The sequence below is a fragment of the Acomys minous genome, assembly GCF_964271855.1.
Source record: "Acomys minous genome assembly, chromosome: 7".
NCBI classification, from domain to species: domain Eukaryota; kingdom Metazoa; phylum Chordata; class Mammalia; order Rodentia; family Muridae; genus Acomys; species Acomys minous.
The window spans coordinates 35,019,202-35,163,380 of NC_140488.1; the positions used below are offsets into that span (position 1 = coordinate 35,019,202).

At 42.5% G+C, this 144,179-nt stretch overlaps 3 protein-coding genes and 2 pseudogenes across 7 annotated transcripts; 3 read left to right on the top strand and 2 right to left on the bottom strand.

Annotated features, from left to right (window-relative positions):
- Positions 1 to 14,630: 14,630 nt before the first annotated feature.
- On the top strand, positions 14,631 to 21,502 carry LOC311601145 (glyceraldehyde-3-phosphate dehydrogenase-like; annotated as a pseudogene). Its single transcript has 2 exons — positions 14,631 to 14,646; positions 20,491 to 21,502. The product of its transcript is annotated as a glyceraldehyde-3-phosphate dehydrogenase-like (transcript).
- A 5,558-nt stretch (positions 21,503 to 27,060) lies between these two features.
- LOC311601146 (U2 small nuclear ribonucleoprotein B''-like) lies at positions 27,061 to 27,701 on the bottom strand (annotated as a pseudogene). Its single transcript has one exon. The product of its transcript is annotated as a U2 small nuclear ribonucleoprotein B''-like (transcript).
- A 909-nt stretch (positions 27,702 to 28,610) lies between these two features.
- LOC311601073 (A-kinase anchor protein 17B-like) lies at positions 28,611 to 94,580 on the top strand. Of its 3 annotated transcripts, none has more exons than XM_084788412.1 (8): positions 28,611 to 28,698; positions 61,655 to 61,723; positions 64,106 to 64,206; positions 76,869 to 77,637; positions 82,779 to 82,909; positions 88,123 to 88,357; positions 88,731 to 88,799; positions 90,325 to 94,580. In XM_084788412.1, exons 4-8 carry the CDS (start codon positions 76,885 to 76,887, stop codon positions 91,951 to 91,953), a joined length of 2,817 nt encoding a protein of 938 aa, XP_084644538.1. In that variant the 5' UTR covers positions 28,611 to 28,698; positions 61,655 to 61,723; positions 64,106 to 64,206; positions 76,869 to 76,884; the 3' UTR covers positions 91,954 to 94,580. The 3 variants fall into 3 exon arrangements, with proteins under 3 accessions (XP_084644538.1, XP_084644537.1, XP_084644539.1); XM_084788411.1 differs by lacking the exon at positions 28,611 to 28,698 and adding an exon at positions 55,888 to 56,247; XM_084788413.1 differs by lacking the exons at positions 28,611 to 28,698; positions 76,869 to 77,637 and adding an exon at positions 55,888 to 56,247.
- LOC311601147 (NADH dehydrogenase [ubiquinone] 1 beta subcomplex subunit 2, mitochondrial-like) lies at positions 56,604 to 71,807 on the top strand (the record flags this gene model as incomplete). Its single annotated transcript, XM_084788571.1, has 2 exons — positions 56,604 to 56,739; positions 71,518 to 71,807. The coding sequence occupies 2 exons, from the start codon at positions 56,604 to 56,606 to the stop codon at positions 71,805 to 71,807; spliced, it is 426 nt and encodes a 141-aa protein (XP_084644697.1).
- Positions 94,581 to 98,129: 3,549 nt separating the features above from the next.
- Positions 98,130 to 105,488, bottom strand: PGRMC1 (progesterone receptor membrane component 1). The gene is made up of 3 exons (XM_084788422.1): positions 105,036 to 105,488; positions 101,784 to 101,939; positions 98,130 to 99,382 (listed from the first exon to the last, which is right to left on the bottom strand). Exons 1-3 carry the CDS (start codon positions 105,361 to 105,363, stop codon positions 99,279 to 99,281), a joined length of 588 nt encoding a protein of 195 aa, XP_084644548.1. The 5' UTR covers positions 105,364 to 105,488; the 3' UTR covers positions 98,130 to 99,278.
- Between the last annotated feature and the right edge of the window lie 38,691 nt (positions 105,489 to 144,179).

The following is a 144,179-nucleotide window of genomic DNA, read 5'->3' on the forward strand; positions in this document are numbered from 1 at the left end:
TGGTACAAGGGGGTGTATATGGGAATCTTTGCATAGCCTTTTAAAATTATTCTTTTGTCAGTTTGAGATCATTGCAAAATAGAAAAGTAAAATGTGACTAAGGAACAAATCAGAAAAAAATCCTTTTCACTATGAAAATGAGTCAAAATAGAAATATAATTTCAAAGTAAAAGAGTAAGTTCCCATTACCATATTCCTTAACTTTATTCCTCCGAGGTAACTGCACTTGTCATTCATTTTGTTTATTTTCCTTATGTTTTGGCTTCACTTACGAGTATGTGGAATATGTGTATATATCCCTTATGTACACACACACACACACACACACACACACATGATACCACATTATTCATAATAATCTGCTTTTAACTTTTCCAGTGAACAATATAGATTGGTTGCATATCTCAAACTCCACTTGTGTGATCTCTTCTTTTGTCTTCCCTTCCTTCCTTCCTTCCTTCCTTCCTTCCTTCCTTCCTTCCAATCCTCCTGTCTATACTTACAGTTGTTAGGGTTACAGTTGTCCACTATCTATCATACCCAGTTTAAGTGCAGGGGCTTTAAAAACTGTTGCTACCCACATATCCCCGGATATAGGCAGAGAGAAGATGACCAGTTAGGCTCTCACATTCTTGTTTCCTTGAACTCAGCTCTGCCCAGCTTTCTTCACCAAGTGGCAGTCCTTCCCCCCCCCCCACGCTTATTCACAGGGGCTTTGTTCCAGGTCTTACTCGCTTTCTAGCAGCACATTTGCCTACTTCCTAGTTATTCACCTGGCACCTTGCTCTGGGCCTTGCTCCAGGGTCCGTGAAGGTATGCTCTGGTATCTGTAATGCATTCCCCATCAGCAGGGTCACAAACGGACATGTCTTTTGTTTTTCTTGGGGCTTTAAGAGTAGCTGGTGGCTGAAACAGACATACAACCGTTACTACTTCCGGGCTAAGCATGGATTGTGAGAGAGGGTGCAGTGTAAATCTGTGTGGAGGATAAGAGGCCTGTTCCTGACCTCCCCATCTAAGGGGCCAGTATGCCTGCCTCATACAACTGCTCAGAGTGTTGCCCCCTTTCCTTTATTTTTCCTCCCATTTTGTAGCATGAGAAATAGATAGTGGACTAACATTATCTATTGAAGATCAATAGCTATTATGAAGACTGAGAGTGAACGGTTGCTATAGAGAAGGGCACACATGGGTTTCAATTGAACTGTAAAACGGTTCTAGAACCTGTGGATTCTCCAGGATAATCACACGGTTTTTTGTTTGTTTGTTTTGTTGTTTTTGTTTGTTTTTTTTTTTTTTGGTTTTTTTTTTTTGTAGTTCAAATTGTAAGTTGTGGAGTTATGGGGTTATGGGATGCTGTCTTCTGGGCACAATGTGGTCACTGCTGCCTTGACATCATAGCAGCCACGATTAGCCACATGAAACCCTCACAAGCTTTGGCCTTCTCTGTTTCTTTGTGGAGGGAATGGGGCTCATGAGGCAGCACACAAGTAGTGCGTGAGGCCGTGTCTAAGGGATTCAGGGGCAGTTCTTTCGGGAGGGAGTCTCCCTAGGCCTCATAAACATGCACAAGGCCCCTCCTTTCCATGAGGCTGTATAAGCAGTCAGCAATTGCTGGGGGAAGATGGACTTTTTTTTTTTCAGTGCTGTAGTTTTCCGTAAGTTCCCTAAACTCCTGAAGTAACCCTTTGCCATGCTCCTGTAAGTAATCCTAGTTAAAGCCATTAATCCAGCAGACTGGATTTGAATGGAACACTCTATTAGGTGTGTCACTGGTGCCGAATAATGTGTGTATACACATTTGCTCAGTTGACAGCATATGGAGTTAGATTTGAACCTGCATCATTTGACTTAGGGGCCCAACCTCCCATAAAGGCAGATACATATTTACACAAAGAGCTGACTGTGGAGTAGCCATGGTTTCCCTTGAAATTGCGCAATGGGGCCTTTCCTGCTCACAGCTCCATCAGCAGAAAAGAGGCAGGGTAAATGTTTGTGCTCTTCCAGTGTAAGCAAAGCCCCAGGGGTCCCTCCGGATGTACATTCTTTCTAAAGCAGTCTGTATGTAGACCAGATGGGAGACTATGGGACTGGATTGTTTGCTTTTGCTTTTGGAATCGCCCCCACACACCCGGCTTTAAGCAGATGATCTGAATTGTATGTGGGAGCAAACCTGCCCTATCTCTGTGAAAGGCTTCAGCCACCATCTATGGAGTACTTACCAACCAACCCCTAGTCTTTGAATAAACCTTGAAGGTTACGGAAAATGGAAAAGCAAATTTTTAGGCTCTGTCTCCCGCCGCATGCGCGCGTGCGTGCCTGCGTGCGTGCGTGTGTGCCTGCGCGCGTGCGTGCGTGCGTGTGTGTGTGTGTGTGTGTGTGTGTGTGTGTGTGTTGTGTGTTTTGTGTGAGTGGGTGTCTCTGTGTCGGTGTCTGTGTGTGCATGAGACAGTGTTTCTCACTGGCCTGGAACTTGCCAAGCAGGGTAGGATGGCTGGGTACAGAATCGCAGGGGCTCTGCTGGTCTCTGCCTCTCCTGTGCAAGATGTACAAATGAGGTAACCGCTTTTTCATGGGTTCTGAGGATTGAGCTCAGGTATTCACGCCTATAAAGCAAAGGAGTCATTTCCCCAGACTGCGTTTTACATGTTCTTTGTTTGAGTAGTGGATATTCATTTGTGTAAAATGATGGGCTTCCTTGTGACTGATGTATCATGGACTGTGATCTTATTTACTCCATCGTCACACTCTCTTGGCCTCACCTTTTCCACTGGTCCTCTTCCTCTCCTCAAACTGTCTTCTCTCTGCTTTCAGATGTCCACTCCCTCCAGGCCTCGATTCTGAATAGGAGAGAAAACAGGCACTGTTTGACTTTCTGGGCTTCTTCTGGCTGGTTTTGTTTACCATGGTTATCCTTTTCCTCCATTTTCCTGAAAATAACCTAATTTTGTTCTTAATGGCTGACTAGTACTCTACTACATACATACACTCTGTCTTTATTCACCAGTTAATGGATCCCTTGGCTGATTTCATAGCTTGGCTCTTGTGAGTAGTGCCACCATAAGCAAGAATGTGCATGTATTTCTATCTATCATAAGCTGACTTGGAGTGGTCTACCTATATTCATAAGGGAGTTCTATTTTCAGTGTTTAAGGAACCTCCATACAAATTTCCTTCCAGGCCACACTGCTTTGCCTCTAGTTAGTTGTGACAAAGATAGTTCTCCCTGGGGTAGTGTATGTTACGTCGGTACGTTGCCATGTGTTGCTTGAGCTCACCGAGAAGCTGGCTCCGAAGCGCAGGCCCAAGCACATTTATATAGAGTCCTCCAAATCTCCTGTCCCGAGGCAGGCTGCCCATTGGTTCTGGAAGGGGGAAGGAGAAAACCAGCCAGCTGCTAAGGGGAGTCAACATGTGTTCCCTGGAGAACAGCTAGAAGGTAAATTGTGTCCAATAGCGGTTAGTAGTGCTGATTGTTTTGAGACATAGAAAAGCTTATACTGTGGCTGGGCAGTGGTGGCACATGTCTTTAGTTCTAATACTTGGAAGGCAGACGCAGGTGGATTTCTGAGTTCAAGGCCAGCCTGATCTATAGAATGAGTTCCAGGGCAGCCAGGGCTACACAGAGAAACCCTGTCTTGAAAAAAAAACAAAAAAACAAATAAATCAAGGCAAACCAAACAAACAGCTTATACTGGAGAAGAACAGCAGGATGCTTGTCCATGAAAGAGCATGGTCTGCTCTGCCTGGAACTCTCCATCCGGAACCCCAAGGTGGCTGTTTCAAAAGGCCTTCCCTGGTTGCCATCTGCGAGCTGATGCTAGTAAGTGCTCAATTTGATGATGTTACCTTTCTGCTGCTGTCTGTTCTTTGACTTAGAAGTGTCACCCTGGGCACACTCTGCTCCGCTCAGGGCTATCTCAATCCAAAACACCAGCTGGATCTTTTCCAGTTGAGTTCTGCAGGATGCTTGTAAGGCCTGGATCTGATGCTGTTACCTTTAGCTTGCTCTCTCACTTGAGCTACTCCAGGCATCTCTGCTGGACGTCTTTGAGGGCCGGATTAGATGTTTTACTATTGGTCTGTTACGCCTCCTCTGTCTGCTACTTGCCATTGTTTTGCTTGTTGGTTTGCGTTTTAACTTATTTGTTTTTGTTATATAGTTAATACATTCAGTCATTCTCTGACCATATGTAGAAGAACTGGATTTTGCCTCTGCTGGTTGGTTCCCTAGATGAAGTAAAGAGAATATAGTCTTTGGCAAGGTAGATTAGAGATTGCGCTTATCATCAGATGTTGGCAATTTATGTGGAGGTTATCAGCCTAAGAAAGCAGGACTTGGGTCTACCTTTTCTGCCTTTCACCCTCTGCCTGTTCAGTAGTGTGATATGGGATCAGAACTGGGGTTAGCAGCTTGCCCCCCAGATCTTCCCTACTGTTCTTGGTTTTCCAGTGTCTCATTTGGAAACACTGGAGGCTAGGGGTGAAGGTCCGAGGTGGGGTTGAGACCGCTTGTGTCTAGTAAGGAGTGGTGAAAGATGAGGCAGATAGCTTGAAAAAACAGGGAGTTGAGAGGAAAGGTAACTGGATTCACAGGCTCTGAGAAGATGATTGGTTCCGAAGAGGAGGCTCTGAATATGCATTAGGGGCAGGTAGATGCAGAGAGATAGGTAGGGCTCTGGCAAATGTATTTGTCTCACAGGCCTTCCTGCGGAACCTACAATGTTTTTAGTCAGTGATGAAAAAAATGTTTTAAAAATTTGTTCACTTTACAGCCTGATGGTAGTGATGAATTTTTTTTTTATCCTTGAAACCCGGTAAGTCTGGTTGGTACAATTCTTCATTGCACACGGGAGTCTGGATAAAAGGGGCAGTGGGCAATGTGCTGAACAAAATCCCTGACAGACTCGTTTGAGACGGTGTCTTATGTAGTCCAGGCTGCTCTTAAACTCATGATCCTTTTGCCTCTGCTTCCCAACTACTGGGATTTCAGGCTTATATCACTGTGCCCAGCTGATGAAAAGTCAGGAAGCTGACTGTAGTGGCCTATGTTGTAATCCCAGCACTAGGGAGGTAAATGCAGGGTAGTCAGGAAGTCAGGGTCCTCCTAGGCTACAGTGAATTCCAGGCCGGCTGGGACTACATATGTCCCTGCCTAAATAAAATAAGAAAAAGAAAGGAAAAGGCTTATTTTGGTTTAGTTTATGAGGTTTCATCCTACTTTTTTTTGTGTGTGTGCTGCCAGCAGCACAGTATATCATGATCTGAGTCTGTGCTGGAGTAGGATGCTGCCTTTATGACATCAAAGAAATAAAGAGGGGAGGGGCTCAGGTCCCAATATCTCTTTCACGGGCATTCTTCAGTGCTCTAACTTTCTTCCACTAGGTCTCACCTCTTAAAGGTTCCATGACCCGCCCCCTCAACCAAGGTTTTAAAACAGAGACTTTTTTTTTTTTGAGGAACATTTAAAATCCAAACTATAACAGAACTGAAAGCCAGCCTTCAATATATCTCCTGAGATACGAACACTGGTGCAGGAGTGCGGCTGTTAAGCATCTATTTGCACTTAATTGAAACCGTCCCCTTGGAGGGAGGAGGGTCATAAGACTCATGAGGTGGGCTAGGGAGATGGACCAGTCAGTAAGAGGACCTGAGTTCAATCCCTACAACCCATGTAAAAAAAAAAACCAACATTAGGTGTGCACTTACAAGTTAAGCACTGGAGAGGCAGTGAAAGGCATATTCCCAGGGCTCACTGGCAAGTCACTTGACCTACTTGGTGATCTCAAGGTCAAAGAGAAAACTTGTCTCACCAAAAAAGACAAGGTTGACAGTTCCTGAAGAACAATACCTGAAGTTGTCTTTTTAACTCCACATGCATGTGTACACACACACACACACACACACACACACACACACACACACACACACACACTGGAGATAAGGGACCATATAAGGCCAAGGATGTAAATGAAACTTACAAGGCTCAGGAAGCCCCTGAAAGTTCCAAGATTCACAAAGCTCCTCCCCAGTGTTATATAAGCAGTAACTGTAAGCTCAATTTTCTCAACAACTATATTGTATTATGAACTTATTAAACGAGCCTACCTCCCTAACAACCTGACTAACCCAAACAACCCAGAAAAGGTTATTAAAGAACACTATAATTAAACCTTAAGGATATCAGGTCCGAGGAATGATTCTCCTGGCCTAGTCACCAGGATTTCGGCAGACCAGCAATTCCACCGAAGTTTCTGATGGAACTGGGAGCAGCAGCTGGAACCTCAAGCCTCAGCTGGAGTCCAAAGCCTTGAAGCTTTCCCTGGGGCAGTTCTCTTTAGGAGCCTCTCCTGAAGTGTTGCAATCAACAGCCAAAATACTCACAAGCCTCTTGTTTTGGGGCTCTTACATGTATCTCTTCTCAGAGTCTCTACTAGGATGTTTTCAGCTGGTAACATCCAAGCTCCCCCCACAAAGTGGTTCGACTTCCAAGGGGATAAACATCCTGCTCTCTCACTAGTCTGTTCCCCATCCCACATTTGCTATCAACACAAAAACATGTTTGTTATCTCCTACAAGTAACAGTTGGGGAAGGATACATTCTGACCAGAGAAGCTGCCTTTAAGGCAAGTAGGGAGCTCCAGAGATGACGCTTTCACATGGCTTTTCAGCCTTTGAGTTAGTTATCCATTCTCTTCCTGACTCATTACCAGTCCTTTCATAAGGAACCTCAATAAACTCACTCACTAAGCTATTATTAATGCTTATATAACCTTGAGAGGGGGGCCTTATTAATTGTGTGACCTTCAGGAAAAATAACTCTCAAAAATAAAATAGAAAAGGTGAAAAAATTCAAAGGAAAAAGTTTAAGTAGCTCTGATCTAGGATGTAGCCAAATATGACCTTGAACTGCTAATTCCCATGCTTTCACCCCTGAGTGCTAGGCTCACAGGTGTATGCATCATGCCCAGTGTATGTGGTACCTGGGATCGAACCCTGGGCTTTGTGCATGCTAGGCAAGTACTCTACTAATTGAGCTACAACCCCAGCCCTAACACTTCTACTTTGTATCTATCAATGCTGAAAATACTCCTTTGCACAAATACTTAGTACAAGATGGTAAAAGTATATTTAGGACCAGTTTTAGGATTTTTTTTTTTAGAAATCCTGCCCTGTTGTAGTAGTTATGAAAAATATGTAACGTTGATTATCAAAACCTATAATTATTATGCCAGTATTATCTAATCCACCATCATAATCAATACAAGACACAGACAGCTGGTAGATTGTACTCTAGCCTTATTTCACTTGGCCATAGCAGGTATTACCTCCTAAGCTATCGTTGACCTCCCAAGCCCCCGTACCATGGTATCTGCTCTAATAATTTCTATCTGGGCTGCCTCCCATCCATAATTCCATAAATACTTGCTTATTCTCTTACCTGGGCGGCTTTCCTCCATCCACGCCGACCCAACCAGGTGCTCCTCCTTACGCCAGCCTATAGAGGCCTCCTCCTCCTGTCTCCTCTTTCCCAAGATCCTTCTCTCCCCAAAGCCCCAGGAGCCTTCACTGCACCTACCTCATTTCTGCCCTGCTCAGGTGGAGGCCTTTTTTATTAGCCAATCAATTTTGGATAGGTAGAGCAAGGGTCACACAAGAACAGGTATACGTGAGACTGTTTTTGTCAGGGCAGCAACTAGATCTTGTGAACCAGAAATTAAAGATTTATTTATTTATTTATTTATTTATTTATTTATTTATTTATTTATTTATGCAGTACTTGTGAGCCAGAAATTAAAGATTGATTGATTGATTGATTGATTGATTGATTTATACTCTGCCTGCATAGGAGCCAGCAGGCCAGAAGAGGGCACTAGATCTCATTACAGATAGTTGTGAGCCACCATGTAGTTGCTGGAAATTGAACTGAGGACAGCAGTCAGTCAGTGCTCTTCCATCTCTCCAACCCGTGAGCCAGAAATTAGTATCAGAATACATATCACAAGACCAACTACCCACCACTGCCCTGAAGCTAACCCCAAATCCATTTAATGGTAGCTTAACAACACAAACAAAACATTTTAAAAAACCAAACATTGTAAAACAATAAAATCCAAAGATACGCTCACTTGATAATTACATGTTGAGGGGATATTGTAGGAAAATATTAAAAATCATTGTTTTTTATAGTTGAACATATTTTTACAAGAGCGGAAAACTTTGCACATACAGCAAAAACACTGTAATTCATAACATTCAGTGGTCTCAAATCTGAGCCGAGGTGCTTGAGGCAGCGTTTGTTGGCACTGCACGGTGTGATGGCACTGCACGGTGTGTTGGCACTGCATGGTGTGATGGCACTGCACGGTGTGATGGCACTGCACGGTGTGATGGCACTGCACGGTGTGTTGGCACTGCACGGTGTGATGGCACTGCACGGTGTGTTGGCACTGCACGGTGTGATGGCACTGCACGGTGTGTTGGCACTGCACGGTGTGATGGCACTGCACGGTGTGTTGGCACTGCACGGTGTGATGGCACTGCACGGTGTGTTGGCACTGCACGGTGTGATGGCACTGCACGGTGTGTTGGCACTGCACGGTGTGTTGGCACTGCACGGTGTGATGGCACTGCACGGTGTGTTGGCACTGCACGGTGTGTTGGCACTGCACGGTGTGATGGCACTGCACGGTGTGATGGCACTGCACGGTGTGTTGGCACTGCACGGTGTGATGGCACTGCACGGTGTGTTGGCACTGCACGGTGTGTTGGCACTGCACGGTGTGTTGGCACTGCACGGTGTGTTGGCACTGCACGGTGTGATGGCACTGCACGGTGTGTTGGCACTGCACGGTGTGATGGCACTGCACGGTGTGTTGGCACTGCACGGTGTGATGGCACTGCACGGTGTGTTGGCACTGCACGGTGTGATGGCATGCACAGTGCAACCAGCACGTACTCTGTGTCCATAGTCAAGTCTGCAGGAAAGTCTTCAGTACAACATAGGTGAGAGTGATCAGAAACACCCTGGATTCATTAAACATTTGATTTTAAATTAATGCTTTGGTTGTTAAGTGTGCTGAAAACTTACACTGTTTGCCAAACTATTCAGAAGCCCCGCCTTCAGTTAAGTGGCCCTATGAGAAGCTGCAATCCACAGCTGAAGAATCTGGCCAGAGTGCCCTAAGCATGTGGGGAGTGTAAGCTCCCGTGGGCTGAAGATGGCCAACCTGATGGGATTTAGAATCACCAAGACCCCTGGGGAAAAAGGGGTTTTCTAGATTAGGTTAATTGATAAGGGAAGGCCCGCCCCAAATATAGTGGGGGAGAGTCTAGTCCACGGGCTAAAGTTCAGGAATGAATTTTAAAAAGAGAGAGAAAGGGAGGGGCCGGAGAGATGGCTCAGTGGTAAAGTGCACTGACTGCTCTTCCAGAGGACGCGGGTTCCCAGCACCCACACCCACGTGGTCCCTCAGTCCAGTTCCAGGGGATCCAACACCGTCACACAGATATACGTACATACAGGTGAATCACCATCACCGATGCGCGTAACGTAAAAATAAGTAAGGAGAGAGAGAGAGAGAGAGAGAGAGAGAGAGAGAGAGGGAGGGGAGGAGGGAGAAAGGACGTTCATCAGTCTCCGCTTGTGCGTGCAGTGTGCCCGGCTGCCTTAAACTGCTAACGGCACGACTTCTGTGCCATGATGAGCTGTACAGACCCTCACACTTTGAGGAAAAGCAAACCCGTCTTTCCTTACATTGCATTTATCATGCATTTTGGTGAAGCGGCAAGAAGAGTAACTGACAACAGCATAAGTCACGGCATCAGACTGTGGGTAATAAGCAGTGGCTTCCTGAGGAATCTGCTTCCCATGTCCTGCCTGGCTGCTTTTCTGTTAGCCTGTGCTGGGCTGGGGACTCGTGGATTTGGATATGGCAGGCTGGAAGCACGTTCTTTGGAAGTTTTATAAAAATTGGGGTCTCTAGTCAGACATGATCAAAGTAGTCCTCTGTGGAGATGTTTCAAATGTCTCTGAAGAGTGCCGTGGAAAGGCCTGGAGCTGAAAGTGCTGAAGAAAGAGGGCCGCTCAGGAGGCAGTGTTGACTTCAGTAATTAGCATGCTGTGGCTAGTTGGGAGGGAGCTGCTGAGGAATGTAAACAATGTCTCCTCGGAGTTCAGTGCTGTGCATCTTAACCATTGTTTGTTTGCTTTATTGACAGGGTTCTCACTATGTAACTCTGACTGGCCTTGAATTCCATTTTTCTGGTTCAGCCAGCTAAGCAATGGAATTAGAAGCATGCACCGCCATGCTGTGCCGCCTTAATGGAGCCCAAGCATGCTTCTGTATGCTACAGGACAGTGCGTAGATCATCGGGTTTTCAAGATTTCATAACCGAGACAAAGCCTGAGGGAGGACGATGTACTCTTGACTCATGTTTTCAGACGTGTCAACCCGTAGACACCTTGCTCTCAGGGCATCCGGGCTCTGGTGAGGCAGGACAGTATGCTGGTGAGTTCATGGCGAAGCATAGCACATCGCTTCATATGGCAGACAAGAAACAGAGCTATAAAGTTACTAGAAATAGCATGCCCTTCAAAGCTTCCCCACTACCGTGACCTGCTTGCCCAACTTTATGAATTCCCACCACCTCTCTACAGAGCAGCACCAGGTGGTGAGCAAGCCTTCAATGCACCGGCCTGTACAGGCCACTCGATTTCAATCATAATCAGGATCCACAAATCAGGTGGGCCCTGTACTTGAAATATCTATTACTATTAGAGTGGATTTTCACATTGAAAACACACGGATTCCAGGGTTATTGAGAGGTCCAAACTCACCCCATTTTAAAACGGGCCACCAGCTGGGCGTGGTGGCGCACGTCTTTAATCCCAGCACTCCCGGAGGCAGAGGCAGACGGATCGCTGTGAGTTTGAGGCCAGCCTCGTCTACAAAGCGAATCAGGACAGCCAAGGCTACACAGAGACCCTGTCTTGAAAAATGAAACAAACAAAAAACCAAACCAAAACAACAACAACAACAACAAGGAACCGGGCCTGCGTGTTAGGCCTAAGTTTCAGTTTCCCAGAAGCAGCAGGCAGACTTTTAGGAACAGCCACGGAAAAAGCTTAACCAATCAACAACTGCCACGACATCAGGCCTGGGGCTGAACTAGATCTGCGGTGACCGCTCCTTTCCCCAAGGTGGGAACCAATCAGGAGCAATCAAATACCTTACTGTGAGCCCGACCAATCCTGTTAAAGGTTACTGAATGACCATTGGAATCGCCATCTGCTGCTTTAGAAGGAACCTGCAAGCTCCCTTCAAGGTGGCCGCTGGCTGTTTCCACAGAATACATGCTCTTTGCTTTTGCCATTTGGAGCCAGGATTCTGTCCAGTACAACACGCAACACTAAGGGCTTTAGACCTTTCCTGTGAGGAAGGCTGCCATCTGTTCAGGTTTAACATAGGAGGCTTCCTGGAACTTGCAGACGATGAACAACAACAACAAAAGCCTAGTGACAAGTCATCCCAATGTAACCCCCAATATTCGGATGTCACCTGAGGTCATTCCTTTTCAGTGTTTGAACGATGATTTTAGGAACAGGTGTGGTGGTTCACATCTGGAAATTCCACTGCTACTACTCTAGAGGCTGAGGCAGGAGAATCATTGTGATTTCCAGGCTAGGCAGATCCACAGACTGAATTTCACGCTAGCTTGGGCTAGAGTGAGTCTTGTCTTAACAAAGCAACAAACAAAACCACCCAAACAATAGACAAAACCAAAAGGAATCTTGCCAACCAGTTACAATAATAGACTCAGCTTTGCTCCCAGGAAGCAATAACCAGTTGTCTCTATATGAGAGGCCTCTCTCCATTGTGTTTTTTAGAGAAGCCCATGACATATAACCTTGGGCCTCTTTGCCATGCACTGGAACACAGGTTAGGAGTGCTTTGGGAAACGGAAGTGCCTCCTGGGCTGTTCCCAGTGAGTTACTTTGGAGCAGGTCTTCCTTGTTTGGAAAAAAAAATCACTGGGAGGGTCCTCTGATGACTCTTAAGGCCGCAAGGCAACCATTGCTCGAGGCTCAGGGTGTAGCAAGACTGTATGTGGTCTGGCTGTGGCTTCCTGTCCCCACGTCTCTCAGTTGTTGAGCTGTTTGCTGGGGAGACATAAGTAGATTTGCATAGCAGCTATGTAGCCTCCTAGAAAGAAAGAGATCATGTGCCTATAGCTTTTCTAAAAAAAAAAAAAATATTTTAGCTCATAGCTCATTTTTCAGAGGATTTCTTCATCCTTCAAAGCCACTTTTAAAAATCTTGTCTTATCTCTTTGAGGAAGAGATGTACGTGTTTATTTTCTACATTCCCCCACTAGAATGTGGTTCCTTGGGGGGCAGGAACATTCTTTGCATTTTTCATCTCTTTATCCCCGTGCTTAGTTAGAGTCATGCCTGGGGCACAGTTAAGTAGACATACTTTAAGTGTTTGTAGGAAGAGGGAAGGACTGAAGGGCATAGCTGCAGGAGGCAACAGTGAAAAGCTCAGGCCGTCTTCTCGCTTCTCCTCCAACTTCCCTAATGAGGGAACACATGCGATGCTCTTGAGCCTCTTGGCCTTTGAGATCACACTGTGCCAGGCCCTAAGCGAAACAGTGTTTTTCCAGACTGTGCCTTGACCTGAGAAACTCCATTTTACAAGCAGTTTTGAGGCTGGACGATGACTCTGCACCTGAAGGGACATGCAGACAACACCATCTACCTGACGCTACCTATGCAGCGCAGACTGATGAATGACCTATTCCTGAGATTATGAAGTGTGCTTTCTTTTTTTTTCTTTCTTTCTTTCTTTTTTTTTTTAGAGACAGGGTTTCTCTGTGTAGCCTTGGCTGTCCTAGATTCACTTTGTAGACCAGGCTGGCCTCGAACTCACAGCGATCTGCCCGCCTCTGCCTCCCGAGTGCTAGGATTAAAGGCATGCGCCACCACGCCCAGCCTGAAGTGTGCTTTCTTAATATTGGACATATTAAAATCATTTTAGGCCTGGCGTGGTGGCTCATGCCTTTAATCCCAGCACTGAGGAGGTAGAGGCAGACAGATCTCTGTGAGTTCGAGACCAGCCTGGTCTTCAAAAGTGAGTCTAGGACAGCTAAGGTTACACAGAGAAACTCTGTCTCTAAGAACCAAAAATAAAAATAAAAATAATTTTAGAAAACCAGGCGGGGGACTGGAGAGATGGCTTAGCAGTTAAGAGCACCGACCGCTCTTCTAGAGGACCCAGGTTCAAATTCCAGCACCCACATGGCAGCTCATGCCTGTCTGTAGCTCCATGATCTGACACTCTTACACAGACACATATGCAGACAAAACACCAATGCACATAAAATAAATGTTAAAAAAAAAGAATTTAAGGCCGGGTGTGGTGGCGCATGCCTTTAATCCCAGCACTTGGGAGGCAGAGGCTGGTGGATCGCTGTGAGTTCGAGGCCAGCCTGGTCTACGAAGTGAGTCCAGGACAGCCAAGGCTACACAGAGAGACCCTGTCTCGAAAAACCAAAAAAAAAAAAAAAAAAAAAAAAGAATTTAAGTTAAAAAAGAAAGAAATCCAAGGCTAAGATGTTATTGAGTACACGAGACCAAGGGAAGGATATAAAGTCTTCCTCTACACTCCATAAGAAGGTGAACACAGTCCTGTGATGGCAGCGGGCCCCATACACCTATCAACTGACCACCTGACAGTCCCGGAACCCCTGACTGACCCCAGGGGCTTTCAGATTGGCCTGGTCAAATACTGTCTCTCTACATGTGCCATGGTATAAGTGGTGACATCAAAAGATATAAATTGGGGCTGGAGAGATGGCTCAGAGGTTAAGAGCACTGACTTCTCTTCCAGAGGTCCTGAGTTCAATTCCCAGCAACCACACGGTGGCTCACAACCAACTACAATGAGATCTAGTGGCCTCTTTGGCCTGCAGGCGCACATATAGGCAGAATACTGTATAAACATAAATAAATAAATAAATAGATAAGTCTTTATAAAAAGATAAAAATTGGGGGACCAGCTCCCTCCTTTGATCCATGTTTATCCTGAGGATCAAACTCAGTCTCAGTGGCAGGTACCTTTATCTGCTGAGCCATCTACTGGTTGGTACATTTTAACCACTGCTTCAATTTTGTTAATAATCCTAAGTTTGCTTTGTGTTTTCCATTTCCTCTTGAATGAATTTTGGCAAATTGTAGCTTGACTCCATGGCCAACTGTAGCTACTCTAGCAAGGCCTCTCCAGCATGTGCATTTCTATCAGTTTCCCAGCTTTTGTCTCTCAGACCTTTTTGAATCTTCTTGCCTCTTTAACCTTACACACACACACACACACACACACACACACACACACACACACACACGAGAGTTAACATTAGTAAATTGATATTAGCATAAAGAGACCCTTGTTGCTGGGCGGTGGTGGTGCACGCCTTTGATCCCAGCACTCGGGAGGCAGAGGCAGGCAGATCGCTGAGAGTTCGAGGCCAGCCTGGTCTACAAAGTGAGTCTAGGAGAGCCAAGGCTACACAGAGAGACCCTGTCTCAAAAAACAAAAACAAAAACAAAAAGACCCTTGTTTGCTTCAGCCATGGCCATTAAGGAAAGTGAGAATATCTGGCACACTGCTGACAATGAGCTGCCACATTTTGTGAATTTATTCAATAAGATGTGACACTGGAAAGACACAAACTTGTCTATATTTCTTACATAGTTCACTCATGACACGATCTGTTTTATTTCTTACTGATGGCATTTGGTTGGTTATTTACATAGTTCTTTTTTTAAAGGTTTATTTATAATGAGTACAGTGTTTTTTTACTGGCCCGTTTCCCTGCAGGCCAGAAGAGGGCATCAGATCTCATTATAGATGGTTGTGAGCCACCATGTGGTTGCTGGGAATTGAACTCAGGACCTCTGGAAGAGCAGTCAGTGCTCTTAACCGCTGAGCCATCTCCCCAGCCCCTATTTACACAATTCTTAGCAAGATGCTTTTATTTCAAAATATTGACTCATTTCCCATCAGCAGTATTGACTCCTCTGTATGTCAGATGAGGGGCTCATATTGATCTTTCTTTTTTAAAGCTCAATTATTTACCTTTACTCTATTTTATAACGCATGTATTTTCACTTATATTTTAAACATTTGTTGGTTGACAACTTTGTATAATGAGTTTTGACCATATTCACCCCCTAACTCCTCTTTCCTACTCACTCAACTTTGTGTTCTTTCCCCATATCAAGTCCAATTTGTGCTACCCACATATTCATGCATGTGTGGCCTTGCCCAGGAAGGTGGTGGACATACTAGTAACATATACTTCGTAAGGCTCTACACTTCAAATCAAGAAATAACTCGCAACTACTGCCAGTTATTTGATTCATTTATATGCTGCTAAATCTGACATCACTTTTATATTTACAGTCCATTCTGTAATTGTGTTCATGGTTCATACTTTATCTATAGGTTGACTTTGAAACCAGCAAGCATGGCGTTACAATCACCATTGTGTACATTTTATTCCCTTCACAATCAGTGTGTCATCTGATCACTGGAGAAGATGTAATCCTGTATCTTCCCATACCTGAGCCACTTGAAGGGGACTACTACTACTGTGGAGTTCAATTGGTTTCTCTTTTTATACTCCACCAATTGTTTATTCATATTGCATTTGATTTTGCTTGAAGACAGGGATGGAATCTACGGCTGCACAAATGCTACATCTACACTTTTGACAAGCTACAGTCCCAGCTTCTCACGTCCCATTTCACAGAGGTACCATGACTTATTTTTTAAGATTTATTTATTTTATTTATTGCATATGAGTGCTTTATCTGCAGAAGAGGGTATCAGATTACATTATAGATGGTTGTGAGCCACCATGCGGTTGCTGGGAATTGAACTCAGGACCTCTGGAAGAGCAGGCAGCACTCTTAACCACTGAGCCATCTCTCCAGCCCAGTACCATGACTTTTTGAGGGCAGTTTCTTTTCTTAGCATTTCTAATGATCTCTTTTGTAGATGATAACATGCTTTTATCATTGTGTTATTTATGTCTTCCAATCATTTGCACAGACTAATTTTGAATGCTCTGACATGTACCATTCATTCTAAGTCTCCCACCTATATAGCTGCCATTTCAGGAATTTTTATTCTATTCCAGTTTGGGGTGTTTTAGATAGGGTTTCAATTGCTGTGATAAAATACCATGGCCATAAACAACTTGAGGAGGAAAGGGTTTGTTTTAGCTTACCATTCTCAAGTCACACTGCATCACTGAGGGAAGTCAGGGCAGGAACTCAAACAGAACAGGAACCTTAAGGCAGAAGCTGATGCAGAGGTCATGGAGGAGTGATGTTTACTGGCTTGCTCAGCCTGGCTTGCTCCGTCTGCTTTCTCATAGAACCCAGGACCACCAGCTCAGGGTTAGTACCACCCACAAATGGTCCCTGTCACATCAATCACTAATTAAGAAAATGAATTGCAGACCTGCCTATAGGCCCATCTGGTGGGGACATTTTTTGATTGAGGTTTCTGCCTCCCAAATGACTCCAGTTTGTGTCAAGTTGGCATAAAATTAGCGAGCACGCTGGGTTACTGTTTGTATGTCAGAACCTAGGTTTTCTATCTTGACTTTTTAATGATTGCTTGGTGGAGTCTATCCTTAAATCATGTTTGTTTGTTTCAGAGCAGGTAGCTGGAAAGTAAAACTCCCATGTTTTTTCACACCCGAAAATGTCTTTTTATTTTTGTTCTTGTATTTGACTAAAACAGGATAGGCTTAAAGTATTTTCCTTCCAACTTTGCAGGTGTTATTCTAGGGTTTCTATTTTTTGTTGACCTCTTATGTGGCTAATGAGGAGTTTCAGTTCTCTATAGATAAATCTCTCCCCCCCCCCAAAAAAAAGGGCTTTAGGAGTATTTCCTTAAGGTTTGCTATTCTAGCATGGCGTGAGCAAAAGCATAGAAATTTCAAAGTCCATATGGCAAAAAGTTGGGGAGGATATACTTTTAATCCAGAACTATGGGGCCATCCCAAGGTCTGTAAACTTTGGGAGGAGATATGGAAACTTCTGTTAGTATGGACTCTGCCTCTCCTGATAGACATTGAACACATTTACAAGCAGAACAAAATTGAATGGTGATAACTAGACTAATACAGAAACAACAACAACAACAAAACCAGGGTGAGATTCCCAGAAATGAATGGCATGGGGTGAGTCACTCTAAAGTGGTGTATGGTTTCACTCCTCCATAGATGTTTACCTGCTAACCACATATAAATTGTTAATGGCAGAAGTAGAATGCTCTACTTTTCTAAGACAAGGAGCAATGTTCTCCAGGGACATCCAAGGACCTCCTGATAACTTAATTGTTTGACAGCCTGGGCAGAGGTGGGGGGTGAGGGAGAGGGCAAGGGGAAGATGGGTGGGAGGGAGGAAAGAGGCATGGGGTTGGAGGAAAGAAGCAGAGCAGAGAGACAGAGACACACAGAGAGAACCAGTCAGAGACAGAGAGACCTGAGCAGCACACTGCTGCCCGGACTCCAATAAGTTTCCCTATATGGAAAATAACCTTATTGATTCTTGATCTAGTAGAACCAGTTACATTAGCCTCATAGCAATTTAAGTTTGGAAAGGATCCTTAAAGACAAGTGACAAAATCAGAAGGCTGATCCAAATTCATGTAAACAGTGCCTAGGGGTTGGAGGAAGGAAGGGAAAACAAAGGGATAACTTTTTGTTTGGTTGGGTTTTGTGATGGTTTCTCTGCATAGCCCTGGCTGTCCTGGAACTACCTCTGTAGACCAGGATGACCTTGAACTCAGAGATCCATCTGCATCTGCCTCCTGCATGTTGGGATTAAAGGCATGAGCTACCATGTCTGGTTGTGATTACATTTTAATTTCAAAAAATTGAAAGATAGTTATGGTTGATAAAGTGCAGAATCCCCTTGATTACATAATATAATTACATTATATTTTCTGTCAAGAGCAAAACTTTAAACTGAAAACTTTGGCTAAGTGTTTATATAAATTTAACATGAATGTGACATACATGGGGATTTGGTGGGTCTGAAGAATTATCAAATTATCAAATCAGAATTTAGTAAGCTCCCAGGTGACACTGCTGCTGCTGCTGCTGCTGCTGCTGCTACTGCTGTTGCTAGTGGTTTTTAACCACACCTTCGCTAGTGAGAGTCTATGTCAGACACTAATCAAGGAAGGAAAGTCCAAGGTGGGCAAAATGCTTATCAGAAGAGTGCTTGAAGCAGTTTTAAGTCTACGGTCTGGACAGTTACATCTCTCAAAACACTGAGAAGCAAGTGAGACAGCTAAACTACTATTGGACATAATTTTATTCCATTAGTTTGGGCCTTAGGAGAAGTGCTAAATGCCCAAGGGCATACGAGTTCGAGCATAGATTTTTACAATGGAAATGAGAGTGGAAGTGTCAATGGACAGATCAGTATGTCCCACAATTCCAGGAGGCAGTGTAGTAAAATGGCTCCTTTGGAACGAAAGTTGTCAGACTAGTTTCATTATCTGTCATATGTTTACTAGAATGTTAGTTTAAGGAAATTGGTGAGAGAGCCAGTGACACTTGCTGAACACTACCTGAGGATGTTCATGGTTTTATTTTCACAAAACAGCATGATAGGGTCTGGTTGTGAGGATAATTAAGGGGTGGGGTTAGTAGCTGGTTGTTCAGGTCTGCCCAGACAGCTCTGGTTAATGATGACAAGCTCCCAAAGGGCTACCTCCAGTCTTGTTACAAAGCTTTGCCCTTGACAATTTTATTAATGACTTAGATCAGAGATTTTCAAAGATCAGAGTATATGAGAATATTTCGGTGGAAAGGGGATTGCTGCTAGAAGTGTAGGTTTCAAGTCTCTAATCCTGGGCTCAGCTTTTTTAGGCTCTGGATAGGGCAATGACCTTTTCCCTTTCTTGCAGTGCGGGGGATGGAGTCTAGTTCCTTGCATATACTAGGCAAGTGTTCTACCGCTGAGCTTTGGTGTTCTTAGAGATACGTTTTGCTTTTGGTTTTGTTTTGACTTTGGTTTGTGCCTATTTTATGTTGTTGTAGCAGAGCAGCTGCTTTGTAAAGAGCAGAGGTGTACTGTATCTCACAAAGTAGGGAAGTCTAAGGTAAGGTAAGGTAAGGTAGGGTAGGGAGTCTAAGAGGGTGGTGTCAGAGTCTTCTGAGATTCAGGTAAGCCCCATATGGTTTCAACTTAGGGAGGCAAGAAGTGGGGCGATCAAATGCACACAGAAGGAAGGGAATGCAAGGGGTGGGCTTGTCTTAGAACAACTCACTCTTGCCGTAATGAATCACATGACTGAGAACTCACTCATGCAGGAAGGGTACTTTCTGTTCAGGAGATCTTTGGCCCCATGACCCAAATTCCTCTCATTAAGCTCCGGTCTGCAACTCATGGACTTTTGCCCCGCGCACCCCCCCCCCCTTTCTGGCTTCTCAAGTCACGGCTTTCTCTGTTTTAGCCCTGGCCACCTTGTAACTCACTCCATAGACCAGGCTGGCATAGAGATCCGCCTGTCTCTGCCTCCTCGAGTGCTGGAATTAAAGGTGTGTGCCACTACGGCCCCGACTTGGTGGACACTCTCAAATTATGTCAATCTATATTGTTGTAACCAATTATTTTAAAAAGAAGTCCAGGGAGCAGGAGAGATGTCTCAGTGATTAAGAGCAGTTGCTGTTCTTCCAGAGGTCCTGAGTTTTGTATTCAGCACCCACATCAAGCAGCTCACAACTGCCTATACCTTTACCTCCAGAGGATTTAACATTATGTCTGGTCTTCATGGGCCACCCCCCTCTCTCTTTCTCTCTCTGTGTGTTTGTGTGAGTGTGCATGTGCTTGTTTGCTTTTGAGAAGGTGGGCTACACACACTGTTTACTATTTCTCCCACAAATGACAACTAAAAACTCTTGACACAGATAAGACAAAAATTAGAATACTTGATAAATAGAAAGTAGTAGACTATTTAGCAATCTTGAAGTCTTAAGAATGGCATAATGGTAGCTTTTGGGAGGGTTCTCTTTGTATTATCTAGTTTAGAGTTTGAGTTAAAAAGGCATATATTTGGAGTTGCTAATGATTGTAGACAAAGAGAAAAAGGTCCAGGGAAAGTCTGATCTCTTTACCCAAAAGATCAGAAAAGGGTAGCCTCACAAGGCATATTTTTAGACAGTGTTCTCCTCCAGGCAAACCCCACATAATCACTCTAGCACAGTGCCTAGACTTCTCCCCACACAAGGTTAGACCAATGCATTCCAGTCTTCCATCCAAGTGGTGTCAGAAGAGGCCTGGAAAAGAGTAAAGACGTTGGCTTTCTGCTCCTCCCTGTTCCAGAGACAGCCACATCTTCTCTTGCAATGCCAGCCATGACCCTTGACATGATGGTGAAAGTCGGAGTAAATGGTAACCAGGTGCTAGCTTCTTATCTGGCAAAGTGGAGATTGTTGACATCAATGACTCCTTCAGTGACCTCAAGTACATGTTCTACATGTTCCAGTATGACTCTACCCATGGCAAGTTCAGTGGCACAGTCAACGCTGAGAACGGGAAGCTTGTCATCAATGGGAAGCCTATCACCATCTTCCAGGAACGAGATCCCACTAACATCAAATGGGCTGATGCTTGTGCCAAGTATGCTGTGGAGTCTACTGGTGTCTTCACCACCATAGATTAGGCTGGGCCCACTTGAAGGGTGGAGTCAAAAGGGTCATCATCTCCGCCCCTTCTGCTGATGCCCCCATGTTTGTGATGGATGTGAGCCACGAGAAGTATGACAACTCACTCAGGATTGTCACTAATGCTTCCTGCATCACCAACTGCTTAGTGCCCCACCAAGGTCATCCATGACAACTTGGGCATCTTAGAAGGACTCATGACCACAGTCCATACCATCACTGCTACCCAGAACACTGTGGATGGCCCCTCTGAAAAGCTGTGGCGTGATGGCCTGAGGGCTACCCAGAATATCATCCCTGCATCCAGTGAGATGCTACCATTGCTGTGGGCAAGGTCATCCCAGAGCTAAACAGGAAGCTCACTGGCATGGCCTTCCATGTTCCTACCCCCAATGTGTCCATCGTGGATCTGACATGCAGACCAGAGAAAGCTGCCAGGTATGATGACACTAAAAATGTGGTAAGACAGGCATCCAGGGGCCCATTAAAGGGCATCCTGGCCTACACCGAGGACCAGATTGTCTCCTGAGACTTTAACAGCGACTCCAACTCTTCCATCTTTGATGCTGAGGCTGGCATTGCTCTCAATGGCAACTTTGTGAAGCTCATTTCCTGGTACGACAATGAATATGGCTACAGCAACAGGGTGGTAGACCTCACGGCCTACATGGCCTCCAAGGAGCAGGAAGCCCTGGACCACCCGCCCCAGCAAGGACATGAAAGCAAGAGAGAGGTCCTCGGCGGCTGAGGAGTCCCTTTTCCAACTCAGTCCTTGACACTGAGCACCTCCCCTCAGTTTCCATCCTAGATCCCCAGAATAACAGGAGGGGCCGTACTCTTTTAAATGCCATCAATAAAGTTCACTGTACCTACAGAAATGAGAGTAAGGACTTTCAATGCTGCCAAGAAAGAAAGCAGCAGCTTCCCCACGGCGCCAGTGGAGTCTACAGAAAGGAGAGTAGAAGCTTTTGTGTAAGCTGGGGAAGTATTGATGGAGTCTATGTGAGGACCCCCATCCCTCATTCCTACTCAGTAGCCCTCCCTCAGACGTGGAAGGGAGCCTAGAGGATAACCTGGACTTTCACCACAAAAGTAGCAGTAAGTGCATTTGTTTTTTTCCCCCCTTTTATGACACAACCATCACAGGAAAGCAGCTAAAAACCTCAGGTTCAAATACGGTTCAGACATACTCAAAATGTCAGGGCTTCATCCGAAAATTATTCATTGAACCAAAACCCAGGAAAATTTTCAAATGATTGGAAAAAAAAACAGTGAAAATATATTGGTGTATTAAACAGCTTTACACCAGTGAGTGAAAAACATGCACGGGATAATTCTAAAGTGAAAAAGTGAGCCAGAGAGATGGCTTGGTGATCAAAAGTACTTTTTGCTCTTCTAGAGCAACTAAGTTCAGTTGCTTGAATCCACACTGGGACGCCTGTAACTCCAGCTCCAGGGAATATGACATCCTCTGGCCTCTAAGAGCTCCTGCACACACATGACACACACATGAGCACATTCTCTCCCTTCCCCGTCTCTCTCTCTCTTCTCTTCTCTTTTCCTCCTCCTCCTCCTCCTCCTTCTTCTTCTTTCTCTCTCTCTCTCTCTCTCTCTCTCTCTCTCTCTCTCTCTCTCTCTCTCACACACACACACACACACACACTTTAGAAAATTTAAAAACAAAATGTTTGGCAAAGTATGGTAATTCAAACTTAAAGTAACAGCATTTGGAAAGCTGAGACAGGAGGACTGCCATAAGTTTGATGCCAGCTTGGGCAACATAGAGATAGAGAAAGGAGAAGGAGAGAGATTGATTTGGAGATTTCCTTGTGAGGTTCTAGTCCATGACTGGCCAAGGCCCATTACTTTTAGGCTTCTCATGGCAGTAGCTAGATGGCAAGAGCAGGGAGCATGTGACACACACACAGATAACTGCTCATTGCTTGCCCAGGAACTGTCAAACTAGAATGGCATCCCATACTTACAGAAATAACCAAAGGATCAAGTTAACCAAGGAGTCAAAGCATCTGCATACTGAAATAAGCTCAATTTCATATTGAAATAAAAGTAAGAGCATTTAGTTTAGTCTTAGAATTAACCTTAGCTATTTAGGGGTGAAGATGTTTTTAGGTCTAGATATATGTTTTAATTTGACAGAGATGAGATATGATAGATGCTGATTTACATTCAGAATTTTAGAGTCACCAAGATAGGAAAGATGTGTTCTACAAGGTTGCCAAATACAAATAGCCAAAACACCATGAATGTAACATTCATATGATCCCTGATTGTTTCGTGGTTCTACTTGCTGTAGGTCATTTTTTTATTTACATGTAATGATATAAATGTATATGCAAAAATAAAATAAAATCTTTTGGAAAAAAAAGAGATATAGAAGAAGCGAGAGTTCAATTCTCAGCATCCACATCAAGCAGCCTGCAACTGCCTGTAACCCCAGATCCAGTGCCCTTCTCTGTGTGGGACATTGTAGCTGTGCTGGTACTAACCTTTACTTGTTTTTGTCTGCAGTGTGCTCCACTGGTTGCCTTCATTTTCCTTGTTTTGAGTCTCATGATTTGGCCCTTGGTTTGCCTCCTCTTGGGGACTTTCCACAGTGCTGCTTGATGGCTGGTTCCTCCCCTATATAAGCAGCTCTGTTACTCCCAATAAACGGCATTCTCTTAGCACGGATGACCCATTGTTGTGTCATCTTTTCAATTCCCAGACCCTTGCCGTAGCCTAGATTAGTAGCGCGGGCGCTACACTTCTGGTCCCTGTGGGCATCTGCACACATGTGGTATATGAGCACAGACATACATTAATGAAAATAAAAGTAAGATTTAAAGAATAAAAATATGAAGCCATAGAAGTAAAGAGTATAATAGTAGTTAAGAGGAACTATAAAGATAGGGTGGAAAAATGCAGGCCAAAAATTGCAATATTCTAGTTACGAGAGCTACTAATACAACATGGTCATTTCAGTTAATGATAATATAGTCTTAAAATTTACTAAGAGAGCCAGGCGCAATGGCACACACCTTTAATCCCACCATTCGGGGAGGCAAAGACGAGTGAATCTCTGTGAGTTCAAGGCAAGCCTGGTCTACAAAGCAAGTCCAAGACAGCTAAGGCTACACAGGGAAACCCTGGCTCTAAAAACCAAAAAGATGAAACAAAACAAACAAACAATCAAAAAACAAACAAACAAACAAAAAACCCAACCAACCAAGGGAGTAGATTTTAGGTGATTATACTATGAATTTGGTTAATACATGAAGTAACGTATTTTGTTTTATTCAATAAATTAAATGTATTTTATAATATATGTATGAATGTTTTGCCTACTTGTATGTATATGCATTATGTTTATGTCTGGTGCCCCTAGTGCTCAGAAAACAGGTTCCATCCCCTAGAACTGAAGTTATAGATGGTTGCGGAGCACTATGTGGGTGCTGGGAACTGAACTCCGGTCCTCTGCAAGAGCAGCAAGTACTCATAAGCACTATGCCATCTCCCCAGCCCCCCCAAAGTAATATATGTTAATTAGCTCTTTTGAGCCATTTCACAACATAAAGATATTTAAAACATCATGTTGTACATAATAAATATATACAATTTTATTTTGGCTATTAAACAAATCAATTATAAAATTAAAAAGCATGACAAAACTGTTGCTGTCTTCCAGAAATCTACTTATGTTAAAAGTGTAAGAATATATAAATGTGCGTGCGTGCATGCGTGTGTGTGTGTGTGTGTGTGTGTGTGTGTGTGTGTGTGTGTGTGTGTGTATGCTGTGAGGAGATCATGGTAACTACTATAAAGGGAAGCATTTAATTGGGGCTGGCTTACAGTTTCAGAGGATTAGTCCCATATCATCATGGTGGGAAGCACAGCAGTGTGCAGGCAGCCGTGGTGCTGGAGAGAAGGAGATGAGACATCTATGTCTGGGCTGGCAGGAAGCAGAAAAGAGTGAGAGACAGGGTCGGGTGTGGTGGCGCACGCCTTTAATCCCAGCACTCGGGAGGCAGAGGCAGGCGGATCGCTGTGAGTTCGAGGCCAGCCTGGTCCACAAAGTGAGTCCAGGACAGCCAAGGCTACACCAAGAAACCCTGTCTTGAAAAACCAAAAAAAAAAAAAAAAAGAGTGAGAGACACATGGCCTGCCATGAGCTTTCAGTGACACACTTCTTCCACACATCCTAATAGTACCACTGTCTATGGGCTTATGGGAGCCATTTTCACTCAGACCACACAATATCTGTATCATACACACGCATATATAATGAAAACATTAAAGGAAAAGCAGGTGGTGCTACGTAAGTGTCAGATACTGTAGATGACAGAAAAAAAAAAAGAAAGTTGCAGGACTTTAGCTGATGATGAAAGTGTCAGTTTACCAAAAAGACGTCAAAATCTGTTTGGAGTGTATATGCCCCAAATGGCAGAGCTATAATACATGTGAAATATATTAATCTACGATGACAGCAATAGCTGGAGTCATCAACATCCTTTTCACAACAGTTATTTAGAAGAACTAGACAGAAAACAAATAAGAACGTAGGAGGAATTCACAAAATTAAATACATCTGTGTAGACACTCTACCTAGAGCTTACATTCTTTTAAAGTGCTCAGGAACATATATAAAAATACAGCATAACTCATGTCATTAAATAAATCTGAACACAATTTTTAGAAAGTGTATGGTTTTACCACAATGTAACCAAAATAAAAACTCAGTAATGACATTTTGATTTTTTTTTTGTTGTTTCAGATGGAGTTTTGCTATCTAACCCAGACTGGCCTTGAATTCACACTAGTTGTCCTGTTTTAGTCTACTGACAGGCACGAGTCAACAAGTCTGGGTTACAAGAACAGAATTACAAGAGAACAGTCTCCAAGCACATAGAAACTAAGCAACATATAGGTAAATAATCAATGGGTTGTCCTACTTTGCTCTCTGTTATGCTGTCTCTTTGCTCTGTTCCTAAATCACTGACAGAACTAGCTTGAGAAATGAAAGGGTTTAATTTGCTTACAGGTAGAAATTTCATCCTCCAGGGAAGCTAAGGTAGAAACTCAAAATAGGAATCTGGAAGCAGGAACTGATGCAGAGACCATAGAGGCATGATGCTTACTGGCTTGCTCCCCATGGCTTGCTTAGTACTTTGCTTAGTACTTTCCCAGGGGTGACACCACCCAAAGTGATCTGGGATCTCCCGCATCAGTTATTAATTTAAAAGTGCTCTACAGGTTAGCCTATAGCCAATCTGAATAAAGAAACGCCTCAACTAGGTGCCTTAAGTAGACAAAAACCTAACCAACACATGACTGAATTGTAGGGGCAAACTAAAGTCCATCGAACGGCTCTATGAAACTATGGAAGTCAAAAAGGCATGATGTTTTGGAAGAACAGTCCCAGGCCAGTGGGAGACGGCACAGAAACCAGAAACAAATTTCCATAAGTACATCAAAGTGCAAAGGAAATTTGATGGAGGGAATGTTTTTTCAATATATGGTGAGGAAATAAAACACACACACACACACACACACACACACACACACACACACACACACGGGGGTGGGGAGAAGCTCCCTTTGATTACATATTATATATTATATCCTATACAAAAAAATTACCTTAAAGTGGATCATGAACTCAAGTGTAAACATAAAACTAAAGCTCTTAGAATAAAAACTCATGATAAAGTCTTCAGGATACAGAGATCTGCAAACAGTATCTAGACTTGGCATCAAAAACATAATTCACAGAAAAGCTAAGCTGAGGCACTGGTGCAGTGGTTAGCATAGCTGCCTTTCAAGCAGTCCGTCCAGATTTGATACTCGACCAATATATTTTTTTCTAAACATTCATTTAAAAGGAAAAAGTGATGCATCAGACTTCTTCAAATCTGAAAGAAAACCCCCCTTTGCTCTGTAAAAGACCCTACTAAGAGCATTCAGAAAAGCAACAAACTGGGAGGGTTTTTTTTTTTGAGACAGGGTTTCTCTGTGTAGCCTTGACTCTCCTGGACTTGCTTTGTAGGCCAGGCTGGCCTCAAACTCACGGCCATCCTCCTGCCGTCCTGAGTGCTGGGATTAAAGGTGTGCACCACTACACCCGGCTCATTCATTCATTTTTTAAAAAAAGTACCCAGAATACAAATAAAAATTTCTTGTACACAATTAAGGCTTTGCATTTCATAGTTCACCAAAACTAAAAACAGATTTAGGTGCCTACCCCCCACCCCTAAACTTCACTTTCACTTTCCACCACTTAAAATGACTTGACCGAATGTGATAAAAGCACTATAAATAAATAACACCAAGTCCTTTAGAACTGGCATCCCAAATGTTATTTCTTGGCATCTTCATGGCAAGGGATGGTGTAATCTTAAACCCTTGTAGAACATCTCTGGCAGCTCCAGCCTGACCATCATTTTCAAAATCTACAAATGCAATGTCATGTCTCCTGGGTACCAAGTTCATGTTCTTGAAACCAGGGAACTGATTGACCAACATGGATAACATCATTGCATTCATCTCTTCTGGTAAGTTAGTAAGGAAGAGGATATAGTTTGGATGGCTACTGGGGACCTTTTTAACTTTCATCTTCTCCTTGCCTTAAAAGCGCCATGCATTTTAGATATTATACCAGAATTTGTTTTTGCATATTGAATTCTCATTGGCTTCCCATAAAGTGGAAATCCTTGTAACTGTCTGAAAGCATTTGTAGATGAGCCCAGTTCCTTAAATATAACAAAAGCCTGCCCTCTCGTTTTCATAGTCTTCAAAGCCACAATATCTACCGCGTGTCCAAAGTGAAAAAAACAAAACAAGGCATACAGGGATCTCTTCAATTCTTCTTTTGAAATATTGTCATACATATTGTTGATATAAAACTTGAGTGGCCAAGGCTTGGTGGTAAGCACCTTCACCCTCTGAGCCATCTCACCAGCCCTAGGTTTGCTTCTCATTTTCAAGCCTTGCTGTCTGATTGAAGTAAATCTGTATGACTTTTGAATAGTTACGAAGTTTCTGTCCAAATCTTCTCCCTATGTTAAAAAATATTTGGATTGTCTTTTAATCATATCATGTAATTTAGGATTGATGCAGCTATTGTTCGTATATGTTTCTATGCCAACATATATGTGTGAATTTTTTATAACCTGGATGTAACTCTTTCACCAAATATTTGATTTTAGGACATTTTTACTCTATACATGTTGCCTAATTTCCAACTGAGTGTTTTAGTATTTCATTTGATTTTATTCTGCTGTGCTTGAGATCAAACTCAAAGCCTTGAGAATAGCCAACAATTACTCTGCCACTGAGCGACATCCCCAGTACTAATATTTTAAATTGCATTTTTTTTGCTAATGCCATAGGAACATAAACATGAGGCCATGAATGTGAGACAGAGTTGGGATGGGGTGGGAGGAGTTGGTGGAGATGGGTGGGAAATACAGTAGTTGTGCAGAAAAAAAAATCTTTGAAAAGAACACAAGGAGTGCACTTGGGCACCTGGAGCTGCAGAATCGCCAGCTGGCTTGAGAATTGGGCCCCCCTCCTCACCTTGCCTATTATCCTAAGTAAACACTATTTCTCCCTTTAGCTCCCTTTGAGTTGAAGGAGGTGAGCCATCTGTTAGGTTCTGGCTAGATGGCCCGGCATTGTGCTGAAGAAGTTGGCTTTGGCTTCCTTCAAAATGTTATGTTATGCAGCTTTCCCCTCCCCCGGTGTCTAGGCAGCTGCCTAGCAAAGGAACCAGGAAACCCTGAGGCAAGTAGGCTTCCTGTTTTCCAATGCTGCAGGTCACATTCTCCTAAGATCAGAATGGAGGCCAAGGTGCTAGGTGAAACCTCCAGCTGAGAACCGACCTGGGCCACATAATGGTTTGTGACTTCCCTCAGCAGCACTACCGGGCTTTCTTGGCTTGCTTTCAAGGTAAGAAAGAGTCAAAGTGAACCTACATCATTTTTTTTTCTTGGCTGGGGATGACAGTTCACTTCTTTCCGCAAGGAGCCTTGCCTCTCTTTCTCTTTCATCGTGTCACATTTATAGTCTTGTCTGGGGTGGAGGGGGGGGTCCTCCTTTCTCCAAGCCATGACACCTCTTATGATTCCTGCTGTCTTGTTTTCAGTTTATGTTGATGTTTGTGTCGCGTGTGAAAACTTCCCAGGAACACATTGTGCAGTTATAAAGCACCATAACTCTTGGCTGCCGAATGGGCATGGCCTTGTGCTTTGTGGAGTAGAATTAATGTTAACTCGGAAAACACATTCTAAGAGCCATAGAAACAGTATGGAAAGCAGCTTATGGATCCAGCTCTCTTCCACTCCTGTGTTCTAGGAATGCAGAGTCCAGATAGAGGTTAAGGGATTTCCCAGAGAGCCTTTTCCACCCTTATGTCAATGCTGCCTTTATCTCTCCAGTAATTTTCATTGCTACCTTAATAAATTATCACAAACGCAGTGACTTAAAACAACACAAAACCATTACCTACATCTTATTCAGAAGCTCCTCAGGATGAAAGTAAGCATCTCTGTCTTCAGTGGTAGCTAGCACTCTATTTCTAAATAGGAAATAGCATAACTCAGGAGAGGACCCTTCTTTTAGTCCCGAGATACCTGGGCCTAGCTGACAGCAGAATTTCGGGGAAAAAAAGCCTGCTAAATGTATTACCTTAGACATGTCTGCTCTTAGAGGGCCTCTAGCAGAATCAATGCCTTAATCAGTTTGTCTCAAAGGTCAGTTGCAAATGATATAAAAGTTTTACAGTATCCCTTGTAATTTAGTTAAAAAGTTTTTCTTTTAATTCATTTATGTTTTAACATTTGAATTATATCTGAAAGTCATGGCTAGGTGTGCTGGATAGGTTTTCTTTTTCTTTCTTTTTTTAAAAAGAGTTTTAATTTTTTATAATGTTAAAGTAATTATAATATATGTGTTTGAGAGTTTAAGATATTGTTTGAAACTGTAATTCAGCATGGAATATGCACATAATTATCATAAATAAGCCTCAATATTAAATAGTTTGCAAAGGAGAATGAGGCATTAATAGGAAAAATAGTAACAGACAAGGAAATCTGAAAACAACCTAAGACAAATTTATAGCTCATAAAAGATGAGCCATGATTATACCATATGTTAACCTACAGTATAGAAAAATTTGAAAGTGAAGATAAAACATCAAGCCTTAAATACTAAAAGCATGCATCTTAAGAGTTTCTGAAGTCAAGAGTCATTATAAGGAACCATAACACAGGCAGTTAGTGGACTGCCAACATGAAGTGTAGGCCCAATATTTTTTATCAATTATATTTTATTATGAACTTATTAAATGAGCCTACCTCCCTAACAATCCGACTAACCCAAACAATCAGAAAAGGATATTAAAGAGCACTATAATGAAGCCTTAAGGATATCAGTCCCTGATGTAGTCAACAGGGTTTCAGCAGACCAGCAATCCCACCAAAGTTGCTGCTGGAACCAGGAGCAACAGCTGGAACCTCAAAGCCTTGAAGCTTTCCCTGGGGCAGTTCTCTTTAGGAGCCTCTTGAAGTGCAGGGATGAACAGCCCAAAACCAAGTCCCAACAAAAAGCCTCCTCTCCTGTTTTGGGCTCATAAATATATATGTGTGTGTATATAATACATATATATATATATATATATATATATATATATCCTCTCAGTCTGTCCAGTGATGTCTTTCACCAAGCTCCCCCACGAAGTAGTTTGACTTCCAAGTGGAAAAATATCTTGCTTTCTCACATCTAAGTTGTAAACATCCTGCCCTCTTCTCCGTCCCACACTTGGGATCAAAACAGAAACAGGTTTATCTCCCCTTCAATGAAGTCCTTTCCTGTCAAGTATTATAATCATTACAAAAAGATAAACTAAAGTCATACTAACCTTGCCTAAGAGCTACGACGAACACAAAAGTACTAAAGTCCTCCCTCGTGGTAGAAACAGCTTAATAGCACCCTTTGAGAAACACCTACAGCTAAACTCAAACTGACACTCTAGGCAATATGGAAGGATACAGGGGACACTTCCACTTGGCTGTGAAATGAAGGCTATAAGGAGACAGTTTCCAGAAGCTTTCCAATCACATTTATCCTCCTGCCTGCGTCATTGCCCGTAGTCGCCCTCTGTCACATTTCTGTCCATCTTACCCGCCGCACAGCCCTTCCACATGCATTCTGGATTCTAATCCTACTCATTCCTCCTGCTCAGTCAGTATCATTGCTCTGCCTCCCCACCAACCCTGTCACCAACACATAATTAAACATTTTCCCTCTTACTGGACACTTTCTATTAGCATATAAATGTGATGTTATTTCTTCCATTGTAAAAAAAAAATAGTCTTTTGACCAAACTTTCTCCTTTAACCAGTGTACTCATTTCTTGCCTCCTCTCTATAAACAAGTTCCTTGAAAGACCTGTGTATATTTGGAAACTCCAATTTTTCCTCTTTCCCTTTTCTCTCTTAAACACAATCTAGGTAAGCTGTTATTGGAACCACTGTACCTAACAGCTTTTGCCAGGGCTACCTTCAATAATCCTCTCCCATGACTTAGCAGAAGTATCTCGCCGTCTATGGCTAGGGCACTACACTCTTTTAGTTTGATTCCCACCCTTCTGTACTTTTTTAAATTAAAAAGAAATCAGACGAGGGCTTACTGCATAGCCCTGAGTGGCCTGAAACTTGCTATGTAGATCAGGGTCGCCTCCAACTCACAACGATCTGCCTGCCTTTGCCTCCTCGGTCCTGGGATTAAAGATGTGCATCACCATACCTGACTATGGCTCCTCTGGATCCCAGTCTCTATGGTTGTTTTCACTTCATCTATTGAAACTTTATACATTGGTGTTCTCCAGGACTCAGGACTCAGAACTCATATAGATCAGTATTTCTCCTCTGGAGGCTTCATGCAGTCTCATAGCTTTAAGTACCATCTATGTGTCGATGATATCATAACATGCATGCCCCCATCCAGATATTTGTTCTGAACTCGACTCATGTCTACCTGCTTCATGGGCATGTGCCCTTAGAGGTTGTGATAGACAGAATTCTAACATGGGCCCTGTGACATTTGCCCTTTTGCATTTGTGCTCTGCATAGTTCTTTTCTCTTCAGTGGGAATGGGTACATATCCCACCCCTTTGGGATTAGATTATTAATATAGCAAAAGTGAAGGTGTTTAAAAGCTAAAACTATTATTAGCATATAGAGAGAAGTATTCTTCCTATTTTGATCAAGTTCATGGCATTTGATCCTCTATGCATGAGAACCAAGTTTATAGTTGTGTCATTGTAATCTCAATCTCATGACGTATATTGTTCATCACATTCCTCATTTCCTTATTAACAAAGTGATAGAGATGTTTTATCATGTCATTAAGTGCATATAGGGGATAGTCTTCTTCAGAAAGCCTTTCTGACTGGCAGGGTTGGGGCCTCTTCTGTTGTCCCTGGTCCCTGGTGCTTGTTCCACAGTCCTGATGACACCCAAGACTACAAGCTTGCTTGTCTGCTGGCACTGTGATTTCCCACAGGACACAAGCCAAACTATCACACTTTTCAAGACTTACTTACTGTGTTTATTTGTTTTTATATGCGTGTGTCTTTGTGTGTATGTGCACTTGCCTGTGGAGGCCAGAAAAGGGTGTCAGATTTCCTGCAGCTCGAATTATGGGTGAGGTACCCAATGTGAGTGTTGGGAACTAAAGTTGGGTCCTCTGAAAGACCAGCAAGTGTATTTAATTGCTGGGTCATCTCTCCAGCCCCATCATTCTATGCCTAGATTCCCAGACGAGAGTAGCAGTGTCTGCTGAGTGGGTGACACAAGGAATGATTTACACCTGTGAGTCTCAAGGCGTGGTCTTCAGATCAGTAGCGCAGCCATCACCAGCAAGTGTGAGACAGGCTTCTTGGGACTCACCTCCGCTTGTTGAATAAGACTCTCTGGAGATTGGGGCTAGAAAAAAAATTTAAATTCTCGAGTGATTTTTTTTTTTTTGCTTTCTTTCTTTTTGTTTTTTTCAAGACAGGGTTTCTCTGGGTAGCCTTGGCTGTCCTGGACTTGCTTTGTAGGCTGGCCTCAAACTCACAGAGATCTGCCTGCCTCTGCCACCTCCCAAGTGCTGGGATTAAAGGTGTGCGCCATCACTCGCAGTTAAATATCTGGAAATGTCACACACACAAAGCTCAGTCACAGACTTCACAGCCTGAAGCAAGACGGTGTTGGACCTGAGATCATTCTCAGCAGCTAAGCAAAGGCAAGATTCCATCATCTCACTATGCTTGAGCTGTGCAATGAGGCTCTTGCTGAAGACAGTCCATCCATGCTACAGAAGATGGTCCAGCACCCACACACACACTGCACTCCACGGTCTCTTTCTTAAAGAAGAGAGCACCTGAATTTGGAGGTAATAGTGATGATGGAGCTAGGGGTGTGTCTTAGGGTCTCTATTGCTGTGTTAAAACACCATGACCAAAAACAACTTTTGGAGAAAGGGTTTATTTCATTGTCCAGCTGGTAGTCAGTCCATCATCCAAGGAAGTGAACACAGGAAGCTGGAGGCAGGAACGTGATCAGAGGCCATGAAGGAACACTACTTACTGGCTTGCTTCCATTGGCTTGCTCAGCCTGCTTTCTTATAGCATCCAGGGCTACCTGGCCAGGGATGTCACATCTCACAGTGAGCTTAGCCCACCCCCGTCCATCAAGAATGGAGAAAATATCCCACAGTTTGCCCATAGGCTGATCTGGCTGCGGGGGAGGGGGAAGGCATTTTCTCAACTGAGGTTTCTAGCATATATCAAGTTCATCTGAAACTGGACATAGCAGGGAGGAACTGGAGGGCAGGGAACGGGAATAGACGTGATCAAAACACATTCTCTGCATATATGAAATTCTAAGTCAACCTGAGAGACAGCTGAGCACTTCAAAGTCTTGTCCACTGACCTGAAGTCAGTAAGTCCTACCTACAGACAACTCCAGGTTGGTGTAGTTAGCGTGGTAAAGGTGCTGAGCAACTGACTGAAACCTACTACTCCTTCGCTCTACTTAGGAGATTCTTCACGGTTAGGCACACAAGACCCTCACTTTTGTGATTCCAACACGCTCTCCTACCCACAGCTTTCATTCAAGCTGTTGCCATGGGCACCGTTTTTAATTATCTGGGACAAATTACATGACCCAGCTCACCCCCGCCCCTGCCCCCCCCCCCCAGGAAATAGACACGGTCAAACCTCAAGAAATACTTTTAGATTTAATTAAGGTGCCTAATATAAAGTTAACTTCGAGTTGGTCCACTGGGAAATTATCTGGAGTGAGCCTGACCCAGTGAAGTGAATGAATCATACCTCTTTTAAAAGGGAGATGTCTGATGCTTGAAGCTATCTTTATGAGACCCAACACTATGTACTCAGGGTAGATAAGGGTAGATATATCAAGGAAACAATGGAGTTTAAAGAACTCTCTTTTCTTGGCCTTAAAGAAGCAAGCTGCCGTGAGTTCTACAGCGGCTAACAACCACGCAAGGGTGGAAGGAGACTGCTTCATAGTGCTACCCACCATCTGCCATAATATATCTGTATCTAATTTGTGAGTTGGCTGCTTCATTCTGCTCGCTAATCTCTACGGGTAGGGATTTTTCATCTGTTTTGTTCATTGACAAATCCCTTAGTGCTTTAAACAGCGACTGTTACATAATAAGTCATAATGAATATTTGCTACTTGAAGAAGTACACAAATTTGATTTGTTGAATTTTGTATGTTCCCTATAACCATTTCCCCTCACTATTAATATTCCTTTACCCGTGCCCATAAGAAACCGACAGCAATTTCATTGAAATGTGAATTTCCTCTACACTCTTGTCTTGTGATGTTTTCCCAGGGGACATTTGAATAAATGTCTAGTCATCCCAAGATGTGGCACATATGAAAGCCCAAAGAAATAATTATATCCAAGTGCAACTTAGTGGTGAATTTATTGGGCCTACTTACAGGCATGTTCATAACCTAAAAACAGTTACCTCATCAAAAAGTCCCCAAAACTGCACGAATGGAACATCCATCCACTTCAGTTATCCTGAATGCAAATCACATATAGCTGGGAGGGGATGCAGGTGGAAGTGAGTAGCTGGAATTTCAGGCAAAGGTTTCAGGATCCTCCCCACTTTCCTTTGATGACGGAATATTAACAAGTCTATTCATGGAACTGTCTCATTCAGGTAGCCACACTCTTTCTGCTTATTGAGGCTATGACATTTCCAGAGGATAGTATTCCACAGTGCTCCACCCTTTACTCCATCTTGTATATTCCTTTCACTTCCTGTGCTGCCATGTTCCCTGAGCCTCAGAGCAAGTGCTATAGATGTCTAGTTGTTTTGTTCCGTTTGTGGATGGGTCCTGGGCCACCATGTCCACATAACAATAGACTCTTTATTCTCAGCAGCCTCATCAATTCTGTCTCTGCAATTACCACTAGCTACTACTTTTGTTGGTGTCTGATTAAGGCCAACAATAGATATGATCAGTGAGTGTAAACCTAAATGCTGAGAAGGTTATCTGGCAGGAATCTATTCATTTAACAAAAGAAGTATCTTCCCCCATTAGGCCCATGACCTTCCTAACCACAGTTTTGGCATTATAGCACCAAATGTAGATTCCTTCCTTGTGAAATATTTGGTTGTACCTGTAACAGCTTTTCCACTGTTGAACCATTAAAATCACACCTTTCTTGGCATGTCTACAGTGTGGTATATAGGTCCATAACTAAGGAAGACTGTCAGTGGCCGGCACTAGGAATGCTGCAGCAGGGAAGTAGCTAGTCCAGTCCCAGCTTGAGTCTCTGTGCCTTGCAACCAGAACACGTAGTGTCATTAGCAATAGGGTCTTGCTGGGAAGTTTCAGAATGGAGTTAGCAACAATGGCAATAGCCTATATTGGATGGCTTCAGACACATCCCATCCCAGGCAGCACTTAGGGAATTAGCTTCTCCCTAAAATGAGGATTTCTGTCCAATAATTGTTTTAGTTGCTTTTCTGTCGCTGTGATAAATACTATGACCAATAGCAACTTGAGGAAGAAAATTTATTTTGGCTTATAGTTTTAGGGGGATGAGTCCATTGTGGTGGAAAGGTTATAGCAAAAAGCAGCAGACATTGCATCAGAATGTGAGCGATCACATCCTCGATTGCACATATGAAGCAGAGAGAGTGAACTAAAAGTAAGGAAAGGCCTTAAAGCCTTAAATCATGCCTTCGATCTGCGTGCATGACCTCCCCAAACAGTATCATCAGCTGAAGACAGTATGCAAGAATCTGAGCCGATGGGGGACCACTTCTCTTTCAAACCACCACAATAATCATGTTTTCTGGGAATGTCCTTTTCTACCCATGCAGAGTACCTCCAACTGAACTCTTTAACCATTACTTTAATGGTGACAGGAACAGACTGTCTTTTTTTTTTTGCTTGTCCTTTTATTTATTTATTACTCATATATTTATTAAATCCAGAAGCACACTGTCACAGTTTTCTTTTCTTTTTTAAAATTTTATTAATTCATTCATATTACATCTCAATGGTTATCCCATCCCTTGTATCCTCCCATTCCTCCCTCAGTCACAGTCATAGGGAAGGGGAGTAAGGGGAGAATGGGTGGAACAGGCTGTCTTAAAATTTAAAAAGCATGAAACAATCCAAGAACTTGTATCAATTACCCCTGTAAAAAAGAAATATTGTATATAGCGGTATGAGTTTGAGGCACTGTTGTATTTAAACCTCTACACTCTATAATCCTCTGGAATCTGCCCTCATTTCTCATTCTGGGGCACTGCCATGGGGCTCCATCCTCACATGCTAGAAAGGCTCAAAGGGGCCAGATGGTTTTTTCTCTGTTCATCCAATGGTAAGAGGTATCAGAGCAACACTCTCCCCTGCTGCACCTGCTGCGTGCTTCTAGCTGGCTTCCCATGCCTCCTAGACTCCTGGCCACTTCCTCTTCACTGAGCACAGCTAGCTTCTGAAACAGCCCCAGGCTCTCTTAATAGTCTCTACCCCCTGGAAGATATAGACGCAGTGTACATTTGTCTATCCCTAGGGAAGCTGGAACCTTTTTATCAAACACTGCTCTATTTTAATATCTATCCATTGGTATCCTTTGTCTCTGATGCATCTGGGGGCCACCAGAAAGCAAGAGACACTTGGCTCCACTATCTGCCCCAAACCAAATATGCTGTATATTAAGAAGGAACCAGCCGGGCATGGTGGTGCACACCTTTAATCCCAGCACTCGGGAGGCAGAGGCAGGCAGATCGCTGTGAGTTCGAGGCCAGCCTGGTCTACATAGCGAGTCCCGGACAGACAAGGCTACACAGAGAAACCCTGTCGCGAAACTCCCCCCCACCCTACAAAAAAGAAACAAATTAATCTGCAATTCAGGGGCTGGAGAGATGGCTCAGTTGTTAAAGGCGAGGCTCACAACTGTAAATATAATCTGCAATTCAGTTGATGTTTCTGGTTGCTCTGCATAATCTCCACCTGCAGACAACTGTGGTACCCCATGAGGGAAGCGGCTAAGGTGGTTCTCATGTCACAAAAGTCTTTTTTTCCTACAGAAACTGGCATCTCTGTGCTATCCCCTTCTTTGGTGGACTGTCATTCAGGTACCAAGGCATTCCAGAAGCTTAGAAGCTCATCGTTTGATATTCTATAAATTATTCACCCAGGAACCTGACGACACAAATCTTGCTACATTTGTTATCAAGTGACCTACACAGGCCACTTTATCTGCCTTCTCTTCTCCTCTCCTCTTGATTGATTTAGCACATTATGCATCAAAGGTACACCCTGGGTTAAGTCACTCAGACCTTCAACACCTTCTTCTACCTCAGTAACGATCATGATTCATAATGAGGATCATTAAAGCTACAAAAGCCCCATGCCAAGCCTGAAGTCCCCCCTTTTATTTAAAAAAAAGCACAACTGACTTAAAAAGAAGATTTATTTATTATTATGTATACATTGCTCTGCCTGTACACCTGCAGGCCATAAGAGGGTATTAGATCACATTATAAGTGGTTGTGAGCCACCAGGTGGTTGCTGGGAATTGAACTCAGGACCTCTGGAAGAGCAGTCAGTGTTCTTAACCACTGAGCCATCTCTCCAGCCCCCTGAAGTCCCTTTTAAGTTGAGCTTCTTTCTGCACTTCTTTAAGCACAGACTTCTCTGGCCAGGCGAACTGTGTATCATATACCACCTTTCTTTCTTTCTTTCTTTCTTTCTTTCTTTCTTTCTTTCTTTCTTTCTTTCTTTTTAACTATAAGCTAATTCCTTTTTAAAATTTATTTATTATGTATACAGTATGCATCTGATCACATTATCCATGGTTGTGAGCCACCATGTGGTTGCTGGGAATTGAACTCAGGACCTCTGGAAGAGCAGTCAGTGTTCTTAACCACTGAGCCATCTCTCCAGCCCCATACTACCTTTCTTATGCCCAGTTCCATCACTATCACTTCTACCTTATTTTCTCCCTCTTTATTATCCCGCTGTTCTTCTGAATGCTGAGTTATTAAATCTCGGGAGGGCGGGCTATGGAGCATAGATGTAATTTGTACTGTTTTCCATATGACTCCCCTTCCAGACGTAAGACATTGCAGACCAACACTGCTGTTTCATCCTGCCCTCCAACCCATTTACCTACCAAGTGAGAAAATAACATCTTATGATGCTACTGACCTGTCTTTTGCTTCTAATTCCTGCCTCACGTGAGCACACTCTGGGCAGTCGGGTGAGCTTCAGTTTTATTGCTCTCAGCAGTGGCAGTGCAGCTCTGCCACAATTTCCTTGCAATCACATTTCATGTGCGCTTGTCTTAGTCAGTGTTCTAGTTTTGTGGAGAGGCACTATGACCATGGGATTTCTATAAAGGAAAACATTTAACTGGGGCTTGCTCTCAGCTTCAGAAGGTTAGTCCGTTATCATGGCAAGGAGCATGGCAGCGCGCAGGCAAACGTGGGACTGAGAAGTAGCTGAGGGTTCTAACATCTGGGGCTGTAGGCAGCAGGGAGAGAGTCATGGGGCCTGGATTGGGCTTTTGAAATCTCAAAGCCCTTTCTCTTTTGTTTTGTTTTGTTTTTTTCAAGCCGGGGTTTCTCTGTGTAGCCTTGGCTGTCTGGACTCACTTTGTAGACCAGGCTGGCCTTGAACTCACAGCGATCTGGCAGCTTCTGCCTCCCTGAGTGCTGGGATTAAAGGTGTGTGCCACCACGCCAGGCTGCCATTCTTATTCAAACAGCCACAGTAATACTTGAAAGGATTGCAGCACGTTCTGTGGTGTGTCAGACATTTTCAGGATGTCTCCATGTTCTTTATTTTTTTTTTCCTTTGCTTGTCCCCATATTCTTTAACCAATCACATTTCTCAAGGAAGTGCATCCTCCTAAAAAAGAAAAATGACGTATAAGAAAATGGCTTCTCTGATATTTCCTTGTTAGACTTCTCGTCCTAGCTTTTCCTCTGGGCAGACATCTTGATGTCAGTTACATGTCTTTTCACTCACAGTAGGAACAATACTACTACTATAGGAAAGAGTCACACCATTCCAGTATGACAGGGTGAAGGGCAGGCATACAGGGATTGTGCCCCCCCCACCCCCCACTCCCCCCTAATCCCCACCCCACCCCCACCCCCTGCCTTACTTCTAGTTCCTTATCTTAGCACCTACAGCAGAAACAGTCCAATCTCTCCTTCCAAACTCACCGTTGGTTCTGCTGTGTTCTGTGTTCCTACTTGGGAACTGAACGCTGTATAACTTTTCCAGGGCATATGTGAAGAACTCTCAAAAATTCTACACCAAAAAGGCTGTCGCCCCTACCCCAAACAAAACAAAAACAGAGGCGGTTTCTGGATATTAGAACCTGAAAGTTACCGTTCCTGTTGGTTTGGGGGCTAAATGAACCTGAATAGAAACTTGGCAGCTGTGTGTACAACTCTGAGGCCCAGTTTCCTCTCTGGAGATTGAGACTATTACCTTTAAGCATAGGGTTAGTAGGACCAAAATCAGGAATGTGTTTCTTATGCCAAGATCAGTTACTCCTATGAAGATGTTATCAAATTATCTGCATTGTTCTGTAACCTACTATCTGGGCAAACATCAGTTTTGTCTATATAATCTTAGATAATTTGTCCTTTATGTTCTATAGGGTAGATTCCCAAAGCTAATTGACGCCAATGCTACTTGCTTTCAATTACAACGGGGGTGGAGAGATGGCTCACTGGTTGAGGACGCTTACTGCCTTATAAAGGAGCTGGGTTCAGTTCCTAAGACCCACAAGACATCTCACAACCATCTGCAACTTCAGTTTCAGGCAAGCAGATGCCATCTCCTGGCATAAAGCATACATGTAGGCAAAACACTGATGTACATAAAATGAAAATTAATAAATCTTAAAAATTACTGTCAGATTATTTTCTAAAATGGTTGCAACAATTTATACCCCTAACTGGTGTGTGTGTATAAGACAGTAATAGATTAATTTTTGTTATTCTGATGAGGAAAATGACACTTCCTTTTTTTTTTTTGGTTTTTCAAGACAGGGTTTCTCTGTGTAGCCTTGGCAGTCCTGGACTCACTTTGTAGACCAGGCTGGCCTCGAACTCACAGCGATCCACCTGCCTCTGCCTCCCAAGTGCTGGGATTAAAGGCATGCACCACCATGCCGGGCAGCACTTCCTTTTTATGAACAAATCTGAACGTCTTTCCCCATGTATGCTAATTTGTGTGTCTTCTTTTTGTGAGCTTCTTTCCCTTTTTCTTTCTTTTTTAAAAAAATTCATTTATTTTTATTTTATGTGCATTGGTGTTTTGCCTGCATGTATGTCTGTGTGAGGGTGTCAGATCTTGGAGTTATAAACAGTTGTGGGCTCGCATGTGGGTGCTGGGAATTGAACCTGGGTCCTTTGGAAGAGTAGTCAGTGCTCTTAACTGCTGAGCCATCTTTCCAGCCCCCTGCTTTCCCTTTTTCTAATCTTTTGAGTTTTTCTTTCTTTCTTGGGTTAATATGGGAGCAAGTTCTCTTTTGGGGGTGATAAAGTGTTTTTAGATTGGGTTATAATGTTTTTGAATGTGTCCCCTAAGTGTTCATGTGTAAGATGCATGGTTAGTTGGTGATATGCCCAGGGGTAGAACCTTTAAGAGGCAAGGCTTGGTGGGAGGTCTTTTATTAAATTTTATTTTTATTATATTTAATTCTGTATCTGTATGTGTGCCTATGTGGGAAAATGTGTGCAGGTGCCCATGGAGGTCAGAGGCATTGGATTACCCTGGTACTAGGGTTACATACAGTTACAACCTGCCCAGTGGGTACTAGGAGTCAACTCAAGTCTTCTGGCAAAGCAGAAAGTCATCTTAACCACTGAGCCAGCTTTCCACCTCCGTGGTAGGAGGTTCTTAGATCGAAGTAGTTCTTTTGAGATCATGAGTTAGTTCTTACTAAGGGTTGTTTTATAAGCAGTAAGCCTGGTCCCATCCAGATCTCTGGTTCCCTGTTCAAAGATATGATCTCTTCCACACATATGCACTTCTACCATTGTGTTATGATCTGATCTTTGTTAAGTCCTTACCAGATTCCAAATAAATGGTGTTGCCTGATTTTTGGACATTTAGTCTCCAAATCCTTTTGAGCTACAAAATCATTTGGTTTTGGTTTTTGTTAAAAGAAGCGTGCATGCCTTTAATCCCAGCACTTGGAAGGCAGAAGCAGGCTGATCGCTGTGATTTCGAGGCCAGCCTGGTCTACAAAGTGAGTCCAGGACAGCCAAGGCTATCACAGAGAAACCCTGTCTCAAAAAACCAAAACCAAACCAAACCAAACCAAAACAAAACAAAATAAACAAACAAAAAAGAACAAGCTTGCCTCAGGCAGTTCATTATAAAAATTCAAAATAGACTAACACATAGGGGTAGTTTTTCAATGCTGAAAATATATGACAACCATTTGGAGTTTTACAGCTTAAAAAGAAACTTTTATATTATGTTCCAGAACATCTAAAAATGTAAAACAGCAGCAACAACAACAAACACAAACAAAACTCTTGAAAGGTGATTTTTGATGTCTGGATAAAACTACCTTTTGTGGACTGTCATATTTTGTGCGATGTCTCAATTGTTTCTAATCATTACCAAATTTTCTTTCTTTTTAAAAAAATGTGACAAGAAGGCCTGGGTATATAGCTTAGTAGTTAAGAGCTCTTGCTGCTCTTCCAGATGTGCCCGCTTTGATTCCCAGCACCACATGGCAGCTCACAACTATCTGTAACTCCAGTTCCAGGGGTCAGACGCCCTCTTTTGGGCTCTGTGGGCACCAGGTATACATGTACGTAGGTGTACATGCAAGTAAAACACACTAAACATAAAAATAATAACAAATAACTATTTCCCAGGTGGTAGTGAACAACTTTAATCCCAGCACTCAGAAGGCAGAGGCAGGGGGATCTCTGTGAGTCTGAGGCTGATCTGGTATATAGCGAATCAGGACAGCCCCTTATGTAGAGAGATCCTGTGTCAAAAACAAACAAAATAAAGTAACAAATAGCTTTGGCCATGTGTTTCTGTCTTTTTAGGAGAAACGTTCTTTCCGTGAAAATTACTGAGGGAAATGCCTTTTAAAGGGAGAGGTATGATAGATAATTAAAAATATAAAAATAGTTGACAAAGATTCCACATTAATCTGGATATTTGGGGGGATTTTCATGTTTGTTCAGAATAGTATTTAGTGCTGCAAAACTGTTTCTGACCTTCCCTTCCAACTCCAATGACTCCTACTGCCACTATAGTTGATGGCAGAGACCATTTTCTGGTCTCATCACACAGACACATAAAGTGCACTCTCTTTGTTACCAGTTGCTTAATGGTTACATACTGATTGCTAGAAAAACAAGATGAGAACTTAAATTGCTTTCCCTGGCTCAAATCCTTGGGGAATAGGGACTAATTTTAGTGCAATTTTTTGTCAAAAGCAGAAAGCAGTGCCTATATGGTTTCATCTGCGACAATTCATGCCACCTTCCCTTCTTGCTAACGTAATAATGATGATGTGCACTATTGACTGGCAACCTGAAGTCCTTCTTTGGACAGAAAAAAAAGAACATACTTTCTTGGTTAATTGTGCTAAAAAAAAATTGAGAAAGGATAGTAAAGGAAGGAGTTCCTGTTTCCTAGCTGATGTCCAGCCTCACCCTCAAACCAAGGCTGTATTCCATTATGAGAGCTTCAGATGTAGCTGTGCAAATTGATTGAAAGATGTTGATGGAATGATTTCCAGGACACCAGCAATGATTCACAGAAGAAGTGCTCTCTCTCTCCCCCCTCTCTCTCCCCTGCCCCCCCCTCTCTCTCTCTCTCTCTCTGTGTGTGTGTGTGTGTGTGTGTGTGTGTGCATGCATGCTTGGTGTTAGACAGATGTGGTGGCTCATGTCTGTACTCTCAGCATTCTGGGAAGCCAAGACAGGAGGATTGCTATAAGGTCTAGGGTAACCAACTTGGGATGCAGAGTGAGACCCCTTTTCAAAACAACAACAAGGCAAAAGGAGAAGAGCCCTTTCATGTAAGTCTTAAAGGGACCTTTAGAAACCAGCAAGAGGTGAGAAACTGAGCTAGGGCACACGATCTATATGCTCTATGCAAGCCGTGTTGCAGGTGAATGGAGAGCCAGGAGCCTTTGTACTTTTGAGAAAGGGTCTCTATGTAGCTAACCTGTAACTCCTGATCCTCCTGTTTGCACCTCTCAAATGCTGAGTAACAGGTGTGTGCCACCATACCTTGGTCGTGGTTCTAAAGACACAATAATGCTAGAATTCTTCCATTAATGAGTATAGAATGCTTTGAATTTGAGATCAGAGGAGAGAAAGTGAGTGGTATCTGAAATATACTGTGATTTTAGATATTTTAAGTTAGATTCTTAAGATCAACACAGACACATACATTTGACCATACAGTTATTTTGTATTTGCTGTAAGGCACACAAGCATATACAGTGGATTTTGTGGTATGTAAAATATACCTTGGTAAAAGCAATTAAAATATATACCTATCATATTCTCTCCAAAATACTCATACTTTGATGATATAGAATTATGTACATTGAGAATCTGCTGATATTTAAGCATTCGTTAAGATGAGTGAGAACAAATACACATGTTAATCATCTTGGGAGTTTTCTTAGCTCAGAGAAGCCACTGGGCTCTAGGGAGATTGATGGAGCTAAAATGTCATTGTCACAAGGGAGGCAACTATTGATTTCCCTGACAAACCCTGTAATTATGGAACACAATGCCTAGTTACATTAATTAGAAGGGAGTGAGAGAGCGGAGCTGGAGGCCCTGCTGCCAGGGAGAGAGCGAAAGAAGACATTGATCTTCTGGAAGGTGTGGTGGAGCTTACAGGGAGTGGCGAGGCAGAAAGGAAGCTGCTAAGGAGATTGGAGGTTGGAAGCAGTTGAACCATTTCCATGAAAACAGCCTAAGACATACTGCCTTGGGTTGCATGTATGTTCCATAAACTCACACGTGACATAACCATTCTCTAAAAAGTGTTACGTGCTATCCAGCTAAAGTATTCTAAGAGAAATACCGGCACATCAAAATTCAGAAGGTATCAATAAGTGATACCTTTGCCATCCACTTGCTTCACTGAAGCATCCACTCTGTCAGTGTTTCATGTATGCCTCCAGAGACAGTCCACCACCCTATGCACATATAAACATTGATGCACTTGTGTCTATCTGTGTGCATTTCCCAAATGACAGGAAGCTGGTCCTGGTGTCCTTTAAATCTCTGTTTGTATTCTTTTGACAGTATGGCTTAAAAGACACTCACCAGCTCCTATCGATCTGCTTCACACCTTTAAAAATGACCATACATTTTCTTTGCCAGTACTGAAATTTACTTAAGGAATCCCCTTTGAAGTCCATTTAACTTGTTTTCATGGCGTCTAGTTTATCTTCTTAGAGGTCAGTAAACAGGAAAAAAAAAATCAGTGTCAGTGTGAAAGTTACAGATATTTTCTTTTGATGAACATGCCGGTTTATTTTCATTTTTCTTCTAATAAGCACACTTGTCTTCATATCTGCCTAGACATTTAAAAAAAAATACTGTATTCTGATGACACAATGAAAAGCTGTGTGGAAATCCAAGTGCAAGTCACTTTTAAAGAGCCGGTTTGGCTTGGACAAAGATAGCCTGCCAAGCAGACTGAGACAGAGGTTTCTCAGTATTCTAGGTCCACTGAGGGAAGGGATCCAAAGCTTTCAAGGACAAGCACTCAGAAATAGGAGAAGACTGTGATAAGATGTCACAGTCTGGCATCTGGAGACTCGCAGTCCAGCCTCAGTTTTATCACTCACTTACCCTGTGAGTCACCCAGGGAGATGCAGGTCTTCCTTATGTGTTATATAAGATCAGAAACATCAAACTCATAACGCCCTTACGAGGACTGTGAGTTAAGAGGGTCACATAAGATGCTTGACGAATGGTAACAGTATGTATGACCCTAAAGGACAGAAACAAAAGGCCAGAGTGCTTAGAGCATCAGATGGAGTAAACACACTCCGAAGCATAGATTGTAGCCTGAAACCTACACCATGGGCTAAGAAACAACCAACTCCTTCTAGGTTAGGTTGTTAGTGATCCAGACTGTAATACTGGGAAGACATCTCTTTTTGAAAAAAAAAAATCCAGTAATTGCACAATTAAAGCATTCATCACAAATGATAGGATAGCATATGGATAGTCTTTGTAAACAAATATGCCCTTTTCTTTTTAAGGAAGATTTTATTTATTTTTATTTCACGTGCACAGGTGTTTTACCTGCATGCTTGTCTATGTACCAGCGTCGGCTCCTCTGGGACTGGAGTTACAATCAGTTGTGAGCTGCTACGTGGGTGCTGGGAATTCAACAAGGATCATCTGGAAGAATCTGGGACCTCTGGAAGAGCATTCAGTGCTCTCAACTAGTATTACAACTTACAGACCAAGACTATAAAGTCTACGAGCATGAAAGAGATTTTCATTTTAAGAGAAAGAATTCTTCCTGTTTAGACATATCATTAAAGCTCAGAAGGCATGTTTTAGAAATGTATGGCATTTGACATTTCATTTGGAAGAGACCTAGGAACAGTCCTAGAAAGGAAAATCAATCAGTTCCCTAGGAGACAAGATAGCGGAAGAATGAGGGGTACTAGAGTGTTAACAGATGTAAGATCCTCAGATGGTCTTATATATCACATATATATCAAAATTAAGCATGCATGCGCTCATGCACACCCACACAGAGACATGCACACACACACACACACACACACACACACACACACACACAGAGAGAGAGAGAGAGAGAGAGAGAGAGAGAGAGAGAGAGAGAGAGAGAGAGTCAATTCCCCGTTCTTTCTTGGACAATTCAGTCCTAAGGCCATTAGATGAGGCAGAGCAAGAAAGCCACCCACAGTAGACAGTGGCGGGCAGGGGATGGGGGCAGGCAGCTAGATTAGAATGTAAGAGACCAAACAGAGAGTAGGATGTTTTTGTTGAAGGGGCCTGCTAGGAAGAGTTAAGAGTCAAGCTGGTTGATGGAGGCATCTGTAGGCACTAATGCCTCTACCTCCCTTTCAACCCCCCGGACCTTAGATAGGAGATATAGAAAGTTAGAAGGGACAGGGGATGTAGGTCTCTTTAGATTTAGTTGCAGCTGGTTAGGGTTGCCAGATTCTTTAGGAAAATACCGGTCTCAGTCATGAGGGTATCCAGCAGTCCAGCAACAGCAAATGGCAAATGCGGCAGGATGAGCGAGCAGCCTGCTTTCTTCTCCATCCATCTCCTCAAAGCCCTCTGTCTATCTCAGAATAGCTAAATAGACAAACATGGCTTGTTTCTAGCTATTTACAATCTGTGTAACCTTGAAAACATGTACAAGAGACTAAGTAAAGCTTACTTCTGTACTTAACTAAACTAGTACCTAACGAGACTATAACCATCCTGAACAATTTGCAATAGTTAGCTTTCATAAGACTAGAACTTTACATCACACTTTGTTTCTTTTTTTCTGAGGCAGGGTTTCTCTGGGTAGCCTTGGCTGTCCTGAACTCCCTTTGTTGGCCTGGAACTCACAGAGAACCCCCTGCCTCTGCCTCCAAAAATGCTGGGATTTCAGACGTGCTCCGCATGCACCACCACACCCAGATTTACATCACATTTTCAAATAAGTTGTATATGTTCAATACATTAAGCAAGAGTTGAACAAAATCATCTCAAATTTCTATCGCTGTGCAGTAATCTATACCAAGGTAAATACTTGAGACTAATAGACTCAACAACCTGCCTTTCAACCAGGCATCCGTGTGGAGTGGCAGTCTGCTGAGGAGACTGACAAAGACAGCTCGTGGTCTGCATTCGCAGTGCAGAGTGAGATGAGGAGGTTATACATAGGTGGGAGTAGTAATATGAAGAGCAGAAGCCAGAGCCGCCTGGGGAGGAAGTCCCTGCAGGGAGCAGTTGGTGTACAGAGTCAGAGGTTTCAAGCAGGGGGAATTGGTAACAGAGATGGGAGGTTAGTTGTTGTATTAGTTGTCTACGTCTCAAAACTTGCCATCTTTGAACAAGACACATGTATTTTCTCTCTGTATTTGTGTCCATCTCCGTCTCTGTTTCTCTATCTCTGTCTCCCTGTCTCTCTCTCTGTCTCTGCCTCCCTCCCTCCCTCCCTCCCTCCCTCCCTCTCTCTCTCTCTCTCTCTCTCTCTCTCTCTCTCTCTCTCTCTCTCTCTCTCTCTCTGTATGTGTGTGTGTGTAGAACCTGTGCACAGTTTGCCCAGAGTTCTCATGAAATTACAGTCTGAAAGTTGAACTGAGGGAGGCTCTTCTTCCGAGTATGTTTCTGCAGATGGCAGTAAGATTTATTTCTTCAAGAGCTATTGATGGAAGAAGACCTCAGCTCCTCAATGGCTGTTGGCTCGAACCTTAATACAGATCTTTGCATAAGGGTAGAGAAGGGAAGGAGAAAGGGGGGGATGTAGAGAGGGAAGAAGAGGAAGGAGGAGAAAGGGGAGGGAGAGAGCAGCTAGACAAAGGTCAATTGTTTTATAATGTAATTTTGAAAGGGATAGCCCACGTGTGTTTTTTTTTTTGCAGTGTTTATGACAGGAAGTGAGTTAATAGATTCAGTTTACACTTAAAAGGAAGTGATCATACAAGTGGATGAATAGCAGGAATCCGAGATCACTGAAGGCCTTCTTTTTAAAATTTGTTTGGAAGAGTTTTGTGCATACTGTTGAAAATGCTGTGAGATCATGTGTGCAACTGCCCTTGCTGTGTCCAGGAGACAGTTTTCTTTTTTTTCTTTTTTTCCCCCAGGAGACAGATTTTTTTTGTAGTCATCCACCACCTCTGTCTCTCACACGCTTTCTGCCTCTGTTCTGCAATGATCCTGAGCCTTAGGAGGGAGGGTGTACATATGTGTGTGTGTGTGTGTGTGTGTGTGTGTGTGTGTGTGTATGTATATGTATATGTATACACACACACTTCCTTTAGGAATGAACATTCTTACGGTATCTTATACATACACTCACCTTGTCCAGTTACAGGCGTCTGTGCTCATCACTATCTACTGCAAATAGAAACTTCTCTGATGAGGTTTGAGAGACGTATTAGCTTATAGGTATAATGACAAGTTATTAGGAGTCAGTTTAATATTACATTAATTTAGCATCATAATAGGATGTTCTCTCATAGGGCCTATGACCTCTCTAGCTATATAAATGCTTGGCCCAATAATGGTGCCAGCTATAGATTTTATCGTGTGGAGTAGAATTCAATCAAATTAGAAATTGGATTTCTAGTGGTTGGTTACTGCCATGATGCTCGTGCCACTATTTCACCAGCGGGCATGTCCTGCCAGGCCGGTCATTAGTGTAGCTTGAAGGGTTCACAGCTGGGTATAACCGATAATTACTTTTCTTCTCCAGCAGCTTACATAGCACCTCCAGCACTATGAAAGCTAACCAGTAGGGATGAAGTTTCCAGGTCTGTAACATCTTGATTTCTCCATGGTCTATGATTCAAGTATGTGGTGTCTTTAGTCATAGGGTCATATTGTCAAGTTCTAGAGTGTAACCAACAGTATTGGCAATAGCAGCCAATGTTGGGTATCACTCTACCTCCTTTTCTTATGTAATTAAATTAAAATAAAATTTGTAAAAACATATCAGTATATACACGATGTGTGTATGTGTTCTGATTAGTAACCAGATACTTGCCCATTACATTTTTTTATTTACCTGTTTATTTGTGACAAGATCTTGCAGTGTTGCTCAGGCTGGCCTCAAATTTCTTGGCTCATTTGATTCTCCTGCCTCAGTTTCCTGGGTACCTGGGACAACAGGCGCTCACCACTAGTTTCCCTTAATGTATAGGTTTGAAAAGCTAAAGCGAAGGGGACAGTCTACTTTCTAGACACCAGTACATTTTGGGTATAGTCATCCCAATTTTGGTATATGTTAAAGCCTCCTTTACATTATATATTTCTTTCTACCCAGTATAATGTCATTTTCTTTAAAAAAAAAAAAAACAAAAGCAAACAACCAACTTTTTCCAGTCTTCTTATAAATAGTGATAGTGTTTCTGGAGTTGGTAATGAAGATCTCCGACCCATTTTACAGAAGAGACAGTTTAATGAGATCCTTGGGAAACAAAAGCACAGGAGAATGGATGGGAATGAGGATGTGGACTTGCAACGATAAACAGTGCCTTCTATTTCCTTGTTAATGAATATACATCTAACCCCATTTGCTTTCCCCTTCTTTTGTATCTTCCTTACACTGTGTTCTGTTCTCTGCAAAGATTTTTGGAGGGACAGGGAGGCGAGCAGTAGACTCTTTGTGAGACTGGCCCTTGCTTATGTAGCTCAAGCTGGGCTCCTGAATGTTCCCACCACACCTCACTTGCCAGTGTGCTCTCTTCTTCGTTTGATAGTTTTGCTGAGGTCAGTATGTTCAACTGACTGTGTGGGGATGACAAGACACTCTGGAAAGAATTCAGGAATCCACGGTTTGGGGCCCTAGGAAGTATTCTGGCAGTTTTCAGCTCCTGAAAAGTCTAAGATGATGGTGAGGTCTAGTGTGTCCGAATGCTAGACTCCAAAGCATCCAGTGGGTCTTAACCTTCCTGATGCTGTGACCCCTTAATACAGCTCCTTATGTTGGGGAGACCCTCCACCATATTTTTGTTGCTACTTCATAACTGTAATTTTGTGGCTGTTATGAATCATAATATAAATATCTGATAAGCAGGTAGTCTTAGACAACCGTGTGCAAAGGTCCTTTGACCCCCAAATGGGTTGCAACTCACAGATTGAGAACCATGGTTGCAGTTCCAATTCTTCCTCATTTTTCAGTTAGGGAATCACTGTAGGTTCCCCAGCCTCTGCAGGCAGAACCTGAAGTAAAATGTGACTCTCCAGAGTTCTAGGCCACGGTTGGAAGAGTCGTAAAACCCTTCATATTAATTAAGTAATTCTTGTAAAAACTCAGTGAACTAGGTTAGCATTATTTGCTCTGACTTCGGAGTCATTTACTGCAAAGTGATTAAGTGTGTGTAAGGCAGAACTGATTCCAGTATAATTAAATGTTTTTAATCACTCTCAAAAGAACAGGCTAATAAGTTGGACTATTATTTCAGGAATCAGCTTTTGGTTTCTGGTCCAGCCAGTTTGAAGATCACTTCTCACCGAGTATCATGGATTCCTTTTATATTAGGCATAAAGCCCGTGTTTTCTTAGTAAGATTAAGCAAATACATCGTGCTAGATTAGCTGACTCTTTGGGCTCCTACAACCTTCTCAATAAATGAATGACTATGGAGGAAGAAGTGCTTGTCACCTGGAGACTCATATAAAGTAACGTTGACCTACTGATATTACTTCCAGATGAAGACTTTAGCCAGAAATACCTTCTTAAAAAAATAAAAACAAACCAAACACACACACACACACTCTATGTCTCTGTCTCTCTGTCTCTCTGTCTGTCTGTCTCTCTCTCTCTGTGTCTGTCTCTCTGTCTGTCTGTCTCTGTCTGTCTGTCTGTCTGTCTGTCTGTCTCTCTCTCTCTCTCTCTCTCTCTCTCTCTCTCTCTCTCTCTGCGTGTGTGTGTGTGTGTGTGTGTGTGTGTGTGTGTGTGTGTGTGTAGGTCAAATGACAACTCATGGGAATGGGTTCTGTCCTCCCACTATGTGAGCCCTAGGACAGACCTCAGGTCTTCAGGCTTGAGGAAGCAGGCATCTTTATCCACTGAACTGGCCACTTAGGCCCCAATTTCTTAACTGTCCTCATTCCTACACAGACTATTCAGGGAGTGCTTAATAGATAACTAAATATAATTCGTTTTGATTACTGTTATCTGAATATGATCAAATAGTTTCTAAAGCAGTCCTTAATCCAAGTTTGCTTAGAAGACTCTTCAGTCAGCAAAGCACACAAGGTGCAGGTTTTGTGTTCATATCTGCAGTGGGACAGGTGAGTTTTGAGTTCAGAACTTCTTGTCTGAGATTCCTATTTTCTTTCCTTTGGCTTTTCACTGCTTCTCTGACGTCTGCATTGGCATTCTACCAGAACGTGTCCTATCTAGAAGTACTGCTGCTACCAGACTGATTTCCTGTCTCCAGTAAAATGCCTAATCACCCCCATGCCCTGCATCTCTATCTCAGGAAGCAGGAGCGAACGGATCCTCGCAGAGATACTATATCCTAGAATGGCATTGTCACACTTCCGAAGGTTAATGGCAGAAGATTAGTGCAAATACCCTAAAGTGGTTTAACTTATACATTTTACATTTCCCCCAGTAAAATGAAAAGTAAGGCATTTACTGAGGTTATTAGGTGATATATGTAAATAACAATAATATTAATTGTGAGGTTATTATGCGAAGGGGAAACACTTAGAAAATTGTGATTTGGTACAAGTACCTTTAATTTTTTTCCCATGAGGCAATGCTTCTTTCCTTATGCTAGATGTTAATAATTAGCAAATGTAGTAATTCTTAGTCTAAATGGGATTTGCACCTGGAAAAGGGACATATGGAGAAGCAAAGAATGGACAAAGGAACATCTGGGGCACCCTACAAATTACTCCAGATGTGGTGAACTCAGCTGTGCCGGCCCCACTTGTTTTAACAGTAACAACAAAGCATGCTTTTAGAGGCCAAGGAGCTAAGAACTTTGTAAGAAACAGGAGAATCTGCCCACACAGTGGTCGTTCAAGCATCTAACGCTTGATAAAATTCATCGTAAAATCCTGTCTAATCCCAAAGCTCTGTGATTTCAAGATATCAATCGACTCATTTTGACAATGAACATTCCTGCTCATGTGCTTGCTCTTTGGACCATTAGCAGGTACAGCATGCTATCAATTTCTTATTTGATCTGATACACAAAAAGGGCAGACAGGGGCGGGGGGAGTGAAGAAGAAACAAAAACATTTTAGTAACATGGGTTTTAAAATTGAAACTGAATATAAAAGAAAAAGACCATAATTTCCAGCCCTCAAATCGCTAAACTTCATGTTTAAATATTTATTATTCAGTGATATTCACCTCAGTGAAGGAGACAGAAAAGCCGCTTCCTTTTTCCGAACTCGTCATTCATTTGGTCATATCTGAACTCCAAAACAATCTTTCCAGTTAGCTGAGTGTGTGTGTGTGTGTGTGTGTGTGTGTGTGTGTGTGTGTGTGTGTGTGTGTGTGAATGTGTAGTTGGGTGGTTGACTGGCAGTTTTGAATCCAGCCCCTCACCAATCAAAAAAACAATGAACACCCTTGATGTCTGTTTGCCAGTGCTAATGAAGTAGGGTTATTACTTACACCCTACTCAAGAGCTCCTGGCAGAGTTACCCACTCTTTCACATTTGTATTTTTATTTTACAAGAAAATCAACACACAGAATGTATTACATGCCTAACCCATCAAAGTATTCAACTCTAAACCTTATACATGATTTGAATCGTGTACACATTTTTATCCCCTCCCACCGAGGATTTAACACATAGTGAGCGTGCCTCTCACATATTTGCGTGCGCGTGTGTGCATGTATTTGCACAGGGATCCCAAAGACACATCCATGAGTTGTGGGTCAGGCAGAGGAGGATGGGCATCAAGTTATTCTCGGTTTTGAATAAAAGGCCCGAGAGAGAACGCAGCTCACCAGAGAAGCAACAGGAATTTCAGTTTATTTGAAGTGTAGCCTGTCCTGAGACTGCAGGAGACTAGCTAGAATTGAGCAACTGAGGGCAGATTACCAAGGGTTTACATGCAGTGCAGTGGGTTGGGACCTTATCTAAGAGCAGTGGTGGGGCGGGGGGGGGGGGCAGGGATGGGATGGGGGGGCGGGGAATGGGAGAACATTAGCAGCTGTGGTGGGTTACAACGTGGGGACTCTATTATGTTCTAGAACGAGAGCTGTGGCTTCTGCTGTGAAATGGACAAGAAAAGGCATGTTGGGAGCCTTCCCAGCCAGGAGCATGTCAGTGTGGAGGTGAGTTGGCCAGGTCAGGGGCCCTGTGGCAATTGTGTAAAGAGGATCACAGTGTGAACGTGAAGGCGAGGTGAAGATTTATTTCCGGACAGAGTGAGCAGCAGGGGGCTTGACAGAAGTGATCGAAATGCACATTAACCTCCACACCAGGAAATCAAGCAAAACACAGCCCATGGCAGCTGCTACCATGAGACAACCAGCCCCCTCCTCCCCCCGCCCCCCAGGGAAGGAAGTAAATCTAATAAGTGTCAGCTCTGTGATTTGTCATTTGAGAAAATGAATTCCACCTTGGGGAACTCAAAGAAAAGGTCCTCGAGGCAAGGGTTGTGGCCATCCTGGCCTTCTCAGCGCTTGGGGCTAAGGAGGCGGGGGCCAATCAGTTCCTGCTGTCTGTTTTCAAAAGATTTAAGGCACTTTGGCTTACATTCAGAGATGACTCTCAATCTGTGTCTTTGAACAAGAGAGCCTGGAACAGTGGGAGAGGAGAACAGTCTTCAAGTTGTTTGATCACTTCCCTTTGGTGGGGGGAGGCACTCAGAGGAAGGGGAAACAGGCTGTCAGGATGAGCCCTGATAGGCTGCGGTGAGCCAGTGGGGGAGGAGGTGCCCTACTATCAGAGGTCTAGGGGAGGGGAAGAGGGAGGAAGAGGGAGGGAGGGTGCGAATGGGAAGATACAAGCGAGGGGATAACACTTGGGATGTGATATGAATAAATTACTATAAATTAAAATTTAGCCAGGCAGAGGCAGGAGGATCTCTGTGAGTTTGAAGCCAACCTGGTCTACAGAGAGAGTTCCAGGACAGCTAGAGCTGTTACAGAGAGAAATCCTGTCTCGACAAACAAAACAAACAAACAAAAAATTAAAATTTCAAAATTAAAAAATAAAAGAGATGGGTCAATCTAAAACAGACAAAAAACAAAACAAAAAACCCAACAACAACAACAAACAAAGAACAAACAAACAAACAAACAAAAAACAGTAGCTAACCATAAAGAAGGAAAAGCCAGAGACTCAAGTGACCGTCACAAAGTGAGGGAGTCTTGGTGGCTGGTCCCTGAAAGTTTCGCACCTTACAAGGTCTGGGCTCCTGTACTGGGATAATGGACAACAAGAAGAAAATAAGAAAATATTTTTTTTTTCTGGGAAGATCTGGTCAACCGAGTGGCTATGATGGTGGGTACATGTCTCTCCATGCTATTTTCTCGCTCTCTCTTTAAAATGTGTGTGTGTGTGTGTGTGTGTGTGTGTGTGTGTGTGTGTGTACATGTGTGTGTGTACATGTGTATAGGCTAGAGGTCTATATCAGCTGCCTTCCTCATTTGCTCTGTTCCTCCTTTTGTGGGAAAGGGTCTCTCACTGAACCTGAAACTCACCAGTTGGCTAGCCTGGCTGGCCAGTAATGGTCCACAAAGCCACCTTCCTCCACCTCCTGCTCTATCCATTCTCCCTGCTACATCTCTTTCTGCTTTCTGTTTTTATTTATTTATTTTAAGTTTTGGTTTTTTGAAACAGGGTCTCTCTGTGTTAGCCCTGGCTGTCTTGGACTCACTTTGTAGACCAGGCTGGCCTCAAACTCACAGCGATCCACCCGCCTCTGCCTCCTTCCCCAGTGCTGGGATTATAGGTATGCATTACCAGACCCGGCTTTGCATCTTAGCTTTTACATCTGTGCTAGGATCTGATCTGGGTCTTTATGCTTGCATCTCCCCAGTCTTAGCTTTCTTTCTTTCTTTCATCTTTCCTTTCTTTCTTATTTATTTATTTATTTATTTTTGAGACAGAGTTTCTCTGTGTTATAGCCCTGGCTGTGGTGGAACTCTCTTTGTAGACCAGGCTGGCCTCGAACTAACTACCGCCCCACCCCCCACCCCCGCCCCCTCTTTCTGTGACAGGGTTTCTCCTGTATGTCTGGGCTAGCTTTCTCGCCTTTCTTTTCTTTTCTTTCTTTCTTTTTTTTTTTTTTGTATTTTTTTCTTTGTTTAGCCCTAGGTTGTTCAGGCAGGCACTTTGTCGACCAGGGTCGCCTCGAACTCAGCGATCCATTGGCTGGGATTAAATGGTGTGTGCCGCCAGCCCCGCTTGGCTAGCTTTGTTTAACTAGTTTCTTTGAAAGAAATAACCCTGGTAGGATGGCGGTGAGGGTGAGGGTGGTAGTGGCGTCTGCAGTCTTTAAATTACGTAATTGGGCTTAAGGCCCGGGGGGGGGGGGGGGAAGGGGAGGGGAGGGGCGGGCGCAGGGGAGGGCGGGGACAGTGAGTAACTTGGACAAAACCTTCCGGCTGGTCAAAACCTTACTAAGGTATTAACTTTGGCCCTAGCTTTGCAGCACGGGAGGGGGCGGGGCTAGTTTAATTTTCGTTCCCGGGAAGGCGGTTGGCTCTGGGGAACCCCCAAGGGGGCGGGGCTATCGTGTTGCTATTGGTTCTGGCGGCAAGTTGGGGGAAAGGCGGCGAAGGGGGCGGGGCTATTCGTGTTGCTATTGGTTCTGGCGGCAAGTTGGGGGAAAGGCGGCGAAGAGGGCGGAGCTCACGAGGTAGGGGGAGGAGACAGTTGGTTCCGCTAGAGCCCGCTGAGGGAAAGGAGCTGCCTTGGCGCGCGCGCTCCTGTAGCCCGGCCGACCTCAGCCGGGATTCAGGAAGCGGCAACCAGGAAGCTTACGGGGGCCCTCGGGAGGCGAGGGGCGCACGGGGCGTTGGCACAGGCGCGCGCGTGCTTGCGTCGCCGCGCGCATCAGTGTTGCGACCCGAGCCATTCAACAGCTGGCCTCGCCCGTGGCGGTCGCGGGGAGCGGCGGGGGAGTGTTGGCGCTTCGACACTGCAGCGGTCGGGAGGCGGCGGCCGGAGCTGTGGCGGTTTCGCTCTCCCAGCGGAGCCCTAGCGTGGAAGTTCGGCGGTTTGCTGAGGCGCCCGGTAAATGTCCCCGTCTCTGTCACGCGACCCGGCGGCCGCGTCCTTCTTGCCTCGCGGTTAGCCGGGCGCTCCGGGCCTCGGCGGCCTACGGGAGTGAGGAGTGCGGGACGGGCAAGGCCGCCATGGACCCCGTGTGAGGACTGGGGAGGGGTTTTCCTGCAGGGTGGCTAGGCCTGCAGTAGCTCGAGGCGGTTTTCCAGAGATGCCGGGAGGCTTTTCCCCCCTCCGATCCCTCTGGGCTGCTCTCTCTCGGCTCTGGGCGCCGCACTAGGGGGCGCTGCGGCCGCTACTGCAGCCCAAGTCACTGGATGCTTTTCCTTAGGGTACCCTAAGGTTGCTGGGGGAAAAGCTAAAGGATGGCCTCCCCGCTGGAGGCAAAAGCCGAGAACTCTGCTTCTCAGCCTGCGCCCGCGGCGACGTTCATCCAGTTACTCACTAGCTTGCAAGGCTCTATCGCCTCGGGCCCGTGGGTGACCACGAGGGCCTTGTGCGGTTCCTAGGGTGGGTGGAATTAAACTGCTTCTAATTTAACCGAGAAAGCACGGGTCAGCCTCAAAGCCTTTGGAAGGCATAGTCTTTGAGTTTGGGTTAGAAGGACAGAGGTGTCAGGGAAGGAAGCAAGTTGGGGAGGACTCACGCTGTGCCTACTGCTGTCCCCGAGCATCTTGGTCACTGGGACTAGTGGCTGTTTTACATTTCTCACCTGCTTATTGTGATTTTATTTGAAGCCAGTCACTGCCTGAGCACTTTGGAATGCCACTAACTCTAAACTTGGGTTGAATGGAACCCTGGATTCAAGCATGGGGACAACCTGGGCCTTTTATTTGTCACAGTGTCTCAAAAATGTTGTCCATTTTGCCTGGGGTTCTTCCTGTCTCAGCTCTAACTTTGAAACCTCATATAGTTGAAATAGTGTAGGATTGTGCACTGTAATTGATAGGGATGGCGTGTTGGGTTCGCTCAAATTCGGTTTTTATAAGTTGGTTTTTTTGGGTTTCTGTTTGTTGTTTTTTAAAGCATGTGAGGTTCTAGTAGCCACATTTTTCTGGGTTCTTTTTTTTTATTCCTCTCTGTGTGTGGAGTATGTCCTTTCAAAAGTATGGATAACTTCCACGAAAGTATTTTTTTAACTTCAGTTCTTGTAAAGCACACAGAGAAGTGGAATAAGCCTCCAGGCACCAGTGCCCAGGGAATGCCAGCTGCTACACACACATCAGAGGATGGATGGGGCTGACTTGAAGAGGCATCATAAGGTAGAGGGTAGAGTGTGCAGAGACTATCTCTGCAAATGGTGAACCCAAGGTTTTCCATTTATTCTTAGCCAAAGAACACACCCAAAGTAGCCCACTTGACTATTTTCGATATTATACATTCAGGTAAAGTGTAGCCTTTTACTGGCTTCCTGTGTCACCTCCAACATCAGAAGAAATGGTGAGGCTTAGAGCTTAGAGAATATGGATTTGAAGATCAGGTAATACAAAATGGTGATGATGGTGATGGCAGTACTGCATTATTTTCCCAGCATGCCCCCTGCCTTTGGCAGAGAAAGGAATTTTTGTTTTTCAGGATGGAAAAGTGGTCTTACTTTAATTATAATTATAGAATCCTTCTAAAGAAATAATATTTCTATTAATCCTTTAAGAATTTCATGCATGCTTACAAAGTATTTTAATCATATTTTCCCCCATTCTTTAATTCTTCTCAGAGAACCCCACCCCCAACATCATGTCCTCTTTTTTAAAAAATAACCCATAGAGTCCAGTTTGTGCTGCCTCTGTGTTCATGGGTGGGGACTATCCACTGCAGCATGGTAGACCCTTAAAGAAAACTGTTTCTTCCTCTGTCAGAAGCCATTAATTATCAGTAGCTAAGAGAAGAGTTTTGTTGGTAGTAATAGTTTAAGAATTCTGATTCACTATCCACTTAGGGATATGTTTTTGTTTGTTTCCGACATACCCCTGGCCTTCTAAGAAGCTTAAAAGCTCAGTTGCAGGTGGAGGCAGGCTAATACCTGGGCCACAGCTGGAGCAAACATGGACTGCATGGAATTCAGGGGTTATCTCTCAGAAGGGGCAGTATAAGAACTGGGACACATTAAGAAGGGCAAATAGTGAAAATTGAGTACCCATAATAGTAATAAGGGCTTATATTAATTTGAATGCTTACTTGGGGCTAAGTACTTTATCACATGAAGAATCATTTCATGTGATTCTTCAAAAATCACAGAGCCATACACAAACACACATGAGGAAAGACTGGCCATGGTGGCACATGCCTATTAGTTCAGCACAGAAGTCTTTAAGGACCCTCTTGGCTGGATAGCCTTAGAGGTTAGCCTGAGCTACATGACACCCTATCTTATACACACATAAAAGATGAGAAAGAGGAAAGTCCCTGTAAAGTAGGTACTAGTCACTATTAGGAGTTGAGTATTTCCAATTCAATAATCTGAAATCTAAACCATTCCAAAATCTGAAGCCTTTTGAATACTGTCATAGTGCCACAAGTGGAAATGGCCATATAGGCCCTCATGTGATGGGCTGCTGTAAAGTGAAGCAGCATTAAAAATACTGTATAAAATTACCTTGAGGTTATGCATAAAACATGCATGTGAAACATGAATGAGCCCAGTGTTTCTACTTGGGTCTCACTCTCAAGATAATATCCTTATATAGAGACACTTTGGATCTCAAACATTTTGGATGAGGGGCTACTCCACATGGATCTTCTATGGTTCAAAGAGAGAACAGACCCAAGAAAACTCCATAGCTGCTTGGTGCCATTTCAACCTAGGAATACTTGAGCTTGAAGGCATTTTGGTTGTTGACTTTTTTATTTTTTTCGGTCACAGTAAGGGTTTCATGAAGAAGGCTTTGAAGGGTGGGTAAGATGTATATAAGGGGATATTTGCTGAGGGGATCTATATCTTTGAAAGACATCAAGGAAGAATGGCTCAACTAGAATGGGGAAATGAGCATAGGAGTAGAATACACGTTAGGGTTGCTGAGGTGAGGAGGGTCTTGTTTTTAGTGCCTTGAGGGGAATTTGTGATTTGATACAGTAATAAATTGAGGATGCCAAGAAAGTATTTATCTTGTGTGTTCATGTCACAGTAAATGTGTGGAGCCTAGAAGACAGTCTCTGTTATCGCTCCTCACTTCCACCATGTTTGAGATAGGGTCTTTTTGTTGTTCAACCCTGGGCTTGCCAAGCCAGCTAGCCTGAGAGCTTCCAGGGAGCTTCTCACAACAGGGACACTGGAATTACTGATATGTGCTGCCACACCTGGCTTTGTGTAGGTTCTGGAGTTCTGAACTCAGGTCCTCACACTTGGCATGGCAAATGCTTTCTTTACCCACTCACTGAGCCATCTCTGGCCTGGGCACATTGAGACTCTGAGCAAGAAAGAATATGACAAAAGTAAAGCCAATTGTCTGGTGTGACTTACCTGAGTCCCTGAGCCTATGCTCCTCCTTTTTTCGAGGATCTTGTTCAGGTGTGAGTGTACTTAATTATTGTTTTTGATATTCCTAAACCCTTAGGGAATACCAAATGCATGCAACTAAGTAGATTCTTGTGTCCGGTGGACAGAAAGAGGAAGCTGGGAGCCTTGAAAGCCAGCCCATAACGAGTAGGCTTTTAGCCCATATGATTTGATTTTTGTTTTTGTTTTTGTTTTTTATTAATTTATTCTTGTTACATCTCAATGGTTATCCCATCTCTTGTATCCTCCCATTCCTCCCTCCCTCCCATTTTCCCCTTACTCCCCTCCCCTATGACTGTGCCTGAGGGGGACTTCTTCCCCCATTGTATGCTCATAGGGTATCAAGTCTCTTCTTGGTATTTTGTTTTATTTTTGAGATGGGACATTAACATGTAAACCAGGCTAGGCTTGAATTCACAGAGGATGTGAGCTACCATGCCCAGCAGCGTATATGACGTGAAAAAGTAATTGAATTGGGGGGAAGTCAGCATTGAAAAGCTGAAGATCTTTTAAAAAAAAAAAGATCTTTAGTTTATCTTGAAATTCTAGAAGGTCTGGGTTGTTTCACCCACACAAGACTGAGCTCTGCAGAATGGACTCCTTTAGCTGGGGGAGCTGGGTGCTGTTTCTCTTGTCCAGTCTCTGTGCCTCATTTCTGGTGGCCCTGTAGTCCATGGACTTTTACTCATAGGAGACAAGCCTCACCTAGAAAATTCAAATTCTAGTCTCTCTTTTTGCCTTACTTTGTAATCAAGAAATTGCCAGCCCACCTCCTACAGCACTATCTATGTGAAGTGAACATAGACCTGGCATGCAAGGATGGAGCAGATCTCATTGTGGAGGAGTTGCCTAACAGCGACTGAGCACCATCCATAGGCAGCATCTTTCCTCAGGCCCGGGACAGAAAGCCTGCTATATTATGACACATTCTGTTGAATATTCTTTTCTTAGACTCCATTTTTTCTGTTGCATACTGAATGACTGTAAGATCTGGGTCAAAATGTTAAAAAAAATAGTTCAGGGTAAAAACAGAAGAAAAACAATTAAAAATAGCATGCTAGTTTGGAGGGAGGAAAGGGAAGGGGGAATGATGTAATTATAGTATAATCTCAAAAAAACCAAAAAAAATTTTTTAAAGAATATCATGCTAAAAATTATTAACCTAGAAATCTCTGTAAGCATTTAAATCTTTTGTGTGTGAATGCATATGATGATATTCATGTGTGTGAGAAGAGAGTACATGCATGCCACAGCACATATGTGGTAGTCAGAAGACAACCTTAGGTATCAGTCGTCAGCTTCCACCCTGTTTTAAGACAGTTTCATGTTATTTACTATTGCATTTGTCAGGCTAAGCTCAGGACCCTTGAGCTTCTGAGCAGTTTCTTGCCTCTATATCCCATCTCACCATAGGCGTATTGGGGTTATAGATACATGGTACTATGTCCAGGTATACATGGGTTATGGGCATCTGAACACACATCCTTATACTTGTGTTGTTGCCATTTGTGTGCCTTACCCATTGAACCATCTTCCTACCCCGAAAGCACTTTATGTTCTAGGTATGTATAAACCATTTCTCTATTGGCATTGGACAACGTTATACAAGTCTGTCCAGGAACTACAGGGCATTTAGCATTAGTTGGTCCTCTGCTTGCCAAATAATGATGATGCTCCTTCCTAGGGCAATTGTCATGATAACTAAAATTGTTCTTATGCACATATCATTGCTCTTGAAGTGAGCAATAGTGGCACATTTAAAACCTACAAAGCATAGTCTCAAGAAGTCTAACATTCATTTCACGTGAACAGATGTTAGCAGTAGCACTGCTAATCTCTGGTGCAGTGTTCTGGTCCTCTTTTCTCATTTCCTGCATCAGATTCCAGTTACTTGTCCTAATTTCTGTCTCTTTTTATACTCAGTTCTTCGAGGGTGAACTCATTTTACCACATCACTACAGCCTCCAAAGTGTCTGATGGAATAGGTGATTGGTAAGTACACCTGAATTACTGTCAGTGTACATTAGTGTTAATACCTCTAGTCTATCCACTGGGTGTAGCGTGGTGTATCACACCTGTAATCTCTATGAGTTCGAGGCCAGCCTGGTCTACAAAGTGAGTCCAGGAAAGTCAAGGCTAGACAGAGAAACTTGTCTCAAAAATATCTCTAGTCTAAAAGAACATGGTAGCCTGCATTACCATTGCACTCTTGGCCTTGAGATGCTGTTCAGCAATAGCATCTCTGAGGAGACGACGACACAGAAAAGCAAAGAAGCCAGGCAAAAGCCATAAGCAGTGTACTTAATGCACTTGTGTCCAGTAAAGAGGCCAATGGGACGGGGTGGGCAGGAAGTTCAGGAGGGACAAGGAGGTGAAATACATTGAAAGAAGCAGGCAGAAGCTTATTTCAAAGGAAAGAAGTTTAGATTTCCTTTAAAGCGTGGTTGGGAGCCACTGGAAGGTTTTGAGCAGATATCTAACATGATTTGGCTTGGGGTGTTTTAAGTTGGGCATGGTGGCACATACCTGTAACCCCAGCACTCAAGAACCATTACTGTGAGCAGGAGGATTGCTGTGAATTTTGAGGCCACTCTGGGCTACGTTGTGTATGTCTGACTCAAAAAAAAAATGTGCAAAAGTTCTGTTTTAAATCACCTTGGCTCTTATCTAGGATAAGGATGGAAGAAGAAAGGCTAGTTAGGGAGCTTCTAAAATGATTCAGTTAGGGTGATGAAGGATTAGACCTATCTAGGAGGTAGCAGCAAAGGGGAAATGCATTTGGAATATGTCTTAGAGGTGAGGGTAATGAAATGGAGAGGGAGGGAGTGATAACTTCTAGGTTTTCAGCTTGATCCCCTGGGTGGAGGTGCCTATACTTAGGGAAGTGAAAATTATTGGATGAAAAGAAGCTAGTGTGAAGTGGAGGGCAGGCTTGGGGGATGGGAATTAAGAATTCAGATGCACTTGTTTGGCTGAGATGCCAAGGAAAAATTCCACTGGAGACAATGAATAGGCAGTTGAATATGAATCTCAGGTTGGCACATCCTCAGCCTACATAAAATTAAAGGTGCCTCAGGGTGCCAAAATACTCTAACAATAGGCATCAAACCTAAAATGATGATGATCCAGAGTGAGCGGGGCTGGAAGGAATCAGACACAGGGATTCTGCTGATGGCCTGCTTCTTTGACTTAATGTTGCAGGACACCAATTTGACAATAGCTAATGAGCTGCGTACGATTATCTCTGACCTTTGATATAATGTGTGTATGTCTGTCTGTATGTACGTGTATATATATATATTTTTTGGTTTTTCGAGACAGGGTTTCTCTGTGTAGCCTTGTCTGTCCTGGACTCGCTTTGTAGACCAGGCTGGTCTCAAACTCACAGCTATCTACCTGTCTCTGCCTCCTAAGTGCTGGGATTAAAGGCGTGCGCCACCACCGCCTGGCCTGATATAGTATATTTTGAAGAAACAAATTTTAAAAGCTTTATACAGAGCTTTTCATGCTAAGTGTTCATTCTTAAAATAATAGATATAATATAAATATAAATATAATATAAAAATAGAGTAACTCGGGGGTAGTGTGCTCTTTCAGGAGAAAAAAAAAGAGCCAGGCATAATATGATGGTTCTGGCCTATAATTCGAGTAAGAGGGTGAGGCAGGAGGATGGTGAGCTCAAAGCCAGCCAGGGTCGCATAGTGAATTCTAGGTTAACCAGGGGTAAAGAAAACACCAGGGGAAAAGGAAAACACACACAAATCTCTAAAGAGAATGAATAGCTAATTTTCTTGTTTCATTCTGTTACGTGATAAAACACTATGACAAAAAGCAACTTAGGGGAGAAACAGGTTTATTTGGCTTGTACTGCCAGGTCACAATTTATTATTGAGAGAAATTAGGGTAGGAATCTGAAACAGAAACCATAAAGGGATATTGCTTGCTAACTCACTCACAAGCTCATGCTTTCGTGTATAGCCAAAGATCTATTGCCTAGGGATGGTGCTGCCTGCAATGGACTGGGACCTCCTGCATCAATTAATAATCAAGACAAACCCCCACAGACATACCAATAGTCAGTATAATCTAGGCAATTCCTCAATTGAGGCTTTCCTTTCAAATGACTCTAGGTTATAACAAGTTGATAGTCAAAGATAACTGGGACACTAACCAACGTTAACCCCAATTATAATTTTTACAATTATATCTAGACTTGTTAATAAAGCAGGTGTAACTCTTGGAGAGTGGTGATGTGTAGGTACAGCTATGTAAACCTTACAAGCTGTCCATAGTAAACATAGTAAATAATTGTGTTACTTATTTGTAAATCATGTCATTCACTTTTGACTTTTTGTACCTGTTTCTCTCTGACAGTGTCCCCTCCTTAGGATGTCACAGCACAGTGGTACCATGAAGAGATCGCATGAATCGTGTCCTTTGTGATATTTTCTTCTTTGACACATTTTCTGCAAAAGGTATTGGGTAATATATCCTATCCCTTGAGACTTGGATTTGAGTAAGTTCACCTTGGGGTTTTAGAAAGGTTGGGAGACATGATCTTGGTAACCCATGAGTACACACTGGTGTAAAGGTCACTTTTCCCCTGTAGGTGGCGACTGGTAGAAAGGAATTTTGCTGGTGTGGTGGTGCAATCCTTTAATCCTCAGCACTCGGGAGGCAGAGGCAGGCGGAGCACTGTGAGTTCGAGGCCAGCCTGGTCTACAAAGCGAGTCCAGGGCAGCCAAGGCTACACAAGAGGCCCTGACTTGAAAAACCGCCCCCCCCCAAAAAAGGAATTTTGCTGGTAATTTTCAGACTAAAGCTAGAAGCTGCAAAACACTCCACTGTCGTGATAAGCATTTCCCATGAATAATACTCAGATTATTCAAGGAATGAAGAGTCTGCTAGATACTCAGCCACATTCCTTTAAATCCCTCATGGCCCCCCCTTTTTTTTTCATGTGAACAAGAGACATCAGTAAGTCTGCAGCATCTTGGTAAATTAATCCAAGGTAGACAGCAGCTTTCTTGGCTGGAGGTGTTGGAAAAAGCTGTTTCCTGAGAAAGCGCTAAAGAAGGGGGAAAGCAACTAAAGGACTTGTTATGTCTGCTGGCTGCTTTGTGCATATAGTTTTTAACTAGCTTCCTCCCTTGCTATCATGGGTTCATACTTCTAACACAGTAGCATGCATTTGTTAATTTTTGTTTGCTTATTCATTTGTTTATTTACTTATTTATTGGTTTTTTTTTGAAACATGTTGGCCGCAAATGGCCTTAGATTTCTGTGTATTTAAGGTTGACCTTGAACAGCCCTAATGTCTCTGCCTGCTGAGTGCTGGTCTATGCCCACCGTGCTGGTTTATGTGGTGCTGGGGATGGGACCCAGGGCTTTGTACATAAGGGAAACAGGAAATTATTTGTACTGAGATAAATTAACAGGTCTGTTTTTTTCCCATCCTGGGTGCCCTCCCTTCCCATGCTCTCCTATTCCCTTTTGTTTGGGTTTTGGTTTTGATACAGAATCTTGGTCTTTATCCAATGCTGGCCTTGACCCAGGGATCCTTTTGTGTCTACCTCCACATCACTGAGATTACATGGTATGTGCCACTATGCCTGGTCAGTTTTGTTTGTTCAAAGATTACAGCTCCCCACACTGAACTCTGCCTTGCAGCTGGGTCTGGGTGGTGGTAGAAGTGATTCTCTCTTAGTGTTTCATTCTTGCAAATCTGTCATTCCTGAATGACTGTGGACTTTCTAAAATCCCTTTCTTTTCTGTCCAGAAAGCCCCAGTGTCTTATATGAATTCATTCAAACCATCAGAATCTGGGAATTCCACAGAAGGTCCTAAATTGGTTTTTATTGGAAAACCAAGTGCTGCTTAAGTTTAATGATGTGATTTTGATATTATTCAAAGATCAGAGCATTCGGGCAGCCTCAGTTTTTGAAATGATGTTTAGGATAACAGTGTTTCCACATACATGAGCATCTTGCCTGAAGAGCTATGGAATATTTGGATTTGATCAAGACTTACTGGGGATTCTGCATTTGCCAGAAGATTGGAGATTGGTTGGGTTGGTTTGACCCAAATAAATGTTGGCTGCCCTGCTGACTTCTATAATGTGTTGGTAGAATTTTATATGTCTTAGATGCTTTCAAAATGACAACATTAAGGCTCAAAAGCCTGAAGAATAAAGACATCAATTACTTTCAGAGAGGATTTGAGTTGTGTATATTGTCCTTTTTATCCCCTGCTGTTACTTTTTGCATGTCCTTCATTCAAATGTCCTTACTAATATTCTGACTGCAAATCACTGAAAGTGAAAAAAAACAGTGAGTGGCTGTTGATGAATACTTTTTCTATGACACAAGTGCTTTTAACCTTTTAAAGTCAATTTCAATTAAAAAAGAATTCCATGAAGTAGCCAATGAATTTCTCTACTCTGTCCTGAAATGAGAGAAAGTATTGGGGTGACTTTGGATGTCAGCTCTACCGAATTTGTTGAGTTGGCCTTGCAGTTTAAAAACCTGTTTTAGGCTCTGAACATCTCTAGTCTGTTTTCTTATCCTTAAGTTCTTATTCTGCTGTTATTTAGCCAGCTTTGCTACTAGGTAGAAAAGCAGGGAAGAGCAGATGGTGGAAGATCAGATGGCTTGATGAATAGAGAAAGCTGCCTTGTTTCCTGGGAATGTCCTAGAAACGCTCTGACATTGGAAGCATGTTGTGTGAAATATTCTAATAAAGATCTGGACACTAGATACTGGTATAGTGGGCTGAGATGGCACACGCCTTTAATCCCAGCACTTGTGAGGCAGAGGCAGAGGCAGAGGCAGACAGATCTGTGAGTTCAAGGCCAGCCTGGTCTATATTAGCAAATTCTAGGACAGCCAGGACTACATGGAGAAGCCTTGTCTCAAAAAATAAAACAAACAGCAACAACAACAATAGGATACTGGTATAATTCATGCTGTGTAAGCATTGTTGAGCAATCACAAGTTTTATTTTAGTAAATAAAATCATTTCATTCTAATTAGCTCCCAAATGAAAACATTGCACAGCTGGTTTAAGTTCCTGCCCTGACTCTGCTCAGTGGTGGATTGTGACTGGGAAGTGTCAGCTCAGTAAACCCTTTTCTCCACAAGTTGTTTTTGGTCAGTGATTTATCACAGCAACAGGAAAACAAGCCAGAACAGACATGAGTACCTGGAGTTGTTCAGTATTCATTATAAGCCTGACCATATGGCTTTTTATGCCTTCGGACTATTTTGGTAGAGGATTGAGGAGAATTTAGGCACTATAACCTGAAAGAAATATTGAGTACTCAGAGATTAATGGGCAGTTTTAATGGGAGCTTGGAAGATAGAGACATGCAGACAATAGAGGCTTGGATTATGAAGTTTCAGAAGGAAGCAAAGGCTATTGAGGCCATTTGTGTGATATTTTGGATTAAAAATCTGTTATCACTGGTCAGCTGTGACCAAGAGACCAGCATCACTAAGGTGAAACCTTGTGTTTCACTGAGACAGTGGATGTTAGCTGGGCCTGAAGAATCAGTGTGGTTAATAAGAAATCAGCATACTTGAGGTGAAATTTTCTGGGAAGTATTTTCTCACAGTCACAACACAAAAACTGTGAGTCAAGGAGCCAAGTTGGCATCTCAGTCTGGCAGTTGAACTTTTCAATGTGTAAAAATTAGCTGTGTAGTTCTGGTTCGACCGCTGAATGGGCCATGGAGAGTAGCAGAGGCTTGGTGCCTTGTGGCAAGTTTGGAGTTCCTCCAGAAAGGCTCTAAGAGGCCACTGGTGAAGGGGAAGCCTCAGATGCGGTGGAGACCCCAGGTTATTAGAGATTCCAGAATTGTGGGGTGTCCACCAAGGACAGTGGAAGGTGTGCAGTGGAGCCTGTCTAAGCATATGAGTCAAGGCGTGTGTTCTGAAGATGGCAGAGCTGAAGTGGGTTACCCAAGCCCTTTGAAGCCCAGAAGATGGCGTCCCAGATGTCAGGTGTTGAGCTACACTGTGGCTTCTGGTCTTGCTTAAGTATGATTGCTCCCAGGCACTGGTTCTTCCTTTTTGGATCAAGCTTGGTTTTTGTTTGTTTTGTTTTCCAGACAGGGTTTCTCTGTGTAGCCTTGACTGTCCTGGACTCACTTTGTAGACCAGGCTGGCCTCGAACTCACAGAGATCCACCTGCCTCTGCCTCCCAAGTAGTGGGATTACAGGAGTGCACCACCTCACACAGCTTGGAGTAAGTTTTTAACTTGTCTTTAATTTTATGAGAGCCCACAGAAAAGAGACCTTGAACTTGTAAAGCATGGGTTTTTTAAAGGTTAGAGGACTTTTAAAGTTGCACTGTATTTTATATTAGGATAGTAACATGAGATCTTGGAGACAAAAAAGGAAATGCTATGGTCTAACGGTGATATGCTCATGTGTCAAACTGAATAAGGAATAGAGTATCCTGAGTGCTTTTTGAGTTACCTGGAAAGACAGAACCTCCATTAAAGAATTGCCTTGGTGGGGCTGGCCCATGCTCTTGTCTGTGGGAGCATTGTCTTGATAACTAGTTACTGTAGGCGGGCGCAGCCCTCTGTACATGGTACTGTTTCCCAGGTAGGTGGTCCTAGGCTATGTAAAAATCCTAGCTGAGTATAAGCAAATGAGCTAGCCAGTAAGCAGCATTATCCTATGGTTTCTGGTTGAGATTTTGCTGTAGTTCCTGCCCTGACTTCCCTCAATGATGTGCCATTACCTGGAAGTAGAAGCCAAATAAACCCCTTCCAACTACTCACAGTATTTTATCATAACAGCAGAAAAGCAAATTAGAACAATGAGAGTAGTTTAATGATTTAAAAATTTGAACTTTCGGTAATTCATGGAGACTCTAATTACATTCTTTGCATGAGGATGTGGTTTAAACTAGAGTCTTAAACCTTTTTTGAGTAAATTGGTTTATAAATATGACCGTGATTGATGAAAATGATGAGACTAGTGTTAATTCTATTGTCAGTTGAAGCAAGGCTTCTTTTTTCGGTTCAATACATTTATTTATTTTTAAATTTAATTTTTATGTTTAAAAAATAAATCATCAAATCCACCCCCATCCTTCATTCCTTTCCCCTCTGATTTCTTCCCCCCTAAACTCCCACCAATATACCCTCCCAACTTCATGTGTTTTTTAATAAACCACCTAACCAACTAAGTCTCCTTAGTGCTGCCAGTATGTGCATGGGTATAGGACCATTTATTGGGACATGAGTAGCCCCGCCCCCAGGAGCCACATTTCTTAAGGAAACTCACTACCATCTCTTAGCAGCTATCAGTTGCTGTTATGCCCTTAGCTAACAGAGTTCATGAGAGCTTACTGACCACCTCCGAACTCCATGCTAGGATTTTGTCTGCCTTGATCTTGTGCACGTTTTGTATGTGCTGTCACATGGCTGTAAGTTCACGTGTGCAATAAAGCTGTCATGTACACTGCAGACATGCACTACATCTAGCTCCTACAGTCTTTCCACTTCGTTTCCATGGTGATTCCTGAGCCTTGGGAGAAGGGGGTGTGCTATAGATATGCCATTTAGAGCTGAACACACCAGTTTTTCCCCTGCGTGTTAACTACTTTTGGGTCTCTGCATTAATCACCATCTACTGATGAGGGCTGAGAGATGCACTAATCTATGGGTATAAAGATAAGAACTTTGGAGGCAGTTTATTACTATGGTTATTTAGCAAACAGTAGTAAGTTCTCCCCCAAGGATTGTAATCTTTCCAGCTACAGTTTCTTAGCCCAGTTAACACTATCAAGTATGGAATTCATCATATTGAGCCAATCTTAAATACAATTTGGGAGTGGTCAGTTAATTTTAGAATATTCAGAAGCAGGACCTGCTTAAACACAAAATTGGAAGGCAAATTTGGCCTTTAGAGTCAATTTTAAGCCATAGCCAAATAACTTGATCTCAGAAATTCCCCTTGTCTTGGTGTCTATATGTATTTTGGTTAATATGTAAACAACTCTCTCATATGTGTGTGTGTATATATATATATATATATATATATATATATATATATATATATATATATATATATACACACACACACATATATGTGTGTGTGTGTGTGTGTCTGCACACACACATATATTTCTTAGTTATGTTTATTTGATTTAAACAAGGTTTAAAAATAGGGAACATCAAACTGGGTGTGGTGGCCTTTGATCTCAGCACTTGAGAGGCAGAGACAGGTGGTAGATACTTGAGTTCCAAGCCAGCCTGGTATACAGGGCAAGTTTCAGTACAGGTAGGGTTATACAGAGAAACCCTGTCTTTAAAAAAAAACTCACAAAAATAGAGATTAAAAGGAGAAACAGAGGCCATGTGGGGAGAAAACCAAAAATGCTTTTAGACCTATTTTTAAGAATGAAGTAGGGCTCTCAATTAAATAAGGATTGGCACATTAATCTTAGAGCTGAGAAAGGATTCTGGTTTAGAGGAAAGCATCTGCTAGTTTATTAATATATAAGTATCTCTTAGAATTATCTGTTATTAAATACTTTGCAAATACATGAGTAATTGCCAAAGGCAGGAGGATTACATAGAGGCACAAGAAAGTTTGTGAAAATACTGGTTATTTGCACTATATTGATCATGGTAATACTTTTTCTGCAGGTGTGTATACATGTATCAAGAGTTATCAAAATGTGCACTGTTGACATTTGTTCAGTTTATGTTATAAAGTGGATATTATAGATCAATCATGTCTCAATAAAGCAGTTTTTTATGTTTTTGTGGTACTGGGGACAGAAGCCGGGGCCGTCTACATGCTACACAAGCCTTCAACCACTGTGCCACCTTCCCATCCCCAATTAATAAAGCAGTTTTCTAAAAATCACCACTGCGACCTGTGATATAGCTAGCACCACAGTTGCCAAGTGAGCCTCTGTCTCTCAGAATTTTATCCAAATCTCTCAGGCTTCAGTCATGACTCATATAACCTTCAATTATGGCGTCAGCTGCTAGTGGTGGCACATAGAAGGCTGTATGGGTGGTGCAAGGGAACTATTGTATTAATTTATTGTGACCCTTTCCTAGACAGGTTTGTGTCAGTAGTTGTCAACTGCTTTTTTGCAATAGCTCTGTGAGAGTTTGCTTGCTTACCATGTATGAGGTTCTGGGTTCTATTCTTAGCCCAAATAAATGCACAAACAAATAATAAGTAGATAGAGTATGTAAGGCAAAAAGGGGAAGTTATTCTTTACTTTCAGTGCACATCATAGAGGAAATATTGTTAACAGTCTGCACAAGTTTTCACACTTTAAGTATGTGTATGTTTGTAGGCATACATATGTCTACATTGTTTACATTATTTTTATGAAAATACGATTTATTCTGCAATTTTTTCCCTCTAAAAACTATCATGTCAGGCAGGGCGGTGGTGGCACAGGACTTTAATCCCAGCACCCCAGAGGCAGAGGCAGGCGGATCGCTTTGAGTTCGAGACCAGCCTGGTCTACAGAGTGAGCTCCAGGACACCAAGGCTATCATACAGAGAAACCCTGTCTCGAAAAACCAAAAACCAAAACAAAAACCTATCATGTCTACTCCATCTCTTATCACCAAGTACACCTCCCTTCCTTCCTTTCCTCCTTCCTTCTTCATTTTTTCATTCCATCTTGCCCTTGTTCTCTTTCTTCCCCCTCCTTTTTTGTTTTCCCATAGTTTTTTAAAAATTAAAAATCCTTTCATGCGGGGAGAGCTGGGGAACTGATCTCTGCGCCGCTGGCACCTTTAGGTCGCATCGGAGGCCGCCTGCTCCGGCGTTGTGGTGCGCGGGCTGCTGGAGACGGTGGAGTCTGGCATGCTGGCGGTGATGTGTATATTCAACCTCGGTACAAGGAGTTTCCCCAGCTTACCCGGTCCCAGGTGATCCAGGGCAAGTTCTTATGCTCACTCAGGTGGTTCTGGATTCTCTGGAGCTTTTGGCATGACTCGGATGCTGTGCTGGGTCACTTTGCATATCCGGATCCTTCACAGTGGACAGATAAAGAATTGTGGATCCCTCCTGATGATGATGAGGACTAAGAGTATAAACTCAGTCTGTACAAGAGTAGGGTGAGATGTTCCAAGAAACCACAGACTTCATATTTAAAGTTGTAGATGAAAGTGCCTTGCCAAAAAAACCCAACCCAAACCAAACCAAAACCTTTCGTGCAATATAATTTGATTATGTTTTCCTTTTTTCCTAATCACCCAACTTTATGATATCTCTCCTCCCCCCACCCCCGGTGTGTGTGTGTGTGTGTGTGTGTGTGTGTGTGTGTGTCTGTGTCTGTGTCTGTGTCTGTGTCTATCTGTCTCCCTGCCTCTGTTCCTGTGTGTTTCTTGTCTCTTTCTCCATACTCCCCCTATCATGTCTGAGGCATCCTTAAGGAACAGGTGCCACAATGGAGTTGTTTGCAGCTACATGCCAGGTGTTACAATAATTTCCCATGGCATTGCTAAAGCACTGAAACTATGATAGATGCAAAAATCCAATTACTTGGTATGCACTAGGTCCTTGACAGTTTTTGAAATAAGAATAGAAAATTAGCCCTCTATTCCCAGAAAGTAATTGAAAATGAAATATCCACATGTGTTTAATTTTAAGATCTAAAGACTGTGACGAACTAGAGAAGGTGGAAGAACAACTGTTTTGTTATTGCTGCCATAGGAAAATTGGAATTTGAAAATCTGAATTGTGATGGTTTGAAAGGAGGCAATTAAAAATTAAAAATTTTAATTGGCACATAGTTTTAAAAGGTGCTTGACATTGTAATATATGTATGCAATGTATAATGATCAAATCAGAATATGATTTGTCCATCTCCTTAGACATGCATCATTTCTTTGGGTGGAGAATATTTAAAACCTGACCTACTGGGTATTTTGAAATATACAGTTAATTTTTCTTCTCTATAGATGTCCTAGTGTTCTGTAGAACAGCAGCAATTATCTTGCTTAGCTGACTGTACTATATATGCACACTAACCAGATTCTCTCTAGTCCCTCTTTTATTCTCAGCCTGTGCTAACTACCATTCAACACTCTTTCTTTCCTTTCCTCTTTTTTGAGACAGGGTTTCTCTGTGTAGCCTTGGATGTCATGGACTCACTTTGTAGGCCAGGCTGGCCTTGAACTCAGAGATTGGCCTGCCTCTGCCTCCCTAGTGCTGGGATTAAAGGTGCGAACCAATGTGCCTGGCTCTACCCTCTATTTCTATGAAAGCAGGTATTTTGGCTTCCTTGTATTCCTGACGTCTTTAATTTAACATAATGCCTCTTAGCTCTATCTGTATTGTGGAAGTGACAGGACTTCGTTCATTTTAGGGCTTGATAATATTCCATTGTGCTTATGTACTGCACATTCTTTATCTACCCACTCATCTATGAGCACCCAAGTTAATTCCATACCTTGACTATTGTGAATAATGCTGCAGTAAGCATGAGGGTGCTGATGTCTTTTTGACATACTGACTTCATTTCCTTTGGACATATGCTCAGTTAGAAAACTTCTGGGTCATATTCTAGCCCTAGTTCTATTTCAAGTGTTTTGAGGAGCCTACATGCTGTTTTGCCTAAACCAGTACCCTGAAGTGTTTTCCCCTATGATTTCTTCCAGTAGTTTCATGCCTTACATGTAAGTCTTTGTTATATTTAAAGTTGACTTTTGTATATGGTCTGGTTTCAGGTAGGTGTGTGTGTGTGTGTGTGTGTGTGTGTGTGTGTGTTTGTGTGTAAAATTAGTTATTTCTGGGTTATTTATTTTGCTTCATTGGTCAGTGTGTCTGTTTTTATGCTAGTACCATTCTACTTTGACTACAGTAGTTTTATATAGCAGGTTTTGAAGTCAGATATTATTACTCCAGCTTTGTTATGTTAGCTTTTGCTCAGAATTGCTTTGGCTGTTCAAATTTTTTTGAGAAGCCTTGGCTGTCCTAGAACTCACTCTCTAGACAAAGCTGGCCTTGAACTCACAGAGATTAGCCTGCCTCTGCCTCCCTGGGTGCGTAGATTATAGGCGAGTGCCACTGCACCCAGGTTTTTTTTTTTTAGTTGTTGTTGTTATTTGAAGTTTTAAGAGTGTTTTCTCTTGTTTCTGTAAAGGAGGTCGTTGGTATTTTGGTGGATGCTGTATTGAATCTATAGATTACATTGAGTATAGCTATGTCAGCAACATGAATTATTTCAGTCCAAGAGCATGAGGCATTATTCCATTGCTGTCATTGTTTGTCTGTCTCTGTCTCTTTGTGTGTGTTTGTGTGTGTGTGTGTGTGTGTGTGTTAATTTATTTCATCAGTGTTTTATAGATTTTATTGTAGGGTTCTTTAAGCTTTATGGTTAAATTGATTTCTAGGTATGTTTATAGGGGTTGCAAATGAAATCATCTTCTTGATTTCTTTTTCAGTTAGCTCATTGTTGTATAGGAATGTAAGTTAGATGTGTTGGTGTATGTTTTTAATCCCAGCACTCAGAAGGCAGGGACATGTGGATCTCTGTGAGTTCAAGGCTAGCCTGGTGTACATAATGAATTCCAGGTCAGCCTGGCCTACATAGTGAGCCCTTCTTTCAAAAATAAAAAGATTTGTCTTTATTTTTCTTTTATGTGTGTGAGTGTTTGCCTGCATGTAAGTCTGTGTACTGCATGCATGCCTGGTATTAGTGGAGACCAGAAAAGGGCACCAGATCACCTGTTACTGGAGTTGCAGATGGTGAGCTGCCATGTGGGTGCTGAGAACCAAGCCCCTGGTCCTCCACAAGAGCAGCAAGTGTTCTGAATTGCTGAGACGTCTCTTTTGCCCTCAGTAATAACTTTCGTATGTTGATTTTGTATTCTGTAACTTGTCTATCGATTCTAACATATCTTTGGCAGAATCTTTAGGCTTTTTTTGTATATAAGATAATGTGATCTGCCAATGGGTGATTTGACTTCCTCTTTTCCCACTTATCTCTTTCTCTTGCTTCATTGGTTTAGAGATTTTCAGAGACCCTTTAAAAAGTGACTGACAGAGCTGGAGAAAGGGCTGCTCTTCCAGAGGACCCGGGTTTGATTCTCTGGACCTACATGGTGGCTCATAACTGTTTGAAACTCCAGTTGCAGGGGATCCATGGACACTGCGTAATATGGTGCAATAGATATACAGGCAGAATGCCCATATGCATAAAGTAATGAAATAAAATTTAAAAGATTTATTAATAATGAAGTCTTTTTGGGAAAATCAGGTTGTCCTTTATAATCATTCATTCCCCCCCAAAAAGCATTCTTGATTCTACATCATTTTAATGATTTCTGAACATCAAAGTACTAGTCTAGCATTTGCAAGGGCTTGGGTTTATTTCCCAGCACCACAAACAAAGAGCTATATTAAAGGAATTTAGAAATTAATCTCCATTCAGATATTTAGAAGAATATAACCTAGACTTTTAAATTAATCTATAAGAGACACTGTTTAAAATTCTTTTTTCCATCAGTATAATTTTGGAGAGATGTCTATTAAGATCTTTTGTCCATTTTTCTGTTGTTGGGATCAAATTTAGGATCGTACACACGGTTGGAAAATGCTCTATCTCTCAGCACATCCCTAAGCCTGTTTGGCTGGTCCATTTAAAATTTGTCATTAGTTATGTGTGTGCATGTGTGGGGATATGTATACATGAGTTCAATTACCCGTGGAGGCCAAAGGGGTTGTAATATCCCCTGTAGTTGGAGTTACAGGTCATTTTGAGCCAACTGAACTGGGTGCTGGGAACCAAATTGGGTCCTCTGCAAGAACAGTGTGTGTTCTTACTATCTGAACCATCTCTCCAGTCTAGTTTGGCCCATATTTAGAAGTTTGTATGTCTATTGTTCCAGCACTGGTCATTGAAAAGATTATCTTGGTTAATTTTTTCACACACTCATAAATTATATGTGAGTCTATTTGTTAGTTTTCTATCCTGTTCCATAAGTCTATTTGTTTTTTCTTTGATGTGTACCATCTTATCTTATCTTATTATATAACTTTTGAACTTAGAAAGTGTCAGTTAACAATATCCCTCCTAGTCTTCAGTACTGAGTTGGTTATTTTGGATCTTTTTTAAAAATATGAGCGTTAGAATTTTTATTTTTGCGACAGGGTCTCATTATATAACCCTAGCTGGCCTAGAACCTCTGTGTAAACCAGGCTTGCCTTGAACTCACAGAGTTCTGCTTGCTTCTGCATCCAGATTGCTGGGATTAAAGGCATGTGCCACCATGTGAGGGCCATAGTATTTAAATTTATCCAGAAAATGACTTGTTGAGATTTCTATTGAAATTATATCTAGTATACATATCTAGCTGGAAAGAACTGACATACTGAACCTTCTTGTTGATTTACTGCACATAGTTCTTTTATATTTTTCACCAGAGTTTTACAGTTTTTTAATACAGCTCTTATGCATATTTTTGTTAGATTTCTACCTAAACATTTCATTGATTTGGTGCTAATATAAATGCATCATGGATTTTGTTTTTGTTGTTGTTAGGGGAAGGGGAAAGTTAAGTCAGTGTCTCATTCTGTTGTTCAGGATGATCTGGAACTATTTAGGTCAAGATGGATACAAAGTCATAGCAATCCTTGTGCCTTTGTTTCCTGAGTGCTGGAACTGTAGGCATGAGCTATCATACTTGGATTGGCATCATGTTTTAAGATTTATTTATTATTATGTATACAGTGTTCTGCCTGCATGTACACCTGTAGGCCAGAGGCTATCAGACCACATTACAGTTGGTTGTGAGCCACCATGTGGTTGCTGGGGATTGAACTCAGGACCTTTGGAAGAGCAGGTGGCGCTCTTAACCACTGAGCCATCTCTCCAGCCCAGCATCATGCTTTAAATCTCTAATTCAATATGTTTGTTGCTGGCATATAGGCATGGCATTGGCTGTTTTAATTAACCTTATATCCTCCAACCCTACTATAATTGCTTATTAGTTTCAAGAGCTATAAGATACCATTTTAATTCTACTTACAGTATATTTTCCCTCTATCAGTTGGATCTAAGTCTAGTAATGATAACACCGGTTCACAGTCCAAATCTGTGTTTTGCTCCAACCACATTAAATTTTTCTCTTTTGTCCTCTAAGGTGGTGTGAGGACACCATGACAGTCACAGTGGTTTATGATAACTCTGAGGCAACAGAGCTCTGTGCTGCTCAGCACCTCTACCTCAAGCCTATAGCAAAATTAATGATCAACGTATTGCTTCCAGAATGTATAGAACCTGTGAGGCCCTTCTCTAACTGGGAAGTTCTTGACCAACTGAAAAGTCTGATTTGCCCTGACCAGTTTACCACAGTGCGACTCTCCAAGAGTACAAAAGACTTTATCCGATTTGAGGGTGAAGCTGAAACCCGAAGTTTGGTTCAAATCCTGAAAGCAAAATTACATGGGAAGATCATCAAGCTAAATGGTTTGAAAACTGACTTAAAAGTAGTAGCTACAGATGCCCAGGGAGAGTGGGAACACTTCCCCAAGGAGAAAGAGGCCTCAGTGATTGAGGGAGCTGAAGAGCAAGACCATGATAAGAGTCCAGATGCCATCTATTTTGAAGGCTTGCCCTGTAAATGGTTCGCACCTAAAGGTTCCAGTGGGGAGAAGCCCTGTGAAGAGATCCTTCGAGTAGTCTTTGAGAGTTTTGGGAAGATCAAGAATGTGGATATCCCCATGCTTGACCCCTACAGAGAAGTCATGACAGGTGGGAGCTTTGGGGGTTTTAACTTTGGCTTGCAAACATTTGAAGCCTTTATACAGTACCAGGAGTCAACTGACTTTATAAAGGCCATGGAATCCCTTCGAGGAATGAAGCTGATGCTTAAAGGAGATGATGGCAAAGCTCTGGCATGTAACATTAAGGTAAGAAGGATCAAGACTTCAGTTTTCACTGTTCCAGTAATCCTGAGCCTGAGTTGGAAAGAAGCATCTAAATTAAATGTATTTAGATTCCACTAGGCTCTGCTCCATCAGTGATGCAGAGATGCATGCTATCATTTATACATGTATGTTTAGGAAGAAAAAAATCTTAATGTGAACACCCAAGCTTCTGAAATCAGGTAGGCCACCTTTTGTGATGTTAAAGTGGTGGTTCTTACCATTTGGGTTTCTGCCCAGGCTTTGTGAGGGTGCTAAAGGATTATTCATGCCTCCCACGGAACTATTTCATATGCTTACTGTACTTGGCAAGTGGCTGTGAGAGGGAGTCATGACGTCTGAAAGCCCAAGTTCTCTCCCTCATTCCCTTGAATCAGAATCCTAAAGGCTTTTGTGCTTTGCTTTCAGACTCAGCCTGTATATCTAGGCATGTCACTTCATTCATATCTGGGATTGCTTTGGTCATCTTCCTGTTTTGTTTTCACTCATCAAGATTCATTTCAAGGCCTGGAAATATTTACACTTCTCAAAATGGAACTATTATAATTTTTTATAATATATAAGCACAATATAAAAACTTTGAAAGTGTACGCAATTAGCCAACACCTAAATGATATAATTTTTAAAAATGAAATGCCTACTTAACAGAATATAAGTTGCCAATAAAATATCAAATCACTGGAGCTGGAGACACATCTTCTCAGCAGTTAAGAGCACTGACTGCTCTTGTACAGGACCGAGGACCCAGGTTTGGTTCCCAGCACCCACGTGGTGGCTCCACAAGTGTCTATAATAAAGTTCCAGGGGATCTGAAGCTCTCTTCTGGCCTCCGTGGTTACCAGGCATGCAGGTGGTACACAGACATATATACAAGCAAAATACACATGCAATAAAATACTAAGAGTGCCACATGCTAAATGAGAACATAGTAACAATCATAAAGCCCTTAACCATTCTGGGTTTGGTTTCTAACTTTGTCATACAAAGCCACTAATAGTTGAGCCTTCTTTTAGATATGGGATTTATAACATTAAATACTATATTTTCAGCTAGGAATGGCAGAGTGTGTCTTTTATCTCAGCACTTAGGGTATGGAAGCAGGAGGATCAGGAATTCAAGAACAGTTTGGACTTGATGAGACTCAAGTCTCCAATAGTAGCTGGTGATGTGGATGAGACTGAGCTCGTGGAGCGCTTGCCTGGCATCCAGAAAACCCTAGGGTCCATGGAGAATTTTGGGTGGATTGTTATACTTTTTGGTGTATGAACTTATGATAATGCACTTTGTTGTTTTTTCATTTCTTTTATATTTAAAATAAATAGATACAAAACCAAACATGTAATATATATATATGTATGTGTATATATATATGTGTGTGTATATATACACATAAACTTTGACTATATGTGTATATGTATATGTGTGTGTGTGTGTGTGTGTGTGTGTGTGTGTGTGTGTGTGTATATATAAATCCACCCAAATTTCTCTGTGACTTCATTCCTTTTTTCTGACAGTTTTAATATTCTACAGACTGTATACGTTCTTATTTCTACAGTAATTATAATTTATTCCTGCATCTCAGAAGTGATTTATACTGAGGTATCTTTTAAAATTATATTCTATATACTTCACTCTCTCTCTACCCTCCCATTCTGCCTCTTGACCAGAAAATCTATTGCTGAAATAAGCAAGAATATAGGAAACCATTTGACGGGGCCCAGAGCAATCTGTAATCAAAGTTCCTAAATATTTCAAGCTTTTAACTTTCTGTATATACAAACCAAAGGACCCAATTCACTAAAAGGTATAATTAGTAGGAGGAAAACCACAAGGTATTTAACTAAAACTTTATATCTCAAGATACAAAAAACGTCTATGGTCTAGCATTGAATTATATTGGGCGTATACAGCCTGGATAGCTTAGGGTTGCTCTCAAACATAATCATAAAAAAATAACCTTCTAATTGTTTCATAGTTTGATTGGTTATTAGTATTTTCAGGGGAGAAATAAGTACTTTGTGTTAAGAAACTGGTACATACAAATGGATGGCTGTTTCATTTATGTGTATGTACATGCAAGCAAAATGTCCATACACATAAAATAAAATTAAATATATGTTGCATCATATTATATGAAATTAAAAGCATACATTTATTTAACTTTAATTTTATTTATTTTGTTTTGAGATGGGCTTATCTGAAAATTACTCTGTTGTAGCTCAAGTCTAGCCTTAAGCTTGTGATCTCCTGCCTCAGTCTCCTAAATGCTTGGCTTTCAGGCATGTGCCACCACACCCGGCTTGTGTACTCATTTAAGTCCTGCAGAACCCTAAGAATGCAATACAGGTACACACTTAGTCACGATTCCTATTGTGATGGAATAGAACAGTATAGATGCGGTCTCTTACATGTACAATTGCAGGCCATTTATAATGGGAAAAACTGACAGTTCAAGGACAAGAACAATATTGAAGGAAAAGAATATCTACTGTCTTGAAGGAGAAAGACGTATTATAAAGCACAGAACCAAGATCTGCAGAACAGAAAAGCATCATCTTAAACAAACAAACAAAAAAACCCTGATAGGCAGAGGGAATCTAGGCCACTTGGAATTGAGGACGCACCACCCAGACACAGAGACGGTACAGGGAATTGCCTTCACATGGGAAATCAGTAAAACAAAATTCATAAAAGTCCTCATGCCTGCAATTATATAATAATGTACAAGATAGTGAAAATTATAGATAGCCTTAGTTTTTCTCATTAGGCTTAGAATGAATTATCAAACTTCTCTTAGTACTTTACTTTTCAGACTCTCTCTGTCCATTTGCATATGCTATACAACTACATGCATGCTGGTATTTTACCATGAGAATTTTGGTTCTTGTCTCAAATCATTGATGTTGTTTTTGTATATATCATCTTATTTCCATTATAATGCACTTAATATAGTTCTAATGATTCTTTTTAACCAGCTTACTGCATTAAAAGCCTCTTAATTTTAAATGAATATTTTAGTGCTATGCTAGCATGCATCAAACTTAGCAACTGAAGCACAGTAGAGTAATTGCATCATATTGTTTAATTCACAGCTATAGAAAAATGTTTGCCTTTTAAAATCCAATCAAGATGAGACTACATAGTTTATGAACGTTGAAATACTAAAAACAGTGGATGAAGAAATAAGGTCACTTTTTATCCATGGTTATTCACAATTTTGTCTTTAGAAACATGGAAGAAATGTTCATCTTTGAGTTGTAAATATTCTGGTAAATCTAGTCATTTAGTTGTTTCTTCAGTCTCACGAGTTACTGAAATAAGTGTTGCTAAAGAATCAAAGGTCTTTTCTGGGCCAAGGTAGGCAACAATGGCCACATTGAGGATTTCCTCATAAAAGTCCTCTTTGAAGGTGTGCATGGTATGTGCTTTTATGAACGTTTTCACATTCTTGCGCCATGGGTTCCATCCTTGTGTTCACCACCATCTTCCGGGCATTCACACTTTCAACACCAGAGGGACCATAATAAGCACCAGTGGACCACATAAACTGGAAATTTGTTCCGGAAAAAATAGCTGTGGTGATACCCAGCTGCTTAGAGCTACAGCTGAAACCTTGCATCACTTGGCCTAGGCAGAAGTACAGCAGCCTTTAGGCATTCAGCAGATTTCCAGTAGGTTTTTTGTAAACCCTCCACTGGGAACAAGGGCTGTGGCCTGATCTATACATCCCATGGAACCAATGAGCTCAGTCTCCTGGACCCAGCTTGGATAATCAAGCAAGAACTCTACATTTCTGGATTAGCTGTACACTAACCCGGCAGCACAGGAATCAGCACATGCTGCCTGAGTAGCTATCTCTAGGAGGCCCATCAATTATCACCCTGAAGGCCTAATCTAGCAATGGAAAAGATACAGCTAAATCATTCTGCTCTGAAAACAGTCTTGGCATGAGTTTGCATTTTCAGTTTCACGAGTGAGAGGGGGGGAGGGAGGGAGAGAGGGGAGCAACTTGTGTTGAAAGGAACCACAACTGTGAATTTATTGATTTCATATTTACTTATTTACTTTTTGCAACACTGGGGTTGCCTTACAGGATTTTGCTAATGCCGAGCAAGTACTCTATCACTGAGCTACATCTCCAATCCTTTTGCGTATATTTCAGTACCTAGTTCTCCTCTTTATTTTTATTTTTTGTTGTGTTGGGGATCATACTGGAGACCTCCTATATACTGATAAGCTAACACAGCATCTGCCTCTTTTTTAGTCTATGAGCATATCTATTTAACCCACTTATCCATTTTATTTCAAGATATGAAATATAGTTTGATAATCTGATATCTCATTGGGTTAGTTTTTGTCTCTTTTCTGCCCACCCCATTCCTTGCTATACTTACTATTTTTATCTCTGCTGACTTAAAAACCCACCAACAGCACATTGATCTGGTTGACTTTTAAGACTTACTAGACTTAATATATTTCTTCCCTGTGCGTAGAGTGCCCCCTGATGCTACCCGTGGTCATATGCAAAGTAAGTTCCTGCACAAAAAAACAAAACAAAACAACCATAAACATGAAAATAGGAGTGGCACAAGTTACAAAGGGAGAAGTATTAAGAGAAGCTAAACAGCCAGGTGTGGTGGCACATGCCTTTAATCCCAGCACTTGGGAGGCAGAGGCAGAGGCAAGTGGATCGCTGTGAGTCCGAGGCCAGCCTGGTCTACATTGCGAGTCCAGGACAGCCAAGGCTACACAGAGAGACCCTATCTCAAAAAACAAAACAAAACAAAACAGAACAAAAAAGGGTAAACAGGTGACTATGTTCACAGTATATTATAAATATGTATAAAAGTATCCAAAATTATATGAAAATATTTGATATGGGTAAGTTTAATTGTATAAAATTAAGATGGTAATTTGATATACTATTTCAAAGGTTTTACCAACATCATAGTATTCATAACTGCCTTTCAGCTCTTGGCTCATCAGGAGCAGAACAGCATGGCCAGCATTCAAATAGGGCGTTTTTAATTTATTTGGTTTTGAATTTGTTTTCTTTCTCTGGTCTGGGATCCAGCCAGTCCATTGTCGAGTCTTTCTAAGACATCTTTAATTTGTTTTGGGGGCAGGTTATGTTTGATACAACCAAACATTTCAGTGAAGGAGCTATACAGAGGAGGAATCAGGAAAGGCTAAAATTACAAGAGCTGGAGGAAGAGAGGAAAAAAGAAAAGAAGAGAGAAGAGGAAGTAGCTGAAAGGTAAGTAGATGGGTTGTTAACAAAGAGGTTTCTCCAGAATTTTGGACTTACTCATTTGGGTGAATAGCTAGATTTGATAGATAATATGGAGGTGGGAGCAGGCTTTGGCACAGATGGAAAACTTTACCAAAGACAGTCTTACAAAGTACAGGTGGCAAAATAGATGAAAGCAAGAAACCACAAAGGCATGCCTGGAAGTGAGAACAAGTAATAAATGATAATTGGATTAACCAGATTAAGACGTTTGGGGGAGTTCATGGCCAGTATGATCTACAAAGCGAGTCCAGACAGCCAAGGCTACAAAGAAACCCTGTCTCGAAAAACCAAAAGAAAAGAAGAAGTGGTAGTCCAGGGGAAAGAGATTTTAAAAGAGAATGAGGAACTCTTGTTTTTTCAGTGCTGGAGTTTGAACCCAGGGCCTTGTACTTGCTAAGCAAGCATCCCACCTTTTGGCTATAGTCAGGAGCTGAAAGCTATGGTGATCACCCTGACCTACTAAATTAGAAATTTTATTCGCCAATATTATCTAGCCTACCGATTTAAAATTAAAATTAAGGACACCATTCCATATGTCCCTCACTGTTTTGGCTGGTCACATCTAGGGAATTTGTCCAGAGCTTGAGCCAATTCAAGGTACTTTCTCAAACTCCAGGCTGAACATCTCATTTAGATAATCCTTTGTCTTTTTAAAGGTATTTTTCTCTATTTATTCACTTTACATCCTGATTACATCCCCCTCTCCAGCCCCCCACCCCTCCTTCATTCACTTCTCTTCTTTTCCTCATGGGTACCAACCCACCCTGGCACATTAAGTTGCTGCAGGACTAGGCATATTGTCTCCTACTGAGGCCAGACAAGGCAGCCACGTTAAGGGAAGAGGATCCAAAGGGGAGGCAGAATCATAGAGTGCTCCTACTCTAATTGCTGGAAAGCCCCTGTGAAGACCAAGCTGCATATCTGCTACATATGTGCAGGAGGCCTAGGACTAGTCCATGATTGGTGGTTCATACTCTATGAGCCCAGGTTAGTTGACTCTGTAGATAATCCTTTGTCCTCTGGCTAAATCCTGATCCAGGTAATAGCCTTTTATTTCTTCCCACATTTTCATGAGGCTCTAACTGAACTTATGGGATTCCTTTAGCTCTGTAGCCTTTCTAGTATTTGTTGTTATTTGTTTTTTTAGAATAGTCATTCTGACAGAGGGGAAATGGAGTCTTAGTCGTGTTTTAAACATTTTAAATATGTAAACGTTTTTATGTGTATATTTTGACTACATGCATGTATATGTACTATGTGTGTACCTGTAGATGCCAAAAAGGATGTCAGATACTCTTGAGCTGGAGTTACAGGCAGTTATGAGCTGCCATGTGAACACTGGAAACTGAACCTGGGTCCTCTGCAACAGCCAGGCAGTACTCTTAACTGCCAAGCCATCTTTTTATCCCACTTTTAGTGTAGTTTTGATTTGCAGGATGATGGCTGTTGGACAATGCTTCATATACTTATTTTCCATTTGCACTCCTTTTGAGAACTGTCTATTAATTCATTTGTCCATTTATTAATTGCATAATTTGATTTTTGATGGTTAGTTTTTAAAGTTCTTTATATATTTATATATTATTAACTCCTTCAGATACATAGCTGGAAAAGCTTTTCTTCTATAGGATCTCTTTTAATTGAGGAAACACACACACACAGACACACAGACACACACAGACACACACACAATCTTAAAAAAGGAAAACACAAAGGACAAAAAGTTAAATTTTAAAATGAGGAGGCTGGAGAGATGGCTCAGAGGTTAAGAGCACTGTGTGCTCTTCCAAAGGTCCTGGGTTCAATTCCCAGCAACCACGTGGTGGTTCACAACCATTTATAATATGATCTGGTGCCCTCTTCTGGAGTGCAGGTGTACATGCAGGCAAAACACTGTATACATAATAATAAATAAAATCTTTAAAAAAAATAGAGTGCTGGCTCCTCTGTTCTGGATTTAAGTCCCAGGACCCATGTGGCAACTCATAACTGTAGTGAGATTTTTTGGAAGTTTAGTTTCTTTTTAAAAAACACAGAAATGTTGTTAAACTATGTTTTCATTTTAATCCCAGGTGTGGGGCTATGTGGCTGCTTCAGACTGTCTATAGCAGCTGACTGTGATTTGCCTCATGCTCTAACAGAGGTGTGGTTTTGCTAGCTGTGGATAGGTTCTGCAGTGTGTGATGTTCATAATTCCAGGAACTTTTCAGGGGATATATAAATGTTAGGACTCTGAGAGGTGGGGTTGATGATTGTCAGTCATCGTGCTCAAAAAAGAAACAACAAGAAGAAATTAGATCCAAGTATCTCTCTCCCTCTCCCTTCCCCTCCCTCCCTCCCTCCCTCCCTCTTCCCTCCCCTTCCCCCTGCCTCTCTCCCTCTCTTACCATCTCTCCATCTCTCCTTTCTCTCCTATCTAGTGATATGGGGTCAACCCAGGGGTGGGGATAAATGGTGGGGAAAAGAAGAACCCACAGAGTAGCAAAGACTAGCTACATATAACTAACTGTAACTCCAGTCCCAGGGAATATGGCATCCTCTTCTGGCCTTCAAAGGCACCAGGCAGACACATGCTGCACAGACATGCAGACAAAACACCCATACACATTAAATAAGTGAGTAACTAATTATAACCTATTAGGTCAGCTTCTTTCTGGGTCCTCTTATATCAGTTTGCTAGGTGGAGGAGAGTGGTTAGTTAAAGTTGAAGTCTCCTGTCTTCATACTGTCCAAATGGGTTGAACCCAGACCTGTCAAAGCGCAGTTCTTCATTGGATCCACATTGACTTCAGGAGCTTCCCTTTTTTTGCATACTCAGAGCCATTTCTGTCAACTTTGCAGCCTGTGTGCTAGGAAGATCCCCACTTGTTTTAGAAACTACTATTTGGTTTTTGTTTGTTTTTTTTTTACCATTATTTATCTATTTAATCACTTTGCAGCCTGATCCCAGCCCTCTCCCTCTTATCCCAGTCCCACCCTCACACTCTCTCTCCCATAAGTACCAACCCACCCTGGCACCTCAAGTCACAGCAGGACTAAGGGCATTATCTCCCACTGGGGCCTGACAAGGCAGCCCAGCTCAGGGAAAGGAACCCAAAGGCAGGCAAGAGAGAGATACCCCCTGCTTCTATTGTTAGGGGAGCCACATGATGACCAAGCTGCACATCTGCTATATATGTGTAGGGGGCCTCGGTCCAACCCATGCAAGCTCTTTGGTTGGTGGTTCCATCTCTGTGAGCCCCCATGGGTTAATTGATTCTGTAGGTCTTCTTACAGTGTCCTTGGCCTCTCTGGCTCCTTCAATCATTTCCCCCCCTCTTCTACAGGATTCCCCATGAGCTGTCTAAAGTTTGGCTGTGAGTCTCTGCATCTGTTTCCATTAGCTTCTAGGTGGAACCTCTCAGAGGACGGTTATGCTAGGCTCCTGTTTGCAAGCATAGTAGAGTGTTGGGTGGGCTCTCGCATGGGATGAGTCTCAAGTTGGGCCAGTCATTGGTTTGCCATTCCCTCAATCTCTGCTCCAACTGAATCCCTCCTATTTGTATACCCTGAGAGGGTAATATCCAAACCAAGGAATGTCTTCTGAGTGTATAGCCGAGCAGGGAAGCAAGCAGACTGCTGAGATCCTTACTGAAGTACGTATGGGTCTCTGTGCTTTCAAATCTTGTACAGCATTAAATGTCCTATAGGAGAAAGGATGCTGTGGAAATTGAGGCAGGCCCACTAGACCTGAGCTTCAGAGTTCTAAGTCCTACCAACTGAAACCATGGGTGAGGAAGGTAGTTACCCACTGACCTGAGCCTTGAGTATCCATGGTTATCTGTAGGTGATGGAGTCTACCCTTTGCCAAAAATGGTGGGGCCCACCCATCACTATATTTTTTTTCCCAATCTGAGCCTCGTGCTGCATGAACTTCTCAGCATGGCATGTATAGTCTCAAATGGTAGGCCTCCACTCAAGATAATGCCTGACTACAGCTTTCCAAAGTATGCAACATGGCAATATACATTTTGTCTTTAATGTAGATCTAGCATGTAGGAGGATTCACTGTCACACATACTCCTCCACCTGGATTTAAGGCTTATGAGAACTGGAGCTGTCTTCTGTGGTTGTGACTACAATGCCTGTTTTACCAGGGCACACTATGTATGAGACCACAGGCTCCCTTCCTCTGCCAGGGATCTGGGTAGACTGGTTTCATGGCCTGTTTGTTTTTCTGGGATTTTCAGCTATTCTAGAATTATTTTTCTGATTTCAGACCATAGCCCATTTTTTTCTGCCTTCAGAATAGAATCTTTTGTTCATCTTATTGCCTGTTCTCCTTCATGACATCACATAAAAGTATCAAAGCTGAGCCAGGCAGTAATGGCACATGTCTGTAATCCCAGCACTCGGGAGGCAGAGGCAGCGGGATCTCTGTGAGTTTGAGGCCAGCCTGGTCTACAAAGTGAGTCCAGGACAGCCAAGGCTACACAGAGAAACCCTGTCTCAGAAAAACAAACAAACAAATTTTTAAAAAAGTGCCAAAGCTGTCTTTCCTTCCCTTCTTTTTGTTCTTCTTTCTGTGTCCATAAGGTATCCTTTACACATATGTATTTACCCACAAAATTGTTTGTTTTCCCTTGCCTGGAGGTTTTTGGATTTTAGGGGGCATGTGTTTTCTTTCTTTTATATGCATGTCCTGTGTGTGTGTGTGTATGCTTGTCTGTGTGTGCGCGCACGTGCCTGTGCGTGCCTGTGTGTGTGTGTAGACCAGAGGGCCTCAGGTGTCATTCCTCTGATGCTGTCCACCTGTTTTTTATTTTGTTTTGTTTGAGAAAGGATCTTTTACTTGCATGTAACTTGCCAAATACTCCAGGCTATCTGGTCAGTGTGTCTCAGGGATCTACCTGTCGCCACCTCTTCAACCCTGGGATTAAAGATATACATACTATGCCAACTCAATTCCTTGTATGCACAAGACAGTCACATGACTGATTGAGCTATCTCTCCAACCCCTGGTGTGGTGGTGGTTGTTGTTATTTATTATTATTTCCCAAGAGTTGTCAATTCTAGGTCCTGAGGTTATCAGTCATAGGTTTATGGAAGCCTAAATGATTATTAGTTTTCCAGGGAGGGAGGATGAATGTGAGACTAAATGGCTAATAATTATTGCTTGAATCTTAACGATTGTCCAGAAAAAGAAAAGACGAAGTGAGGAAAGCCCAAGAAAAGAAAAAAAAGGCGAAAGAGAGGAGGCGAGCTCTGAAGGAAAGAGACAGACACAGGCAAAGAAAGGAGAAGGTGAAAGCTAAGGCTGAGGCTCAGCAGGAGCTGGACTCTTCGGAAGAGTGGGAGGAGCGGAAGTACTTGCTGGCTCAGAGGAGGGTTGAGGCCCTTCGTTTGCTCCGGGTACTCCTGAAGAAGATTGCGGTAAAGCTTTTCCCCAAGTATTCCCTTCAGTTTGCATAGGTACTAGCCTTTCTGAGGCTCAGCCTTTGGCTTTAAGGACTGTCCCACCAACCATGCATGGCAGACTTGTGGCATTCATAGGGGTTCTCTTTAATTGATTGCTCTCTCATAACCCCAACCATGGATTTCCAAAACCAGTCTGTAAAGCAGTCCTGTCTCAATTCTGCCCTCATTTCATCTTTCTAAACTTCAGAACACTTGAGCTATTACTTCTTTTCTGAGTTCCTAATGGATATGACAGAAAAGTGCCAGGGAGGAATCAAAGGGTGGCTGTGGGGCAGGTGTTAGCTCTGTAACCTTCTACTAACTGTATTCATCCATCTGTCTATAACAGGTTTGGATAAAAAAGGAGAAGAACCTTGAGCCTTGTCAAGCTCATATTAACCTTCTCTTGAACTATCTGGTAAGGACTTTATTAACTTCACAGATTTTCATTTCTCCAAGATATTTCTCTCCCTTTATGGGCTCCTACATATAGGCAGAATCACAGATACTTTGGAATAATAGAGATGTTTCTAAAATATTCATTTAAAAGTCCATATGCAATGTTTTTAAATAGGAAGAATGATTGCTGCTGCTGTTCTATCAAGTGAACTTCATGTCTATTTGCCATGTTGATCTCTTGCACATTACTATAGATAGCTAAACATGGTGAAAGCAGAATCAGGAAAAATAATTTCACACTTGGATTATTGATAGCAAGCCCAACTAGATTGGTTTTTGTTTGTTTGTTTTGTTTTGTTTTGTTTTTTGAGACAGGGTTTCTCTGTGTAGCCTTGGCTGTCCTGGACTTGCTTTGTAGACCAGGTTGGCCTCGAACTCACAGTGGCCTACCTCCCTCTGCCTCCCAAGTGCTGGGATTACAGGCGTGTGCCATCATGCCCAGCACTAGATTGGTTTTTAATTTACCTAAATGATGTCCAAGTGTAGTTCTTTTTGCAGAATCTACCTCTTTAAATGGATATGGAGCATAATTCAGAAACCCATTAATGCTCCACCGATTACAAGTTACTGAGGAGGTACTATGCCCTGGTGTGTGACAGACATCAGTGCTGTGCCCTGGTATATGACAGACATCAGTAGGAATACACAGCAAACCTTCCTGGGGATGGGTGTGGAGGCATCCTCTTTCCCTTACTCTGTAGCTGGACAGAACAGGTTGCTGCAAACTTGACCACAGGCAAATCTATGTGAACAGTTCTGATTTCTACTTGGTGTTTCGCTTTTCTTTTCTGACTTTGTAAGTGCATCTCTGTTCCTCCTGTGTTCCATTTTAACAAAGCAGGTCAGACAGCTCAAATCTGAAACATCCTCAACTTGCAATCCATAGAAAAAGATTGGAATATGAAATAGAGGGATTGGAATATGAAATAGAAATAAAACAGTTTATTTTTATTAAGCCAGTTGATCTTGTTGGATATATTTCACCCACATGTCTTTTCTGGTTCTAGAGTTTCCTGTGTGGGCTATAGACCATTCCTTATTCCTCTTTGTTTCTCTAGAACCGCTTGTAAGCCTTAAAATAATAGGCTTGTCAGTTTTTTAACAAATAAAAAGATCAAGGCATTTTAAATGCCATGGCATACAAATGGTGACAAGTTTAATAAAAACAGCTCATAGTAGATCAGAATATTTAATTTAGTACTATTTCCTAAGGACAGTATTGTTCCTAATTTGGACCTATCTTGTTTATTTATCTATTTGTTTGTTTAATTTTTGTATATGGGGGGGGGGCTCGTACCATAGTGTGAGTATATTGTGGCGGTCAGAGGACAACTTGCTGAGGTCAAGTCTCTCCTCTTATATATGTGTCACTGGGTTGGAACTCAGATTATCAGGCTTAGATGCAGGCACCTTTATCTGCTGAGCCATCTTACAGGCCCCATTTGGGCTTTCATGAGAGATCATGACATCTTTTTTCTTTAAAGGGATCTACACAGTGTAACCCACAGGAGCTTGATCTTATGAAGCTTGAAGCTCATAACATCCCAGGAACCACAATGACATCTCCAGAGGAAGAGGAATCAAGCACTCAGCATCTTCTAGATCGAGAAGAAATGCCAAACAATCAGATTTCCAAGTCTGACAGTAAACAAAAACAAAAAGCTAAGAAGAAAAGAAGTAAGGCCCAGTTACAGAAATCTTCACACAGCCCTGGGGTGAAACAAATAAGATACTCTACTGGAAAAAAGGAAACCGGAAAAGTGTTATCTGATGGATGTGATTACAGTTTGGTCTCTGAACAAAATCCTTTGGAGAGTACAATGATTCTGGATCAATCTCTTAAAAAAGAAGACCACAAGAGTTCTAGTGAATCACAGTCTTCTAGACAAGCTGTGATAAACCATGGCAGGAAACAGAAGATCTATGAAACAGATGAATTTATTAACTATTTGTTAAACTATTATCAGACTCCAGAGTATGCCAGGTTCTTTCTTGAAACAAATCACCTAACAAGCGCATGTCAGTGGCAGAGAACTGTCTATGCTAAGGGGAATGGGTTTCAGATCAACTTAAGAAGACATAGGTGCCACTCAAATAGTCCGAGTGAAGTGGAGAGCCTGGAAGTGGAAGAGAAAGACCAGTTGAACGTGTATATGACAGATCCTGAGAGTACATCACATAAGGCAGGCGAGGTCGGTTATACCAAAGAACTCACTAAGAAACTAAGAAACCATGCTAAGTACCTAGCAAGTGAAAGTGACAGTCACCTGTCCTCAAGTGATGAAGAGAGCTATCCTGTGGAAAAGATTCACAGCCATGAAGTTGAAGATTCTCAACACACAAGAAAAAGTCCAGTTTCATCGTTAAGGTCAGTAGATGTAGGTTTGTCATTGGCAGACTTCTTGGAGGAAATTAGTAGTGATTCTGAATGCTTCAGTGAAACCCTTAGCATAAACGAAGAGGAGAGAGAAAGCTCTGAGGCTCTCTCTACTAGCTCCCCAGACAAAAGACTGCTTGGTACTGACAAAATTATTACTTGCAAACAGAAAACTAGATCAAGTCAGCAGACCTTGTATTCTGAGGGGAAACATGACCATGAGGAGAGATCCTCTAAACACAAAGTTAGGGCACAAAGTAAAAGGTCCAAGTATGGACTGAGCTATTCTTCGCTTGAGGATGACTGTGATTCCACTAGAGTTGACAACATGAGCAACACAAGGGAAAACGTAGGCCCCAGATACATGATTGACGAAGGCTACTACCATGACTCCACCTCCAGTGATGAGTTAGAGAGTACCCTGAGAAAGAGGAGGAGAGTTACCAGCAATACATTTGGCCAGAATGTGAAATACAGGCCCCTTCATATGCCATTAATGCCGCCAAAACAGGCTGAAGCTTTCTATTTGGGCTATTTCTCCAGAAAAAGGCAGAATCCTTGGGAACCAGAATATAACCAGGATCTAAGAAGATTCAAAAGATATGAAAGGTCTGAAGATTCCATGCTCAATTCTGATAATTATTATGTCAGTCATGATGACAACCAGGAGCATATTGAGTATGGAAGCTACTTAGGAGGCAGCTACTCCAACTCCTTGTATTTCAAAATGTTCTGATGGCCACTTTGATCAGAAACACCCTTATTTACAAGAAACAGTTGATGAAAAGAAAAACTTCAAACCAAATATAGCTATGTTGCTAACAACCGCTGAGCAAGGACTAGAAAAGAGGGTCAAGTGCAAAAGCTTGTTCCTTTTGCCAAAGTTTAAAGTGTGGATCAAAATGACTGCAGGTATGTCAGCAAGCTTTGGAAATAGAAAACTGGTACATTCTGAAGCTTGCTGAAACAATGGAATTGCAAAACTTCACAATCCAAGGACAGATTTTATTTTAAGCTTTAATTTGGTGCCAGTAAAGGAGCAGATTAGCAGTAAGAAAGCTGACAGCCTTCTATGGCTCCGTTGCTGTCATAACACCATCATCATCTTCAAAGAGGACAAATAGTGGAACACGTCGTTAAAGTGTTTGTAGATTTGGTCAGAAGCACTATGTATAGTAACAAACTTTGCTAAATTTTACTTCATCATAATTCTAGATAAAGAAGAGATCCAGAGGTTAGAATGGATAATAGATTTCATGACTTTAGAATTTCATGAAGACCAACCAGAAGGAAATGACTATATTCTTAATATTCAGAGTCATTCATTCACACACAGTTCTAGAAGAAGAATATAAAAGGGGCTGGTTGTCCTTTGATGGTTAAGTAGACGGGACTGTTAGAATTTTTCTTGTTTTGTGAACCCCATATCTTTCCATCAAAGCACCTGGATTGAACTTACAAACCAGAGGGATTTGCAAAAGGAAATATCAAAAAAAAAAAATCCTGATGCATCAATAATGGCACTTGGGAAGAAAAGTTGTGACAGTATTCTTTTTCAGGCTATGTAATCCTTTCACTCAGGGTTGGGTGACATCAATTTGTAAAAAGTTACTGAAATCTCCCGAACTGACTTTTATAAAATAGTAACAAGTGCCTCCTCGGTCCTTAGTAATACCATGGAGTTAGGAAGAGTTCGAAGAAAAGTCCACAGTTTTGTAGCTGTGGAAAAATTGTATGTGTGCAGAATTTGTAAACGATGTTAAATAAGTGGTTTCTCTTTTGCCGACTCGTTCTGGACCTGTTAAATATGTTTTGAGATGTTTGTAGATTCCCGAAGACTTACCCCCCTTAGTGCTGTGCGTGTTCTGTAGAAAGCTTGGCCGACTCTGCCTTACACTGGATTCAGGACCTCAGGGCAGTTAGTTGACCTTCATTTTCCCAACATGGGCTGGCAGTTGGGGATTAGTGAAATCAGAGACCATCTGCAACAGGAAGAGTTGTTTAGAATCCCCAGAACCGGTGAAGAGCAGCATTTTCATGACAATTTCATTTTCGTCTCTATTTGACATTCTGCAGGAAAGCATGTGCTAGTGGAGGCAGGTAGGAGGCCAATCCATGGGCTTCCTTCCTATTATGCCCCCTGTTATGTGTCCATAAACTGCCTCTTGAGCAACCTGGCAGCAGCAGTGCTTACAACATCTTATGATTTACCTGAAGCAAAAGCCACAGGTTGTTTTCATATCCGGAGAGAGATACGTGCAATCGCTTAAAAGTTCAGAAAGGAATGTAACACCTCCACTTGTATTACTAAGATAGAAACAAATACATAGTATGCTGCTTCTCATGTTCAACCCCACTTTCAAGGCAGAGGCTGGTTTCATCGTTAAGACTAGGTTTGACCTGTTGAATCCGAGAGACTGTTCATGTGGTGAGAGTGCCTTTTTGTTTTGTTTTTGAGGACTCAAAAGTGACTATTCATGTTCAACGTACTGTTGCCCAAAGTAGCCTTCGAATTTACTAACAGCTCATATTTTGTCAGAGTTTTCTGGCAAAGTATTGTTTTCCTCCAATAAAAATCTGCCTCCTTTCCCTCCCCTACATTTTATTCCACAGAAACAATAAATACGGATTTGTAGTAGAAAGCAGCTGATTGTTCTGAAGTAAACAACAACAACAAACCCACTCAGTTTCTTCCCTCATTTGATAATTTTTCTTGAGAGACTGTAGGCATTTTTGCTCAGTGAAAAAAATAAAATTAAATTACAGATTTCAGCTGCATGTGCAAAGTTTTATTTTTAATTTCTTTTCCTGTAATAGACGTGGTGCTAAGTCATTTTGATGCAGCACTTTTGTCCTATTTGATTTGTTTGCTAAATGCTCTCCTGGGGCCTATAAGTCAAAATACTACTTTTGGTGAACCCTGGACTTTTGTACCTGTCTGTGGTAATGCGTTGTAGATTTGTGTCAACCACTTTTTGGTTGACACAGGAGAAAGGTAATAGCTTACTCTGTGTTTGTCACTCAGCAGCTTAGTAAAGAATGTAATGCAGCAAACTGTTATGGCCACTTTTGTTCTTGATACTGTTATTTAAGTTGTGGAAAGTATTTTTTTATATTCTTTTTGTCTTATTAAACAAGGGCCTGAACTTGTTTTATTTAAATAGAGGTTTTTTGGTATATTTTCCTTGGATGTGCTGCTAATCCTGTAAAGGAAAAGTCTGTTAATGTGCGTTGTTCATTTGTTTGAATTTCTCAGGTAGAAAGCCATGTAACTTAGGCATTTTGAAAACACAACCAAATCAATGGTTTTTGTTGTAAAGCTGTTTAATGTGTTAATTTTAAAATAAATGTTTATTGATTCCACTTTGGGGGGAAGTTTCTATCTATAGTATGATAATGTTGCACTACTGTTGCTCTTTTTGCTTATTTGCATTGTTAGAGAAGTGATGCATATTTAATTTTCATATATTTAAAAATAAAATTATTAATAGTTACAATAGTGACTGATCATTGTACTGGGTAGATCAATGTACACCCATAACAATTCCAACTCATTTCAATATTTTAATTCTACTTCTCCTTTAAGAGAGGAACTGACTCAGAGTTAAAAGAACTGAAAGCAGCAGGGTGGTGGTAGCGCAGGCCTTTAATCCCAACACTTGGGAGGCAGAGGCAGGTGGATCGCTGTGAGTTCGAGGCCAGCCTGGTCTACAAAAGTGAGTCCAGAACAATCAAGGCTACACAGAGAAAAAACCCTGTCTTGAAAGAACAAAAACATGACACTAGTCCAAGGGATATGTCCCATGAAAAATTTTACTTACCAGGAAAGTGGATCAGAGGGGAGGACATCCTATTGAGACTTTAGGTGAGAGTAGCATGGAAGAATGGGGAAATAGAAGGATCCAGAGGGTCCTGGAAACCTACAAGAAGAACTTTGACAGGCGGATCTGGGTCCTGGGGTCCTCCTCAAACTAAGGTACCAGCCAAGGAAAATATAGGCAGGAAACTTCAAAACCCTACCCAGACCTAGTCGACGAACATGATATTCTCCACCGTTGAGTGGAGAGTGAGATCTGACTCTCACATGAACTCTGGTGCCCCTTTTCTCACCACGTCCCCTGGATGGGGAGGCCTGGCGGCACTCAGAGGAAGGATAGCAAGTTACCAAGAAGAGACTCAGTACCCTAAGAGCATATATAGGGGGAGGAGGTCTCCCTCAGTCACAGACATAGGAGAGGGGAGAAGGGGGGAAGTGGGAGGGAGGGAGGAATAGGAGGATACAAGGGAAGGGCTAACAATTGAGATGTAATATGAATAAATTAATAAAAAAAGAAAAAAAAAAGAACCAAAAGCTAGTTTGTTTTTCATTTAGGATAAACTAAAATCACTTATAGACACACAAGCACCCTTCTTTTGATACTCTTAAGTATTATTTTTTGGAATTTCATGCAGGTATATAATGAAGTATGGTCTTATATGCCCCCTACTTATCTTTTCCATCTCTCCTTGTTGTTATTTATTTATTTATTTATTTACTTATTTACTTACTTATTTATGAGACAGTCTCTCTGTGTAGTCCTGGCTGTCCTGGGCTCTGTAGATCAGGCTGGCCTCGAGCTCACAGAGATCTGCCTACCAAGTACTGGGATTAAAGGTGTGTGCCAACACTGCTCAGCTAATTATTTATTTTTATTTTATGTACATTGGTGTCTTGCCTGCATGTGTGAATGAGTCAAATCTGGAATAGAAATTATTTGTGAGCTGCCATGTGGGTGCTGGGAATTGAACCATGGTCCTGTGGAAGAGTAGCCAGTGCTCTTAACCTCTGAGCTATCTCTCCAGCCCCTCCCTTTGTATTCCTAACACACACCCCTCCAACTTAATGTCTTTTTTCTGATAACCCACTAAGTCTAGTTAGTGCTGCCCATCTATATGTACATGTGTGTGGTCATCCAATGGAGCATGGGAAATCTATCAATGACCATACCCTCAAAGAATAATTCACCCTCCCCAAGCAACTATCTCTGCCAATAGCTCCTCAGCGTAGGCGGGGGCCTGGAGATCATCTATACCATTTATACTAGGGTTTTGGCTGGCTTGAACTTGGACAGATGACTACAGCTGCTGTGAACGCATGTGATAGCCAAGTCATGTCCAGAAGACAGCATGTCACAGCCTTCTTGCCTATCCTCTGGCTTTTATGTTTTCTGCCTCCCCTTATGTGACAACCCCTGAACCTTAGTGGTAGTGGAGGGTGGGGGTTATTATAGATGTCCTGTTTAGGGCTAAACATTCAGTCCATCTTTTTGAAGAGATCTTCTTGCCTCTGCATCTCAAGGGCTGGGATTACAGATGTATGCCACCATGTTTGGCACAGTATGTTATTAAGTGCTATTAAGTGATAGCAAAATTGACTCTGGAACTTCATTTCATCTCCTCTCAGTTGTGTATGAGGCTTAAAGTTTATAGATGTCCAACACACATGTGTGGAATGGGGAGTCTAATCCAAGGAGTTTAGGACCATAATTTGTCTTTGATCATTTAAGAGTTAACTGTATTTGTACATAAAATAAGTAGCAAACTGTTTCAGAGTATTATGTAATGAAGACAGATTGTGCCTTTAACTCTGGGCACTTTTTAGGACCCACAAGCTCTTTCTGAAACAACTAAGGAATGTATGGATGCTTGTTCGGAGTCAAAGAACAAACACCCCAGGCCTGGAGGGATGGCTCAAAGGATAAGAACACTGGCTGGCTGCTCTTCCAAAGGTCCTGAGTTCAATTCCCAGCAACCACATGGTGGCTCACAACTATATATAAAGTGATCTGGTCCCCTTTTCAGGCCTGCAGACACAGGAGGGCAGAATACTGTATAAATAATAAATCTTTTTGAAAAACATAAAAAGCCAAACACCCCATGTCCCCTGGTAGGTTCACCACACTCTAGTGGATGGCCTCTTGCCAATGAGTGTATGGACAGCATTCTTGGTTATGAAGAAAGAGGACATATTGTTGGGAAGGGATAGGAATGCATCTGAGAGGAGTTAGGGGTAATGATGTGTGTATGTGGTTGATTAAAACACATTGCATGTATTAGTTTCTCAAATAGGGAAATAAAAGCCAAACCTTCCTCCTGCCATAACCCCCCTAAACTTCCTTAACACTTGGTAACCCTTCAGTAGTGGCATGGCTTCTTCATGACAATGTTACAGACTTCAGTTTAGGAAGCTGACTCAGGCAGTTTGACAAGTCTCATGTAGTACTTAAGCTAACTATTCCTCAACTTGTTTCCTTTCTAATTCCCTCCTCCTCACTATGTAGCTCAGGCAGGCCTTTAACTTACTATCTTCCTGCCTCGGTTTCTCACTACTAGGATTACATGGTGGCTCTCTTAGCATACATAGAAGACTAACACCTAAGTTAAACTCAATTTTAAACTAAAGTCTTGACTAAATCTGATTCAATTGGTAAAAACATTCTTTTAATTAATTCTTTTAAGAATTTTCCACATGTATACCATGTATTATGATCATAGCTAAACTTCAAGTCTCCTGGACCCTCCCCAACATGTCCCCACTAGTCTTTAAAAGAAAATACCGCATTACATCTAGTTAGCACTGCCTGTATGTGCATATGGGTATAAGGTACTGAAGCATGAGCACACCTTCAAAGAAAATTGACTTATCCCCACCTTCGTGTTACCAATAGCTCCTCAGTGGGGTGGGGTGGGATCATGAACTCTTTTTCAAATGGTGTTTGAATTTTTGGCTGGCTAGATCTTGAGGTAGCCACAGCTGCTGTGAGTCCATGACTACAGTAGCCATGTCAGGTCCAGGAGACAGCCATTGCATAGCACTACTCCCATCCTCCAGCCCTTAGGTTTAAAAAATGAAAACAAGCTAGCTGCACTATATTGGGTAAAACCTTTTTATTAACTGACCCGAGCACTTCATTTTTTTCCTGATTTGAGGTAAAACCATTAAACACAGCTCACAAGAAAATACAATGACTATTTAACTACAATTACAAGAGTCTGAAACCTCACTAGTTCATACAATACTTTTATAAATGTATACAACTGTAGAGTCTACTTAAGCAAGGTTTAGTATTAACCAAAAGTATTATCCAAGACCTAGACACTTGACTACTACTTTTGAAGTGACTATAAGTCTGTAACAACAGAAAGATCTAACTGTTACCTTAGGAATGCATTTTCTTTTCAAAATCATTCAGTTAGTGCCATTGTAGTGTTTTCTCATTCTTCAGCGACTACAGTGAATGCTTTTTGAAAAGCACACACCTGTTCCTGCCCTGTGACCCTCTCAAATTTTATTTCGTCAATAACCACATAACCACTGCCTTGCTATAAGCAACAGATTTTTTTTTGCAAAACCTTACTTAAAATTTTCAGATGCCATTTTAGTTCCAACTGTGAATTACTGTATATGAGAGAGTGCCTGTATGTGGGAGTTGTGTCCACATGAGGATAAGGGTGATAAATCAACCCACGAACACAGGCAATGTGTTTGCCCCAAATGAGCCCAGTATTGAGGTTTCGTTTTGTTACCGGACTTCTCTCTTGAATCAATACCATAGATTTTGGAACACTGCAGATTTGCTTTAGAGGTAGATAAAACAAAAATGCAGTTAAGTCAGTTGAGTAAAATGGGCTTGTCTTCAGAGAATAGCATAGCTAGAAGTTGAGCCTTCTTTCCTAGTGCATTTACCATTTTGACCAGTTTGTGGAAATACCCAAGTTTTTGCTTGCTCACAGAAAAATCAAATTACAATTCAGCTTGTTCTAACTACAGATAGAAGAAAAACAGCTTTAACATTTGCATTACAGCACTCCAGTTGACTTTCGGGATTTGTGACACACAAACATATCATGCATTCTAAGACAAGTTGATTTTTATCAGTGTCACTAGTGATGTTAATTAAAAAAATTTACAGCAAGTTTAAAACTTTTCTAAATTGTGAAATCACCATGTTTTAAGGACAGACTGGAATGTTACAAATGATTTTGCAAAATACAAAAATAGATATGCTTCCACTGAATGCTTTAATCATTTTTCCGAGCATTCTCATCTTTTGGTTCTTCATCATCTGAGTACACAGTAGGCTCCTCCCCTTCCTTCAGCAGTTTGCCCACGTGATGGTACTTGACTGGGGGGTAAAGAAAAAAACCGCAAATGGTCATTCGCATGCTTTACAAAAAAAAATCACATTTCATTTTAAAACCTTTATGAGAGGGCCACACAATATAGTCCGCAATGTGTTAAGTTTCTTGAAGAGTATAAAAGGATTATACCATACTCTTTGCCAAAAATGGAATTAAGAGTTTTGTTCGAAAGACAGACATATAAAGCAGCAATGTAAGGTGGTTTCAAAATGAACTGAGTACTCTGAGTATTTATAATAAGACCTCACTATGAAATAGGGGGTTGTAGAGCACTTCATGGAAGAAAGATATGCTTTGGGAAACATATGCACAGACTTAGGGTGAGAAACACTTCCAGAAAGGTGACAACACATTCAGAGGTACACAGGCAAGACTGGGCCTATCTGGGAAGCAGTAAGAATGTCATTAGGAGGAGAATTGGCATTTGGAAATAGTAGGAGAGAAGTCTGGCTAATCAGCATGGGGGAATATTATGAAAGACCTGAAGTGCCAGCCCGAGAAATCTGAACCTCACCTATAAGTGGCAAAGGTACTGAAAGTTTATGAGAGAAAGAATGACACAGCAAAATAGTACTCTGGCAACGTTATCACCGAGGTATGCAGGGCAGATTTCCATAAGAGCAGTTGAGCAGAGTGATTAGGAGGCTGGTATGCAGAGCCAGGTCTGAAGAACAGAGCGAGGAGTAGGGTAAGGTCTTCAGGAAGTAAAGAAAAGGATATGAGATAGCTTCGAAGAAAGCTCGAACCATCCGTTAATGACTCGGCAACTGGACAGCCTGTGAACCAAGGTGAGGACTGCAAAAAGGGAGCCACATGACAGGAGACCCACAGCAGGGTTGAGCAATTAGTACCAGGTAAGAATCAGGTCCAATCCAGCTGTGCATAGGTTACTATAGGAGGAAGCTCTTGAAGCACTGCTTCGGGGCAACTTGGAGAGTGTGTTAAGACAGTGATGGGGTGGAATAATAGTTAAACAAATAAGCAGGACAGTAGGAGGCAGACTTTTCCCAGCAGGGAGGGCAGCTATGGGTAATGGCGAGGGACTAGGAAGGGATTGAAGATGTCAGAGCCAAGAGGTTTAGGTGTGAAATAGAATGAGCAAACTCCATTAAAACCAAGTGACTACAGGGTTAATGCACATTTCCCTTCTGAAATGGGGAGGAATGAGAGGAGTAACTAACCTGTCTAAACAGGTAACTAAAGCTGCTTTTATGTGAAATAATCGTTGGGAACAACCGAAACTTCCCTATTTGAACAGGGCATAAAGGTGGGGGAGGGTGGCTTGGAACAGTGCAAGATAAATAAAAGCCAAGTGGCACCTGGGAAACCTGCTTAAGGGGAATCCACAATGACTTTTGAGCGTAGCTGAGGTGTCACTATGGGTTGGGTGAGCCCTAGGTGAAAGGGGTGGTGGGTAAAAAAAAAAACCTATCACTTGTTTCCTGCCGGTGTCAGAAAGCCCTAGAACACAGAGCTTTGCGGGCTATAAATTATAACTCATTAATTTCATATAGAAGACTATGACCACAAAGGTATCTTGGGATGCAAATTGTAGTGACTATGTTAGTCAGATGGACTGTCCTCAAAGTCCAAAGATTTGTGTCTGGACTTGAAGGCTATACTTGGTCTGTTCGAGATCCAAACTCAAAAGGTAGTGTCACATCTGGCTAATTATTAACAGGAACTCTCTCGGGTTATTCTTAAAAAGACAGTTGGATATAGCCAAAAGGACATTTACTATTTAACTGACTGTGGGGATCAATAAATAAAAAAGCTTCCCCTATACCCCAAAACATCTTCCTCAAACTAAGTGGTCATGGTCTTTGCAAACATTTCATAAAATCTTGAAAAGCCTATTATAGTTTAAATCTCTGCCAGGAACGTAATCTTAAAATGATCATTTAACCCTTAGGTTTGACTGACGCCAGTTCCTGTATTCTCATGATCTGAATTTCACCCCTCATTTCTATCTCAACTCTAAAGACTTTACCCTCTTCCCATACATATAGCATAAGCCTGTGGGCTACTGTTAACCAGTAAGTGCGACAAGAGAGGGCTTGTGAAAATCCCTCTTCCTGTAGGCAAGAGGGCCACTGTCCTTTTCCCCTATACACCCAAATGCTAGGGTGGCGTCTATATACCTTTATGCATAAAAATCAGAAGCCCAAGTTTCTGTAGAGGGCAAGCTAACAATTGGTGTGCCCGTATAGCAAGTGACTCAGCACTGGTACCATTGCTTTGTGCCACGAACTCGATCCATCTGAGATTCAGGAGCCGATCGAAATGCATGCAAGTTTCAGGGTGCTTAGTAATAAGTCTTGTTTGATCATAAGGCTGCATTGCTGGAAGAAATTTGACCCAGGCAAAATATAAAGAAATGCTTACAAGTGAACTGAGAGTCCCAGTCACTCAGGGTCTCCTGCTGGGCAGGAGTGAGGTCAGAAAGGTCATCATACTCATCCTTCAGTGCTTCTTTGTCCAGGCAAAATGTAGCAAGGCCCCTGGATGCATCTCTTCCGGCAAAGACCCCATAGGGCCCCTCTTTAAAATACAAAATGAAAGCAAAGACAGATTCTTTACTAGATAATACACTTCCCAGTGGCTCACACAGAGATGGCTTCATTGCTTTCCAACTCTGAAACCCTTTTAAATGTCAAATTCCATTTCTCTGTCTCTCTGTCTCTGTCTCTCTCTCCTCCAGGGTTTCTCTGTGTAGCCTTGGCTGCCCTGGATGAGGCTGGTCTCGAACTCACAGTAATCCACCTGCCTCTGCCTCCCTGAGTGCTGGGATTATAGGTGTGCGCCACCACTGCTTGACTTCAAATTCTATTCTTAAGCTACATGTATACTGACACTTTGGTCATTGCATAAGGGACACTGAAAAACTGTCACTTCAATAAGTAAAATGATATAAAAATGTCATTTGCAATCTCCAATGACCTGCACATAGCTAATATAAGTGTAAGCAATTCTTTTGGAGGTGGCCTTGGTAGGAAATGACTGACTATACAGTCCATGGGTTAGAATTCAGCTCCAAGATTTTGTATTTACAAGTTGGCTCTATTTTCGGTGCTTGAGCCAAGCCAGTCGGCTTTGGTTTCTTAGCCACTAAGGTGTAAATAAAAACATTTCCTTACCAACGTATTCTGATATGTTTTAAATGATCTTTGGTTGCAAGACTTGAGCCATATAAACATATTCTGATATATTTTAAATGATCTTTGGTTCCAAGACAAGAACCCTAACGCATCTGCAGGAAAAAACATTTTACAAATATCAGTGGTTCAAAACTGATCCACATGTTATATAACCTCCACTGTCAACAAATAAGATCTAACAACAAAGGAGGTCAGCGTTGAGACTGTTTTTAACTATAAGAATAAAGATGAGCATAAATAGTTGTGAAAACACTAAAATTTTCACCAAAAAAAAAAGGGCTGCAACGAGTGCCTTCGAATAATCCCATAAAACCTGGAAAATGATGCTTATGTATATAACATCATAATTGTCTGACAGCAGCGGGTCATTCTGTATTCACTTAAAGTGGTTATTTAGTTATTTAAATATTGCACAAGCAAATGAATTCAGTGGACTTTAAACAATGCCTTGTTTTCCTAAAAGTAGGCTGGATAGCAACTCTGACATTAAAATAATTATACCAACTAGGAGAATGGATCGTATTTCATCGCAGGGTGGTCATCTGAAGCCTCAATCGACCCAACACTTTCTCTTTCTTACATACATTCCTTAGATAACATTTTACGCTCTGTGTTTTGTAGGACTGGGGCTTTGCTTATTCTAGGTAAGCACCCTACTGCTGAGACATGCTTCAAGGCCTTAGGATCAACCTGTAAATGCTGGTCAGTGACAACAGCTAGGCTAGAATGTAGGTTGACTTCTGGTTGTAGTTATTCCTATATATACAACGATATTCCTCGGGATGATTCTGCAAACTAGAGCCTACCTGGTTTTAGAGTGGGGCTTGACTCCACTTGTGCTCTCTGAAAGCGCCGGGAGGAGCCATGTGATGACTCTGCAAACTACAGCCATACTGATAAAGCCGCGTGCATTGGTCCTGACTACCTTATGGTTCAGCTCAATAATTATGGGTAGTTACATGATTGTTTATAGATAATGTGATACTGTAGTAAACAAATAATATGTAGATTTCACCTTATTTTGCAGTTACATGCTTACAGAAAATAGATTTGTCTAAAATGTCTGAAAGCAAAAATGAAGGGTGAGAGTTGGTGAAAAACCTCTTGCACATGTGATTTTGATTGGCTGGTTTCGGGAGTGGGTATGTCTGGTTTGGATTACTGCTGGCTGTTCTTCCCTCTCAGCCCAATGAGCATGTGAACACACCCCCGACTTCCTAGTGCTTAGAGGAATCCATATTGGCAGCACGAAAACCTCTTCTTCCTCTCCAAATGTTCTAGAAAGCAGGGCTTTCCAAATCTGGCTGATTCCCAATTTCGACTACAGGAGAGTTTATTAAAATGAAGATTTTTTTGGTCCCTCCCCTCGCCCCCGCCCCCACCCCCAGAGATTAAGTGTCGCTATGGCTGGTCAGGCCAGGAATCCGTATTTTTCACAAGCATCAGGTGATTCTGATAGGCAATCCGATTTGGAAAAACCTCATCTCTAGGGACCCTTCCCAACAGTTCAGCAGCCTTTCATCTCTTGTTTTCTCTCTAGCTGGTTTTTCCTGAAATCCCGCCCCCCCACCCATCGGGCTTCACAGCCTTACCCTATTGTTTCTCAGGACCCTCCCACTTCTCCTTCCTACCCCGGCTTCATTTAATTTTATTTTTTTAAAGTTCTTTTTTTGCCTCCCAGTCCCCCCCACCCCCACTATACACTAAATATGGTGTTTCTGACCGTCTCACCACCTTCCCATGGTCCACACTCTTTTACTGCACCCTTAACTAGTCTCCTCTCCTCGATCTTGCTCGCTTGTTCATCTTCCAGCTTCTCAGTCCACCCCGTACAGCACGCACATACACATACCAAACACATACCTGACACATGTCACATTCCAACCGCCCCCCCCAAGACAAACGGTGCCCAGCAAACACGCACTCACCGCGCATGCACAGTGTACCACACACACACACACACACACACACACACACACACACACACACACACACACACACCTACCTCCACCAGGAACAATGCTGCTTCTACCTTACACTAATCCCCTTTCTCCACTTTCTCCGCACACCCTTACATTCCACCATGGCTCCTCCAGCGTCATCGGCCTCCACGCGCGTCTTCTCAGGAGTTTGGGCCTCTCTGGAGACACCTTCATTTCTTTTTCTCAAATCCGAAGTCCCCCTCCCTGTTTTCAGGACCCCCACCCCAAAGCCCGCTACCTTGAAAACTTCTCCAACATCCGCGACTTCCAAGCTTCAGCCTCCTTCAGGCACCCATCCCCAGGCTGGTACGCAGCCCTCCTACCCCCACCCCTCACCCCGCCCCAGCGCCTTTTGCCCCTGGCCAGCCCGGGGAGCCGCCCGCCTTCCCTCCCACCCTCCCTCTGGGGCGCCCCACCTCCCCCGGCCTCTCTCCCGCCCCGCTCCAGGCCAGGGTCCCCTCTTTTGTCTCCGGTGCCCCCTGGCCCTGCCTCCGTACCCGGGCCGTAGAACTTGCGGCCTTTGGTCACATCGAACACCTTGCCATTGATGGCCATAAGAATGCGCGGGTCCTGGACGCCGTCGAAACGCCGCAGCTCAGCAGGGGTGAAGTCGCGCCGCTTGAGGCGGGGCAGCGGGGGCGGCTCGTCGTCGTCGTTGTCGCCACCAGCCCCGGGCTGGTCCCCGCGTACGATCTTGTAGAGCAGAAAGATGCAGAGGCCGAGGAGCAGCAGGTTGAGAGGGGAGGTGAAGATCTCATGCAGCAGCCCGCCGCCCTCCAGCTCGCTTGGGTCGGCGCCAGTCGCCACCACATCCTCGGCAGCCATGATCTTTGGAGCAAAGGTTGGGCTCGGCTAGGCAGAGCTCCGGAACACTGGGCTTTCTCCACCCTCTGTGAGAACAGTGAGTGGCCTGCAGCGCTCCGTGTCGGAGGAAGAAAAGCCGTGCGAGTAGGTGGAGCTGCGAGCGGGTGGAGCTGCGAGAGGGTGGAGCTGCGAGGGGGCGGACCCTTCGGGCCACGCCCTTCGCGGCGGCCACCTAAGCACCCCGCCTTGCTCAGCCAGGCTTGGCCTCCATCTAGGCCCCCTGTGTACCCTCAGGGTCTTGGCTCCCCTCCCCCAGCGGCTCTGGCACTCCAGAGCCCCGACCACTTCTCAGTTCTACCTCCTGGGTCTCTGCTTCAGTTTCATGGCTCCCTTGGAGCTTAGTGCAGCTCACTGCCACACAGCGCAGTCTCTTGGGTACTGTGGGTAGCTTCCCGCTGACCTGCCCGCCCGCTTCTCGCAGCAAATGATGTCTGTTAAAATAGGGTTGCATTTCTCTTCTTGCTTTTCTCCCATTTTAAAGTCCCTCATACACCCTCCCCTGGCCGTATCCTCAGGACCACGAAGCTGTCTTAAGATACTGAAAAATCATGCCTTCAACTCCTTTTCACCTTACATAGACAACTCGCTTTCAACTTGATCACATCGACTTTGGAATGGTTTTCCTCCAATTCTTGCCCCAAAACTGCTGCATTGCCACCCGAAGGACAGCCAGTCAGGTCACAGGCCTGTCAACTCGTCAAAATCTGGGGCTCAGATCACCAGATTTTGCATTTGTTCTTAATTTTTTTTTATCCTTTTGCAATCATCGATTATGCTTAGTCACAAGGCATCAGCAAATGGCATTCTCTTGGTGATCTTTTTTTTTTCCCCTGTAAAAATACCAGAATAACGTTCAAAGTTTCTTTGCTTGGCAACATTCTTCTATTTGAAGTCTGTGGAAGGTACCCTTGGCAGTCATGGTAACCTTGATTATAGTCGCTGACAAATGCTGGCGTTCGGAAGGATCCTAGGTTTTATCATTTTAGCTATTGAGGCCTCTGATGTGCTAACAGGCTACGTGAGAGCAGGCCTCTGTGAAACAAGGGCTGCCCCTACTCTTCAGAGACCTAATCTAGCGGCCCTTTTTTTATTGTTACTGGGAGAGGGTAACAGAAGAAAGAGGAGAAGAATAATTAAAACCAAGCTATGCACACAGATCTGCAGAACAAAGCAGTACTTTTCCATAGAATCCTGTTTGCTTGTACATAGTTTGCCCCGACCACTGACATGCAAGGGATTTGCGCAGAGAATTGGCTAAATTCTGAAAAAAAAAATTTCAGAGGAAGGCTAGCAGGCTACCAAGAAGAGACTTGATACCCTATGAGCATATATAGGGGGAGGAAATCCCCCTCAGTCACAATCATAGGGGAGGGGAGTAAGGGGAAAATGGGAGGGAGGGAGGAATGGGAGGATACAAGGGATGGGATAACCGTTGAGATGTAACAAGAATAAATTAATAAAGTACATTTAAAAAAATTTTTTGGCAAAGACTGCTTTAATCCCTGCTGCCCCTCCATCTTCTTGAAACATAATGGGCCAAACAATCTTTATATCCAGCCCACACATTTTTTTCCCCAGAGCTAAATTTAGGATTAGCTGAACCGGCCCCTCCAGATCTTTTGTCCAAACTCTTCAACTTAATCATCGAGCTACAGTCAGAATCCAATTATCCCCTTTGAAAAGTACCCCGAGCCACAAAGACATTTCTAAAAGAAACAACAAACTTGTGAAAAACCTTTTCATTTGAAACTAATATGGCAAAAAAAATTTTCTTTAAGTGTTCCTTTTAATTGGTAAGAAAATCTTTAAGCTGCTGAGGAAATGGCCCAGTAAGTAGGCAGAACAAGTTGCCGTGCAAATGTGGGGACCAGATTTCTAACCCCCAGCGCCCATATAAAAGCCAGGATGAGTTGGGAGTGGTGGCACACGCCTGTAATCCCAGCACTCGGGAGGCAAAGGCAGGTGGATCGCTGTGAGTTCAAGGCCAGCCTGCTCTACAGAGTGAGTCCAGGACAGCCAAGGCTACACAGAGAGACCCTGTTTCAAGAGAAAAAAAAAAGAAAAGAAAAAAAAGTCCAGGATGGTTTGGGATCTGATCTTTAATGCCAGAGCTGGGGGGTGGGAGAGACAGGCTAGTTAGACTATCCTTTGCCCGAAAGCTAAGAAGGGAGTAATCAAGGAAGACACTACACTTCTGGCATCCACACAAATGCACCCCCACACTCATGGATGCACACTCAATATCACACTCTCATATGTGTAAGGGGGGGGGGCTGGCCAGGAAGAAAGAAAAAAATCATTAGTCAAATTCTCTAGTCAAAATAAAGAAAACAAGGACGTGTATGTGGTGAAAAAGCATGTGAAAATGTTCAATTTGTCCAGGACAGCCAAGACTACACAGAGAAACCCTGTCTCGAAAAACAAAAACAAAACAAAACAAAACAAAAAAGTTCAGTTTTTGCTGGGTGGTGGCAGTGCATGCCTTTAATCCCAGCACTCAGGAGGCAGAGGCAAGCAGTTCTCTTTGAGTTCAAGGCCAGCCAAGGCTACACAGAGAAACTCTGTCTTGGGGGGAAAAAAAAGTTCAGTTTCTTTAGTAATTAAAAAAACTACATGGAAATAATATTGTCATCTGCCCTTTTCCTATAGGAAGAGTGTTGAGAGCAGAAAAGGCTAACGTGCTGGGGAAAAGTGGAGGGCACTCCCATACACCAGTGAAAGAATGAGTAGACATTGGCATCAACTTTGCTTATCCATAAGAATTTTCTATGCATGGAATCTGCTTCTAGAAATAGAAATTTTAACCCAGTATTCCAACTTCTAGGAATTCATCTGGCTCAGAATGAGGACAAACATTTCATTAGGAAGATGTATACCACATATTCATTTTTAATATGGAAACTCTGGAAACAACTCAAAGGTCCAAGTTCAAATACAGTGGCTAATTAATTCACTTTATATTGTGATAAGATCATAGTTGGACCATTCAAACATCATCACATCATGGGAAAGTATTTACATTTTAGTCTTGTTTGTTTTTCAAGACAGGGTTTCTCTGTGTAGCCCTGGTTATCCTGGTACTCGATTTGTAGACCAAGCTGGCCTTGAACTCACAGAGATCCATTTGCCTCTGCCTTCTGAGTGCTGGGATTATAGGCATACACTGCCACTGCCCAGCTGCAAGAGTCACTTTAAGTATTGGGGGAGATGATTTATCTAAAAAGAATAAAAAAGAATGCTTATACGTGTTCACTATTACAAATGTAAGAAGTATCTAAATACATACAATAAAAACAATAACAAAAATGAAACTCAGGCACACATAAATTTTATTTTATCATATTAGAAGTAACTTCAAATAACAAAATATTAGACTACTCTCTTCTAATACAATTTTTTTTTTTAAAAAAAGAGGAAGTCGTTAGGTCCCACAGAGAACTCCTGATCAAACATTTTGAAGTTATATTTGTTCATGGCAGGCAGATCTCTGTGAGGCCAGCCTGGTCTACAAAGTGAGTTCATGACAGCCAAAGCTACACAGAGAAATTCTTTCTAGAAAAAAAAGCAAAATAAATAAATTAAATTAAAAGCAAAATGATGAAGATGATGAGAATAATAAAAAAAATAAATAATGGACCAGTCTCAGTGGCACAAGCCTTTAATCCCAGCAGTATTTAGGTAGAAACAGAGGATCTGAGTTCAAGACAAGCCTGGGAAGTATATAGCAAAACTGTTAAAGTTCAAATTATGGATAAACATAGAAGAAAATTAAATTCTCTCTCTTCACTCTTCATTCTTCTTCCTCCAAGGTATAGAAATTGTTTACATGGAGGACCAGACATTTGCTATTCAGCCCAATGTCCTTCTGGAAGGTGAATGGATTAGAAAAAGGAGAAACCCTGTCTTAAAAAACCAAAATAAATAAATAAATAAAAATACTTAATTCTTTTATTTTATGTGTATGAATATTTTGTACATATTTATGTATGTGCACCATATGCATGCCTTGAACCTACAGAAACCAGTAGATGGCATTGGGTCCCCTGGCACTGGAATTACAGGCTGATGTGTGTCACCATGTGGGTGCTGGGAATTGAACCAGGGTCCTCTGGAAGAACAACAAGTGCTCTTAACTGTGGAGCCATCTTTCCAGATTGTTCAAGAGCATCCCACCTTTCTCGCTTTTGCTAGAATCTGTGCTGGGTGGACAGATGTCATCCAGGGTAGCAGTTCTCAAGTTACCTAGAAATAGCCAAGGGGCATGTTATGAAAAATCCCTCCGCATAACATCAGACTTTCACTATACATGCTTATGGCTGGAAAACAAGCCCTACATCCTATGTACTTGACCCCAGACACACGTTCGGTCTTTTACCCATTTCAAACTGCCTTCTTTAAAAAATCTTCCATGGGTCTAAAGAGCTTTTGAAACAATTTGACCACAGTGCTAGTTGAATCAAAAGGAATAGTGTATCAGTTTTCATTGTTGAAACTATCTGGGCATTCTTTTTTTCTTTTTTTTTTTTTTAAAGATTTATTTATTTATTATTAGCTATACAGTGCTCTGCTTGTATGTACTCCTGCAAGCCAGAAGAGGGCGCCATATCACATTATAGATGGTTGTGAGCCACCATGTGGTTGCTGGGAATTGAACTCAGGACCTTTGGAAGAGCAGGCGGTGCTCTTAACCACTGAGCCATCTCTCCAGCCCGGCGTTCTTTTTTTCTCCCCTTGGAGTTTTAAAAAGCGGAACTACTTGGAGTTGGCAGTCATAAACATGACAACAAGTACTCTGACGCATGCTGGCAAGAAGGAAATTGCTAGAATACAAGATTCATTTTGTTCACTAGCTTATTTCAAGTCCCTAGACCATGTCTGATACATATTAAGCCCTCAAATATTTATTGAACTGATGTATGTTGTAACTGGGTATATAGGCTTTCTAAAAACAAAACAAAACAAAACAAAACAAACCTGGGCAATATGCAATAACTACCTTAAATTATTCCTAACATTTATTTTATGAAGATGGTAACTTCTAGGAATTTTCTTAGGGATATGTTCCAAAATCTGGACACAGATTGATGTAGGAAAATTACAAAGCATGACACATGATAGGAAAAACATGGAAATCACCTAAACATCCCCAAATGTTCATCTCATAGTAAACACAAACAGCCTTGACAGTATACTGCAAGGCTCAGGAGAATCTGCTCTATCCCACCCACTCTTACCTTTAGAACGTTAGACCCTCCCTTACCACTGCCTCCCCTGCTGCTTGTGCTTAAGCTACACTGGCTTCCCCAATAACCATTAAGCAACTAGGCACATTTTCAAGTCAGAATTCCTACTTATGATTCCTTCGGCCAGATTCCTTCATAGGTCACACCCTCCTTCTCCACTCTTGAAATAGTCCCTTTCACTCCTCATCTCCTGTCTCTATTCACCAATTAATTAATTAATTAATTTTGGGACAGAGTCTTTCTATGTGGCCAAGGCTAGCCTGGAACTCATTATGTAATGCAAACTGACCTTGCACTCTTTATTCTTCTGCGTAGCCTCTAAAGTGCTGGATTTGGAAACGTCCTCCATCTCTCCTGGCTTCCAGTTTCCTTTTCCTCGTCACATTTACTGCTTCCTAATGATATACGTGTCCTTTCTAATTTTTGCTAATTTCTTTGACTTTAATATAAGTTATACAAAGAACAGATATTGTGTCTCTTTTATTTATTTCTTGTATTTAGAACAGTATTTGAAGACTGAACAGATGGCTCAGGGGTTAAAAGTGCTGGTTGCTCTACCAGACAACCCGGGGGGATCCCAGAACCCACATCATAACCAGTGCCCTTGTCTGGCCTCCTCCTGCACCAGGGATACAAGTGGTGCACAGAAATACATACAGGCAATACACCTATACACAAAAATAAGCAACACTTAGAAACCAGACCAGTACCTGAAATACAGTAGGCACTCAGTACTATTTGTGGAACTGAATTTATCTGACTGTGGACCTGCATTATGCTAAATCCACATGCATAAGAGGAAAAGGCTGGAGGAGATACACCTAAAAGTTAATAATAGTTATCTTTGAATATGAGATTGTGGTCATTTTTGCTTTCTTCTTTGTGAGTGAGCATGAATTATGTTTACTATCGTAAAAAAAAAAACAACAGAAGAAACGTTTAAAATGCAAAACACAGAAAACAAAACAGCATAGCTGCCAACTAGGTATTAAGTCTCTAGACAGGAACAGTAATTGCTGTCTCTGTGATGGAGACCCAAAAGCATCTGCCCAACTCTTTCCAAATGGGCCTCCATCTTCTGCTTCAGTTCCTGCTGCCAGGCCCATGCTTTCAGTTCTTGTCCCATCTTCCCTTTGGGAAGTGGTAAAATGAAATAATCCCTTCCCTCGAGTTGATTTTGGTCAATGCTTTATCCCAGCAACAGATAAGCAAACTGTGGCAGCCTGGGACTCTTGCATCTTCCATAATAGCTAACATTATCTGAGCATGGATTATGTGCATACACTTGGTTATATTATCTATCTCCATTTCACAACTAAGGAAACGTAGGTAGAGAGGAAAGGAGGGACTTCCTTAATGTTACTCAGCAGTAAAGAATCGGGTCAGAGCCTGGATCCAAATGTTGGCTATTTACCATTGAGTCATGGCATCTCCATTCTAACAATTGCACAAACAAACACCCCCACATGATTCCAAATTGGTTGCGAAGAAATCAGGTAGAAGACGCTATACGAGTGAAGGCGTAGAGCTATGACACAGCTTTCCCCATTCTGGAAAAACCTTTCAATTGCTCCCTGTTGACAGTGAAAGTAAGTCCAAAGTCTGAAGCAAGGTTTACCTAACTGGTGCACTATTCGAATTTCACCTTCAACCTCGTCAGGATCCAAGCACTCAGACTCTGGTTGCTCAACCTCTCCAAGTGTTGGCAGCTGAGAGTTTGGAAGTAGATCCTTAGAGCTTGCCCTGGGTTGAATAGAACTTCCTCCCCAAGTCATACCTCCTTATCAGTGCAGCCCGCAGGCAGTGAATGCTTAATACAAGCCGGGCGTGGTGGCGCACGCCTTTAATCCCAGCACTCGGGAGGCAGAGGCAGGCGGATCGCTGTGAGTTCGAGGCCAGCCTGGTCTACAAAGTGAGTCTAGGACAGCCAAGGCTACACAGAGAGACCCTGTCTCGAAAAACCAAAAATAAAAAATAAAAAAAAATGCTTAATACAGAGATATAAAGCTCTTTCTCTTGCCCCACTCCCTGAGAGATGAGTGGAAGCTTGCCTAAGAACACGTGGCAGGCTAGCTTCTTCCACTGCTTAATAATTTCTTTCCTTTCCCTTTGGGTATAGATGCCCAAAGCATTTATCAAGAAACTTCCTATGTGCTGCTTTCCATCAGTTTCCCAGGAAACCCAGGCTTTCCTGATCTGGCCTGTTCACTTCTCTCTTCTACTTCCTCTTTGCATTCAACACTCCAACCATACTGCAGCTGGGAGTGACCCAACATTTCAGAGATGCTGGCAAGTGCATTATGGCTGAAATCAGCAAGGTAGACAGTGAGCAATGATATTAGTGGAAAGTCTTACCAGAGGAGGAAGTTGGGGGGTTCTCACAAGGTTGTGAGAGTGACGGTCTATATTCCAAGATAGCTAAGGTACATGTTACAGACCTGGGTAGACGGGACTTAGAAAATACATGAAGGGAAGAGTAAAATTGCAAAAAACACTCCATGTTTAAGCGGAGCCACGTCTCAAAGGATGGTACCTGGACCGCCAATGGCTTTGGCTTTACATGGGAGCTCTCTAGAGATGCAAGGCCTTGGTGTAGTATATCTAACATACTGGCTCAGTATCCCCATTTGAACCAGGTGAGGTGATGAATCACATGCAAACTCGTGCTTTAACAAACACAGACAGCAGGCACATCCTGGTGAAGACATCCAGTCATGTTCCCAGGCAGATTATTTGGGTTTGTGTCTCAGGTACAGGTCTGGCTTGGAGAAACAAAGACAAGTGCTAGGCGCCTGTGTAGGTGGTAGTTGAAATCAATGGTGTTGAACTAGATCACTAAGAGAACATAGGGCAGAGGTCTCTCCAAGGCTCATTGCACTCTGTGCTAAGTCAAGGGTGACAACTGTTGGCCTTGGTGATTAGGGCCGAATCCAAAGCATGTTTATTTGACTTTGAAGTTCTTTTAATTTAAGAAAAGATTACAGTTAAAATTAGGGGACAGAAAGATCCTCTATACTTCTTCCTTAGCTCTTTTTATGGGCTTTTTAGCTGTATCTCGAGAAACTGATACAGAGCTGATTAAAAACGAAAAGTGCAAAACTTTTATTTTTAAAAATTTTAGACTACTTCTTTATGTGTGTGTGTGTGTGTGTGTGTGTGTGTGTGTGTGTGAGAGAGAGAGAGAGAGAGAGAGAGAGAGAGAGAGAGAGAGAGAGATGTGTGTGCGTGTGTGAGAGGTGTGTGTGAGAGAGAGTGTGTGTGCGTGTGTGAGAGGTGTGTGTGAGAGAGAGTGTGTGTGTGTGTGTGAGAGAGAGGGGGGAAAGAGAGAGGGAGAGAGAGAGGGGGGAAGAGAGAGAGAGAGAGAGAGAGAGAGAGAGAGAGAGAGAGAGATGTGTGAGAGAGAGTGTGTGTGTGTGTGTGTGTGTGTGAGAGAGAGAGGGGGGAGAGAGAGAGGGAGAGAGAGAGGGGGGAAGAGAGAGAGAGAGAGAGAGAGAGAGAGAGAGAGAGAGAGAGAGAGATGTGTGAGAGAGAGTGTGTGTGTGTGTGTGTGTGTGAGAGAGAGAGGGGGGAGAGAGAGAGGGAGAGAGAGAGGGGGGGGAGAGAGAGAGAGAGAGAGAGAGAGAGAGAGAGAGAGAGAGAGAGAGAGAGAGAGAGAGAGACACTTCCATGTGTGTAAAGGTGACCACAGGGACCGGAAGAGGTGCAGGTGGTTGTGCGTTGCATGATGTGGGTGCTAGCAACTGCACTCTGGGTCCCTAGAAGAGCAGTAGCACTCATAATCTCCAAGCCATCTCTCCTGCCCAGTAACTTTTTTCTTTATTTTTAAGATGATAATTTAATCACAACACCTCTCCCTACCCTTTCCTCCCTCCAAGCCCTCCCATATATCCACCCTCTATTCAAACTCATGGGCTGTTTATTTCCTAATTGTTATTGTATGCATATATGTATTTGTATGTGCATACATATACCTAAATATAACCTTCTCTGTCCATGTCACTTGTATGTATGTTTTCAAAGCTGAGGGTTTAGCACTGGACAAATAATGAGTGTGTTTTGCTCTGGGGCAGACCACTTCTGCTCCCAGCTTTACTCGGTTGCCTGTCGGGAAAATTTGTGTAGGCCTGAGGCTTTACAGGCTTTTAACCATCCAGTTTAACCTGTCCGTCAGTGTCATCTTTGTTCACCTCATGAGTGGTTTGTAGATACATCTATTGGGACTGGGCTCAACAACTCTGCAGTTTTTAATTGTGGTTTTCTGTAGTGGCTTCTGTCTATTATAAAGAGAAGTTTCCTCAAGGATGGGAGAAGACTGTACTTACCTGTGGGTATAAATATAAATACTTAGATTGTACTTAGGGGTTTTGCTGTATTTTTTATCATGTATTAGAAAATGGAGCTGCAGCCAAGCAGTGGAGGTGCATGCCTTTAATCCCAGCACTTGGGAGGCAGAGGCAGGTGGATCGCTGTGAGTTCAAGGCCAGCCTGGTCTACAAAATGAGTCCAGCACAGCTAAGGCTACACAGGAGAAACCCTGTCTAGAAAAACCAAAAAAAAAAAAAAAAGTGGAGCTGGGCTATACCTATAATTTCAGCATTTGAGCCACTGGGGCAGAGGATTGTATTTCGCTTGCTTGGACTACAACACAGCAAACCCCTGTCTCAATAGAACAAAAAAGAGCATCTGACAGTACTGTATAGTACTGTATGTGGACAACTGGCTAGAGTTGATTAGCAGCTGCCTCCTTTCCCAGGGACACCGGAAGGAATCTTACTTATCCCCAGGGTCTCTTAATTGCATTTCCTTTGTTTGGTTAATAGGATAATTAAGTAGATGCTCAAATGTTTTGTTTTTGTACTCAGGGCTGTTAGAAATGGAAAAATAAAAGAGAACAAGATTAGTGTCTCAAAAAGACAGGTTTATTTCTTTGGGAATTCCAGCATATACTGCATCATAGCTGCATTATTCATCCACGTTATCAGGCATTTCTAGGTTTCTAGTGAGCTGTAGGCAGAGCAAAAGAGCCAAGATAGTATCTTGTTTTTTGTTTTTTTCTTTTTTGAGTTTGTTGTTGTTGTTGTTTCTGTATTTCAATTTTATTTTTATAAAAAGACAATAATAGCGAGGGGGAGGTAGTTAGAACGCTTGCTTGGTCACTCAGGGGTAAGAGACAGCCTCAGGCGGCGGCAGCAGCAGCGAGACTAGGCCAGGCTGCCTCTATTTCTAATGTCAGTGAACAGAGAGAAGTCCAAGACAGGGCTAGCCAGGCTTAAGTTAGCGAGGTCAGTGTGTGTAGACTGTGACAACCAAAGGGAAAGTAATAGTATGTTGTTTTAAAATTTTATTTTTATTTCAGTTTTATGCACATGGGTGTTTAGCCTGCATATTTGTCTGTGTGCCCTATGCATGCAGTGTCCACGGGGGCTAGAAGAGGGTGTTGGATTCTGGGGTGTAAATTAGCTCATTGGTGCTGGAAGTCAAACTCAGGGCTTCTGCAAAAGCAGTAAGTGCCCTTGAACCACTGAGCCATCTTGAGGATATGTTTGACAGAAACAAAGGAGAAAGGGAGAGGTTCACAGTGTTGTGCACATAAAGCAAGAAGGATGACTATGAGAAGAATGTTCTAGGTAGTCAGGAAGCCCAGGTTACTTGTGTCAGAGTCAAATTTTCATATGACATGGGAAGGACAATGAATCCTGGTACTGAGGGCCTCAGGAACGAGTGGATTGTAAGAGTTGAGAGCTGAGCCCTGAGCGTGATGGTGCATGCCTTTTATCCCAGCACTCAGGGAGGCAGGAGGCAGAAGGCAGAGGCAGAAGGATCTCTGTGAGTTCGAGGCCAGCCTGGTCTATAAAGCTAGTCCAAGACAGCCAAGGCTACACCAGAGAAACTCTGTTTAAAAAAAAAAAAGTTGAGATCTGCTCTCTAAAATTTATGTTTGAGAAGTCTGATACTATAGCTTTTAAAAACAATCTTGTTATTGTTACACATTCTTTTGTAATTTCATACAGAAATATGCTATATTTAGATCACATTTACTCTTTCTAATTCCTTCCTGACAGCCCACCCCCATCTTCCTTACAAATCATGCGTCATTCTCCGTCTTTTAAAAATAGCCCACTGAGTCCAATTAGTACTGCATGTATGTGGATGACTGTAGGGTTTTCCACGGGCTCACCAACCATCTGCTGTTGGCCATACCACAGAAGAAAACTGACTTGCCTTCCCTCAGAAGAGTTCATTACTTGCCAACAAGCTCCTTAGTTTGGAGCTGTGTCTTGTGAGCACCTCCCCCCACCACCTCCCCCCACCACCTCCCACCCCCACCTCCCACCCCGCCCCCGGCCATGTTTGACATTGTGGGAAAGTGCAGCTGCCCTGTCTTATCCAGAGGACACTATTTCAGGATGCTTTAGTTTGAATGTGCACGCCAAACTTAACCCCCAATGTAGTGGCCATGGACTGCAGGGTTTAGTGGGAGGCAACTCAGCCACAATGGTGCCATTAACAAGAATGGACGAATGTTATCACAAGGGTGGAGTCCTTATCAGAGGATTCGCCTCCACTCGCTTCTGCAATGGGATGACTCAGAGCTTTTCTATCCTGGCCTTCTCAGCTCCCAGAATTTAGGTCATTTACGCCTTACCCTGTCTGTGCTTTTCTGTTATAGCAGCATAAATGAGCTAAATACTTAACTAAGGGAGGGGCAGTGGGTGGAGCTGACAGAGAAGCTAGACCTTGTGGTTTGATTTTTGTGTTTCTGAAAGCTGTAATGGATTAGGCTACTGCCACGGAGCTTCTAGATGCTTAGAGACTGACTACACAGGCACCGGGGAGGGGGTATTTTTCAGCCCTGTGGCATGAAATACGACAGGAGAGGATGAGATTCAAAGATAAGACAAAAGATCATAGGTCACCCTCTAATGAAGGAGAGACCCCTAAGGTTTACAGAATTCACACTTCACTGCCTCAACATTCTCCATGCAGTAGGAGACAAAGGTCAAGTGCAGGAGGAGGGGGGAGGGAAGAGCCGGGGCTTGAGTGGTGGCCAATGTTAATATTTTCACCATTCCCTCCATAGGGACTTTTATGAACAAGAACAAACAGGAGAAATGCAGGCATTGTGTTGCCTAGGAAACACAGCGGTTTGCTAAAGCAATACTGGGCCTTTTCGAATCACATTAACCCGTTCATATCCATTGTCATCCAAATGGAACTGGTAAGTAGTGAAGCAAGTGGAGAGATTACTGCTCCACCAGGCACACAGTGGGCATCTTCTGCAGTCTAGGGGACAGCAGTGAGTATGAGTAACCGGGAATAGGTGACTTAGATAAAAATGGGAGAGAACATCAAAGAAGTAACAGGCAGTGTGGGATCAAAGACCAATTTCTCAGTTCCTAGTGCTTCTGTGGGTTTCTACACACACCATGCCTCTGCAACACACACACACACACACACACACACACACACACACACACATACACACACACACATACACACACATACACACACATACACACACACACATACACACATACACACACACATACACACACACACATATATACACACACACACACACACACACACACATGCAATATCACTGCTATGTATTTTAAACAATTTGAGTGTCTCCTAGGGGTCCATTTGTTGACATTCAATTCCCATTTTAAGGTATTTAAGAGGATTGAAACGTAATCTGCCTACAATGTTTAGAAAGTAATTAAGGTAAGGTCATTGAGATGCAACTCCAATAATTGAAACCTGATGTCTCCACAAGAAGAAGAGACCACACACACATGCGTGACACACACACACACACACACACACACACACACACACACACACACACATGAGAGAGAGAGAGAGAGAGAGAGAGAGAGAGAGAGAGAGAGAGAGACAGGCACACACTCTCTCTCACACAAGACATACACACAAAATACAAACACACACACACACACACACACACACACACACACACACATCTGCCATTGTGTAATGCAGTTGAGAACTATGTGAATGCTTGAGTCAAACTCCAAACCTCGAAATAAACATCTTTTCCTTATAAGGTGCCTAGAGTTGATTCTTTCTTTTTTTGTGGCAGGATCACCAAAGCAACCAGTTAACTCTTAGCTATTTTTCTCTGCTATAGAAATATTGCTGCTAGCTCGAGTACCCTAGAAATGACAGGAAAGAGGCACCCAGGAACATTCAACAATATGGTTACCTAAACAGGACTGACATAACAACAATACCAGTGAATTGTTTTGTCTTGTTTTGTTTGAGACAGGGTCTCTCTGTGTAGCCCTGGTTGTCCTGGACTTGCTCTGTAGATCAAGTTGGCCTCTAACTCATAAAGATCACCTGTCTCTGTCTTCCTGAGTGCTGGCATTAAGTGTGCCACCACTCTCCAGTGGAAAAAAAATCGTAAATTTTATATGAAAACACGAAAGATCCTGAATAGTCAAAACAATCCTGAACAACAACAAGAAGAACATTGTGGGAGGAATTACCATGCCAGATTTCAAGTTAGACACACTGATCAATGGAAGAGAACTGAGGACCCACATGCAAGCCCACACCCCTACAGCCACCTGGATTTTTTTTTTGTACTGCTTTTTTTTCCATCTGATTTTTCTTTTCTTTTCTTTCTTTCTTTCTTTCTTTTTTTTTTCCTGAGAATCCCAATACACTCTGGAGAAAACGTGCTCAACAAATGGTCAGACTCAATAGCTACATTACAAAGGTGTGGTGAAGTGAGTACAGAGGTTTCTATTCCACAGGACACACAGTGGGCATCTTCTATAGTGTAGGGAAAAGAGACATAAATAACCTAGGAATAAATAACCTAGGAATACGTGACGTAATAAAATGCTTATTGCTTGCTTTATTGTTGTTGATTACCCTCTACAAAAGGGGCTGAAGAGGTAACTCAGAGGTTAAGAGCATTGGCTGTTCTTCCAGATGGCCCTGGGTTCAATTCCCAGCATTCACATAGCAGCTCACAAACCTCTGTGACTCCAGCCCCAAGGGATACAATGCCCTTTTCTGGCCTCTGTTGCAGGTGTTGTATGCAATCAGCTGACTCTCTGAACATCCCTACGTGCTGTGCTTTCTCTCCAGAGCCAGCCAATGAGATGCTCACACACTATTCATGCATTGTGCACAGGCTTACATGCAGGCAAAACATCCATACATATTAAAATAAACTTTAAAAGAGAAAAGTCACATTTAACATTTACATAAAAAGATCTTTTTTTTTTTTTTCGAGACAGGGTTTCTCTGTGTAGCCCTGGCTGTCCTGGAGTCACTTTGTAGACCAGGCTGGCCTTGAACTCACAGTGATCCGCCTGCTTCTGCCTCCTGAGTGCTGATATTAAAGGCATGTGCCACCACGCCCGGCTTACATGAATAATCATTTAAAACAAGGAAATAGTAAAACATACACGAAAAGGACCTAAATGCAATAACTCTGAAAACCCTTAAAACAAAATTAGAAAAGATAAGAAAACTTTTTACTTACAAGTGGCATGATCAGGTATGCAGAAAAATCCAGTAGATTTGTACACACAAGCTACTAATACATAAATAAAAACTAATGGGTGTATGATCAATGCTCAAGAGTGCAAGATTGACTTAAACACTAATTCTTTCTCGGTATTGACAATAAACAATAAAAATTAAATTATGAAGATAGCATCAAAACAGAAAATACTTTGGGACAATATGCATATTATTTATTGTAAAATTTTTCAGGATGCCGATCAGTAACTAGCCAGGGATAAACAAGAGAGAGAGGCTTAGTTGAAAATATTTAAACATAACTCAAAAGTGGATTCTGCTGCCCAACAGTCATACTCCATTGTTGCAGTTCCTTCTCTCAGCCTCTGGGAAGACTCTCTTGCATCATCTCTATGCCTTTCCAGTCTCCAAGTGCCCTTCTCTGGTCTCATACCCAACTGATGCTTTCATGTTTTATTTCATTAAGAAAGCTGATCTAAGCCGGGCATGGTGGCACACACCTGTAATCCCAGCAGAGAGAGGTGGATCGCTGTGAGTTCGAGGCCAGCCTGGTCTACAGAGTGAGTTCCAGGACAGCCAGGGCTACAGAGAGAAACCCTATCCTGAACAACAACAACAACAACAACAGCAACAGCAGCAGCAGCAGCAGCAGCAGCAGCAGCAACAACAACAACAACAACAGCAGCAGCAGCAACAACAACAACAACAGCAGCAGCAGCAGCAACAACAACAACAACAGCAGCAGCAACAACAACAACAACAACAGCAACAACAAAAAGAGAAGAAAGAAAGAAAGAAAGAAAGAAAGAAAGAAAGAAAGAAAGATAGATAGATCTAGGCTCTTCTCTCCCGAGGCTACCGACTCTATCTGTATTCATGCTCCTTGTTTTCCTTCTGGGCACAGTAAAGAGACTCCTTCTCCAGCCGAGGGCCTGGCCCTTGAACTCGGCATTCATTCATTTGCCTCACATATTCTCAAAGCTGAGGCTCCCACGGCTATCCTCTTTCCGTTCCATTCTATCGTGTTTGTTTCCTCATGCTTGCAGATCCATGCTCAAGTATGCCTTGTCTTTTAAAAACACCTTCTTCTGATCCTCAGATCTTTCTTCTAGCTACTGTTCCACCATTCTGCCCCGTGTGTATCCACAGTTCCACAAAGCGCTGTCTGTCTGTATTTTCTCCACATCCAGCCTCCTATTTTCTACTCCACCCACACTTCTATGAAGCTTTTGCTTCCTCACTGCCTCTTTACCTTTCATCTTTAGGCTTTAATCATCTGGACCTTTTTTTTTTTTTAACCCTGTCTCTCAAGATCATTAGGCAAGATTTGAGCTTTGCCACCTTGCGGTACTTTCCCTTCTTGACTACTAGGACCCAGATTCTGGTGTCTCTCTCTTTTCTCACTGGCTACTCCCCATTAGCCTCCACCGTGCTTCTTTTTCTAGGCGGTGAAATGTTGGAGTGGTGCATCTCATGGGACAGCATCTGTTCTGGTCATTACCTCAGGCAATTCCATTTGTCTCGGTGGCTTAGCATAGTATTTATATATGTATGAATCCGTTGTTTAAGCTTTATACCCTGATCTCACCACTGGGATTTATACCCTAAATACACTCACTTACACTTAATAGTAATAATAATAAGCACCGATATTTTACATATGGCAAGCGGAGTATTTTATGTCATCCCTATTATTGGAACTGAAGGCAACAGGTTCACATTTCGGTGAGTGCAAAGCCCAAATCAGCATAGCCATGGACGCAAAGAAAGACTCATTAGCTACAATGGGTAAGGAGAGCATGAAGTGATTTCTACAATATTTTCTCTGAATACCAGAGATGCACTTCAAAGAAGCTGAGCCACCACTGCAGTCATAAAGTGCCGAATAGCCGTGACGTTAGTGATGAGGTGTGGTAACACTGAGGTAGAGTACTACCATTTCTCCCCCTCTTTGTCTCTAGTGCTCCATGTGCACACACTAAGGACACACAGGTACATACACATGCACCTGCACAAACACCCCACACACACCAGTTAATACATGTAACAGACACATACATATGGCAGTTAAGATATATAATATGTATATGGCACTATTCCAAGTTCCATTGTTAAATTATCCTTACATTACACCATCTTGCAGATGAGTAAGCTAAGGTAGAGAAGGGTGGATAAATAGCCCAAGATTATACAAACAAAAATAATGAACTAGTTGTCTGGAAAAGCAAATTAACAAATGGCTAAGAAAAAGCGGTAAAGACTTCCCCTTGGTGGGGAGGCCTGGTGGCACTCAGATAAAGGATAAGCAGGCTACCATGATGAGACTTGATACCCTATGAGCATATACAAGGGGAGGAGGTCCCCTGGGTCACAGACATAGGGGAGGGGAATAGGGGGTAAACAGGAGGGAGGGAGGAACGGGAGGATACAAGGGATGGGAAAACAATTGAGATGTAATCTGAATAAATTAATAAAAAAAGAAAAAGTGATAAAGAAGAGCATTGCTGTTGAAATGTACTATGAAAAAACAACTTTAAAACACTTTTGGAAGTTGCTGCAGATCATTGGAAGAGAACAGATAGCCTAGAGAAAAAACAAGACTGTGACTGCGAACACATGCATGAAAGTATGAGGCCCAAAGTAGATTGCAAAGCAATGAGAGTGATTGCTCAGTAAATGTTGCTAAAATGATTCAGAATTGGGCAAATAATCACAGTATACATTGAAATAAAATTTACATGCATAAAAGATAATTTCTGATTTTTGCCTTGGGAGGTGTTTCAAAGAAACCAGGAATGAAGAAATTGACTGCCATACCTCCATAAAACTTAAACCTTGTGGACATTAAGAGATAACAAAAAATATGGAGGGGGTGGAATCGCCCTTTGAAACTCAGGGTAACAAATGCTGAAGGCAAATGCAGTGTGGTAGTGCATGCCCATAACCCCAGCACTTAGAAGGTTGAGGCCAGTAAAACATATATTATCCAAATGACTCAAGAAGACATAGAAAAGCTAAGCAGACCTGCAAAGAAATCTGAGCAGGGATCCAGAACCCTCCCCTTTACCACACACAGCACCCGTACTTACAGCACGTACTTTCATAAAGAAGATACAGTTTTCAGTGACGCAAACTCTAAATAGTTTGGAGTTCAGGTTCAGGAACCCTGGAGATGAGTAATGCTTGTCATCACCTTCTCCTTAGCATACTTTTAATGACCTTGAGGGCACTGTTTTCATTTTTGAGCAGTCCGTTGGAATGGTCTCTTTCCCTTCTTGCAAAGAAGGCAAATAGCAATTAATTTATGCTCCATTTCTAGGACTATTTGCATGTTGTTAATAATAGTAGAAGCTTCCAGGACAGCCAAGGCTAACACAGAGAAACCCTGTCTCAAACCCCCTCCCAAAACAAACAACAAAACAAAACAAAACAAAAACAAAAAAAGAAAGAAAGAAAGAAAAGAAAAAAAGTAGAAGCCAGAGCTAAAACCAACAGAATGGATTCCTAAGTGGCCTTATTTTCAAGGGAATTCTCTACCTGCCTCCCCAAGTCTCAATACTCTCCTCTGAAAACTGAGCATCAAAGAGCCACTTTCTCTCATTTAGAAACTTTTGCTCTACTTCCTCAATCAACACTTTGTGGGGTAATTTGTTTGTTTGTTTTTGAGACAAGATTTCACTCTGTAGCCCAGGCTGGCATTGGACTCCTATCTTTCCTGCCTCAATCTCCCTCCTAAGTGGCTGGGTCTAAAGGCCCGTCCTTTTATCCCCAGCTTTCTATTCAATTTTTAAGTATCCTCGGGGCCACCCAAATCATATATCCTCCTTTTTGGATTTTTCTCTCACTCTTTTGTTAGTTGGCTGACTATTTTTTGAGCACCTCCTTCCTGGCACTGGTCCAGGTTGGCAAGTGTGGCCAAAGCATGCCTCGCTGTATTAGTTACTTTTCTGCTGCTGTGGGAAACACTGTAAGGAAGGCAACTTCTGGGAGAAAGAGTTGATTTTTTTGCCTTATAGTCTCAGCGAGGTGGAACACACAAGGGAGGGGAAGCAGCACAGCAGGCAGCAGGTGTGGCAGCCAGAGCACCAAGGTGAGAACTCCCATGAAGCAGAGAGAGCAAACTGCAAGGAGCCTAAGACCTTAAGCTCTCAAAGCCCACAATGAGTGATATCATTCCTCCGACAAGACCAACCTTCCTAAGCCTCCCCCAACAGCATAACCAACTGGGGACCAAGTGGCCAGAAGCCGGAGACTATGGGGGACATTTCTCATTCAAATCACCTTTGTAGAACTTAGTTTGTTGGGAAGCACCAATACCAGACAACTCAACAATCTATCTAACAATTACATGTACTGAGCCACATCCTAAAAAAAAAAAAAAGAAACAATGGGAGGCATTGATGTGGTCAAGGGCAAGAGCTTTCTTGAGTAACCCAGCTGGTCCTGGTGTCCCAGTAACTTTAGCCCCTAAGGCCTTATTGTGTTTAAATGCTCACTCAAATATGAGTTACCCATGGCTATACTCCAGGCTCTGTGCAACAATATGAGGGGTCACTGACTGACTGAGCATTTGGCTGTATGTCAGGCATTGTGCTGTGAACTTGGCATTCTCACCTCATTTCTGAAGTGGCCCTTTGAGATGAGTACTATGTCCATTTTACAGAGATAAACCGAGTAACAGTTCACATGCTTTCCAGAGGCCCTGTTTATTTCGTTAGTGGCAAAGCTGGAGCTGAAAACTAGATTGTTTGAATCCTGGGTTCATCTCTCTAGCCAGAATACTCTATTATGTTTGTGAGATGTCTTCAAATAGGAGATTAATGTGTGTTGCATAGTTGAAGAAAGGGATAAGTCTAGCCAGAGATCTGCCGCACATCTATTGACTGTGTCATTTTATACCACAGCGTTGCCCTTGGTAACAAGAGAAAAGGAAAGGAATCCACTCTGCAGGCCATTCCGTGTGGGTTGAATGTTCATAAGACATAGTGGTAGTATTTGATCCAGATTTTGGCAGAATTAAACTTATCTGATGGAGACAAAGGGAAGCCATGAGAACAGTCAGTGTAAAGGAGGGAACACGGTGTGCCTGAAGGCCGGGCAGTCTGCAGTTGCTGTGTTTAGAGCTAAGACTACAGCAGCTAAGGGGGCAGGTTGGACCACACTGACTTCTGTGTGTGTGTGTGTGTGTGTGTGTGTGTTTTCTCCAGAGAAGTTGCCCATTTCCTTACACTGTTGGCAAAGCCTTGAACTGAAGAGGCTTGCAGACAGTCACGTGCTGTCCCTCTGCTTTCCTTTGTGGGAAGCCTGACACCATTATTAAAGGTGTTCTCCGAGTCCTCTACTAACTGCGAGGGACATAGCGTTCCTTTGGTACGGAACAGCCAGATGCCGTAGTTCAAATATGTAGTCTCAGCTACTTAAGATGTTGAGACAGGAGATTGCTTGAGTTCAGGAGATTGAGGTCAGCAAAGGGATTTTTCAAATGTAATTTGTTTTTGCTGGCCATTTTCAACTTCTTCTCCCACCCTCCTTCACTTCCTTGCATGCTTCCACACCTGGTAGCCCCCTTTCCGATTTCATGGTACATCTAGTCTACTATACTCCCTTGCCTTCCTCAACACCCCATTTCTCCTTTGTGGTCCCTGTTTTAGTTTCTTTTTTTTTTTAATTTTTTATTAATTTATTCTTGTTACATCTCAATGGTTATCCCATCCCTTGTATCCTCCCATTCTTCCCTCCCTCCCCATTTTCCCCTTATTCCCCTCCCCTGTGACTGTTCCTGAGGGGGATTACCTCCCCCTGTATATGCTCATAGGGTATCAAGTATCTTCTTGGTAACCTGCTGTCCTTCCTCTGAGTGCCACCAGGCCTCCCCTTCCAGGGGACGTGGTCAAATATGGGGCACCAGAGTTCGTGTGAAAGTCAGACCCCACTCTCCACTCAACTGTGGAGAATGTTCTGTCCATTGGCTAGATCTGGGTAGGGTGTTTTAGTTTCTTGTTTGGCTTCTTCTTCTTCTTCTTCTTCTTCTTCTTCTTCTTCTTCTTCTTCTTCTTCTTCTTCTTCTAATAATAATAATAATAATAATAATAATAATAATAATAATAATAATTCATTTCTGTAGCTGGAGAGATGGTTCAGCGGTTAAGAGCAATATTCTTCTAGAGGACTCGGGTTCGAGTCTTCCCTCTCATAGCATAGCTAACTACTGCACCTCCAATCCAAGGGGATCTGATGCTTTCTGACAGGCAACACACACACACACACACACACACACACACACACACACACACACACACACACACATTTACATAAATCTTGTTTTGAGAGAGGGTCTCTCTGTAGCTCTGGTTGTCCTGGAGCTCACTCTGTAGACTAGGATGGCCTGGGACTCACAGAGATCCACCTGCCTCTGCCTCTCAAGCGCTGAGATTGAAGGTGTGGGCCACTTCCGCCTAGCAAAACAATCCTTACAATTTTATTCAATTCATTAAAAAGTATGTGTGTTGTGTATGTCCAGATTGTGTGCATGTGTATATGCATTGGGTATGTCTGCATACTTGTGTACATGTGTGCATGTGCACATGGAGGCCACAAGTCCATCTGTAGACTAACGATTCCCTGTTTTTAACTGGCCTGGAACTTGGCTTGGTTAGCTGTCCAGTGAGGCCCCTGGGATCCACTTGTCTCTACTTCCCCAGTATGTGGATTATAAACCTACGCCAAAATGGCCAGCTTTTGACAAGGGTACTGATAGTAGATGTCCTCGTGCTTGCATGGCATGCACTTTGCCAATCCATCTATCTCTCATGTCCCTTCCTAACTCATATTTGCTTCCTAAGTCAGGAGGAGCATAAACATTCCCCCAAATTACTAATCACTGGCATTAAAAAAAAAATCAGCCTATATAAACTCAAGTGGAATTGCTCATGACTTCTCACTACAGACCCCTCTCTTGTTCGCCTCGGCAACATCCTACTGACGTATTCTCAGCCTTGGTCTCCACATTAAGCCTTGCACCTCTTGGATCTGTTCTTCTAAGATAATGCACCACAGGGCAACTGTCTTAGATAGCTACGAGGCACATTGATGCCTTCGTTTAGGGTGTTTCAGAAAGGGAAGGGGGGAGTCTGATAGTCAAAGCTGCATACTGAGTCTGTGACAGAGTCAAGCGTAGGACTCAGAGGCTTCATAGACACAGCCCCCTGTATTGGTTCTGGAGGTCCATGGGACAGATGGGCCCTAAGGTTGACAGACCATATAGAGAGTGCAGAAGTAAAATGTCATGGAGCTTTGGGAAACACGACAAGGGATTGCTTCAGTAAGATTGCCAAGGCCTCTCCGTGTGACTCATCAGCAGAGCTGACCCAGGGCAAACGTGAAAGCTGGACTTTGATGATGCGCATCAACGGTGTCCCTTGCCTAGAGTATTTTGGCCCCCAATAAACATCCTGCTCCCAGGAACAACCACACAGCGAGGGAGAGAAGACTGCCTGAGAAACTGTCTGATTCCTTAAATGGTGACTGTGTGTCGTGGGCACATGATGAGCATTTATTCAACTGAATTTTAGAAGGGATCTGATTCACCGAAGCGTGGGAGAAGGTGTGTTCTGAGCCCTGCTTTGTGAGCACCCTTGACAGATCATTCAAAATGGGGAGATGGATTGAATGTCTAGCAACTGTTGAGCAAAAATTGGCCCACGCTTAGAATCAGAGAGAAATGACATGAGGAGTTTCTCCCAAAGCCAGGGCTCCCCAGCAGTACATTAAAACTTGGAGTTAAACTGGACAGTGGTGACTCACGCCTCTAATCTCAGCACTCAGAGGTAGGCGGATCACTATGAGTTCAAGGCCAGCTGGTCTACAGAGTCCAGGATAGCCAAGGCTACACAATGGGAAAAATACTTTGAATTATCTGAAATATGTGTATATGTGTACTGGCCTCTTTCCTGGAGTGTTTTGCCTTACTAGGTATACTTACCTTATGAAAAAAATGGTATACACACACACACACACGCACACGCACACGCACACGCACACACACACACACACACACACACACACACACACACAGAGAGAGAGAGAGAGAGAGAGAGAGAGAGAGAGAGAGAGAGAGAGAGATAGAGAGAGAGAGACTGCTTTGCCCTGTTTCCAAGGTGTTTTACTCCTAGCAAATGGTTTAGAAGACTGGAAAGCTGTTGCTAAATATTAATATAGTAATGTGAGCTGTTCCTCAGTGAAAAACGCAGTCTCTGCAGTGTTTTCCTCTGTCTGTGTGGGCGTGAGCATGCTTCATAGGAGACATGGAGGAAGAAATGTGCTTGATCATTTTTCAAAGTGACAGCTTCATTGAGATGCAATTCCCATATCATAACATTCACACCTTTAAAATGTATAATACATTGGGCTTCGTAGTCTATTCCCAGAGTTATTCATCCATCAGGACTATAATTTTGGAACATTTCATCACTCCCAAAGAAAACCTAGCAATCACTCTCAATTTCTGCCTTCTCCGGGCCCTGGAAAGCACTGATCTGTCTTCTCTCTCTATGTGCTTGCCAGCAGCTTGTGTCAGTGAAATCACATATGTAATCTCTTTGATCTCTAAATGATGAGCCTGTAATGTGTCCTGTTATTTTAGTGCTTTTGCCTACATTACTGTCTAAGAAAAGGCAGTCATAATGGAGAAGCTAGGAACACACCAGAGCAGTGAAAACATGAAAAATCTATAACAATGGCATAGCTTTTTCTCCAAACCCAGGGTTCAGTGTCCAGCAAAATGTCATGGGTATATGAGCATCATGGTGCAGACCCTGGGCCCACTGCTTTCCAGGAAGTATGGTGTAGCTGAGGCCTTCCAGAAGTATGTGCACAGCCATCAGCATGCACCCCAGTTTAGATATTAGGTAAACGGAACTGCCCAGAACTTTTGTTACAAGGCAATATAAAGAGAGCAGTCGAAAGTATGGCTGACCGTAAAGGCATCTTGTTTCTTGTCATGGTCACCATGGCAATCAATAAGGTCTTCATCTAATTTTTGATAGCAAGTGATTATCTTTACATACCAGGGTTCCTCCCCTGCCTCAGGGAGAGGGAGCTTGGGGAATTAAAGAGAATTTATCAAGGAACAGAGCTTGTGGCTGGGCATGGTGGTGCACCCCTTTAATCCCAGCACGTGGGAGGCAGAGGCAGGGAGATCTCTATGAGTCTGAGGCCAGCCTGGTCTACAAAGTGAGTCCAGGGCAGCCAAGGTTACACAGAGAGACCCTGTCTCAGGAAAAAAAAAAAGGAACAGAGCTTACATTGAAGCCAAGATCCACTGTGCTATCTAAGACACCGAAACATCTTGTACACGAAGAACATCTGTATTGAGGTCAAACTCTCCCTGCTGACATTTAAAGCTTTCCCACAACTTCTCTCCTCACAGTAGCTGCTGGAGAGAACCCATCGGCTTGCACCCCAGGCTTGAGATGGGTTAGGTAGTGTTGCTTTCCTAACTCACAAAGAAGCAGGGCTGTGACAAGGGAGACTCATCCGGGACCCCAAATGGGAAGCATTCGTTCCTGTAAGATAGAATCAAAATGCTTTTTAGAAAGGCCAAGACATTTCAGAGCCTTGCAGAACAGCGCTTTAGCACGGGAAGAGCTCTTCTGCACGCCAACACCCTTGTTCCAAAGGAAGAACAAACACTTCAAAACACTGCAAAAGTCCCAATCCACGCTTTGAGAGGGAGGTAATAAAACAGAAAACGAAATGGAGTATCCATAGGAAAAAATGGAGGAGTGGGAACAGACAAGGGAGTGAGGTGGGTCCCTGACTGTCTTATTGGACTCTTTGACTTTGGACTGTGGCAGGGTCCTAACAACTTAAAAAGAAATGAAGACGTTTAAAAATTGAAGAAGAAATTCTGCACAGTTGACTGAGATGCAGGTGTGGGGGTTTTGGTTTTGTTTGTTTGTTTCGTTTTGTTTTCTTTTGTCCTTGAAAGGTTTCGTTGACTGTATTCTCTGAAACAGACTCTTTTGCATCTCCTCCTCTGGTTCTAGGTTCTGGACCGTGGACCTGAAGGACCAGGGTATGGGTCTCAGTCATTCCAAGGCATTGCAGTGATCAGCTGCCTCCCCCAAGGTGACCACAGTCTCTGCCTTTCAGAATCATTAGCGTACAGGCCCCCATGTGTGGTGGAAATACACAGGCAGGAATCTGACCCAGGATCTGCTGTATCTTCAGAGAAATGGTCTTCTATGATCTTCAGAAGTATTTTCTATATGCAGGAACTGCAATTATTTGTTTACCACTGTTTTGGAGTCTGGGCCTTAACATCAGCCTTTGTGCCTGGTCTAACACTTGCTGAATGCTCTTGGATACAGTCATGTAAAGAGATGAATGCAAATTTGGCTCTCCATCTCATGTGTTATTCAGCTCTAGGGAGGGGGAGATGTGTGGATCCCTGCGGTCCATTAATGAATTCCAAAGCCGAGAGACACTGCATTTAAAAAACAAAAAGTAAGATGTCTGAGGAATGGTGCTAAGGGCCTTCATGTGCACACATCCCTGTACACACACAAATAGGCACACACACACATACCTTACCAGGATGACTGACTATATGGAGTGTGAGAGAGACAAGTAAAATATTTTGCTATTAAAAAAAATGTTTTGTTATGGCATTGTCTTACCCTTGTGACTTATTTCCTGTAAATAAAGATATTATATAATAAAGCTGCAGTCATGTCTCACAAAATAGCTAGACATTATACTTTGTTTGTAAACATGATGATACTCAGAAAATGAGTGATTTTTATGCCCTTAAAATATTCTAAATCTAGCCGGGCGTGGTGGTGCACGCCTTTAATCCCAGCACTCAGGAGGCAGAGGCAGGCGGATCGCTGTGAGTTCGAGGCCAGCCTGGTCTACAAAGTGAGTCCAGGACAGCCAAGGCTAACACAGAGAGACCCTGTCTTGAAAAAACAAACAAAAAAAACCAAACAAAAAACATATATATATATATTCTAAATCTAAAAAAAAAAAAAAAAGAAACTAAATTTTCTAAATTGCCGGGCATGGTGGCATGTGCCTTTAATCCCAGCACTTGGGAGGCAGAGGCAGGTGCATCACTGTGAGTTTGAGGCCAGCCTGGTTTACAAAGCAAGTCCAGGACAGCCAAGGCTACACAGAGAAACCCTGTCTCAAAAAAAAAAATCTAAATCTCTAGGAACTTGGAGTATAAATCAATGAGATCCAATGTGTGGGCGGTGTATACAAAGGCAAAAAGGTGACAGGTGATGAGGAAATACGGATAGAGCTAGCATCCTGAGCTAAGTGCTTGGCTATTGTTGTTTTTTGCCTTCGCAAAAGGGCAATTGTCTGTAATTCAACACTCTGGGGACTGAAGAGAAAAGATGGCGAGGCCTATACAATAAACAGCAAAACAAAACAAAACAACAACCTCGAAAAAAAAAACCCACAGGAGATGCTTTGCATAGGTTGTCATTTCTAAACAATATAGCTTAAAATGGAGCTCAAGGACTACTGCTTGGGAAGGCTTCAAACACCCATTTTTAGGATATCTTTTTTTTTTTTTTGTAGGTAGGAAGACCAAAACCATTCTACCAAATGCCTAAAATTGGTGATTAAGAACCACTACCTTGAGCTGGGCAGTGGTGGCGCATGCCTTTAATCCCAGCATTTGGGAGGCAGAGGCAGGCAGATCGCTGTGAGTTTGAAGCCAACCTGGTCTTACAGAGTGAGTCCAGGACAGCTAAGATAACATAGAGAAACCCTGTCTCGAAAAACCAAAACCAAACCAACAACAACAACAAAAAACCCAGAAAAACAAAAAAACAACAATAAAACCCCACTACCTTGGGCTGCTGTCCACTATGCCCTCCCTCAAGCCCACTCAGGACACCTGTGCTTCAGCTGTCCTTTATGAAGGGGAGAAGAGAGGAGGAATGGGCAGATGTGGCTTCAAGGAACCTAAGGTTCTCACGCATCGCTTCACAGTTCCTCACGTCTTTGCTCCCACTTGATTTCTCAGAAGGAACGCGCCAGGCAGACGAGTGGGTTAGGGACGTATACAGCCCTTGAGGAGGTGCAGGTGGGAGGAGAAGGCAATGTGCTTCTTGGGCTCTGAGCAAACAAATAATGCCTGCAGGAAACTGCAGCTGGTGCTGCCCGGGGGAACAAAAGATGCTGTCTCTCTGATGATCTTCATGGGTGTCTGCCTCGGAGGAAACTGCCCAGGGCGCTGCCGATCATAAGACTGAGTAGGGGCAACAGAGCGCAAAGGCAGGCTACTTGGTAGTGGGGGGCTAGTAAGGTTTCCTTTGTTTTTATGAATCCTGTAGGAAGTGCGGGCATTCTGAGAATCTTCACTCGCGCTAAGCTCTCAGCACTCAGAAAGCTGGAGGCCGGCCCTAAGAAAGCCAGTGATGAAAGAACTGTAATAGATGCTCCCATGTCCTGCTTCCTTGCCTGAGCCCCTTCCCCTCTCTTCCCTATCTAAACACTCTTGCAGGCTGACTCATCTCGACAGCCCACTCTATGAGTGCAGAAGACTTGGTCAGCTAAATAGGTTTCCTCTGAGGTGGCTCTTCCTGGTGAACATGAGATTTGGGTGTCTAAAACCCCCTAAATTCTGCACCTGTATGAGAAAGCCTTCGGATCATGAAGACCTTTTGTATCTGGGGTCTCTTAAGTCCAGTTTTCATCATCCCTTGCTCAGTTCCCAAGGCAAAGGATTGGAAGTAAAGGCTACACTGCATTTCCCCAGATCTGATTCTAAACGTGGCTGAGACAAAATCAATAAGGGTTATCTATGAGCTCAGTAGCATCAGCCAAGCAGATCTGAAGCACATTTAAAGGACAGTCCACCCACTACAAAGGCACAGTCCTTTCAAGTACACCTGAACATTTGCTAAAGTAGCCAGATCCTGAGTCATAAAATGAATCTCAACAAACTCAAAAGAACTGAAATCACACTGTGTTCTCAGACTCTGATGGGATCAAGCTAGAAATCAGTAACAGGAAGAGAAAAACCTTAAACCACTGTGCTTCCAACGTGGGCAGTGTATTCCTCAGTAAGTGACATGCCAAAGAAAAAGATTCTCATGAAATTAAGAGATATTTTCAGTGAAGAAGACTATATAATTTAGGAAAGATTGGGGGCTGCAGTGCAAGTAATTTGGAGATGTACATTGGCATCACTAGATGCTTATAGAAGAGAAAACTCTTTTCTACTCCAAAAAGTTACAAAAAGAATAGTAGAACACATCGCCTAGAAAGGAGGAAACAGTAAAAAGCACAAAAATAAAAATAAAATTAAAAACAGAAAACAAAAGAGAAAAACGCAACAAAACAAACAAACAAAAACTCAGAGTTTTTGAAAGGAACAATGAAAAATCACAAGTCCCTCTAAAGAACTCAAGATAAACAGAGATTAAGAGGCAGGCAGATCACGGTGAGTTGGAGACGAGCCTGGTCTACAAAGCAACTCAAGGACAGCCAAGGCCACACAGAGAAACATTGTCTTGAAAAACCAAAACAAAAAACCCGATAAATGAAACAGACTGTGTCGGTACAGACACTGTATATACCAAAGGAATTGTAACGGCATGATCCTAACCACTCTGCCCTTGTATTTGTCCATTTCAGACCAATTCCTTAAAAGTACAAGCTGTTCCAGTTCATCTAATTGGAAGTGGTATGAGCAGGCTCACAGTCTTCAGCAGAGGGAGATGCAACTGAGACCTTGACTTATGCCACAGAAAAGAATTTAGAACAAGTCTGTCGGAAGCAAATTTAGAGTTTATTAGTGAAAGGCAAGCACACATTCCTGGACATGGAAGAGAGTGTGGACATGAAGACACACACACACACACACACACACACACACACACACACACACACACTTACTTGCTTAAGTGTCTAAAGAATAGCTACATATGCATGTCTTTGGAAGTTACAATATTATGTGGCTATAATTTATAGCCAATTTTAAAGACTAAAGTTTAAAAATTAAGAATAAATGAGCTGGTTTATGTTTCTTTACAAACGAGGCTGTAAATGGCTTATGAGGTATACTGGACAGATTTATGGACGAAAAATTGTGCTGATAATATGATAGATCAAAAGTCACAAGAGTTTAAGACATGTGTGTTGGCCTTAAGCATCATGCATGAGGTGCTTTACTATTATTTTTAATATTTATTTAGTATATATTGATTATACATAATAATGATTTCTTTATGAAGCCTTCATACACATACATAGCTGCTTTCAAATTCTTACCTGAGCTAGTCCTCCAAAAATTATATATATTATATTGGGAGAGGGTTTCAAGAGATGGTCTCTCTGTGTAGCCTTGGCTGTCTTGGACTTCCTTTGTAGACCAGGCTGGCCTCAAACTCACAGTGATCTGCCTGACTCTGCCTTCCGAGTGCTGGGATTAAGGGTGTGCACCACCATGCCCAGCTCAAACTCTTGAGCTAGTCCTCCAAAAATTAAATACAACACACACACACACCCACACCCACCCACACACACACACACACACACATACACACATCTATATCTATCTCTCTATCTATGCTTTACAGGCTGCCATTTGCCATTGTTTTTTTTTTTTTTTTTTTTTTTGGTTTCTCGAGACAAGGTCTCTCTGTGTAGCCTTGGCTGTTCTGGACTCACTTTGTAGACCAGGCTGGCCTCAAACTCACAGCAATCCTCCTGCCTCTGCCTACCGAGTGCTGGGATTAAAGGTGTGCACCACCACCGCCCGGCTCAGGCTGCCATTGCAATGGTTTGATCAGTTGTATCAAAATTCTTGACTTTCAGGCAGTGAGAGATGTAAATCATATCTAAGAGAGTGAAAGAGAGTGAAGGACTTTCCCTCCATATGCTTCCTTAATATTCTCTATTTTAAAAAATTCTGTTTCACTAGTCAAAACACTATGAATGTAACATTTATATAATTCCTGATTATTTCATGGTTCTTCTTCCTGTAGGCAGTTTATTGTATGTATGTGTAGTAATGTAAATGTATATGTAAGAAAAGAAAAAAGAATAAAAAAGAAAAAAGCAAATAAAACAACAGAAACTACAAAAAAAAAAAGGAAATTGATTTGGTTAATTAAATTCTACAATAAAACATCCAGGACCAAATGACTTCACTTTGAATTCTATGAAGACAGCTAAAGAAGAAAATGCTAGTTCCACCTAATTTCTTTCATAAAAAGCAGTGTTTGGAGGGATACTTCTCAACTCACTCTTGGGGCCTGCATTATCTGGATACCAAAATTAGACAACCCTAAATATCATCAAATCAGTAAAACTACAGGGTCCAATCCTTTCTGAATGTAGGCTCAAACCCATTGATAATATACTATGACCCAGCAGAGTTTACGTGGTAATATTCTGGGAGTGTTATATGACTCATAGCCCTTGAAGATAAATAATGCCATCTTTATGGCCCCACATATATCAGCATATGCATATATGTGTATGTATCAGCAGCACCAAATGAGTTCAGTGGATTAAAAAGGTGGGGTACACAAAGTTGGGAGGGAGCTACAGTGGTGGGGGGGCTGGGAGGAGTTGGCGTTAAAGGAGAGAGACTGGGAGAATGGGTTTTGATCAAAACACATTGTGTGTGTGTTCTGGGTGACGTTCTCAAAGAACAAATAATTTTAAAAAAAGAGAATGCTATTGTCAGCTTGTCACGAGTAAGGCTCCATCTACTGCTCTGCTCGCACGACTTGCTGCTCCCCTCGCAAAGCTAGGGAAGTACTGACCAGCTTGGGATTGTTACCTCCTGCCACACACCAGCCACCTCTGCTGCTCTGGTTCAGCCCAACCCAGTCCAGCCTTTGCCTTGACAATTCTCATTTTTATGTCCTATTCTGACTCTACTTCCATACCTTCTGGGAATCCTCCGCTGACCTCTCAGCCCAGGCCAGGTACCCCTGAGGATTTCACCATCTCCTCGGATTTCTCTCTCGGCTGACCACACCATAATTCTCACTGTTACTTCTCTTCCTTAACCATCTGTTCAACCCAGGAACTAGCGCTGGAGACCCCTGGTGGCGTGAAATAGGCAGCTGATCTCTGCATCTGTCAAACAGTAGCAGGGAGGGTGTCCTGACCAGCTGGACAAATCGAACCAGGAGGGTTCACCTGAAAGAGGGAATGGGGATTTAAAGTGGGGTACAGAAATGCGAGAAATGAGTCAAGCCTGGAAATTTCTGATCAAGACTCTAATGCAGAGAGCAAGGTCAATAGGATCTATTCTAATTCCTCTCTCCCTAGCCCCCAGGCAAGAATACAATCACCTGAATAGCTCCCTGTAGGAACCTCCTTAATCCTCTGGGTGGTTCCCTGTAAGGACTTCCCTATTTCTCTGGGTGGACAATCCAAAGATAGCCTAGAACATAAGACCTCCTTCAGCAAAGGTCACAGAGTGCAGCCTAAGTACAGGGTTTTTTTTTTTAAATTATTTATTCATTGTATATGAGTGCTCTATCTGCAGAAGAGGGCATCAGATCACACTATAGATGGTTGTGAGCCACCATGTGGTTGCTGGGAATTGAACTCAGGACCTTTGGAAGAGCAGGCGGCGCTCTTAACCACTGAGCCATCTCTCCAGCCCCCAAGCACAGGATTTCTAACGTGGCAGAATTTAGCATGGCTCCTCACTGCAGGATATGCATGCCTCTCTGAAAATACTAAATCTGATTTATAAGCTCCATTAAAATAAGTCATTTTCAAGGAAAAAATGCTAAGCTCACACAAATATCTAACAGGCTATAACTAAGTAGAGGTTTCCTTGACCTTTGTTAATGAGTAGATAAGGCACAGTAATTAGCAGATAATTAGAAAAACCAATGCTACTTTTGAACTAAATGAACTATCTCCCCACTAGTTTTACTCAGATGATTAATTTTCTATTCTGCTCTTTTTATTTTTGTCGTAGGGACGCAGGGCAATTCCAACTACCTATAAGAGCACTAGCTTCTTATGTATGTTGTTTTGTTTTTGATTTTTTAATTAATAAGATGTCATCGTCATTCAGAGACGCAACCAAGGCTCTAATATTTATGTCAAGTGACAAACCTGAAATCATGACTAAATCATGTAGGAAAAAAAACCCTTTTGTTTCCTTCTCCCTCTCCCTTGCTCCTCTCACCAGCAATCATGGTCACCTCAAGGAAAAGGTTGATTGAAAATGCACAAGCTGGGCTTTTGTTCCTGGATTTGGGGAGGGTTTAAGGAATCTTGGATTTGCTTTACTTTCGATTTAGTTGACAGACAGGGCCAGGTCTGACGGGGCATTTAGAGAAAGTTTATCTAGAATGAAGACAATCTTAAAGCTGTAACTGGCAAAACGGTATAGAAGCGGCAGTCATTCATATTAGCCAGCAGAGGGCGACGTTTAGCCATTTCTGTGGTTTGGGACCCAATTCAGAATCTTTATGAAGACAGATTAGAATACAAATAGCCAAAACAGTAAGAATGTAACAGTTATATGATTCCTGGCTGTGTCATGGTTCTTCTTGCTGTAGGTAGTTTGTTGTATATATGTGTAATAATACAAATGTATATGTAAAAAATTAAAAAAATATTAAAAAAGAAAGACTATTTAGAATGCCTCCCCACTCTAACTGTCTCTGTCTCCCTCTCTCTCCACCCTTCCATACTCCAACAACCCAGAACCAACAACAAGAAATATTCCTTCTTCTAGCCATTTATTCAGTGCCTAGCTTTCATGTATTAATTTTTGCATTCAGATCTTAAGCTTGTTTATCTTAAGAGACTTTGATTTTTTTTCCCCTCCATGAACCTTTCACAAAATTAGCAAATCCAGACCCACCTCCAACACTTCGCTCATCTGAGAATAGGCTCCCTCCCTTCAAACTTGCCCACCTCTTTCCAGCTCCAGCTCCATTAAATATTTTTTATGCAATATGTAATATACCTGTAACTCACTATGGGAAACACTGTGGCATATGGCCTTCCTGGAAAGATTTGTACTGGATGCTATAAGAGGAACTAGCAGGGCCCTACCCCACACTGGAGACAAGAGGGCCCAAAGGTAAAAGAAGGGTGGGAAATCAATGCTAAGCTTTATATGAAGTGAAAGACTAAAAGCAAAACAAAACAAAACAAAAAACAAACCCAAAAACCCAAAAAACAAACAGTTAACTTGCTATTTAAGAACATGAACAAAGTTGAACAGCTGACACTATCTGATTTCAAGACACATTAAAGCTATAATATGAATGGAATAAAATAGAGAGCCACACAAATATAATAAACTGGCCTTTCAAAAAGCAATAAATTAGCCAGGCGTGGAGGCATATGTATTTAATCCCAGCACTCAGGGAGGCAGAGGCAGGCAGAGTGCTGTGAGTTCAAGGACAGCCTGGTCTACAATGGAAGTCCAGGACAGCCAAGGCTACACAGAGAAATCCTATCTTGAAAAACAAAACAAGGGCCGGGAGTGGTGGCACACTCCTTTAATCCCAGCATTCAGGAGGCAGAGGCAGGTGGATCACTGTGAGTTTGAGGTCATCCTGGTCTACAAAGTGAATCCAGGACAGCCAAGTATACGCAGAGAAACCCTGTCTTGAAAAACCAAAAAAAAAAAAAAAAAAAAGGGGGGGGGGGAGGGAGAAAAGAAAAGTAAAGAAAACAACCAAAAAGCAACAAATTCAGTACAGTACAGTGGAAAAGAATAATGCTTTCAAAATAAGGGTAGAAAAACTGGATATTTCAATGTAAAGAAAATCTAGACAAACCTTATACCCTTTCACACAAATAAGCTCAAACTAGGTCATGGACTTTAATATAAAATGTAAAATAATACAATGCCCAGAAAACAACATATAAGAAAAATCTCTACTGTCTTGGCTCTGGTAATACATTTTTATTTGATACAACAGCAAAGGGAGCCTTCACGAAAGAAAGATAACTTTGACTTGATTATAACAAGATTCTGTAAAAAGCTAAGAGGAGACAAGCCACAGACTGAGTGAAAATATTTTCTGAGATACATCTGATAAAACACTGTTATCTGAAATATACACAAATCCTTAAAATAGCGAGCAAGAAATGAAAATTTGATAGAAGGCACTCTGAGTGTAGCATCAGATGTCATTAGGCATCTGCAAGTTAAAATAAAGACGAACTAGGTCAATGGTGGAGTGCTTGCTGGGCATGTGGGAGAAGGCCCTGGGTTTATTTCTCAGAACTGCAAAAAACAAACCAAAAAATTTAAAGTAGTGAAGAGGTAATACCATCTCCTCATTGGAAAGGTCAGAATCTAAAACAATGGCAACAACAAATGTTAGTTAGAACTTGGAGCAGTAGAAACCCTCACTTGCTGCTTGATGGGAATGCAAAGTGGTTCTGCCTTGGTAGGAGAGAGCCTGTCAATTTCTTGCAAGATTAATATATTAACATATGTCTAAGCAACTGCATAGCTCAGTGTTTTTCCAATCAACTGAAAACTTGTGCCCACACAAAAAACGTGTGCATGAATGTTTATAGCAGCTTTATTCATAATTGCTCAAACCTCAAAGTAACCAATGTGTTCTAAAAGCAAATGGATAAACAATGGTTTATCAAGAAAATGGAACATTCAGCATGTTTAAAAAAAAAAAAAAAGAAACAGCTGTCAAGCCATGGAAAGACATAGGGATGCTCAGTGGAGAAAAAAAATATGTTGAATGGACAAAATACTTCATAGGTCTGACTATTGCCATTCTGGAAAAAGGCAAAGCTGTGGCAACAATAAAGAGATCAGTGGTTGCTAGGGGCCAAATGCAAGGAGGTGACGGACTGACAGATTTCAAGGGGTAGAACTACTCTGTGTGATACGGTACAGTAACTGTGTCTTGTAGCATATTCAGTGTACATCACCAGTAGGAGCTCTGGACTTTTGCAGTAATGATGTGTCCGTGTGGGTTCACCAACCCAAGTATCTCACTGCTGGGGATGTTGATCATGAGAGAGCTTATGCCTGCATGGAGAATGAGGATTATGGGAGAAACTTCCAGATCTTCTGCCCAGTCTTGCTGTACAACTAAATCTACTCTAAAGACATTCTTTTAAAAAAAAGATATGTTTTTTATTATGTATACAGTGCTGAAGAGGGCATCAGATCACGTTATAAAGGGTTGTGAGCCACCATATGGCTGCTGGGAATTGAACTCATGACCTCTGGAAAAGCAGTCAGTGCTCTTAACCGCTGAGCCATCTCTCCAGCCCTACTCTAAAGACATTCTATTAACCTCAAAAGGGTCACTTTGTTCAGAAGGGAGTTATTAGTTAAGTGGCACATCCTACTTGGAGAACACTGATGCCCCTCAAAGGGAGGTTTTACTGCAAGCGTTTCTTGGCCGTTCACTCACTACTCAGACTTAGAGTCAGTTAATTTGAATAAATTCAAACTCTTTCAAAGCCATTCCAGAGTACCATATCTGTTCCTCTAGATTTTAGGTAGCTTCCTTTTCAGTATTAATTTGTTTTCTAAAACCAAATGTCTTCATGTATTCACCTACCCTCTCTGTCCTTCTCCTAGTACCCTAGTTAATACTCAGAAGTCTCCTAAGTCCCTGTCACAAGTGACCCCAGGTTGGTGGCTTTCAAACTGTGAGTCATGACCCCCTTTGGATGGCTCGCATACAGATGGCATTCATATGAGATATTTTGCATTACAATTCATAACAGTAGCAAAATTACAGTGATGAGGTAGCAATGAAAATAGTTTTATGGTTGGGGGTCAGCACAACATGAAGAACTTTAATAGAAGGGTCGCAGCACTAGGAAGGTGGAGAACCACTGCCTTAGGTACAAGAACCTTCATTTCCCTGAAGATGGAAGGGAGGCATCTGGTTCTAATTCTAGGAGCATTTGGTTGAATGCTTTATGTATGCCAGAAACTGTGCTTTATACATTTTTAAAAAGTTAAACAAAAGTTTCAAATAAAGTATAGCTTCCCAGGAAGCCATAAAAACAGTGCAGAGCTTCCCATGTCCCTTCATTTGTCCCCATGGCTAAATATTACATGACTAGAGTACAACAGCAGAAACAGGAAATGGACACTGGCTTAAGGTGTGCACTTTTTTTTTTTTTTTTTTTTTTTGGTTTTTCGAGACAGGGTTTCTCTGCGTAGCCTTGACTGTCCTGGATTCATTTTTTGTACACCAGGGTGGCCTTGAACTCACAGTGACCTGCCTGCCTCTGCCTTGGCCTCCCAAGTGCTGGGATTAAAGGCGTGTGCTACCACTGCCTGGCCTGGTGTGCACGTTTATTAGTTGAGTATCCGCCAAGCCATGTGCATAAAAAAAATATCCCATCACCTCAAAACTTCCCATGAACTGCTCCCATACGATCACACTTGCTTTGGTCCTCAGCCTGATATCCCTAAGCGCTGGCAACCACTGCCTTCCATCTCTACACTTTTGTCACTAAAAGAATATTCAGTAAGCCGAATAACATAGTTTGTAGCTTTTAGCAATGGGCTTTTCTTTCATATCTGATAATACCTTTGACATCCATCAAAGTCTTTACCTAGCCCTTGGTTCTAAGGATGCTCTCTCCTGTGTCTTCTCACCTCCACTAGAGAGGATGAGAACAAACTTCCACTCCCCACACCCAGATTCTACAGGCATTCCATCACCGTGCCGCATTGACTCCATCTTCTAAATATACTGGACCTTGTGTACTCACTGCTCTCTCTGTAACTTAACCGCATTGTGCTAGCCAAGGCTTCCACCATCATTACGCACCTAAAGGACTCTGACAGCTTCCTACAGTCTCCCCATTTCCTGTATGTCCTCTGACACCAGTAAATACCTCATCTAGGCCTCCCACCAACACTCTTTGGGGGCTCCCTAATATTCTTAAGGTATACCCATGGTACGTGAAGCCTTACCATTGTGGCCTCTCTTTGCCTATTTTTCATGGCTCATCTTGAGCCTGTCTGTTCCTCTCTTACCCAACTCTATCCCTTGTGTGTTTGCTGTTCCTTAAAGAGGCAAAGTGAGATGGCTCAGCACAGGTAAATGCACTTGGGTATGAGCCTAGTGGCTTGAGTTTTATCCTCAGAACCCACAGTGGGAGGAGAAAACTGATTACCGAATACTCTTTTGACCTCCACACATGTACTAGGGCATAAGAATGCACACATTAATAAATGCAAATTTTAAATTATTTTGAAAGTAGAAGATTGAATTAATTTTATATTCCCACTAGCATGAATAAGGGTTTTCCCCCTCATTCTTTTTTTTTAATTCTCTCATACAATAATCTGACAGTCTTCCCTCCCTTCCCTCCTCCCACTCGCCTCCTATCTCCCCCAGGTCCACTCTGTTAACCTTCAGAAAAAAGCAGGCTTCTCAGGGGTATCAACCTAACATGGCATAATAAGATACAACTCTACTATGCACAAACCCTCATCTAAAGGCTGGATGAGGCAACCCAGTCAGAGGAAAAGAGCTCCAGGGGCAGACAAAAGAGTCTGAGAAACCCACACTCCCATACTCAGGAGTCCTACAGACACCCCAAGCTAAACAACCACAGCAAGTTTGTGCAGAGACCTAGCACAGACCCAGGCCCAGGCCGACTCCATGGTTGGCAGTTCAGTCTCTGTGAGCCCCTATTAGCCCTGCTTAGTTGATTTGGTGAGCCCTGTTCTCATGGTGTCCTCAACCCCTTTGGCACCTACAATCCTTTCCTCTTCTTCTTCTTCTGAGGGGTTCCCTGAGCTCTGCCCAATGTTTGGCTATGGGTCTCTCTCTGCCTCTGCTCCCATTAGCTGCCGGAGGAAGCCTCTCTGATGTCGACTGTTACCTTTATCCTTGCTAGCTTTTCTTGGTTTTGGTTTTCTGACTGGGGTGAGATGGAATCTTCATGCAGCTTTGATTAACATTTCCATGATTGCTAATGATGTTGAACATGCTAGTCATGTGCTTATTGTCCATTTGGCAATAGCATCTGTTCATTTATCCTGCCCATTGGCTAATTGGATATTTTTCTCTCTTGCTGTTTAATTTTTTTGAGCTCTTCATATTTTTCTGGATATTAATCCCCTGTTGGTTGAATATTTAGCAAATAATTTTTCCATTCCACAAGATGTCTTTTCACTCTGTTGACAGTTCCTTTTGCTCTGTCAAAGCCTTTTTAATTTCATGCAGTCTCAGTCCTATTCCTCGCTCCTATTTCCTGAGTTGTTAAGAGTTGTTCTCAGCAAGTCACTGCCTACGCTTAGGTCTTGAAGTGTTTCTCTGTGTTTGCTTCCAGGATGTTCAGTAACTTAGATCTTTGGTTAAGGTCTTCAATCTATATTGCATGGATTTATGTACAAGGACAGATAAGGGCTAGCATTTCAGTCTTCGACAGGTGGATGCTGGGTTTCCTCACACCACAACGATGTTTTGGCACCTTTGTGAACAATCAGATAGCTATGGCTGCTTGAGCTTATTTATAGATCTTCTAGTCTATTTCATTGGTCTGTGTCTCTGTTTTTGTTCCAGTACCAAATTGATATTTTTAAAGAGTTCTTTATTTTCCTTTGATGCTTAGGAGTGCCTGCATGTACGTATACCACATGCATGCCAGCGCCTGCAGAGACAAGAAAAGGGTATCAGCCCGCCCCCCCAGAAATGGAAGTATAGGTAGCTGTGAGTTGCCATGTAGGTGCTGGGAACCAAAGCTGGGTCCTCTGCAAGAGCAGCAAGTGCTTTTAGCCACCCCGGCCCTTGTGCTACTGCCTCCTTCTGCTAACCTAGGACTAGTCCTGGAAGCTTCTAGGCTCCATACAATCTAATCCAGGCTAGGATGTTTTCAACCTCTGAGACTTACTACTAAATAAGCTCACCCATTCTAGCTCTTTCTGAACTCTGGCTGGCTGGTTCAACTCAACTGTTCTGACTCAAACTCCTCTCCAAGCTGACTGATTCAAACTGGCTTCTCTCTCAGCCTCTGAATTGCTCTGCTTGGCCTCAAACT

Bases quoted from the DNA above. Each gene is read 5' to 3' on its own strand.
- LOC311601073 (XM_084788412.1), top strand. From the start codon at position 76,885: ATGACAGTCACAGTGGTTTATGATAACTCTGAGGCAACAGAGCTCTGT. The intron at 88,358-88,730 runs GTAAAGCTTTTC...TGTCTATAACAG, and splicing joins TACTCCTGAAGAAGATTGCG to GTTTGGATAAAAAAGGAGAA. The intron at 88,800-90,324 runs GTAAGGACTTTA...TTTTCTTTAAAG, and splicing joins ACCTTCTCTTGAACTATCTG to GGATCTACACAGTGTAACCC.
- PGRMC1 (XM_084788422.1), bottom strand. From the start codon at position 105,363: ATGGCTGCCGAGGATGTGGTGGCGACTGGCGCCGACCCAAGCGAGCTG. The intron at 101,940-105,035 runs GTACGGAGGCAG...TGTATTTTAAAG, and splicing joins CCGCAAGTTCTACGGCCCGG to AGGGGCCCTATGGGGTCTTT. The intron at 99,383-101,783 runs GTAAGCATTTCT...TTTACCCCCCAG, and splicing joins CTGGGACTCTCAGTTCACTT to TCAAGTACCATCACGTGGGC.